The following is a 142064-nucleotide window of genomic DNA, read 5'->3' as shown; positions in this document are numbered from 1 at the left end:
ACGGTGGTCTCGCCGTGCCGGCTGTTGGTGAGACGCGTATAGAACTTCCTCCACGAGTGCAGCGTCTTGCCGGACCAGATCCAGAAGCCCGACGTGATGCCCACGATGAGCGTCATGAGGTATTTGATCATGTAGACGGTGAAGTCGGGCGACATGCGCGGCGTGTAGTGCGCTGGGCACGGGATGGCCAGGCTCTTGCAGTGCTGGCTCACCCAGGAGCGCTCCCAGTGCTCGCGGAAGGCCTGCTCGTAGAAGTAGCAGGCGATGACGATGGTGGCGGGCACCGTGTAGAGCACCGAGAAGACGCCGATGCGCACCATGAGCCGCTCCAGCTTCTCTGTCTTGGTGCCGTCGTGCTTCATGATGGTGCGGATGCGGAAGAGGGATACGAAACCGGCCAGGAGGAAGGACGTGCCTATGAACAGGTACACGAAGAGCGGCGCCAGCACGAAACCCCGCAGCGGGTCCAGGCTATTGAGGCCCACGAAGCACACGCCGCTCAGCAGGTCGCCGTCAATCTGGCCCATGGCCAGGATGGTGATGGTCTTGACGGCCGGCACGGCCCATGCGGCCAAGTGAAAATACTGCGAGTTGGCCTCGATGGCCTCGTGGCCCCACTTCATGCCCGCCGCCAGGAACCAGGTGAGCGACAGGATGACCCACCAGATGGAACTGGCCATGCTGAAGAAGTAGAGCATCATGAAGAGGATGGTGCAGCCCTCCTTCTTGGTGCCCTGCACCACCGTGCGGTAGCCGTCCTCGGAGAAGCGCTCGTTGCACACCACGCGCTCCTGGAGCACGAAACCTGCGATATAGGCCACCGACACCATAGTGTAGCAGCCGGACAGGAAGATGATGGGCCGCTCGGGGTAGCGGAAGCGCTGCATGTCCACCAGGTACGTAGTGACGGTGAAGAAGGTGGAGGCACAGCACAGCACCGACCAGGTGAGGATCCAGAGGCGCGCAAAACGCGTCTCCTCCTGCGAGAAGAACATGGAGCCGTCGGGTCGCGCCGGCTCACAGGGCGCGGCGCAGTCGCGCTCGCCCAGGAACTTGTAGCTGAGATAGGACGGCACCTTGAGGACACGCGGGCAGTGAAACGGGTGTTCCAGCGTGGCGTAGCGCGGGGGCGAGCCGCCACCGCCCGGGCCGCCAGGGGTGCCCCCAGCACCCGGCTGCAGGCCCGGCGGCGGCGCAGTGGTGAGCAGCGCGGGCGCGCCGTCTTCGGAGTGGTTCTGGCCCACGCAGATCTGCTCCGCACCGTGGCGCGGGAAGTGCTCGCAACGCAGACGCTCGGGCCACTGGAAACCAAACTTGTTCATGAGCGCCTCGCAGCCCTGACGTGCGCGCTCGCAAATGGAACGGCACGGCGGTATGGCCTGCTCCAGCACGGTACACACGGGTGCGTACATGGAGCACAAGAAGAAGCGCAGTTCGGGCGAACACTGCACTTTCACCAACGGGTAGAACTGGTGCACCTCCAGACCCGCGTCCTCCTGGTTCGTATGGCCCAGAAGGTTGGGCATGATGGTCTGGTTGTAGGCGATGTCCGTGCACAGCGGGATGGAGATGGGCTGGCAGAAGCCGTGGTCCGGGATGGAGATACCCTTCTCTCCGTGGAACTGGGCTGGCCCCGCGGCGGGCAGCAGCAGCAGCGGCAGCAGCAGGCGGGGCAGGGCGCTGCGGGGCCGCATGCTGGCCGCCGCCCCCCACCCGGCTCCGGGGCGGCCCCCCGCCCCCGCCCCTAGCCCGGAGACCGCGCGCCTTCCCCGCCGCCGCCTCGCCCCAGCCGCCGCCTCCCGCGCCTCTTTGCAAACTTTGCTCGGGGCCTCAGAGTTGGGGAGGCCGGGCGGGGGAGGGGGCGGCGCGCCTGCCCGCTAGCTCGCCGCAGTCTAACTGAGCAGCTGGAGACACCGCGCGCTGCTTTGCTCTCTCCTCTTCTTCCTCCTCCTCTCGCCTCTCCCCTCCCTTCTCCGCCCAGCGACTCCTTTGTGCCTTCCTCCGGCCCTCACCTCGGCCTCTCGGATCCTAATTAGTCGGTTTCAAGGGGTCCCCGGCCGGCGGCCCCGCCCTCTCCTCAGCCCCCCAAAAAAGGGAACCTTGAAACCGCCCCGTCGAGCTCTAAGCACCATCCCAAAATGTGCTCTTGGCCAATCAGATTTAAACCCGAGGACCAGCCCCGAGGGCTGGATTGGTCGACCACAACATAATGAGATCAGAAACCAGATGCCAACAAAACTTTCCCCCCCTCCTTTTGCTTTTTAAAGAGACATGCTATTATTATATTAAGGGCTGTTTGCCCAGCACGGGATTTATCCTGAGTCGCGGAGGCGAGATCCGTGGACACGCATTTCCCAGCACAGACGTGGACCCAAGCCACTCACGCTTGGATCACTTTTTCTTCCGGGGGGCCAAGGCACTCTCCGGGGTAGGGCCTCTTTAAATCCTTGCCTCCGCCCCTGCTTCTCAACCCCACCTATTCCAGTCCAATTTTACAGATCAAGTGAAAAAATTTCAAGTTAAAGATTTGTTTCAAAAGAGAGACTTTTAAAAAGCTAACAGTTAATAAAGACTTTACTCTCAGCCCCTTCTCATGGAGTCCAGACAAAAGTTTCACTTCACCCAATAAGTAGACCCCTAGGAGTTTTCCTCGCCCCTCCCCTACACACACCCTTAAATAACCCTCTGAAAATCGAGAGCCTGTCTCTTTAAGAGGCTCTTAAAGGGGCCTGGACTCCGGGGCGTAATTGCCCCGTAGCGAGCACAAAGAAGCCCATTATGGTTCTTTGTGTTCGGTGGCACCTCAAAGTGAGAAAACTCAGGAACTTAGAGGCCCAGAGCTGGAGGGTTCGGGCGGGGGTGGGAGGAGGTGAGGTGAAAGAGAATGGCCGGGAGCTGCGGCTTCTCCCTCCCCCTTCTTCCGAGGCAAATCTTAATTATGCAAAGTAAAGTTTAGTTGCCATAACGAGGAGGTCTTAATCGAAAGTTAATGGTGGGGGGTGGGGAGTGACGGGCAGTTTTAAGTGAAGAGATGACTTTCTTAGGCCGTTTGGGGGAATTTTACTCCTCTCTCCCCGCTCTGCCTCCGCCCCCTAAAAGCTTCCAGATATCGTCTCCTGGGAAGAGAGTTTTACCCATATCTTAAGTGATTCCACACCAGAAAGGGATGGTGTGAGTGGGGAGGGAGGAGGCTGGGGTTGTTGTGGATTATCACCCCCTCCTAACTCTCACCTGGTTTGGGGTGGGTGACTGTAGCCAGCAGGGTTCCTGCTAGTTTAAAAGGGTTTTCTTTTTTCCCTTCTACGATTTTAAATTTAAGGGGGGGGGGGGGGGTGTCTGAGGATGAGAGGGAGGATTTGCATGTAAATCTCCTGGGCCTGGTACTGGATGATGGATCAATTATTTCTATTGTCTCTCCTGAGGGAAGGGGGTCACTTAAAAAGAAGAAAGAAAATTGAGTTTAGAAAAACCCTTTGCTTCTTAGTATGGGCCAAATCCTCCCAGCCTGGTGAGCTATTTCTTGCTCCAGTCTAGAAAATGGTTGCTTTAAAAACAAAAGAACAAAATGAAACAACAACAAAAAGAAATGTAAGGAAAGAAGAAAAGAGTAAGGAGAAGGAAAGAAAATTTTAGTGGATACATAGAATGGACCCAGGTTTGACAGGATTTGATTTTTTTTCTTGATTGAATGATATACAGTACAGATTTTCCAGGTTCTTTACAACGTGACAATGATCCTTATTGTATCCTTGAGAAGTTGCCTTTTTGGTACTTTAAGAAAAATGTTTTCTTTCAAAACCAGGATAGTCCACTTTTGTCTCCAAGCCGTCTAGGAATGGGAAAATTGTGCTCTCCTGCCCTTCCTGGCCCAAACTAAGCCCGAGGAGCTGTTCCTTCAGCTCTCCCCTCCTACCTTACCTCCTCCAGGACATCTTTAGAGCTGGTGCCAAGCCTCAGAGCTGAGCAGTGAAAACAAGAATGAATAAGATAGGCTCCTATACTCCTCCCAGGAAACTGAGAACAAATCTCCCATGGAAATGCAGCATCTTCAATTTCCTTCCCTGACAAGCTTGTTTTCCTGCCCTAAGGCCAGGCTTGAGTGACAGTTATCCTTCCCCAGCCACCCCCAACTCGAAGGGGGAGCTGGAGCTGGAAAAAAGAAATAAAAGACATTCTTTCATTCACCCAGTCTACCTTTCATTCCTTCAGCACACTTTTATTGAGTTTCCTGGCTTCAAACCACGGTGGTAGATTATGGGGAATGTAGAGAAAAATGGCAGCATCCTTGCCCTTCAGGAGTTTATGGCATCCCAGAAGAAAGTGATCCTATGAAGATCTCCCATTTATCTAGCATTTTTACATGAAGTAAGAAGCCATGCTATTTCATGATTACTCTGGCCTTTCATGTGAGGGGTTTGACGTGAACAGGACCAGAACCTGCATCTTCAGACTTAAGGCTTACCCACAGCACTTCACATTTCACCAACTTGCCTTTTGATTAAAGCAGGTCTGTAACGAAAGGAAATTAACACTCTCTGTGTAAATATTTCATGATGTCATTTATATGTTTTTATTTATTTATTTATTTATTTATTTATTTATTTATTTTGAGAGAGAGAGAAACATCAATGTGAGAGAGAAACATTGATTGGTTGTCTCCTGCACGACCCCAACCAGGATTGAGCCCAAAAGCGAGGTTTGTGCCCTGACTAGGAATTGAAACCAACAGATTTTTAAAATATGAAACTACACAGCCAAAATAATTTCTGAATGACAAAGATAAATGTCATAATAATAAAAAAAATACCTTTCAAAACAAGAAGTTACATGAATTATTATTCAATCAGCAAATTTCCTTGGGTACGTAAGGTAATTGCTACCATTTATTGAATTTTTTATGGCAGCATAGTATTCCATTGTGTAGATATACCACAGTTTTCCGATCCAGTCATCTGCTGCTGGGCACCTAGGCTGTTTCCAAACTTAGCTATTGTAAATTGTGCTGCTATGAACATAGTGGTGCATAGATCCTTTCTGATTGGTGTTTCTAGTTTCTTCGGATATATTCCCAGGAGTGGGATTACTGGGTCAAATGGGAGTTCCATTTTCAGGTTTTTGAGGAAACTCCATACTGTTCTCCACAGTGGCTGCACCAGTCTGCATTCCCACCAGCAGTGCACGAGGGTTCCTTTTTCTCCGCATCCTCGCCAACACTTGTCGTTTGTTGATTTGTTGATGATAGCCATTCTGACAGGTGTGAGATGGTACCTCATTGTTGTTTTGATTTGCATCTCTCGGATAATAAGTGACTTTGAACATGTTTTCATGTGTCTCTTGGCCTTCCTTTTGTCTTCTTTTGAAAATATTCTGTTTAGGTCTGTTGCCCATTTTTTTATTGGATCATTTATCTTCCTTTTATTAAGTTGCATAAGCTGCCTGTAATGTTGGAGATTAAACCTTTATCAGTGATAGCATTTGCAAATATGTTCTGCCATGCAGTGGGCTTTCTTGTTGTTTTGTTGATTGTTTCTTTTTCTGTAAAAAAGCTTTTTATTTTGATGTAGTCCCATTTGTTAATTTTCTCTTTAGCTTCCATTGCCCTAGGGGCAGTGTCAGTGAAGAAGTTCTTTTAGCATATGTCTGAGATTTTGTTGCCTGTGGATTCCTCTAGATTTTTATGGTTTCCCGTCTTATGTTTAAGTCCTGTATCCATTTTGAGTTTATTTTTGTGTATGGTGTAAGTTGGTGATCTAGTTTCATTTTTTTGCATGTTCAATTTTCCCAACACCATTTATTGGAGAGACTTTCTTGACTCCATTGTATGTTCATGCCTTCTTTGTCAAATATTAATTGAGCATAGTGGTTTGGGATTTATTGAACTCCTACTGAGCACTGCACATGCATTATGTGTGTGCCTCCAAAGTAGGTGTTACATTTTGTTTATGGATGAAGAATTTGACCTTAAGTAAAATTTGGCCACTTTCTCAAGGTCATATAGTAAGTAATAGAACTAAGATTTAAACCCAGGCCTGTTTGGTCTTAAAGCTATGTTCTGCTGGGCCCAAGTGGTTCAGAGATTGAGCATCGACACATGAACCAGGAGATTGAGGTTCAATTCCCAGTCAGGGCACATTCCCGGGTTGTGGGCTTGATCCTCATTAGGGGGCAAGCAGGAGGCAGCAGATTAATTATTTTCTCTCATCATTGATGTTTCTATCCCTTCCTCTCTCTGAAATCAATTTAAAAAATTTTTAAAAAATAGCTGTGTTCTGTCTCCTACACCACATAGCCCCTAAGTCACTTAAATGGATGTAAAATTGCCTCAGGTTTCAGTGCTATGAAGGGAAAGTCCATGGTGCTGGAAAAGCATAATGGGAGAGGGACTCTGAGTGGGGGAGGGCAGTGGAGGCCTATGTGGTTGGAATGAGGAGTAAAGCAGGATGAGGGAAAGAAAGGCCAGCAGGTATCAGACCCATAGGGCCTTGCAGACCTTAAGGTGCTAGGTGTAGAAATATGAACCCACCATCTCAAGGCAGGGAAAGGCATTCCAAACAGAGGGAACAGCATGTGCAAGGGCATGGTGGGTGAAATAAATGGAATGAGAAGGGATCACAAGTATATAAGTATTTTGGCCCTGTTAGAGCCCTATGTACATCAGGAGAGTGATGGCAGAGGAGGTTTTAAATAAGCAGGGACCTTATATACCATGTTCACAATCTGGACTCCTAGAGATAGAGATACATACACTAGAATGTTTAAGGAAGGGAATTGGTTACACTTAAGTTTTAGACAGTGCATTTGCATTTGGGCAGCTATGAGGAGCATGACTTGGCTGAGCCAGAGACACCAGTTAGGAATAGATTGCAAGACTCCAGGTAAGAGATGGCAAGGGCATGAACTGAGCTGTGGCAGTGTACATGAAGAAGAGAGGGAGAAGAGAGGAAGCCCAACAAGGTTTCTGACCAGATGACCTGATATCATTAACCAGGCTAGGAAACACAGGGGCAGGGTGAATAGTGAACGTAGTCAAGCCAGTCCAAACCTATGGTATGTCCAAGGGCAGGTGTCCAGAACACAGACAGATCTTCTAATCTAGTACCCGGGAGGGAGCTCTGAGCTAGATTTAGATCTGGTACCTTTAGCCTATGATTGGAGCTGTCAGAATGGCTAAGATCACCTAGGGATTGGGTGGAAAGACCAAAGCTTTGGGGATGCCAACATTTAAGGACCATGAGACTATTGAGGAGGGAGACAGAAAAGGAGTGGTAGGGCCGGAAGAGAATGTCACAAGGCTTGTTATTCCTGGTCTGCAGCCTCAAATCAGAATTCTTATTTACCTTGTTTCAGTTGTGAATATTAAATGATATAGTGTATAGCACTCACTCGATCTGATCCGAAGCTAAAAGTTTGGTAAATAATAACTATTCTTTTTATCCAATAAATTATTGAGCACCTACTATATACAAAGCAGACAAAGTCTGCAGAGACCCAGGCTCCAGCTTCTGGAAGCTTACAGTCTAGGGGGAGCAACAGTTTGCTGGCAAATCTGGGCCACTATTCTTCCCCGAGAAACATTTCTGATGGGTCCGGGGCTCCTGCTGTGGGCTGGGCACCTAGGTGTCTCCAGTACACAGTGCCAATGCCACTTCTCCCCCAAATCCTGGGGCACTACTGTCAATCCTACTGTCAATCATATCTCGGCTTACAAATCTCATATCTGGCATAATTGTTGAGTGCCCATAGTAAAGATGCTACATACTCCATTCCATGGGAGAGTCTGCAGGAGCAGAAATATCAACCTAACAGGAGAGCAGACCAAATGGAAACCTGATCTGAGGCTCAGAATATCCAGGCTGCAGGCTTGGCTCCACCCCATACCTGCTGAGTGGCCTTAGGCAAGTCATTTTCCCTTCCTTAGCTTCCACTTCCGCATCTGTGTAAGAAGATCATAAAAACGTTGATTTTACCTTTGGGCCAGATGTAGGGGGCTATGGAAATAATATATATGGACCATTGAAACTGTCCTTGCTTAATGTCACCTGAACAAGGTGAAAGGCTAGTGTGTTACAGATGAATAAAATGACAGCCTGTCAGTAATACCCAGCACACCACAGGCACGCTCAGAGAGCACAGGGAACTTCTCCCAACTAAGGAAATCTGGGAGCTCTGCCCAAGGCTCACTCTTATGCAAAAATCCTCCTCTGTGGCCTTTCACTTTGCCAAGGGGATGAGATCTGTTTAGGATGGGGAGAGGTGAGGAAGAGAACATAATTTCAGATACTTTGAGATCCTCAAATGTTTTATTCTTTGAGTAGCAAAATACTCTACTTTGAATGGGGTAGGTCCTAGACACATTGTGGAACATAGGTTTGAGCCTTATGAGAATCTAGTTGGCGAACCCCTTCCTCAACCCACAAGGTATTCCTCTCCTCTGTGAGAATCTTCCCTTTCCTGCTCTCTCTTTGATCCTGGCCACCAAGAGCTGGAATCTACCTTCAGGTGAGACACCAAATTCCCTCTCCCTGAACGCCATCCTCCTTTTAGCTCTCAGGGAACAGGCCCTTAGAATGGGCCACAGAATAATCAGGTCTAGGAATCCTGGAACCCCTACTTCCTGCTCACTGTAGGCCCTTCAGTGCACCTCATCCCACCCACTGCCAAGTTCCAAGGCTGCTCCAGGTTCTGGGGACAGAGGGGGAGGGGGAGTCAGCAGAGTACAGTTGTTATCCCCTTTATTGCTTCAGCACCCTTCCCCAAGGTCTCTGGATGGCAAAATGAGCCATAAAAGGATTAAACTGATAGAACAGATGATCTCTTAATTAAGGACTTTAATTAGCCCAGGCCTAGGTCAAGCAAAAGCAAAACGTGAGCTGCTCAGAGCAGGCTGGAGAAAACAAAGCTGAAAAATGAGTACTGAGTTTGGTTCGTGAGGTTCTCAGGGGTGACTATGCCTTGTTGGCCCCAAAAATAAGCATCTCTGGGAATGTATGAGTCAAATATTTTGTCTCATGGAAACTTCTAGGAACCTAAGGCCAAGAGAAGAGGCATGGGAGAGCTTGAATGTTAGACTTGTAGATGTGGAGAGATCCTCAGGTGTGATGAGTGTGGGGGTGCTCACTGGGGAAGGAGGGCTGAGACAGGTTTGCTTTCCAGGTGGGGCCCCCTCCTGCTCCAGCACAGCACAGGATTTCATTCCTGGCTCTGCACCCCATCTCCTAACTTGACTTTCTTTCTTTCTTTCTTTCTTTCTTTCTTTTCTTTCTTTCTTTCTTTCTTTCTTTCTTTCTTTCTTTCTTTCTTTCTTTCTTTCTTTCTTTCTTTCTTCTTTCTTTCTTCTTCTTCTTCTTTCTTCTTTCTTTCTTTCTTTCTTTCTTTCTTTCTTTCTTCTTTCTTTCTTTCTTCCTTTTCTCTCTCTCTCTCTCCCTCTCTCTTCTTCCTAGTCCCCTTTGCTTCTCCCAGAATTTCTCCCCTTTTCCTCCAGGCTGGGCCACTCACCCCCTCCCCTTTCTCTTTCCTGTAACTTAAGCTGTTGTTGGGAGTTGGAGGAACTGGGCTGGTTTGAAAGGAGGCCCCACTGCTTTTCAGTGAGGAATTGAAACCATGGAGCTGGGGGTGAGGGGAGGCAGAGGGGGAGGGGGCGACTTGAGAAATCAAAGCGGCTGCAGCTCCATCTGGGAAACCAACTTTGATTTACTAGCAAGGACCTGGCTCTCTAACCACCATCCTTCCCACCCCCCATCCCATCCCGCCCCCAGCCCTGCCCACTCCCCCTTCTTCCCTGGACTTTGCTTTGTGGTGTTAACTGGGAGGGGGTTTGTGGGGAGGGGGGATGTTGACTCCCTCCCCCAGCCTGAAAGCCTGTTTTTGTCCTGAGAGAATCAGCCCCGAGAAGGAAGGCCTGGGGGACCCTGGCTAAGCTGGGCTGCAGATGCTTCTAAAGGGGGCCCTGGGTTTCAGGAGCTGGGTGTGGGAAGGGACCCCTGGGGAGGAGGAAAGCCCCTCCACCCAGGCAGCCTGGCCCCACAGCCTCAGCCCTGCTCTGGCTTGAGGGGACCCACTTCCCCAGATATGTGGGGCTGGGGTATCCAGAGGAGGCCAGGACTTCTTCATCTGTCTATGGCTTTCCCCTCAGAACTGGGGGGTTGGGACCAGGAGTAGAGAGAGAAAAAGCCAAGAACGGAAAATGACTGAGAAAAATAATGAAATTCTATTTTAATAAGATTATTTTTTTAATTTAAATTCTCACCCAAGGATATGTTCATTGATTTTTTTTTTAAGAGAGAGAAAGGAAGAGAGAGAGAGAGAGAGAGAGAGAGAGAGAGAGAGAGAGAGAGAGAGAAACATCGATGTGAGAGAGAAACACCACATTGGGCCCCAACCAGGAATTGAACCCCCAGCCACCCAGGCAGGGCTTCATAGATTCTTTTGTGTTGCAACGCAGTGTGGGCTATGGACAACACTGGGTTCCAGCGGGGACTAAGGCCATTTTGGATGTGCCACCTCTCTCCTCCGTTCCCCTACTGTCCCGTTTCCGTTTCACTTTGCTCTTTCTCTGTCAAATCCTTAAGCTCCCCAAGGTTTAAGGTGGTCTCTAATGGGAACTCTGCAATCAAAATAGGGTCCTGAATGTCAGTGCCAGGGCTGGAATAGAGAAGAAAGTGGGCCATGACTGAAGGCAATGCTTGTGCATGTTGTTGACTAACCACCTAGTCCTCCTCAGTGGAAGGGTGATGGTTTAAATCCCTGAACTCTTGGGTTCCAGGCAGAGCCCCCTCCCGCCCACCTCACTGGGTATTTTTCAGGGTTTAAGCATTCAACCTTCAGGACTAGCTTTGAGGAAGGAGAGGAAGGGATCAATTAGGCATGTGCTCTCCACAAATCAAACCTTTTTAGAGCTCACAGCTCTATGTGAGCTCCTACCCTAGGACAATGTTCTTGAGAGCTTAGGGTCCAGGCATTAGAATCATGGGAAAAGGGGTGCTGGGGCAGGGTTCGCCTATTAGGAATTCAGATTCCTGAGTCCTCCCAATGATCTGAATTTATAATCCCCAACTGATTCTTTTTTAAAAAAAAATATGTTTTATTGATTTTTTACAGAGAGGAAAGGAGAGGGATAGAGAGTTAGAAATATCAATGAGAGAGAAACATGGATTCAGCTGCCTCTTGCACACTCCCTACTGGGGGTGTGCCAGCAACCAATGTACATGCCCTTGACCAGAATCGAACCTGGGACCCTTCAGTCCGCAGGTCGACGCTCTATCCACTGAGCCAAATTGGTTAGGGCTGATTCTTTTTTTTTTTTTTTAATTAAATATATTTTATTGATTTTTTACAGCGAGGAGGGGAGAGGGATAGAGAATTAGAAACACCGATCACCTGCCTTCTGCACACTCGCTACTGGGGATGTGCCCGCAACCAAGGTATATGCCCCTGAGCGGAATCGAACCTGGGACCCTTCAGTCTGCAGGCCGAAGCTCTATCCACTGAGCCAAACCGGTTAGGGCCCAAGTGATTCTTATACACTATGACTATCTGCTTTCCAGACAACTCATTTAACTTTCAGAGCCCTGGTTAATCCTGGCAGCTGCCCAGTCCTGCTCTTCCCCCTACTCCAAACTCATTCAACCACCCTTCAAAATCCAACCCCAATGTATCTTCCCAGCATGAGCTTGTGCACTCGCCATACAGTAGTGGACAAGATGAACTGCATCCATCCCACTTCCTTCTAGGTAAATTCCTGTAAAGCAGAAGTTGGAAAGCCAAAAATCTCACCTCAGCCTCTCTAGCAGCTAGAGTTCTAGATGCAAAAGGCGTTCATTTGAGACTTGGGAGGTGGAGGGAAGATGAGGTCATGTTCTTGCTGTTCTGGCTATTTCTGCTGGGAGAGAAGGTCCTGGAACGGGGTTTTCCTGGCAGCAGCACCCAGTGTTCAGTCTCCGTGACAGCAGTAGCAGCATGGCACTGATTCCTATGGGGCTATGGGGTTACATCCTTGACCTTAGTTCCAGTGGCAGCCTTCTGATTCTCCCTGCCTGAGTGTGGCAGAGGTGGTAGCTCCTACTGGAGGATCATTTCTGTGGCTTCATTATAAAGTCTACTCCTCCAGTCCATCCAACATTTTTGCAAGCACCTAATTCCCTGTTGGCTTAGTCCAGTGGTCGGCAAACCGCGGCTCGCGAGCCACATGCGGCTCTTTGGCCCCTTGAGTGTGGCTCTTCCACAAAATACCACGTGCGGGCGCGCACGTACAGTGCGATTGAAACTTCGTGGCCCATGCGCAGAAGTCGGTTTTCAGCCTGGGCGAGTCTATTTTGAAGAAGTGGCGTTAGAACACTGAAGGGGACAAAGAGCCGCATGTGGCTCTCGAGCCGCAGTTTGCCAACCACTGGCTTAGTCTACTCAGGCTGCTGCAACAAAATACCATAGGCTGAGTGGCTTACACAACAGACATTTATCACCTCGGTTCTGGAGGCTGAAAGTTCAAGATCAAGGTGAAGGCCTTCTTCCTGGCTTAGAGAAAGCAGCCTTCTTGCTGTGTGCTCACATGGCCTTTCCTTGGTGTGTGAGGCCAAGGAAAGAGGAGTATCTTTCTCTTTTTCTTCTTATAAAGCCACCAAACTAGGATTAGGACTTCACCTTTATGGCCACACTTAACCTTAATTACCCCCTAGGAGCCATATGTCCAAATACATTCAAATTGAGGATTAGTGCTTCAACATATGAATTGAGGGGTGCACAGTTCAGTCCTTAGCACCTGCATTAAATATCCTTCTGCACAAAGCACCTAGCATGGTTTCTGTTTCTTGTACCAAAACCTGATTTTACCCATGAACTAGACAGAGCAGAACACTTGGTACTTTCATACTCCATGTCCTTGCCCCAATGGGCTGTTTTCAGAATGCCCTTCTACCATGGTAAATCCTTTAAGGCTCCTTCTTTGTGGTGCTTACCTGATCCCACTCCCCCCCTCCCCCCCCCCCGTTCCTTTCTCTGGGTTCATGCTTATGGCATTCAGCATTTGGTATTTGTTATTTATGTATGTCTAACAACCCCCATTCTCAACAAGATACTCTTGAGGGCAGAGGCTATGTCTAAGTTTTTGTGCACATCCTAGTGCAGTGGTTCTCAACCTTTCTAACGCCGCGACCCTTTAATACAGTCCCTCATGTTGTGGTGACCCCCAACCATAAAATTATTTTCGTTGCTACTTCTTAACTATAATTTTGCTACTGTTAATGAATCGTAATGTAAATATCTGTGTTTTCTGATGGTCTTAGGCGACCCACAGGTTGAGAACCGTTGCTGTAGAGCCTAAGACCATCGGAAAACACAGATATTTACATTACGATTCATTAATAGTAGCAAAATTACAGTTATGAAGTAGCAACGAAAATAATTTTATGGTTGGGGGTCACCACAACATGAGGAGCTGTATTAAAGGGTCGTGGCATTAGAAAGGTTGAGAACCACTGCCCTAGTGTCTATAATAGGTGCTCAGTAAACATTTGTTAAATGAATCAATGTCCTCTACAAGTAGGGCAAGGCCTGAAGAACTCCCTAAGTTGGGTAGTCTAGAGACTCAAACATCCTGCTTTGGGCACCCAGCCTGATTCCCTGACTGCTTTGTCCACCTTTGGAACCCACACTTAGGAAGGGGAGAAGCTAAGCTCTGAGGAGGAGAAATGAGCAATCCAGGTTTCTAGGGTTCAGGTTTCAAGACTCCAGTTTGACAAGATTATCCAGTTCCTTAAAGCCATATTAAATGACAATCTGAGAAGGTGTGAAGGAAAAATCAAATTTAACATCCTGGGGCCCTATCTGGTTTGGCTCAGTGGATAGAATGTCAGCCTGTGGACTGAAGGGTCCCAGGTTTAATTCTGGTCAAGGGCACATGCCCAGGTTGCAGGCTCAATCAATGATTCTCTCTCATCATTGATGTTTCTATCTCTCCCTCTTCCTTCCTCTCTGAAATCAATCCTATCTAATAAAAGAGTAATATGCAAATTGACCATCACACCAAGACACAAGATGGCCACCCCATGTGGTCAAAGATGGCTGCCCCCATGTGGAAACAAGATGGCCACCACAAGATGGCCTGCAGGGGAGGGCAGTTGTGGGAAGTTAGGGGTGACCAGGCCAGCAGAGGAGGGCAGTTGGGGGAGACCCGGTCAGCAGGGAAGGGCAGTTGGGGGGACCAGGCCTGCAGGGGAGGGCAGTTGGGGGCGATCAGGCCAGCAGGGAGGGCAGTTAGGGGTGACCAGGCCAGCAGAGGAGGGCAGTTGCGGGGGGAACAGGCCTGCAGGGGAGGGCAGTTGGGGGGGACCAGGCCTGCAGGGTAGGGCAGTTGGGAGCCAGCAGTCCTGGATTGTGAGAGGGATGTCCAACCGCCTGTTTAGGCCCAATCCCAAATGGGCGGTTGGACATCCCTCAAGGGGTCCCAGATTGGAGAGGGTACAGGCTGGGCTGAGGGACACGTGCCCGCCACCCCCCCCCCCCCGCACGAATTTCGTGCATTGGGCCTCTAGTAAAAATATATTTTTAAAAAATTTAACATCATGAGGAAATCCCATGAAGTGGACCAAGGAGATCTGAGCGCTTGGGCCCTGGCTTTGGTACTTACTAGCTCTCTGACCTTCAGTGAGTCATTTTGCTTCTCCTTCTCTGAGTATCGGCTCCCTACTCCCTTACTGTATTTCCCTGAACAGGTCACTCAAGCTCTTCGAAGGTCAGACCCTTCATCTCTAAATTGCAGATGTTAATCTTCCCTCTCAAAGGGTTCGGAGAATCAGATGAAGTGGTAAGTGAGCAGTGACTTCGATTAATGGACACTCAAGTCTTTTGTATTTGTTTTTCCTCCTCTCCCTAGAACAGGTAGAGGCAGCGGGAGAGGAGGTTTTCCAGGGAAATTGGGGCAGATGACAGACTTGTAAGACCGGAGAGCTTCAGGAAGCTTCCTGCCCGCCCCTCCAGGGCTTGGTCACTCTGGTTAACCCCTGAAGAATTCTGTGGCCTGAGAGCTGGCAGAAAAGAGGGATAAATATGCTAATATTTAGTTAAATTCAAAATCGACAGGTGAATTCAGTTTTGGGGACAGCAACACAAGGTCTCTTTGAAGCTGGGGCTGACCCAAGTCACTCTCCAGGCATCTCTCTTTTGACACCTTCCCCAACTCTTTCAAACTTCTCTAAGCATCCCTAAAGGAGAGAAGCTGACTCATTAGGAAGCAAAGAAAGAGATAAAAACCTTAGCTGAGCCGTAACCAATTTGACTCAGTGGATAGAGCATCGGCCTGCGGACTCAAGGGTCCCAGGTTCGATTCCTGGTTGCAGTCACATCCCCAGTAGGGGGTGTGCAGGAGGCAGCTGATTGATGTTTCTCTCTCATCGATGTTTCTAACTCTCTCTCCCTCTCCCTTCCTCTCTGTAAAAAAAGCAATTAAAAAAAAACAAACCTTAGCTGATCCCTCTGAATATCTGCTTTTGTTGGGAGGGAACTTAATGTTGAGGACAGAATTGGGAGAAGCAGGTCCTACCTTGTGGACAGGAGTCAATGAGAGGAGAAAACACACTTCTCCTCTCTCCAGGAAGCTTTCCTTCCCTGCAGCTGGTGCCCCAAGGATCCCCCCACCCCCTCCATCCCAAGCCCTTTCCTTAGAGAGAGCCTGCTGAGCCTGGAATGAGAAGAATCTGAACTACAAACAGACCTCCCAGAGGCACCCCCAACTCTCCTCTAACCACTCCAGGCCAGCAAAAGGCTGGCTTCCTGGAGCGGAGACTAAGGCAGGGCTGGGGTTTGGGCTGTGGAGAAGGGGCCTAGGTGGGGGTACTCCTTTCCTGGAGAGGGAGGGGAGGAAAGAAAGGACTGAGGCCCTAGCTGGTTTGGCTCAGTGGATAGAGCGTCGGCTTGCAGACTGAAGGGTCCCGGGTTTGATTCCAGTCAAGGGCTCATGCCCAGGTTGCGGGCTTGGTCCCCAGTGGGGGGCATGCAGGAAGCAGCTGATCAATGATTCTCTCTCATCATTGATGTTTCTATCTCTCCTTTTTCCTTGCTCTCTGAAATCAATAAAAAAGGGAAAGAAAAGAACTAGGCCATACGAGGACCATATCTTCTAAGCCAAAAATCAGAACCAGTAAAAGTGTACTTGCTGGGACCATGGGTTTTGGGGGGATGAAGTCAAGCCTGTCCTAGGATCATCTAAACTGTGTTTCCAACCCTAGGAGTGACAAGCAGTCACCCAACTATAACCCCGAGGAGAGAAAGAACCCAATCAGTTCCCTCCACCTCTCAGCCCCTCTTGGGCCGCTCTGCTTGGCTTCTCTCTGCCTCTCTGAAACAGTCAGCCAGGGAGGGGCTCCTAGTCCCTGCAGGAGCCAGGCTCCTCTGGTCCTCCGTCTGGGCTGCATAAGGGCGTCTGAGAAGGCTGTGAATGAGCTCTGAGGCGTTGGGGGCTGGGGCTGGAATCAGAGGAAAGATGGAGAGACCAGCCAAAAGGACTGAGGGCACAGAGCCAGAGGGGCCCCCTCCTGCCTGCCACACTTCCCCAGACCCTGGCCTCATGCCCGCTGTCCCCCTGGTATCCGCCCACCTGGACCCAGCCTGGGGCTTTGATCTGAGCAAGCCAGGGCTGTTCGTGCCCACGGATGGCCAGGCAGTGTAGCAGAGGGGGAAACCCTGGGGCGGTGACCAGGGAGGAGAGGCCGCTGGAGCTGGAAGCTGCCTCAGGCAGGATGACCTCTTTGCGGGGGCCGCTCCCTCCGGCTTGTATAACACAGCTCCTGCCAAGGGTGGTATAGAAAGGCACAGAGCCCTCAGCGGGCTGGGGAAGGCCGCTGAAAAGGCAGCTTACTGGCTTCCTGCTGGGTGAGATGGATTAGGGGCCAGTGGGGAGAGAGCCAAGCAGGGAGAAAGGCACTGGCCCAAAGCCAGAGCCCCTTGGCCGAAGGCCCTCTGGGATCAGGAGCCCCTGGGTGTCTGGCGGGGAGGCAGGTGGGGTGGGGGGTAGCACTCTCCACCTGGCCGAGGAGCCCAGCCAGGGCGACATACTGGAATGAGGAGATACTATGGAGTCCCCAAAACAGAAGGGAGTAGGAAGGGGAGGAGACACTCCTGGATAAACCAGCAAAGGGCTAGTAGGAAAAGGAGGAGGAAACAGGGAGTGAACTGACTGACCCAGCTGTGGCTCCTGGGTCTTCCTCCCTGCTGCCTCCCAGAGAGAAGGCTTCGTCTCAGAGGTTCCCGGGGTGGGCAGGGAGTGGACAACCCTTCCTACTTACTCTCCAGCCAGCCCTCTGCTTCTCAGGGACCCCGATGTGGAACAGAATGAGGGGGGAGCCAAGATAAACGGTGCAACTGACAGACGCTGGGTGGTGTCTGGACTGTGACAGCCAGGGCTGGTTTCACTCTGGCCTTGGGCTCCATTGTTTTATCTGAGAGATGGGATCGCTGAGGCTACATGGTGGAGTGGGATGAGCACTTGGGGGAGAAGCCATGGGACCTGACTTCCCCTTTAAATTTTGAGGCCGCCAAAAGAAAAAAATTTATTCCACGTAGCGTATTGTCAAGAGCTGACGTGCATTCTGGAAACTGTAAAGCGCTATAGGAATGTGAAGTACCAAGATGTCATTATCCCTGAAGAGAGAGAGAGAGAGAGAGAGAGAGAGAGAGAGAGAGAGAGAGAGAGAATGTTCCCAGAACGGGAGAGAACACACTGAGAACCAGGGACTGCTATGTGGGGTGCTTTCCATTTCTTTATTTCTTGACAAGGGCTTTGAGAGCATGGTATCATTGCCACCCCCCCCCCGCCCCTCCCACACACATTTTATAGATGAGAAAACTAAGATGCAATAGATTGTGTAATTTCTTGCCCAAGTTTATAGAAACTCATAAAATGGGGCATCCAAATTAGAAGGCAAGACTCTCTGCCCTAGCCGGTTTGGCTCAGTGGATAGAGCGTCAGCCTGTGGACTCAAGGGTTCTGGGTTCGATTCCAGTGAAGGGAACATTCCCCGGTTGTGGGCTCAATCCCCAATAGGGGGCGTGCAGGAGGCAACCAATTCATGATTCTCTTTCATCACTGATGTTTCTATCTCTCTCTCTCCCTCTCCCTTCTTCTCTGAAATCAATAATTAAAAAAAAAGAAGTAGGTAAAACCCTCTGGTCTTTAAAGGTTATGTAGCCACAGGACGCATTATTCCTACGTTTAGAGGATTTCTCCTGAAGTTTGATTTCTTCTCCTCTCTGGCTGGGCTCAGCAGGAAGCTGACTTGAGGTGGATCCTCAAGACCCCTCCCACTCCCCATAGTACAAAATGTTCTAAGGGCTGGCAGGGTGGATGAGGAAGACTGAAAGGGGGCCTAGCTGACCAGATAAGGTACACGTGGCCACTGCGGCCGTTCTCTGGGGGCAAGGGCTCTGCGATGGGTACTTGTAGCTCTGGGCATCACTGGATCAGAGCTGCCCTGTCTCCCAACTCAGCTGAGCCAGCCCCCTTCTTTGTGCTCAGCTTTTTCCCACAGCCTGGCAAGGGGGGTGCTGGGATCCCAGGCCCACCCCCTCCTGCTGGGAAGCACCCCATCAAGCCCCACCATAAAAAGCTTGAGAGTGGAGGAGAAGGGGGTTGTCCTCACTCCGAGGAGGCCTCGGCACCCTTCTCCCTTTCTGGGGAACAAGAAGCTTGCTAATGGGTTGGGCCCCTTCTCCAGCCCCTGGCCCCAGCCCTGGCTCCCCCAGACAAAAAGCTGCTTTACATGAGAAGAGCAGGCTGGCCTGGCCTTACCCGGGCACTCAAAGAGGCGGTAGCCCCTGACAGCCGAGAGACTGCCCCTTCCCCCACACCGAGGCCTCATTTAGTTGCAATTAGCAATTCTTTGCAACCCACGGGGCTGAGAGGACGTGCGCCCTCACCTCCCAAACCTGGCCTCTGGGCCTCAGCTCCCTATCCCCCTCCTCTCCCCTCCCTCCCTTCAGCCCCCTTTTCACTGCCCCACCCCCAGCTCTTGGACTAGTATGTTGGCTTCCTTGGAGTTGCCCAAAGATTGAAGCACCCAGAGGGGTCAAACCAACGGTGGGGGTGGGGTGAGGCTGAGCTGCCTAGGCTGCGGGACCCCCTCTTCAACCCACACCGCCCTTTCCCTCTGCTCTTCCCACTTGCCACCCCCTCTCAAAATCAGGCTCAGTGGAGGGGACAGATGGAAGGAAGAGAAGTTTTTAGAGATCTGAGGACAAGAGGGTGAGCTGGTGGTATAGGGCATGGGGGGTGAGGGAGGGGAGGAGACGCTGTCTCAGATAAAGTCAGGACTCACCTCTTTTTCTTCTTCCCTGGCTGGCCTGACCCTTGATACTGCAATTTGGGCTCCCCCTTTATTCAGGGGGCCTTAGAGTAGGGCTGGAGGTCTGGAGCCTTGATTCAACAGCAGCCAGGCAACTTGGAAAATGAGAAAGTAGAGATAGAATCCCAAGGCCCCTTTTAGGCTCCCACAAATCCACTCCTTAGTGTCTGGTCTCCACAGAGAAGGGGTGGGGGTACAAGTGAGGGAAGGAGAGGAGAGAGATCTCCAAACCCTTTATTCCCCATTTTTATTGTTTAAAGTATTATATATGTCTCCTTTCCCTCCCCCCCGATTTACAGCCCCCCCCCCCCCAACCAAGGCCCACCATCCCCATTAGTAGTTTCCAAAGTCTCTGGTGGGCTTTTTCTGTCACCACCAGGGGGAGTCGTAGGTACAGAGGGGGCTCTCAGGTGGAGTGGGGATATCCTGCTAGGTTTGCACACTTCCCTACACCCACTGGACTTCCTTTCCCCGTGGAGGAGAATGAGCATCCCTGGCTGAGAAGAGCCCATGCGCTAAGGGGATTCTGTCCCAGCTTTAAAGGGTATGTAGGGTGAGATGAGATGTCCAACATGTGGTTCAGCTGCTGATCAAGGAACAAGGCAAAGTTAAGGGACTAAGACTCCCCTGGAATCACCTTAGCACCCCCTTTCCTGTGGGGCTCTTTTGGGAAGAGTTGGGGACTCCTGGTTGGAATGGGGGGGGGGGCATCTCCTGGGGGTCTTCAGGATTTACGAAAGGAATAGGACAAGGGTGACTTAGAGGCAGAGCAGGAGGTTCCTGGTTGAGTTGAGGTGAGCTGGGTTGTTTCGGGTGGTCCTCTCCCCACTGTCAGTATTGACATTACACTACCCAGGTAACTGTGGAGCGGGGCATAGTTTAAGCTTGGGGAGTAAGAAAGAAATATCTGGCCCCTTTAGCAACCTTCAGTGGGCTCTCAAAACTCACATCCTTAGACCCTCACCTCTGAACCAGGGAGGAAACTGAGATTAGATGGAGGCCCCAGGTGGTTCTAGGGAAGGAATCACTTAGTTTTGTTTCCTGTGGAATTTGCACATAGCTCCCCTTTTCCTTCTGAAACCCCCCAATCTCTGGAAAGAACAAGTGCTCCCCAAATGAAGAAGGGATGTGAGTTCCCACCCAGAGCGTAAACAGGCCAAAAGGAAAGTGAGGTCCTTTGCCCCGGGGGAGAGAGGTGGAGTTGGACTCCTCTCCCCTCCAAAATCTGTCCAAGAGGAGTTTCACTGTTCTGCCTGCAGTCCAGGTCCTCAGAAGGGGTGGGGGAGGCTAGGTGTCTGGACACCTGGGATCCTGTCTTCTTCAGCTGCTGAAATGCTTGGGTCTCTAGACCTGCAAAGCTTGTGAGGCCCTCATGGCACCTACCTCCCCTGGGAGGAAAGAATTTAATGGGGGTCAAGTGCTGGAGCTCCGAGCAGGAAGCAGTTGTGAGCCAAAGGCAGGAAATGCTCCTCAAGAGCCATCCTCCCACAGCCAGCCGCCTTTGAGTAGCTTGTTCACTGCTCTCCCCTCCTGGAGCAGCGAGGAGGGAGGACCTGGGAAGGGGAAAGAAATTGAGGTGCAGGAAGAAGGAAGCAGGGCCTGCCACTCACTGCCCCACTCCCCTCCCATCCCTGCTAGAGCCTCTGGCTGGCAGTTTCCCCTGTCCCTCCAGGCCCTTCCCTATCTTGGGTGTCTGAAGTTCCATCCTGCCAAGAGCCTTTGGCCCCACAGTCAAAGTCCCCCCACATCAGAGGTCTACCCCCTTGGCTCCCTCTACTTATCCTGGGAGCACTAGATGCCCCATCCTCCCTAGTTGACTTGGGGGTTCCCTCTTCTTTGCAGCTTTGGCCTCTGGTGTCCCTGTAGCTTTTCTCTCCAGGGCCAAATCCTACAGACCTTTGAAAGCTGCCTCCATGGTGAAACTTCCCTGGTTTCCTAGGCCACTCTGTCCTCACTTCTCAGGACACAAACCACACTTTCCCTTGCTTTAGAATTATTTGAGATCCTGTCTGTCTTTCCACTGCGCTGAGGGCTCCTAGAACTCCACCCCACAGAAATAGAAGGTGAGCCACTTTATGCCATTTAAAACATTCTAGTAGCCACATTTTAAAAAGTAAAAAAAAAAAAAAGCAGGTAAAATTAATTCTAATAACATACGCTATTAAACCAATATAGCCAAAATCTTATATTCAAGTTAAGCCTTTGGAATTTAGTGTGTATTTTACACTTATAAGCACAACTCAATTTGGCTTAGTCCTGTGCTCAACGGTCATGTGACTAGTAGTTACCATATGGGACAACACTGTATTGAGATCAGGAATGGAGGCCCAGGTCTACACTAAAAGTCCAGGTAGCATCTGTTTAAAAAGCCCAGTTGTTGGAACAAGATAGTTTGAGCCTGAGTACTAGTTCAACCACTGTGTGACCTTAGATAGGTCCCTTAACCCCTGTGTGCCTTAACTGCCTCGTCTATAAAATAGGTCTAACAAGCCCCATAGAGTTGTTGTGAAGGGTATGTGCATAAAACAACAGCTGGCACATAATAGGTACTTAATAAAGGTTGCATTGTCTTCATCTCTGTTTGCTGCTAACATCGGCCCCAAACAATTAACTGAAAGACTAAATGAAACAATTAGTCCTTTGCTCTGCAACAGATTGAGGCAAAGTAAGCTGGGTGGAGTAAGATTTGTCTGGAGAAGTTGGAACAGGACTGAGAAGGAAAGGCTGTGGGTGGCAGAAAGCTCCTTAGAGGGCCAGGTTTACAGATGTGCTGCCATGGAATTTGGAAACAGTAACAGAGCAACATAAGGCTGGGATGATTCATTGCTGAAATGAAGCTTCTGGGGTTCAAAGTAGGGAGGTCTGGAGCCTGGAGCCCTGGAGCCTTCACAAAAGGCCTCACAGAACAGGGTGAAGTTTGGAAAACCAGCCGGCAGCGGGTGATAGGAGTTTGCAGAGTGCGTGGAGAAAGGGACTAGTTGAGACAAACGGTTTGGCTGGAGTCGGGCCCACCCCCTTGCCTCTCCTCCCTCCCTTAGAAGAGGGTTTCCTCGAGGGAAGGGTCTGAGGGCTGCATTTTGAGGCTACAGCGCCCTCTGCTGGATTTGGAGACCTGGGGCGGCAGCAAAAATGAGTGGTGCTGTAGTTTAGGGGAGGGGATGACAAAATTCTGGGCAGGGAAAATTCTGTGTCAGATACAGACCTTCCTCATCGCCAGACAGTCCTGAGAAGTTCACACAATCAAAATCCCTTAATAAAAATGTGGGAAATTTATGCAAAATGAGCAGTCCCTGAAGGTAATTGCCTATTGGATCATCATTATGTGCTCAGTTGTCGAAGATAAATGTGCACTATATTAATTTTACCTCATAATCCTTTGGAGTTATAGTGCTATGAGTTAGAGGCAAATAATAACAGTAATAATAATAACAACAATAATAGTAGCAAATGCTTATATAGCCCTACTATGTGCCAGGTACTATGCTTTTGTTATTTTATAGATGATGAACTAAGGCACAGAGAGGTTTACATCACCTGCCTAATGTGACACAGCTGACAGATGGCCAAGCCAGACTGCACACTCTGGCTCCGGAGTGTGTGCACTGAAACACCATGCTACCTACTGCTTCTCTGAGATCATCAAGACCATTTCCTCCCTTACGTGAGAGATGATGCATCTAGGTTAGTGGTCGGCAAACTCATTAGTCAACAGAGCGGCAAACCATGGCTCGCGAGCCGCATGGTCTGGGTCAGTGGTCGGCAAATTCATTAGTCAACAGAGCCAAATATCAACAGTACAACAATTGAAATTTCTTTTGAGAGCCAAATTTTTAAAAAATATATATTTTATTGATTTTTTACAGAGAGGAGGGAGAGGAATAGAGAGTTAGAAACATCGATGAGAGAGAAACATCAATCAGCTGCCTCCTGCACCCCCCCCCCCCCACTGGGGACATGCCCACAACCAAGGTACATGCCCTTGACAGGAATCGAACCTGGGACCCTTGAGTCTGCAGGCCGACGCTCCATCCACTGAGCCAAACCGGTTAGGGCGAGAGCCAAATTTTTTAAACTTAAACTTCTTCTAACGCCACTTCTTCAAAATAGACTCGCCCAGGCCGGTATTTTGTGGAAGAGCCACACTCAAGGGGCCAAAGAGCCGCATGTGGCTCGCGAGCCGCAGTTTGCCGACCACTGGCTAGGTGCTCCATGAATCTAGACCTTTCTAGTTCTGATTCTGATTCTCTGAACACTGCTCAATAGTGTTTTTTTTAAATCAGGGGTAACATTTGTTGATTTTTGTGTGCACTAAATACATGCCAGGCACTGTGCTAAGCACGCTGTTGGATGATCCCATTGAAGCTCCATAATGGCCCTATGAGATGATTATCTCTTACAGATGGGCAGGTGTATTTGTTTTCTATAGCTACATAACAAGTGACCACAGATTCAAAGGCTTAAAGCAACACACATTTATTATCTCATAGTTTGCTTGTTTTTTCCTAATAGATTTCAAAGAGGAAGGGAGAGGGAGAGAGAGAGATGGAAACATCAATGATGAGAATCATTGATCAGCCTCCTGCACGCCCCCTACTGGGGATAGAGCCCACAACCCGGGCATGTGCCCCTGACTAGAATCAAACCCAGGACCCTGAAGGGTCAGTCCGTAGGCTGACGCTCTATCCACTGAGCCAAACCAGCTGAGGCTATTATCTCATAGTTTCTATGGGTTAGAAGTCCAGACATTCTCATCACAAGGAGAATTTTTTTCCCATTTTTTTCTTTCATTTTTTATTTTGTATCTGTATGAGAAGATGGATGATAGCTGAAACTCTTGTAATCATTTCACAACATAAGTAAATCAAACCATCATGGTGTATGGCTTAAACTTATGCATTTATGTATGTCAATTGTTTCTCAATAAAACTGGGAAAGAAAAAGGAAGTCCAGGCATGGCTTAGCGGGTCCTCTGCTCAAGGTCTCACAGGGTGCAATCTTGGTGTTCTTATCTAAAGGTTTGACTGGAGAAGAAATGTTTCCACATTTAATCAGATTATTGGCAGACATCTTTCCTCCAGGGCATAGGACTGGGGATCCTGGCTTCTTGCTGGCTGTCGGCTGAAGGCAGTTCCTTTTTACCTGGAGAATAAGCACCAGTAGGGTGTGTGTGTGTGTGTGTGTGTGTGTGTGTGTGTGTGTGTAAAGATATTTATTCCAAGGAATTGGCTTTGGGGGCTGCAAGTATGAAGTCCACCCACATTACCAAGAATAATCTCCTTTACTTAAAGTTAGCTGATTGTAGATATTAACCACATCTATAAAATATCTCCACAGCAACACCTAAATAAGGGTGTGATTAAATAATTGGGTACTATAGACGTGCCAAGTTGACGCATAAACGCCTAACATAGTGCTTGCATCACCAAGCCAGCAACTCACTCTAGAGTTGCGAGTGATATCCCATCCCCTTTGCCACTGCTGCATTAAACCCCTACTAGCCCCAAAGGCCCTCCTTCCCAGAGCTGGAAGCTGTTGGGAGAGGGAGCTTCCAGTCTGGAAACCCCATTTCTGAGATATTATCCTGGGGGCAGGTGAGGAGTCCCCAAGGCCTTTGCATTGCCTCGGTACGACGGTAGGTGGCAGCACACACATTCCCATTGCAGCCCTTGGAGCTGTGCGCGCACTTCCGGGTTGGGCCAGGACCTAACAAGGCACAAAGGAATGTGGTTGCCTCAGATTGGACCTCCTTTTAGTCCCCAGTGCCCGAAATAGAGTACGGTAAACAACCTCCCCTCCAGCCCTCTCCCTGTCCCTCTTCCTCTGGGCATAGTGCTAGGCAATCCCCAACAAATTCCAGTTTCAGGTCCAGTACTGCTTTCTTGCCTGCTTAATCTTTGCCCTTTCTGTACCACCTGTTGAAATGCTCTCCCTTTCATTCCACTCTCCTAACCATTCTCAACTCAAAAAATTTTTTGTTGTTCTTGTTTTTTGAATTGGTTACCATGATCTTAAACTTTATATATGATAATGAGTGCCAAGAAAAGTATGACAAAGAAGAAAGTGAGCATTAACACAAGCATAGCCTTAGCCAGGTTGGCTCAATGGTTAGTGCATAGGCCTGCATACTGAAGAGTTGTGGGTTCGGTTCTGTTCGGGTGTGTATGGGAGGCAATCAGTGGATGTGTCTCTCTCACATTGATGTTTCTCTCTGTGTCTGTCTCCCTCCCTCCCATTCTATCTAAAATATCCATGGAAAAAATATTCTCTGGTGAGGATTAACAACAAAAAAAAAAAAAACAAGCGTAGAATTCTGAGTTCAGAACCCTGTTCGACAGGCCTGTGCCTCTGCCTAGAACTGTCTGCCCCAGTTTACAATACCCTGCTCTCAGCTCAAATGTCACCTCTTTTAGAGGTGTCACATGATTGTTGCTGAATTTAAAGTAGCCTCACCCAGTTCCTCTCTATTGCATCACTCTCTGTCACATCATCTTCCCAGTACCTGGCTGTATCTGAAATAATCTCATTCATTTGTGTATTGTCTGTCCTCCCCCAACCCTCTCGATGAAGGACCTTTCCTGTCGTGCTCACTTCAGTATTTCTAGCATTCAGAGCAGGGCTGTTTCAGGCTGGGCACATAATAAATATTTTATGAATAAAGGAATGAATATGCTGAAGAATGCACTCCAGGAAGCTGGTCTAGCATATTGGACACCTACCAGATGGCCAGCAAGGTTTCCCCTCTGAATTGTATTTTAATGCCATTGGGCATCCTGAATACCATAGGCTCCTTTATTCCCACTGCCTTAATTCGATCCCAATTCACACACTTAAGTTCCTGTCTTTCCTCCGGGTGAGCAGGGATGGACAGGCCACGTTAGAATCTGATTAGCTGTGTGACCGTAAACAATTCATTAGACCTCTCTGAGCCTTGCTGCTTCATCTGCTCCATGAGGATAATTATGCTACCAGCTATTTGGATTATTTTCAGATTAAATAAAACGACACCCACAAACTGCATGTAAATATGAAAATGTTTACGGAATGTCATTATTACTAGTTTAAGAGACGCAGTGATGAATAGGAAGGATACAAGGTTCTGGTTCCAGCTCTTCACATACTATCTGTGTGACCTTGGCCAAGTGACTCTACCAGCCTGACACTCCCTGTCCTTTTCCACAAAATGGTTGTGATAGCAGTGACAGCTATTTCACAGCATTGTTGGGATTATCCGAGAAAGTTCGAGATGAAAATATGAGGTGTTCTTACTTTTCCCTGAGGGAGCATGGGGAGGGGAACATAGTAGGAGCCCAGGGACAGCCCCACATGTGGCCTGTGGTCACTAAGGGCCTGTTCTCCTTTGCATTGTATCCCGGACTCCCCAGGAGACAGAGCTAGTTCCACAGGGCCCAACCAGAGACAGCTCTTGGTTTTACCATCTAAACTGCCTCTCTCCCTAATGAGAAAGGAACAAAAGTCTGATTTCACAGATAAGCAAGTTACCCCCGCCCCCGCACCATGTGTTTTTTGTTGTTGTTGTTGTTTTAAAGCTACCCCTTGTGCCTTCCAAGATGTGCAGCTGATGGGGTTCAGAACATGTTATCTCCAAATATGGCAGTGTGACATATTGCATATTTCAAGCTGAAGGAATTTAAGAAATGGCATGTGCAGCACTTTCTGACCTTCCCCTGATGCAGGTCATAAAACCTTCACGGAGAGGTGCCTTCCCTATACCAGGAAGAAAGGAGCATCCTTATTCTGAAAACTAAGGGACACAGAGAGCAATCTGAATGAACAGATCTTGCTTGCTAACTTTCTCCCAGTGTGCTACACTTACCTCATACTCTTTGTCCTGTCATATCTTTCCACAACTTTCCATTCTTAATCCAACCTAGCTTAAAACCACTCAGGTTTAACCATTTCTTTAGGTTCTCATTTCCTTATGAAGGCTCCCATATCCCTTAAAACTTATATTATGTAAATGTGTATGCTTTTCTCTTGTTCATCTGTCTGTTACAGGGGTCCCAGTCAAGAATTTGAAAGGGTAGAGGAAAAAGATAGTTTTCATCTCTGGCACCGCCCTCTATCCAACTTATTGATCCTACACTTTTGTAGGCTGGAGGTTCATAGAGTCAGTCCCACTCTTGCCATTTGGCTGCCAAGAGTCTGACTTTGGGTGAGGGTGAGGGGTGGGGATGTCTGGAAGAAAAACGGCAATTCTATATTCTTTCCTTTGTTCTTCTTACCACCGATTCTTGTTATTTGGAGCCAACCACTTTCAACTTTTTTAGCTCTTTCTTCCTTATTTTAATCATGCTTATTTCCAGATATTTCTTATCCTAATATAGAAAAACCCTGGGTCGTAATGACCAGTAACAACCAAGGCTTGACCAACCGGAAGTTAGTCCTGCAGTCAGGACTGGGATGGGGCCTAAACCGGCAGTCAGACATCCCCCAAGGTGTCCCCAATTGGAGAGGGTGCAGGCTGGGCTGAGGGAACCCCCCACCCTCCGTGCACAAATTTTGTGCACCGGGCCTCTAGTTTCTAAATAATAGGCTCATACCAATATTGCTTGATTTTTTAAAAATATAGACATTATCTATTGAATTCCTATTATGGAAGATTTAGATCTCTCGAATTATCGTTCCTTTGCCATACCCCCACAATATACTTTTTTAAAACATTTCTATTGTAAATATTATTCACAGTTAAATCATGTTGTATAGTAGGCTTACTATGATCACATTTTTTTGTATAATTCCCACTCATGAACTTAATGGCCTTCCCTGCCTGCCCCCATTTGCTTAGTTTTCTATATTCTTTTTTTTTTAATATTTTTAAATTTATTTCAGAGAAGAAGGGAAAGGGAGAGACCATTGGAAACATCAATGATGAGAGAGAATCACCGATCTGCTGCCTCCTGCATGCCCCATACTGGGGATTGAGCCCGAAACCCGGGCATGTACCCTGACCAGAAATAGAACTGTGACCTCCTGGTTCTTAGGTCCACACTCAACCACTGGAGCCACACCAGCTGAGCAAGTTTTCTATATTCTTATCACTGATTCCTCTCCCTCTCCCCCGACACACACATTTTAGAGAGGTATAAATCTCTCTTTCAAACTAGATATTCCATCGGATTTCTTTTTGTCTTGTTAACACCCTTCCTGGGGCCTCTGTCCTACCATGTCCTCCTGTTCTCATCCGGACTGGATTTTTTTTTAGGCCTACTGTACAGTTGTTATCCTGCAGGTCTCTACACTGTCACCCTGGGAATTCTCTTTGCCTTTCTGTCAGGTTCTATCTCTGCTTTCTGGATCTCAAGTCTCCCCTTTTCTTATCTTACTCCTTTGTTTTGCTGTAGAACATTCTCTAGTGGCTTCCAAAGAATGAATACGTGGGAAATGTTCTTTCTGAGTGCTTGCAGGTCAAAAATATCGTTTTTCTCTTTCAAGTTTATGAATAGTTGACTGGATATAGATTTCTAGGTTGGAAACCATCCCCTCTTAGAATTTTCAGGGCATTACTCCTTACTCTCCTTTCCTCTGGTGTTTTAGAGACGTCCAACATCATTTCAACTCCCAGTCCTTTATTTGTGACCTATTTTTTCTGTTTGGAAACCTTCAGGGGCTTCTCTTTGATCCACGTGTCCTGAAATTTCACAACACTGTACCTAGCAGCAAATTATTTTTAATTCATTGTGTTGGGCCTTCTCAATTTGGAAACTCTGGCCCTTAGTACTAGAAAATGTTTATATGTTATTTCTTTATATATATACTAGTAATCCGGTGCACAGATTCCTGCACATTGAAAGGAAATTAATTAGAAGGTGGCCAGTGGGATGGGACTGGGCGAGATGGACCGGACACACCCTGAAGCCAACCTCCCCCAGTCCCTCCCCTGCTGACCACACCTGGGGTGGCACAGTGGCTCAAAAGGCACCTGCGGAGTGAGCAGGGTACTTCCAGCAGGTGGGGTCCCTCGGCCTGGCTTGGATCGGGCCAAAATTGGCTCTCCTACATCCCCTAAGGGGTCCCGGAGTGTGAGAGTGCACTCTGCAAAGTTGCTGTTGTACAGAGTGTGGAACGCAAACGCAACTGTGCAGTAAACCAGATTCAGGGCCGACAATGCCCAGCAACAACATAACCCACGGCTGAAGGTGGAATCGCGGGGCCCTGCAAGGAATGGGGCTCCTTCATCCCTAGTTTTGGGATGCATCACCCGAGAACCACCGCTGCCAAGTCACTGCAGCTCGGCAGCTCCTGCGTTGAGCGTCTGCCCCCTGGTGGTCAGTGCGTGTCGTAGCAATGGGTTGGACGGTCAGACCCTTAGTATATTAGCCATTTATATATATAGATTTTATATATATAGATATATATTTTTAATTGTTTAAAGTATTACATATGTCTCCTTTTCCCCCGATTGACCCCCCTGCCACTTCCACCCCCTATATGTTATTTCTTTAATATTCTCTTCCTTCCATTTCCTCTGTTCATTCTGGAAATTCTATTATTCAGATATTGAATCAATCCTCACATTTTATTATCTGTTATTTCCCCTCTTATCCTTATTTATTTATTTATTTTTAAAATATTTTTATTGATTTCAGAGAGGAAGGGGAGAGAGAAACATCAATGATGTGAGAGAATCACTGATCACCTGCCTCCTGTACGCCCCCTACTGGGGACCGAGCCCGCAACCCAGGCATGTGCCCTTGACCAGAATCGAACCTGGGACCCTTCAGTCCGAAGGCTGACGCTCTATCCATTGAGCCAAACCAGCCAGGGCCCCTCTTATCCTTATTTAGTGACCACTATGTGCTGTTCATTATTCTAAGGGCTGGGGATATAAAAGGGAACAAAACTGAGAAAAACCCCTGCTCTCTTGGAGTCTAAATTACATTTTAGAAAGTGATAAGTATTATGGAGAAAAATAAAATTAGGGAGAGCCCAGCTGGTTATGGCTCAGTGGTTGAATGTCAACCCATGAACCAAGAGGTCACTGGTTTGATTCCAGGTCAGGGTGGCACATGCCTAGGTTGCGGGCTGGATGTCCACTAGGGAGTGTGCAGGAGGCAACTGATTGATGTTTCTATCTCTCTAGTCTCTTTCTCTCTCTATCCCTCTTCCTTCCTCTCCCTCTAAAATCAATAAGAACATATTAAAAAATAAAATTAGGGAATGATAGGCAGAAAGAACAGCATATACATAAACCATAAGTGGAGCAGGTTGATGCAGGAACAGGCCCATGGGATGAAGGTAAAGCCTGGAGGTCAGTGAGTCCAGAGAGGTGGGAAGCAGGATGCAGAGAGGAAAATGAGGTCTGAAAGGTGAGGTGGTGGCAGGTGGACGTTACACTGTGAATGACAGGGAAAGCCACTGGAGGTTTGGAGCAGGGGACTGGTGTGATCTGACTGACCTTCACAGGATCACTATAGCTCCTTTGTCGAGTGTAGAAGGTCAGGGTGGAAGCAGAGCACTTAGTAGCTACTGCAATAAAGAGAAAGTAAAGATGACTTGGTCCACCTTTTTACTGTTTTCTGGGAGATTTCCACAACTTTATTTCTTTTTTTAAAATAATATATTTTATTGATTTTTTACAGAGAGGAAGGGAGAGGGATAGAGAGTTAGAAACATCGATCAGCTGCCTCCTGCACACCTCCTACTGGGGATGTGCCCATAACCAAGGTACGTGCCCTTGACCAGAATCGAACCTGGGACCCTTCAGTCCACAGGCTGAGACTCTATCCACTGAGCCAAACCGGTTTCGGCTCCCCAACTTTATTTTTATTCTTCTATTGAATTTTTTATTTCTGCTTGAGAAATTTGAACTTCCAAAACTTACTTTTTTTCCTTCTTATTTAATTTATTGGGGTGACACTGATTAACAAAATTATGCAGGTTTCAGGTGCACAATTCTACAACTGTACACTGTATTGTGTGTTCACCACCCCAAGCCAAGTCTCCATCCATCCATCACCATTTACCCCCCTATAACCTCCTCCACTCCCCACCACCCATTTCTGGGCAATCAACACACTATTGTCTGTGTCCATGAAATTTTTTTCTCTTTTGCTCTATCCCTCCTTTAATCCTCACCCGAGGATGTGGAGAGAGGAAGTGAGAGGGAGATAAAGAGAAACATTGATCAGTTGCCTCCTGCATGCACCCTCACCAGGGATTGAATCCTCAACCTGGGTATGTGCCCTGACCAGGAATAAAACCCGCAATCTTTTGGTGTAGTTGATGATGTTCCAACCAACTGAGCCACACCAGCCAGGGCCCCAAAGTTATTTATTCTATTTTTGCATCCTTTGTTCCCCTGATGTGCTCTTATCGTTTTGAGAATACTGATTATGATTCTTTTAAAATGATCTTTTATTTATTTATTTTTTATTTATTTATTTATTTATTTAGAGAGAGAGAGAGGAAGGAGAGAGAAAAAAACATTCACGTGAGAGCAAAACATCTATCAGCTATCTCCTGCATGCCCACTCCTGGGGATCGAGCCCACAACCCAGGCATTGGCATGTGCCCTGGCTGGGAATGGGACTGAAGTGCACGGGAGGATATGCAACCGACTGAGCCACATTGGCCAGGGCTGATTATAATTTTTTTATGGTTTCTTTCTATGCTTCCATTATCTCTGACTCCTCCGAATTCCTTTTCCTGTTTGGTTTTGGGGTGGGGGTGTCTTTATCTTTCTTGTTCCAGGTTTCCTTCAAATGTCTGATAATCCTTGGCTATCCATTCTTTTTATTTTTTATTTGTTTAATATATATATATATTATAACATATATATATATATATATATATATATTTTATTGACTTTTTACGGAGAGGGAGAGGGATAGAGAGTTAGAAACATTAATGAGAGAGAAACACCAATCAGCTGCCTCCTGCACACCCCCCACTGGGGATATGCCCGCAACCAAGGTATATGCCCTTGACCGGAATCGAACCTGGGGCCCTTCAGTCCGCAGGCCGACGCCCTATCCACTGAGCCAAACCGGTTTCAGCTGTTTAATATATTTTTATTGATTTCAGAGAGAAAGGGAAAGGGAGAGAGAGATAGAAACATCAATGATGAAAATCATTGATCAACTGCCTCCTGCACGCCCCCTACTGGGGATCAAGCCAGCAACCCCAGGCATATGACCTTGACCAGAATTGAACCTGGGACCCTTCAGTCCACAGGCCGATGCTCTATCCACTGAGCAAAACCAGCCAGGGCTTGGCTATCCATTCTTACATAACAAACAACTGAGTGGAAGCTCTGTGTAAATGGGGCTTCTTGAATGATGGGCTCTTCTGTGGACTATTAGGGCAGGAACATGACCTTTATGTTGGGGAGACCCTACCTCTCACTCCATTTTTTTGGTACATGTGTTTTCTCCGTAAGCCAATTTCCTAGAGAGGGATCCTGTGGCCTCTTGTTGGGAGAAACACCACTCTCTGACCATAATGTTGGCTGTTACCGAATCTTCCCATTTTCAGCATGGTATTTCCTTCCTTAGCTGTGCCAGATATGTTAAAGTCTCTCTGGTTTAGCTTTTCCCAGCAAAGGAGAACCCTCCAGTTTGCTGGACAAGGGATTTAGATTCTAACTGCTCTCCAAACTGCCTTGTAACTAATCCTGTTTTCAGCCCCATCTACACCCTCAAGGTACCTGGTGATTCCAATTCCTGAGCATTTCTAGTACACCTCAGCATTAATCAACTTGTTTCCTGGTTTCCCCACTCCAGAACTTCGCTTTCTGTATTCTATTAAAGCCATTTCCATTTACCTATGCTTTTCAGCTTCCAAAATGTTGACATCTCTTGTCTGCTATTGTCCCTTCTTCAGGTCTCTATGTGAATTTATGCTCTTTTCATCCTTTTACTGTCATTTTAGTGGGGTTGGTAGAGGGAAATGGGTAAGTGTGTCATGCCGCATCAATCTGCCACATTTACCCTCAAGTCTCTTTACAATATATAAATTGTGTGTTCTGCCTCTCCTTGGTAGGGAGCTCTTTTCACTACTTAGAACTGTATTTTGTTTGGACCGGGGTAGGATGAGGCAGAGGGTAACAAAAGATACACACCCTTTCTCCAAAAAATTACATTTCATTTGACTCTCTCAGGGTAGGTAAGGGCCATTTTTCCATTGTGTGATTTCTCTCAACTACTTTTTTCAAAAGTAGGGAAGTCCTGCTACCCTGTGTTTTATGTATTTTGGCTAAGAGAGCAAGAGGGCTGGGTGGGGTCCTCAGGAAGATCATAAAATAGGAAAAATTGATTCATAACTCATACAAAGTGAGTGCTGGGCATGGGCAGTAGAGATTACCAAATCCCATTTCCTTACTTCATAAAAAGAAAACTGAAGCCCAGACAGCTTTAGTTCATTTGGATCAACTTTGGTCATTCGAGAAGTAACTCCTCCCAAATGATCGCTTGAAAAATGCCAAGTTCTTAGCAGTCATTGGGACTTTGGTTTCCTCTGCCCTAAGGCGTGAACCCCTTGCTGTTCCTCAGAGGAAAAGGTCGTTTCAGAGGTCGTCCCTCTCCTCACTGTACCTAGTTTTACTTCATGTAGCACTCGTTAATACCTGAAATTATGTAATTATTTTATTATTTATCTGATATTCCTCACTGGAATGTAAACCCTATCGTTCCTGATCCGTTCACAGTTTAATCCTCAGGGAGGACTGGGATTTGAAGCTAAGAAGTCTGGCTCCAAAATCCGCGCTTTCAGCCACTCTATTATGCTACTATTTGACGGAGAAAGCAAAGGCGGAGCTTCTGCAAACACAGGGAAGCAGGAGGTTAATGAAAGATACACACAGGAAAATCAGCAGGTGGAAAACATCCGGAGGCGTGCGTACCGCGCCCCCTGTGACCTTTCTCTCCGGAAGCACTTGCCCTCCCCGGCGCGAGTGCGCACGCGTTGCACCCGGGGTCGCCCTGGGAGGTGCGCCGAGCGGGCCACGAAAAGGGGAAGGTCCCGCCTCTCGGGCTGAAGAGCGCATGCGTCTCGGGGGCTCCGATTAGGACCCACCTTCTCGCTTCCTCCCTCCCTAGCCGGCGCGCGCTGGGTGGGCGTGGGAGGAGGCGGGGAACTGGGGAGGGGAGCGAGGGGGCGGGTGTCGCGGGAGAGAAGGAGCGAACCGGAGAGCGTCGTTCTGAGAGCAGTGAAGGCGGCAAAATGGCGGACCGCTTCTCCCGCTTCAACGAGGACCGAGACTTTCAGGTAAACACGGGTGTCGCCGAAGATCCGGGGAAGGCGCTGACCGAGCTGAAACCTTCTCCTCTGCTCCTGGCTCTCTTTCCGTCCAGGTTCTGCTCCGGCTTGCCAGCCGGCTCGCTCTTCTCCGCCTCCGATTCCTCCGGGGGGGCCTCCCAGCTTGAGTCGAGGCCGCATCTAACCCCGTATTCTGTTGCCTCTTAAACTCAGGTCGCCGTGTTTGCGGCTTTGGCCTATTTGGGCTTCGGAACCCCGGCCTGACCGCTGGTGGGGTCTGTGCTTCTCTGGGTCTCCCCTGCCTGTGCAGGCACTGGGCTGGCTCCCCGGGGAAAAGAGGGTTGGGTCGGAGGGTTTGGGAGAATATTACTAGACCAGAGCTTCCGAACCCCTGGGTTTTGCTTGCACGGCTTTTTTTTTTTTTTTTGGGGGGGGGGGGAGGGTCCTCCTCTCTTAAATAAATTACTTTCATTGTCTTTCCAATTCCTCACCCGCAAAAGGGTGCTTTAGTTATTAGACGCTTTCTTAGTCAAAAATTGAGATCTCCCGGGCCTAAATGTTTTGTTGTTGTTATTATTAGGCCGTTAATTGGGCCTGAAAAACAGTAAGTTATAGGACGTGAGTTTCGCCCCAAATTTTACCTCGAAAGAAGATTCATAAGGATCAGAATGATAATGGACTGTCCAAGCCTGTGATAACTAGTGCCAAAAGCTTGATTTTTCGTTTCAGTTGCAAATACCGTATAGAAAAATGCCCTTGTGCTGGCAAGCATTATGGAGGAAAAAAATAAAGGCAAATTAGAATAACTCATCTTTCGGCTGTTTAAAATACCTTGCTGGTGAGCATTGTTACCACAGAAATCTCGGCAGTTAAAAGGGATTTAGTAGAGATTGGCTATTTCTAGGATAAAATACATCCTCAGAGTCTCAAAGAAACCACTGCATTACTACCGCATATCCTGGCAACAGCAATTTGAGTCAGGGGATGAACCTCTGAACTCAAGTTTTTTTCCTGCTGCAAATCTTCCTCAAAGTAATAAGGGAATATTCCAGATATGCTTCAGAAGGCAGTTTGAAGGGTTTGGATTCCCTGAGGTGATTGGGTTGGTAAATAAACAGGTTAATCCAACACTGGACAGTTTAGTGCATAGAACGCTTAAGAAGTTTTGCAGCAGTAAGGGATCTGGGGGCAGTTGAAAAGCCTTGTGATCATGCGCCTGCTGTACAGCTAGCTGCAGCACAATACAGGATCTCAGGGTGTTTAAGGATATATATATATATATATATATATACACACATACATATATGTGCGTGTATGTATATATACATGTATATATGTATGTATGTATGTATGTATGTATATATATAAAATGCAGGTCCAGGGAAGTTTGAAGCAGTTCATATTAGCCGTTTGATCCTTGAGAAAGATTGTTCTTTAGCAAGCACCATGAAACATGAGTAGGCTGCAAGATGTGTGGGCTTTATTAGTAATTTTTAAAGGGACGTGTTGATAACGAAAACTCTGAAGTGCTTTTCAGAGGAGAGAATTTCAAGGTGACCTAATAAAATTTTAAATAGATAACCTGAACAATTAAGTTTTGAGGGAAAATGGCTGTCAACCACATAATTTCAGCAGACTTAAACAAAAACAGGATTTCCAGGGCCTTGAAAGATTTTGAAAACTGGATAGCAGAGTATGAATGCTGTCACCTGAAAAAAACTGAGAAAGCCTCTACCTTTTCAAATGAGATGACTTTCTTTCTTGATGCTGAAGATACTACATATATTTTAAGTATATTTCCTCTTAGGTTGTAATAACCAATTCCTGCTGTATTGAGTCATCCAGGGAAATGGTGTGTTTTTTTAATCCTCGCCCAAGGATAGTTGTTCCATTGCTTTTTAGAGAGTGGAAAGGAGGGATGAAGGGGGAAGGAGAGACACATCGAATGGCACCCCCCCACCCCCACCTGCGTGTCCCCTGACCCGGGCAGGTATCTAACTGAGGTATGTGCCCTTGACTGGGAATCAAACATGGGACTCTTCCTTCAGGGGCCGACTCTCTAACCACTGAGTAACACTGGGCTGGGGTTGGGCTTTTTTAAAGTCAGATATCCTAGTATTATGGATGGGTAAGTAGGGCATTGGGAATTAAACCTTTTAGACAATTGCAAGATGTTAAAAATTTTGTAAGTTATTGTGCTAACATTCCAAAACATTCATTTAAAAATAAAATAGTATTTTTTACTAAAGGGAAAAGAATAGATTGATTTTCATTAATCACGTCCTTTGATTTAAGTTATTGGAAAGAACATGTAATAGGGAAATGCATATAATATAGTATACCAAACATTTTTCAAGTTCAGGTTATTCAAAATTAAATGTGGCCTCCTTTTAAGATTTTAAGTGATAAGGTGAAGCCATTGAATACACTTGAAAACAAATCCAAAGTAGGTTTCCAAACACAGTACACAGATCCTGTTGCTTTAAACAGATCTTACAGTACTGGAAATTTTTCCGTGCATCTTCTCTGGTAAGTTCTAGATGGCTATCATTTTCTTTGCCAATTTACCATCAAGTGCAAATTTCGAAGACAGCATCAAGGTGTCTTTTGAACTTACTAGTAGTATGAAGTCTGAGGTGGGTTCACTATTAGATTTTGTGAACACCTAAAGTTTCAAAGGTGTGTAAAGTATAGTGAGGAGCCTAACTGTGGTATGCCACTTGAAGTACTTATGAATATAAAGAGTAATTATTATTAGGGATCTACATTTAAAGGTTTTTTAAATTAAATTTATTGGGGTGACATTCATAAGATTATAGTGGTTTTAAAAGGCTTTGATAACTTTATAATAATAAACAGGTACTACTCTACAGACTGTGTATTACCTCAAGCTCCACAATAACCCTATGAGATAGCTACTATTACAATGAGGCAGGTGAGGCACAGAGTTTTAAATACTTTGGCCAAGTACACAGCTGGTTTGGCAGCCTCTGGATTCAGATTCCGGCTTTTTAACTCTTGAACCTGTACTCAGGACCATTATCTCTACTGCTAATTATCTATCTATCTATCTATCTATCTATCTATCTATCAAAGCCTAAGTGCCTGTTTGACCGTCCGAGCAGTAGGTATGATGTGCACTGACCACCAGGGGGCAGACACTCAATGCAGGAGCTGCTGAGCTGCAGTGACTTGGCAGCTGTGGTTCTCGGGTGATGCACCCCGGAACCAGAGAGGAGGGAGCCTGATTCCGGGATGCATCACCTGAGAACCACCCTCTTGCAATCTGGGACCCCTCAGGGGATATCAGAGAGCCAGTTTTGGCCTGATCCCCGCAGGCGACACCAAGGGACCCCACCGGTGCATGAATCTGTGCACTGGGCCTCTAGTATGTTTTATATAACTAATTGAGTCATCAACTGTGGAGGATAAATTTATAGGTCACAAAGAATAAATGAGCTTTTAGAGGTGATTCAATTAGTTTTTACTCTGTTCTAGTTCAGATCTGTTGTTGATCTCCCAAGGACTTCTAGGGAGACTTTAGAGGATATATTAACTGTTTTAGTTTAGTCATTCTTCTGTGTAGCCTTTTTGAGTGGTATTTTATCTTTGGAAATCTTTTTGATCTATGCTGATGTTTTTTTGTGTTTTTTTTTAATGCTTTAAGAGTTTTAATTACTTTAAGAATCTGTCCTGTTTCTGAATGAGATAAGACTTCTGCCTACGTTATCAGATTAAGGCATATTTATTTACAGATTGAAATGTTATGCAAACATGGAGAATACATACTAAAATTTAGGCTATGGATGTATTCAACACTTTGACTAATAGGTTCACTAAAAGTTTTATTTGTACAGTGACTTACAACGGTAACGTGTTAAATACACAGCTTAGCATTTAGTGGTTGCACAGCTATTAATGGTAATGCATCTCAGTACTAGTGAGGAAATGTTCTTCAGTTTGTATACCTTCAGCAGACTGATGACTTAAAGGAGCTTCTCATTCCATCGTGTTCTGAATGTATTCTGCATTAGGTCCCTTCCTCCCTTCCTCCCTTCCTTCCTGGAGAGGGAGAAAGAGATAGAAACATCAATGATGAGAGAATCATTGATCTGCTGCCTCCTGCCCAGGAATCCAACTGTGACCTCCTGGTTCATGGGTCGGTGCTCAACCACTGCACAACACCGGCCAGGCTACACTAGATTTCTACTGAAAAGGAGCTGTGATAATAGTGAATGGTAAAGTAATGAGAAAAATACATATTATCTTAAAGGTCATAATAAAACTGTAACAATTACCCAAGAACTTTATATAATCTGTATAAGTAATCATGGTGATAAATAGCAATAAGTAAGTCATGTATTTTATGTAAAAGTTTGTAGGATTCCTCCTTGTGTTTCATATATGATATCAGGATGTGACCTTCAGATAATTCTTATTTGAGACCATTAAATAAGGGTGTTTACAGTTTAACAATACTTACGTCACAAAAGTGTATCAGAATATTTTTTTTGTGGTACTATAGATTTGGCACTGATTAATGTAGGCATGCTAGGGATGACACATGGGCAAGTTTTCTGGGTCTCCCATCATCTGAAAGAAATACCACTAGCAATGAAAATCAATGTTAGCTTTGCTTGAGATACTACAACTGATGCAAAATCATTACTATTCTCTTTCTCATGCATGGTAGGTGGAAAGAATTGGAACAAAGGCCATACAGATTTCAAAATACTGATGATGAATCAGCATGATTATAAACAAATTCAGAATTATTGGTTACTATATTCTCAGGGGATCAATAATGACCAAATAAGGTCAGCATAAGGAAAGGCTCCCTGGTGGTGATTTAAAGGGTAAAGGATACATACGTTTAAGATAGAAGGCCTTTAAAACATGGGACATATCAAGGAATAACATCAGAGAGAAAGATATAAGTTGTGCTGTTGGGAGAATGGGGTTGACAAGAACTGTGCTTATAGGGCTTCATGTGATGGTATGCTTGCTTGTTTTCAAGGTAGGCATGAGAGACCAGGAAGTAACAGATCTAGACAGATACACTTACTATTATTAGGCTGATTATTACAGGGGCTGTCCCAGTGCCATCAACATTATAGAAAAAATAGCTGTCATGTTGTATTCTTTACTTGTATTCTATATTTGTTACACAATTCTCAGAGTACTGCAGATACTTTTTTTAAATCACATTTTATGTCTTTAGAAGTTACATAACCAGAACTAAAATTTGTGACTTACATTTATAAAAACAACACATATATAATTAACTATCCTGATTCTGCTACTTCATGGCTGAGATACATTTCCATATAATTTCTCCATTTGGGTACATTATAAAATGAAATAAGAGTTTTCTGGAGGTGGTCAAAATTACAATTTTCTGAAAAGGAATAGCAGAAGTTCATGAGATTTTGATTATGGATTTGAAGTCCATGTAGAGGTTTCATCTTTGTTCTTGTGATTTAATAAGTTTCTAATATTTTATTAATGAAAATTGATTCCAGCTTGAGGTAGACATCCAGTTCTTGAATTCTATTAAAATTCCTTCCCTGAAACAACTTGGTACTTTTGATTGTTTGTATGTCTGGCATTAGTTCTCTTTTCATATTAACATTGCCATTTAGTATTAAGTGAAAGCTGACTCATGGTAATTACCAAAGGAATTACAAATGACCACCACAAATACTGAAAGAAGTCATTGATTTGCTATTGCAGTGAATACCAGATGTTGTTGTAATGATTTCCCAGTTATAAAAAGTGAATTGTCTATTTAACTAAGGAAGCCTAATCAGATGTGCTGCAAAAATTTAAATATGCTCAGGCTGAAAGACAAAATACTGTATTATCTTGCTTATATAAAGTAATTTCCTTGGGATTTAACAAATACATTTAGTATTTTATACCTAATTTAGGAATGTATTGAAGAAAAGGTAGATAAAATTTCTTTGGCATTGTACATAGGTTAATAGCACATAATGTTTTAGTAAGTGCTATAGATAGGAAGAAATTACAGTTAGGGCCAAAACACGAGTTTCCTGTTAATTTGCTTTAATTCTTTTTTTTTTTTTTTTTTTACTGACAATGTTGAGGTCAAATAAATCTTGCACTGTGTGTCACTCAAGCAACCAGAAACTATCTTTGTAATAGTACATTTGGTCTCATCTCACAAGGTATCAATTATTTATTGTCATCCTTGCTTTTGGCATTTGCATTGATTTCATAGAAGGATTTCAATTTATCTCTGTGCTTTATAGAAGTGAAATACAAAAGTTTTTAAAGTTGAAATAGAAAAAAGTCATTGATCATGTTTTGTGGCTGATATTTTAAATAATGATTGTTAGAAAAGCCAGTACTCATATCTCATGTAACATTTTTCCAGAATTGATGAGGGAACAGAAGCCTCATTTTTCACCCTTTTTTGTAGGCAGTACTGATCAAAAACCAAGAAATGAATTTCATACTCTAGGTCTTGACTAGAGAGGAAATTGAGGCTGATGCTTGTGGATTATATCCTGTACTATCAGTAATTTCCCTTGTTGCTATGAGTAATATGAGATATCTTAACAGAAAGAATGAAAGTGGTTGAAAATTTAGTTGGTTTAATACTACTTTAGGGTATCATCTGCCCAAGAAATACCAAGGGATATATTTACCTCGGGATTATTTTCTAGAATATAAAATAATTTTTGAGAAGATTGTTAAAACTATTTTAATAGTAGTTGTACAGAGAAGTATGTGTGAGTATGTCTGGGGGAAGTTCATTAAATGGTGTTTTTCAAGGAGCTTTTGTTATAAATGGAGAGAGAACAAAAATAACAATATTTAGTTTATTAAGACCAACATGGTTATCAGATGAATAGTGTAATGCAAAACTCCAAGGAATGGAGAGAACCCTTAAAGTCAGATGATTGGGCATGCCTTTATGAAGAAATTAACATTTAAGCTGGTTTGAAATGTGATGGGAGTGTATCCTTGCAAAGGAAAAGAATGGGAGGCATTCAGTTGGAGAAAATAGCCAGGGCAAAAGTACAGAAGTGGAACAAGCAGAATTGGGTTTCTTTAGGACAGTGAATAAACTATTGGACATAGGGCAAAAGTGAAAGTTAGGGCTACAAAAGTAAGTTTTGTTTTAATGCTTTAAGCAGGAATGTACTAGCTATTAAGGTATTTAAATGGGCATAGACTTCAAAGCAATTTTTCTTCAGGAATATTAATTCAGGTATAATTGTGTTAGATGTGCTATACATACAGTTATAGCTGTGATAACCAGTTTCCATTAGAGTAAGGGCAAGGGAAGAGGGGGTGTATACAAGTTAGTGATTATAATAACTGTCTGATTTTAAGCTTGGCAGGGAGATAGGTGAGGACTTTAGTGTTGAGGGGTAGGGGCGGAGTGAAAAGTTGGATGAAAGGATTGTAGGTTCTGATTGGGTTTAAGAATTGGAGTGGAGGTATTAGAGGAAACGATCTGGAAAGATGGAAGGTTGTGGTTGGAGAGCACAATGTTTGAAATGGAGATTATGGAAAGGTTGAGAATATTGGTAATGACAATGAGAGTGAAATGGCTACATTAGAATGGACAACAGGATTTTTCATTATAGGAAAGGAAATTAAGGAACTGAAGCATCAGGATATTGTAAAATCATCTAACCTGGATATTAGAATGGTAATGCAGTAGAACCTCGTTTCTCAAACCTAATTCGTTCTGGAAGGCTGTTCAAAAACTGAATCATTTTTTCTCATTAGAAATCATGTAAATTAAATTATTCCAGACCCCCAAATGATTCCCTATTTTAACTTTTCTTATATACAGTACATGTCTATTATACTGTTTAATCTATAAATGAATACTTTAAAAACAAAAAGGACAAATATAAATGAAAATTTAAGAAAAATGAAAATGTTACAATAATTACAAACAGCAACAAAAGCAAAACAAAACATGAAAATATTCACGGCACAATACCCTGAGATTTTAACAGTGGTAAACTGACTCATATTTGCGCATTCTCTCTCGTCACCTGAGAGATGCATGGCTCATCATACAGGTAACAGCATGAAGGGTTGTCAGGTTGAGAAGTAAATTTTTCGAGATGTGAGATGTTCGAGAAACGAGGTTCCACTGTATTGTATAGTTGTATACTGTTATGGTTTACTAAGTGCCCTTCTTATCTAATTCTTCCAGTAACTCAGTGAGGTAAATGGGATAGAAGTAACTCTTATTTTATAGATGAAGTTGAGGTCCAGATAAGTTATTTTGCCTACTATAGAGCTGGGTTTTCTACTTTTTCTGATTTCTTTTGTAGTATTCTTTCTGATTTGGTATATACATTGGCCTCTTTTCAAGGAGATGAGTGCTGGTATTGTCTACAGAATATATAGCATTGTTTCTCTTTAATACATAGCAGTATTTTCTACCAGTTAACTAACTGGTAGGACATAGTTGGTATGCTTATTAAATATTATATAGTTTTTCCAGAAACATCTGTGTTATAAGTTTAATTGATTGTTTAAATCAGTCAATTTTGTTCATTTGTTCCAGTACACAATAGCCAGGAGAGGAGAATGGTACTTCCTGGAGACTGTCAAATTAGGGTACTATAAATTTATCCTTGACCAATATCAGAATCAAAAGTTAACTGCTGTGATATCTAGTGACGTAACATCAGCTACTATTTGTTGAGTATATATTACATGCTAGGCTCTGTGCCATGGCATTTTGGATATATTTAACCCAAGTAACCATCCAAACCAGGTGGTGTTATTTTAGAGATGAGAAAATAAGCTTAGAGAAATTGAGGCCACACAGTTAGTAAACTCAGATTTGAACTTTGATCTCTCATAAGTGTGCCGCACCAGCACAGCCAAGGGTTTGGGAGCCTGAGCGGGGGCGACGAAGGATGGAGAAATGATAGACAAAGAGAAAAACCTGGGTCTAGGTGGATCTTCTGTGCCTTGCTGAGGCCACAGAACAGATCCAGACTGCAAAGCTGGTGCTTTATTTATAATCAGGGACAAACAAGGCAATTGACAATGTTCTTATAAGTTTCACTTGTTTTGGCAGCACTTGCTGCCCCTCCCACAGCCCACTAGCTACCCAGGAGAGCAGTCACAAGATCAAGCTGGGACTTGTTTGTGACTTTGCCAGCAGGTCAGTCCGAGGCTTAACCCTATAACCGCTCCCAACACATAAGCTGTGACTTTTCCTGTGATTCCTGATTGTTTTAAGAATAAGATCCAGCCCTAACGGGTTTGGCTCAGTGGATAGAATGTCAGCCTGAGGACTGAAGGGTCCCAGGTTCGATTCCGGTCAAGGGCATGTACCTTGGTTGCGGGCACATCCCCAGTAGGGGGTGTGCAGGAGGCAGCTGATCGATGTCTCTCTCTCATCCTTTCATCCAATGTTTCTAACTCTCTATCCCTCTCCCTTCCTCTCTGTAAAAAAAAAATCAATAAAAATATATATTTTTAAAAAAGAATAAGATCCAAACTCACTAACTTGGTTTCTAAGACTTTTAAGCATCCTGAATCCCTTGTAATATGTATATCTCTTTTCCCCTCATCCTGCCATCCAACAGTTTCTATTATCTGGATCAGCTAGGCTCTTTCATTCTTGTTTTTGCGTATGTTCTTACCTGTCTGGAATTCCTACTATTCATTCTTCAAGATTCAATTTGATGTTATCGCTGACATCTTTCCTAGGCAGAGTTAGTTGTTTCATTTTCTGTGCTTGCACAGCACTTGGCCATATTTCAGTAACAACACTTTTATTAGTAAACAATACAGAGAGTGCTTACTCTATTAGGAACTATGTTATGTACCATCCTATATAATAAAAAGGTAATATGCAAATCGAATGAACAGCAGAATGACTGGTCGCTATGATGCGAACTGACCACGAGGGGGCAGATGCTCAATGCAGGAGCTGCCCCCTGGTGGTCATTGTGCTCCCACAGGGGGAGCGCAGCGGCGGTAGCTTGAACCTCTCCTGCCTCAGAGGCAGTGCTAAGGAGCAGCGAGCAGGTGGGCGGTAAGGACCCGAGGGCTCCTGGACTGTGAGAGGGCACAGGCAGGCTGAGAGACCCCTCCTCTTCCCTCCCCCCTCCCGAGTGCACGAATTTTCGTGCACCGGGCCTCTAGTTTTCTCATATAATTCCCCAGTAAGTTAACTTCTATTGTTCCCATTTTACAAATAAAAAACATATCTCCATTCACATAGCTAGTTGAAGAGATAGGTTTCAGGTAGTTTGGACTGGTCTCAGCCTTTAACCACTGTGATGTTTTAACTTTTCTACTGTATACTTTCTTACAATTTATCTCATCTCACTGAACTTAAAACTTGAATGAGAAGCTTTCTTGTTGTTTTTTTTTGTGTGTGTGTGTGTTTTGTTTGTTTGTTTTTTTCATTTTTTTCCAGCATTGGGTTGGGGTCTGGCACCTGGAAGTTGCTCAGACATTTGAATTAATGGTTAAGTAAAGGCAAGTATATATGTAGGCTTAGTAGAGGCTGAGAAGAATGTCCAGTTTGGAGACTCAGCTTCCTGCTGTGTTGTGGATTATTTCTGTGATGTTATTTCTGTGTGTTACATTGTACATACATTTGCTTTTCTGTGAAAAGTTTGTTAAACCTCTGCATTAGAGATCTATCATGTCAGCCAGTGGTAAAAGAAATAATATGCATTACTATGGGTCCCAGAGGAATTCCTGACTTGTCTCTCTACCTTTTTTAATGCCTCAGGAATTGTTTGCTCTATCTTGCATGCATTAAATTACTAATTTTTAAATTTAGTGCTCTTTTGGAAACCAGTCATTTCTTCTAGTCAAATTATCCATGTCAAATAGATGTCCATATATTTTAATATAAGTGTGATATGCTCATACCCATGATCCAATGTAATATGTTTTCTTTTTCTTTTTTTAAAGAATAGTTTATTGATTTTTAGAGAGAGAGAAACATTGATGAAACCTCCTGCACGCCCTCTACCAGGGATGGAGTCTGCAACCTGAAAGTTGCTGATTCATCAGTTATGCCCTGATGAATCAGCAACTTTTCGATATATGGGGTGATGCCCAACCAACTGAGCCACATTGGCCAGGGCTGGCTGGCTGGCTTGTTTGTTTGTTTTAGAGAGGATTGGGGGGGGAGGAGAGAAACATCACTTTGTTATTCTACTTATTTATGCATTCATTGGTTGCTTCTTGTATATACCCTGGTGGGGCAACCTTGGCGTATCAGGACAATGCTCTAACCAACTGAGCTACCAGGCCAGGGTTCCAATGTAATATGTTTTCAAGTTCTTAAGTTATTCGCTGAGATTGCTAGCCAATTATTTTTCCTACCAATTTACATATAATTAAATTTCATGACTGAATTTATTCCGGGATATTGACTGGTCTCAATAGTGTTTTAAAATAAATAATTCAAAAGTAAAATGAAATAATAATTCATTACTTTGTACCTCTTTAAACCTCACAGCCTATGCAGTAAAACTGTAGTGTAATCATCTGGATTTTACAGCAGGGGAAACAGCTTCCTGCTGTGCTGTGGATTTTTCTGTGATATCCTATAAAACCAATTGAGGGATATTTCAGGTTTGGAGGTTGTGTTATCAGTAGTTACAATCTCACTGTATTACGTTTTATATATAACTAGAGGCCTGGTGCATGGGATTCGTGCACTGGTGGGGGGCGTGGCCTGTGGGGATTGGCCCTGCTGTGGGAGCATCGCTCATCCCTGTCAGCTGAGTGGCTGTGGACCCACCTAGACCTAGAGAGAGGTTTGGTAATTTGCCCAAGGTTATACAGATGACAGATAGTAATTATGATTTCTTGTGGCTTTAGCTTCAGAGATCTTCAGTTTTTATAATAATATACTGGAAATTGTTGTAAATCAGACTATATGGTTATGAAAACTGTAGTGAAGAATTGGGGTTTTTGAGGAATTGACCATAGTGGTGTTCTGTCCACTTTCTAAATTGAAATAAATTTTAACTATACAAATAAAATGACACCAATAATCCACTAGAATGACCATTTCTTTTTGGATAGGTTTTTCCTCCAGAGACATTTTTCTGAATTGTTTAGGATAATAGAATAATTAGTTTATTTGGAATGAGTAAGGGAGAGGAGGACAGAGATGGAGTCTCTCATTTATTTGATGTCAGGGGAGGATTGGTTTTGTTCTTAGATGGAAGCTATCCAGTTTAGGTCTATCTGCAAAATACACCTTTTTTTGTGTGTCCATGCCAGATGAGATCAACATCATATATTTGGAATTTAGAAAGTCCAGATTATAAGCAAGTATGTTACTTGAATTGTGAGGTAGGTTAATAGATCCACTTTGTGCCCATCCAGGATGGTTCAGTGGTTGAGCATCGACCCAACAACCAAGAGGTCACCGATTCAATTCCTGGTCAGGGCATATGCTCATGGTGTATGCTCTATCCCTAGTAGGGGGTGTGCAGGAGGCAGCCAATGGATGTTTCTATCTTTCAATCCCTCTCCCTTCCCCTCTCTCTAAATTCAGTAAATACTTATTTTAAAGAAATTTTTTTCATATATTTTATTGATTTTTTACAGAGAGGAAGGGAGAGGGATAGAGAGTTAGAAACATCGATGAGAGAGAAACATTGATCAGCTGCCTCTTGCACACCTCCTACTGGGGATGTGCCCGCAACCAAGGTACATGCCCTTGACCAGAATCGAACCTGGGACCTTTCAGTCCGCAGGCTGATGGTCTATCCACTGAGCCAAACCGGTCAGGGCAGTAAAAACATATTTTAAAAAATAGATCCACTTAGTGACATTAGACCATGTCTAAAGGAATAATGGTAAATACAGTACAACTGGTAAATGTTGGTGGAGAGATTTGGAGCAGAGAGAGACAGGAACATCTATAAGATGCAGTTTAATAGAGCCAGGTGCGAAAAAAATAGGGTTAGAATGAGTAGTAAAATATACTGCCAAAGAACCTAGTTGGTTAGAGCATTGTTCCAATACACCAAAGTTTGAGGTTCGATCCCTGTTCAGGGCACATACAAGAAGCAACAAGTGCATAAACAAGTGGAACAACAAATCATTGTTTCTTTCTAAAATCAATTAAAGTGTGTGTGTGTGTACTGCCAAAAACACAACTACTTTAAACATCGCCGATACCTAGTCTAATGGGAAAAATCAGACAGGAATTAAAACCTTAGTCTGTATAAGCCTTGTGTTAATAATTGATTTATTCATCAGAAACTTTGGATCCACTGACTTTGACTATGAGTAATATTTTTCATTAAAATTTTAAAAGAAATTGTATTCAATTTTAATGGCCAAAGGAAGATGGAAGAGATTATCACCTCTTTTATGGTCTTAAATAATTGTGTTTTGCTATTTGAGGTAGTGGGCTGTTGATTGTGATTTTTAAAGAATTGTGCCGATAATTTCCTCTTCTCTAGCTTTAATTTTCCCTGTTAGTTACCATGTAGTTAATCGATAGAAAAGGTCCGGCTTATATGGATTCCCAAATCAGCACATACATGGATAAATTTAGGGCAGTCTGACTCTTTTGTCTCTTTATATTTAAATGATCACTACAGCTAAATTTGTAGTACAGAAGTCTCCACATTTGTCCTGTACTTGGAAGCAGAATCCTTGACCTGTAAGAAACTAGAGCTACAGTGTATTTTAATGATGTGCATGTCAGCTAGGTTCTATTCATGTGTAATTTGACCTGCTAGGATTTGAAGCTTTTTTTTTTTCCTTTTTAAGAGAAGAGGCAGTTGAAGGGAATTCAACTGGCTGTATGTATAAGTGTGTGCATTTTAAATCTTTAATGCATTTTTTTAGAAAAGTGAATTTACTTCTTGTTTGATCCCTTTGAATTTAAATTTCTGATCAGCATAAATGAAAAGCTATTTCAATTCTGAAAGCAGGTAGTGTTTAGAAAGGAAGAGTTCATTTAGAAATGAAAAAAGTGTTCCAAGGAATCATCATTAAAACTAAATTTTAGGAGTGCTCTAACATAGAATCTGAATTTTTCACTAGAATGTTCCAATTTATGCCTTTTGTCCTGGTATAGTTACTACTAACACTCTCTTTTACTCTCAGAGTGCCCTGGTTTGTCCGATACATTATCTATATGATCATCCTAGCTCTAAATGGAAGTTGAGAGATCTAAATGAGGTTTTGAAAGCAGGGTAAAGAAAAAAAATAAATAAATTCAAATCCCTGTTGAGGCCTTTAGATCAGATGCAGTACTGACTATTTTTGGAAGGAATGATCTTATTAAGCCTTAGTTGATTAGAATGACTTGAAAAAAAATTTGTGAGGAAGGGAGAAAGGCAAAAAATGAAGTATTTATCACTACCACTACTACGTCTATACTTTTTTTTATTATTAAAAATATATTTTATTGATTTTTTACAGAGGGGAAGGGAGAGAGATAGAGTTAGAAACATCTATGAGAGAGAATCATCGATCAGCTGCCTCCTGCACGCCCCCTACTGGGGATGTGCCCGAAACCAAAGTACGTGCCCTTGGCCGGAATCAAACCTGGGACCTTTCAGTCCTCAGGCTAACGCTCTATCCACTGAGCCAAACCGGCTTCGGCTACTACTTCTATACTTTGTGCGCTTGGGGTTGAAATCACATTTTATATTTATTTTTTATCCTCTCTTTTAAATTTTATGTTTTGCTTTTCCAGTACAGCATTTAAAAGGGACAGATGAATACAAGGATTCAGAGCAAAAAGTAAACTACTTAACCTTCTCAAAAACAACCACTGTTTCTAATTACATGTTTGTTCTTTCAGAGATATATGCAAACGTATTTTTCAGTACTTTGATTTTTCTCTGAATAATATGAGTGGAGATTATCCCATAACAAAAAGTCTTTTGTTTTTATTTTAAACTCATTTTAGATTTATAGCATAGTTGCAAAAATAGTATATAGTTTTGGTTTACCACTCACACAACTTCCCCTACAGCCGTATCTATACAATAACCATAATTATCAAAACAAAGAAATTGAGTTTAGTACAATAATATTAACTGAACCATAGATCTTATTTTTAATTTTACCACTTTTTCCTTTAATGCCCCTTTGTGTTCTAAGATCCCATCTAAGAAAATCGCTGCCATAGGCTAATTGATATGAACAAGAGTTAAGTTCTTATGGCATTGATTGCATTTAGTTATTTTTTTGTTTCTAATCTGTAATAGTTCCTCAGTCTGTCCATGTCTTTTTTTAAAATATATTTTTATTGATTTCAGAGATGAAGGAAGAGACAGAGAGAGATAGGAACATCAATGATGAGAAAAAAATCATTGATCAGCTGCCTCCTGTACGTCCCCCACTGGGGATAGAGCCCGCTACCCGAGCATGACCAGCAATCAAACGGTGACCTCCAGGTTCACAGGTCAACCTCAAACACTGAATGAGCCATGCTGGCCAGGCTGTCCATGTCTTTTGTGATAACTAGGTTTTTACTATCTCTGCTTTCTATAGAGAATATTGTTTCAGAATCATGGAAGCAAGGTTACTATTTTTTTTAATCTTTGGGTTTTGTATAGTGTAATACAGTGGGAATATGGTACTAAGAATCAGAAGCTTTTGTGAATTAGTGACAATCTCTGTGTTGCTTATTTGTAAAATAGCAGTGATAAAAAGAGTCCCTAAACTCTATACAGTGAGTCCTCGCTGAACGCTATCTACAGGTTCTGGGATGTTCAGCAAAATAACCTATGAAGAAACCACAGTGATATTCAACCAGTGTGCCGAGGCATGCTGGTGTGTCACGAGGCACATTGATGTGCCACAAAAAAAATTTAAAACATGCAGTACCTGACTATTTAGTTAGGGGCACTGATCTCTTTTCCCTTAGATAGTCAAATTAAAAAATGACAACAGCCAGCACAACAGTGGTCATCTGGTATGAATGAATCAAAATTACACTTTTTAATTTATTTACTAGAGGCCTGATGCATGAAATTCATGCAAGAGTAGGCCTTCCTTGCCCCAGCTGTCGGCACGGGCTTTCCTCTGCTAACCGGGACCCAGGCTTGCCTCCAGCCGCTGTGAGGCACCCGGGACCTGGGCTTCCCTGCAGCCCTGGCTTCGCCTGGAAGGATGGCGAGTCTAATTAGCATATTACACTTTTTTTTATTATAGATTTTGTTAGATCAGCAAAAAAACATAAATAGTATATTTTTTGGTGTGCCATGGCATTTTAGTAATTTGTGTGTGCCTTGAGAGGAAAAGGGTTGAAAATTGCTGCCATAGGCTAATTGATATGAACAAGAGTTAAGTTCTTATGGCATCTCATCAATGTTATAATGAAATGACTTTGAACAAAATGATGTTTTTTGAGGACCTGATGTATTGAGTTATCTCGCAAGCTTGTTGGGATAAGGTTTCTGAAAGTATTTTATAAAGCTAAAAGAAGCTGTACATGTATATGGAGTGGTATTTACCCTTCCTGGAACTTTTTATTTTTTTAATAAACTTTTTATTTTAGGACAGTTTTAGATTTACAGAAAGATTGCTAAGATAGTACAGAGTTTCTATATACATATACCTCATATACTCTGTATCCAGTTTTCCCTATTATTAACATCTTGAATTAGTATGGCACATTTATTACCATACTAATATACCAGTATTGATACATTATTATTATTCTACTAGAGGCCCAATGCATGAAATTCATGTGGGGGAGAGAGTCCCTCAGCCCAGCCTGCGCCCTCTCGCAATCTGGAACTGCTCGCTGCCGCAGAGGCAGAAAAGGCTCCCGCCACCACCCTGTGCTCGCCAGCCGTGAGCCAGGCTTCTGGCTGAGCTGCATTCCAGCTGTGGGAGCGCACTGACCACCAAGGGGCATCTCCTGCGATGAACATCTGCCCCCTAGTGGTCTGTGTGCGTCATAGTGACCAGTCTTTCTGGTCGGTCCACCATAACGGTTTCTGGGCTTTTATTATATAGATGCCTTTATTCAGATAGTCTTAGTGTTCCCTGAATGTCCTTTTTCTATTCCAGGATTTCATACAGGATACTACATTAAATTTAGTTGTTAGGTCTCTTTAGACTCTTCTTAGCTCTGACAGTTTCTAAAAACTTCTAAAGTTTATTTACCATAAGTGCCTGTATATATAGCACAGTAGAACTCTGTTTCTAGTTTTTATGTATATTTAATCTTTTAAAGCAAACACTTTGATTTGTTTATTTTGTGTTTGTTAGGTACACTTTTAATTTTTTTAATATAAAAGCCTTCATTTGGAGCATGAATAGTTTCACTGCCCTAAAAATCTCCTTCCTTCCCTCCTGGCAACCACTGATTCTCCGCCCCCACCCCACTCCAGTTTTATATTTTTCCAAATGTTATATTCAGGGGTGGGCAGAGTAGATTTACAGTTGTGAGTACTCAAAACAGAGTTATTCTTGTATCATTATTTATTTGTATTACAACTCTAAACCTACTTTGCCCATCCCTGTATTTGGAATCATACAGTATATAACCATTTCAGATTGGTTTCTTTCTTACACCTTAGTAAGTAATCAGGTTTCCTCCATGTCTTTTAGTGGCTTAATAGCTCATTTCTTTCTAGCACTGAATAATATTCCATTGTTTGGATGTACCACAGTTAATTCATCTCTTTACTGAAACATATCTTGGTTGCTTACAAATTTTAGCAATTATGAATAAAGCTGCTGTGAATATTTGTGTAGACATAAGTTTTTAACTCATTTGGGTAAATACAAGAAATGCAGTTGCTGGATCATGTAAGAGTATGTTTAGTTTTATAAGAAACTCTCAAACTGTCTTCCAAAGTGGCTGTACTATTTTGCCTTCTTACAAGCAAGGAATGAGAATTAATATTGCTCCCACATCCTTGTCAGCATTTGATGTTGTTAGTGTTATGGATGTTAGCCATCCTAATATGTAGTGGTATTTCATTTTAATTTGCAGTTTTTTAATGATATATGATGTGATCATCTTTGCATATACTGATTTGCCATCTGCATATCTTCTTTGGTGAGGTGTCAGTTTAGATCTTTTCTCCAATTTTATTTTTAATGGTGTTGCAGTTTTTTGTTTTTTACATGGAACAAACAATATTTCAAGAAAAATGATTTTAAATATAATGTTACATGCAGTAAACATATTTCAATAAAAGATTTTAAGTATAATAATACTAGAGACCCAGTGCATGAATTCGTGCACCTTGAAAAGGAACTGTGGGCCTCACGGCTCTGGTGGGCACAGGGGCAGGTCTTGGCCCATCCTCCGCACCCCCACCCAGCCCCTCCCACCATGGCCCTGGTCCTGCCGCCGCCGCTCCTACGTGTTGTCGCCGCTCCCATGTATTGACAGTGCCGGTCCCACTTCTGCCCGCTGATGGCGCGGAGTGATTGGGGCTGGCACCACCAGTGGGAGCAAGTGGTGGCTGCTGCCCCGGTCACCCCTCAGGAGCAGGGAGAGGTGGAGAAGCCCTCGGGCCATTTGGGCCGGGTGCCAGCAGCGAGTACGAGCGGCAGCTCTGGCGCCGGCTGTGGGTGCAAGCAGGGCTGGCGCCGGCAGCGGGTGCAAGCAGCAGCTCTGGTGCTGGCATCGGGTGTGAGCGGTGGCTCCAATGCTGGCAGCGGGTGTGAGCAGGGCTGGCACCTGCAGCAGGTGTGAGCACCAGATGGGACTGCAACGTGCGGGAGCAAAGAATTTTCAGTAATCACCAGAGGCTCCCCCCAATGACAGCGACCAGCGTCTCACCTTGGTCTGGTGCCCCCACTTACCTGCTCCACCATCCTGCCATGGCTGACGCCCATCACGTTCCACACATGCCCCCTGGTGGTCAGCACACGTCATAGTGATCCGTTGTTCGATTGTTCTGCCGTTGGGTCTATTTGCATATTAGCCTTTTATTATATAGGTTTAGCAAAACTGTACTAACATAGTATAATATCACAAAAGTTGTAGGAAATATTAAAAATCTGCAAATAATAGGATTACTTCTGTTATATTTTTTATTTTTTCCCCTTTGTATTTAACTTAAAATTAACATATTTTTATATAGCTTAAAAACTTTTATGGCTCCCTAATTGTGGCACAAATAGAATAGTATTAAACTCTCCCCCTATTGGACATTTGTTTCTATTTCTTTTATATATTAGAGAAATGCTGTGGTGAATCTCATCTGCATTCTAAATTTGTAATCACTGTGTAAAATGTGACATTCGTCTCCCAGTGTTCCTTCCCTGGCCATTTTTCCCCCTGGAAAAAAAGGAAGTCACAAAGTAGCATAAGAGAAAGAAAGAGCATGAAGTATGAAGTTATAACAATTTGAATTTGGAATTTGGGCTTCTTTATTAACTATTTAAGTAACTGAGCAAATTTCTTACACCCTCTGAATTCTACATCTGAAAATGGAAATAATGAATGATATACCTTCCTTGTTTGGTCATTGTGGGCATTAATTGAGATGAAGCCTGTGAAGGACACCGTGCCTGTTACCTGTTAACAGGTATTCAAAAGATAGCTCTACAAATGTCCTGTTCAGCAGGATCATAGGAATAAATTGTTAAAGTTGAGTTTCTCTCTTAACTTCTTCTCTAAACAAATCTCTGTTGTAGACTGAATTAGTGAAAATACCAGGAAGGTATTTTTACTTTTTAATTTGTAAAAGGTGTTGGTTTGATTGAAACGATCATTTGATTAAAATTTTTGAATCCAGATGGCTCATTGTCGTTCATTATTATTTTTCCCATCAGAATTGATCAGTTTTTTAAGTTAAAATTTATTATAGTTGAAGTTACATTGTGAATGATTGGTAGCTGCCTTTTAAATGTATATATAGCTAACTTTTCAGTGGCAAAAGAGTGACTCTAGTGTCATTTATTTATTTATTTATTTTTTAAATGCATGGTTTATTTTATTTTATTTTATTTTATTTTATTGATTTTTTACAGAGAGGAAGAGAGAGGGATAGAGAGTTAGAAACATCGATGAGAGAGAAACATCGATCAGCTGCCTCTTGCACACCCCCTACTGGGGATGTGCCCGCAACCAAGGTACATGCCCTTGACCGGAATCGAACCTGGGACCCTTGAGTCCGCAGGCTGACGCTCTATCCACTGAGCCAAACCGGTTTTGGCTAGTGTCATTTATTGAGAAGACTGGCAAAAAGTGAGCTTAGTTTGTGGCCTGTTATGTTTGATATATAAGATAATGGGGGAATAAGGACACATATGTAACACCTTAATCAATAAAGAAATTTTTAAAAAAAGATTTTGAAAAAATTTTTTAGTTCCAGAACTTTTTCTTCACTACCATACATTTTAGCACCTAATTATTCTCTAATGTTTAGCCATTATATTGAATTTTGGGGGTTGGAAGAGGTAAACAAGACTCAGTTCTTGTCCTAAAAGACTTCACAGTCTGATGAGAGAAACAAGTAAGCATATATTTATGATACAGTGTGGCCAAGTATTTTACAGCTCTCTATGGTTAAAGTATTTATTCAACTAAAAGTTTGCCTTGAAAAAGCAAAGTATCTTTTTGTTAGGTTAACATTCAAATTGTCATACCATTCCACTCTGAATTAATTTAGGCTAGACCAGTGGTCGGCAAACTCATTAGTCAACAGAGCCAAATATCAACAGTACAACGATTGAAATTTCTTTTGAGAGCCAAGTTTTTTAAACTTAAACTATATAGGTAGGTACATTGTTATTAACTAAATTAGAGTACGTGGTATTTTGTGGAAGAGCCACACTCAAGGGGTCAAAGAGCCGCATGTGGCTTGCGAGCCGCGGTTTGCCGACCACTGGGCTAAACTGAAGTCTAGTCTTTTGACTTTGGTCAATTCAGGACTCACAGATCCTCATGCCCTTTACTTTGTAAAAAGAAGGGAACCAGAAAATTGATATTCTGATTTAAAGCCAAATTACTAGTTCTTCCTTTCTGATGAGAGAGAACCTCAAGCTGCCTGAACCTATCTTCATCTTCAGTTCAGCTGTTGTGGTTTATTTCAGTTGCAGTGATGACTTGCCTGATTATGGTCAAATATGGCATTATACAGGCTTGTTTATCTCTTGGCAAATCATTTGAGGAATAGCTGCATTTGAGATACTTTGTCAAGAGATTGTGTTTTTTAATTCCTTGAATCTTGGGAGTTTAGTTTGGTGATTGAAAATGGAATGTTTTAACAGTTTCAGTAAAAAGCAATGTTATCAACTTTGAACAGTATAATATTGGTTTCTATTTGCATTCTATTACTATGATATATTTTCTTTAGTACAAGATTGTTTATGAAAAGTAAAATATAATATGGCCCTTTGTTTTTAAGATTCTGTAGTCTTCCTAATATGGTCAGTCTAAGAAAGCCAATATCCCAATGGTTGGTTGGTAGTGTTTTAGTTAACAATTTCAATGCTTGCCATTGGAAGAAGAGTTCATATTACTATACTCCTAACAAATTGTTTAGATGTTTTAAAAGTCTGAATTTGTGCCACAGCTTTGTCTACTACAAAAGAATGAAAAGTTATAAATAACCCCTCATTTGATTGCTTTTGAAAAAATAGTCTTTTTTCTTTTCTTCTCAGGGTAATCACTTTGATCAGTATGAAGAAGGACATTTGGAAATTGAACAAGCATCACTTGACAAGCCTATTGAATCGGTAAGATGATCAGTGCTTAATTTTGGGTCAAAGCTAGTTAGTTAGGTAGTGTTCGTGTGACACTTGATGTGAATGAAGCTAAACTTATTAATAACTTATAGTACAGTCTAGAGTTGTTTTCTTGCATGTCTGACAGTAATCAAAAAGAATTTGGGATATAATTTAATATGTTGGATTATCAGTCTTGAAATCTATAAGTAATTTATAATTTTGATGAAAAAAATATCATTTGGCCCATACTGATATTCTGTTAAAGATAGCAAGTTAAAAGTTTAGTGTTTTGATAAATTGAATAAAGGAGTAAAATGTATTTTGATCCTTTAAAAGCTTCACCTTTCCTGGGCAATGCAATCATATAATGTTCTATCAGGAATAGTTAAAGACTAACACATTTTATTTACCAGACAGACTTTGTAAAACATTGTAAATTTGGTTTCTGTAGCTTAAGAGATGTCTGGTTTTTGTCAAAAATTAATTATCCTATCTCTTTACACAGTTTAGTTTTGGAGATTGATAGCAAAGCAATACAACAAGGAGATTTCTCTTTTTGACTCTTAAATTTTTTAAAACCTTAATTTTTGAACATTGTTTCCATTTTGAGAAGCCCTTTATTTTCAAAATACACAGTCCGTTATTAAAATGTCTAAACTTGTCATTATTTAATATTTCTGCTAGGGTATATATATTTAATAAGGGTTCGGTGAGTTCAGCTTGAATGAAAAATAATCAAAGAGGGAATCTTAATCTTGATAACAACCGTCAAGACATCCCCTCTCTCTCTCTAAAAAAACAATAGCTTTTTCACCTCCCTCAGGAAAAGGAGGCAATTTAGAGAGCCACAGATATTGTAACTTTAGCTTTTATTTTCACAACTGTAACATAGTAAAGGATCAACATATATTTATGTTCCTAAATTAGGTTGGTGTTGTGTGTTTGTGTGTGTGTTTAGATGTTTACAGAAATTTACACAACTTGGGGTGTTCGACATTTTTCTTCCACAGCAGTTGGCCCATATTAGCTAAGCAGCCATGATCTGGTTTGTATTGCACGGTCTGCCTTTTTTTAATTTCTTCTCTAGGGTTTCTTTCTCCCCCACTTCCCTTTATTTCTGTTCTTCTGGTCCAGTGAACACTGCATATAGTACCTTCTGTCTTAACGTGCTGGCATGATGCTAGACTTAGGCATGGCAGTAAATGATGACGCATGTGATAATGCTGCAGAGGGAGAATTCACATCTGATGTTGTACTAAAAGCCCAGTCTTGTGTTTAGACTTAGGATAAAATGCCAAGCCCATTTTGCTCAGTTTAAATAATCCCTGAAGTTTTTGCCTTGTTCTGTATCAGTTTTCTATTTTAATTTAAATGTTTCTTTGGGTCAAAGTTTAAGAACAGAGAACTGTCAGAAGCAGGCCCAAGTACCATATTCTACATGGTTGATTAATATAATTCTGTGGGTACTCTTTCTTAATAGTAGCAGGACATTTAATTAGACTAAATTTGCAGCCTAGTATTTATTATCACTTTACTCAACAAAGATTTTTTAAAAGCAATAAATGAAATAATATATGACATTTTTGAAGCCTTCTTTTAGGGCTAATTTTAAGGGTTTTGGGACATTCATTCCTTTGGCATGTGAGACTAATGATCTTTTTCCTCTCACACTGTCCAGGATTTTTTCTAGCACATGTCATAGGGATAACACTATCAGAAGATAGTCTGACTGAATAATCATTGTTGAGTAATGTCAGTGAGTAACAGTGGAATTAATATATGCCTTATTTATTAAATAATAGTGTCTTCTCCACTTAAAATAGTAAATGATATAGCACTTAGACTGGATATTTAATTTTTTAATAAATAGGTGTATGATCAGAGATATATATATATTAATAAATTATACTTCTAATATAAATTTACTCCCAAAATACATATGTAAATATATGCATTTTTGTGCTGTGGTATTTAGATAGGAGGAAGAGGAGCTTCATAGCCTACATTATGCTAGATAAAGGCGGGACACATAAGATAGGGGAATTTTATTTCTGTTATCAAATCATTTGGAGATAAATTTTAAGTTCTTAAAGACACTCAAAATGATTGGCATTAAGTGTGGTATGTCTCCCCTCACCCCCCAACAAAGAAGTGCTCTCTAACCTAAGGAATCCCCACCAAGTACGTATATATTAGTTTTATGACTGGCTGAGTATATTGAGTTGTCTTATTCTTAGGGGGGAAATGGTTGCTTTTAACACACAGAAAGAGTATCTATCTGCTGAATTAAAATCTTTCTCTGCAGCAATATCTATTGAGAGGTGCTGACTGTTTTGCTACAGCATGCAACTCAAAAGTGGCTGGAAATATGCAGCTTTGGGAGTCTACAGATCATTGCAGGAGCTAAAGGTCTAGTCATTTTTTTTTATTTAACAAAGGTAATCTGCAGCAGCTGGTAACCGTGGAAGTCTGCACAGGTTTGTGCCAAGAATATGCCTGTTTGAAGGGTTATTGTGAGTATAGGATTAAAGCTTTTTTTGTTTTGTAATAGGGTAAATTTGTTGCAAACCAGCAAGATGGGAAATGAAACACAAAGATGCAATAATGCATTATGCTTTCAGTAAACTTGTGAAGCTTAGATTTGTTAATGAAATGATACAGGAGTTTTCATTTCAATCAGGAAATGTTGAAAACACTTAAAAAAATCTAACATTGGTAAAGTATTTCATAATCTTTATTATAAAGTTATATTTCAACCAACTAAATATTTTTGAATAAAATTTCTAGTCAAGAATAAAATAACGTTCTAAAAAATTATGGAAGAACCACTAGATAACTTGATAATACTAGTATGAATTAGAGAGAAGGTAGAAATTATTAACATTTTACCCTTATTACAAAAACTTTTTAAAGCTTGAATTTTAAGTTATTGCTTAATGAAAGTTTTAGGTCCCAGCCATAATAATGATGACCATCACATACTTAAAGATAAAATATTTAGAAAACAAATAAAACTTAATCTAAAACCATAGATAGCCCAGTCTAGGATTTTATCATAGTTCTAAGAATTGATCGGTGTGATTTAGGATGTATGGTCCTTTATGACCTTTACCATAGAAAGAAGATGACAGATCAGAAGGGAGACTGATTATAAGCTATTCATAAGGCAAAATGCCTGCATCATAGACTTAAGATATGTTGTCATTGTTGCAGTTGGAAGTAAAACTACCCATCAACCATTAGTTGGTCTTTTTCTACCTGACTGATTAAAATCCTATCTTTATAGTTGTCAGGTTGACCAAGCAAGATTTAAAAATTAATTTAAGTTTTTAAAGTTCAGTTGCTGATGTTCGTTTTGCTCACTAGGGTTTTAGAAGTCTATGTATAATTGGTTTTTGTCCTGTTAAATATCTGTTTAGATCTGTGGACTCCACTAGTTCCAAACTGTAACTCTGTTAAGACTGCTGATTTGACATTTAGCAGTGACCATATGTGGACTGCACTATAAATAATGTGCTTCTTGGAGCTGAATGGTGTAGCATTACTATATGGCTTTTCTCTCCAGTCTTCATTGTGTCATCTGTAGTGAGCTATAGATTTTTTGTTTTTGGGAATTTTTACAACTTGTTTGCATGGGTTCACCTAGTAGCATTTGGTTTTTGCTTATAGAGTCTTTAATACACAATCAGCAAAGCTTACAATCCACTCAAGAAACTTAACCATTTTTGTCACTGTTTAATATAGACTAAATGTTATAAATTGAATGTGGCTGTCAACTAAAAGAAAATTCAATGTGAAATTAATATTCATCCAGTCATTGGCATAATTATATAATTTCTCTTGAGACATGATTTAATATTCTATTTCTTGCTATAAAAATTTTGAAAGAGCCCCATACAAAAAAGTAAATTTTTGTGTGTTTTGGCAAACTCCTGTTATACAGATTGGTGGTCACTGTTGCCAAAATAATTATTGTTACTTTGAATGGTATATAGCTTTATGAAGCAGAGCAGTTTCCTGGGAAAATTTTCTACCTGATAGTTAATAAACAGAAATGCTGAGGAATGACTGAAACAATTAATAATGGGTGTTTTGTTGGTTTATTTGTTGTATTTTCAGCATATTGGTAGTTGTTTATAATACATTTTTCTTTCAAAGATCTTATTTAAAAATTATATCCTCACACATATATTGGAGGGGAACAAAGGATAAAAATGTAGCGTTTTAATGATACACTTACGTTTGTGTGTCTCTCCTCCCCCCCCTTTTTTTATATGGTTTCAGAGCGGGGGAGAGAGAGGTAGAAACATCAGTGATGAGAGAGAATTGTTGATTGGCTGCCTCCTGCACACACCCCCCACTGGGGATCAAGCCCGCAACCTGGGCATGTGCCCTGACTGGGAATCGAACTGTGACCTACTAGTTCATAGGTCGACATTCAACCACTGAGCCACACAGATTGGGCAATTATATACATTTAAGTTTTGAACTAGAAAAAAAAGTTTTAAAAGCTAACTAAGGTAAAAATAGTTTGGGTTTTCAGCTCAGCTTCAGACCTTTTAACTAGAATTAAGAAGAACTGTTCATGCCTAATCAAAGAAAATGCCACCCTGCCACCATTTGGGAGTCTTGTGCATACAGAGTAACTAATAGGTTATGGAAAACTAGCTTTTTATCTACCACCCTTGAACAAAATTCAGTTGCTTTATTAATTATTTTAAAATTAGTATTTCCCTGTAGTTCTTCCATGTGCATTGAAATTAGGCTGTCATGCCCCCTTGTTAGTCATAAGCCAGCTGTATTAAAAAAAGAAAAAATTTCCCTTTATTTTTTGTTCTATGAGATTATAATTAAATTCCCAATTATATATTCTTTAAAAAAATAATACATATATTTTTAAGATTTTTAAAATTTATTTTTAGAGCGAGAGAAAGGGTGAGATAGAGAGAGAGGGAAACATGGATGTGAGAGCAAAGTATCGACTGACTACCTCTGCATTCCCCCTACTGGGGATTGAGCCTGCAATCCTGACATGTGCCCTGACTGGGAATCGAACCAGCAAACTTTTGGTGCATAAGGTGACGACCAACCAAACAGGCACGTCAGCCAGGGCCACATTATATATTTTATTAAAAAATAAAAAACTGAAAGATACTTAGTCACTGTTAGTGACTGAAATAGTAATTGTTACTATTTTAGAAGTTAAATTTAGTGCTCATTGCTTTTGTTATGTCTAGATTACCTGTTTGGGCTATAAATAACATCCATGAGAATAATTGACAAAATCACAGCCCTAAACAGAGAAAGTAGATTAATTATTTTCACAGGCTGGTGATTGAATCCCTTGTTCTTTTTTTTTTTTTTTTTTTTTTTTAATATATTTTATTGATTTTTTACAGAGAGGAAGAGAGAGGGATAGAGATAGAGAGTTAGAAACATCGATGAGAGAGAAACATCTATCAGCTGCCTCTTGCACACCCCCTACTGGGGATGTGCCCGCAACCAAGGTACATGCCCTTGACCGGAATCGAACCTGGGACCCTTGAGTCCGCAGGCCGACACTCTATCCACTGAGCCAAACCGGTTTTGGTGAATCCCTTGTTCTTTTACAGTGAAAGTTCCATGAACATTTTTATCATTTCAGATGTAGATAAGTCTGCTTTGTTCTACTTTGTATAAGGCTTCTTGGTGTGCCTTCCTGTGCTACCCATCACCCTTAAACCTATTGGTTTTTTGACAAGTGTTTATAAAACCTTCTTTCTTTTCTTTTCTTTTTTTTTTTTTGGTAGAAAAAGAGACCGTACTGAATACTGGTCCTTTCTGCAGAGTCATAGAGCTTCCTATTTTCCTCCAAACGCAGGTAGTCTGGAATGATAGGAAGGGTCCAGATTTTCACTATTAGTCAGTCACTAAATTTAGGAGGTTGGTGGACCTAAGAGGTTCTTGGATATATGTCTGTTGTTTCTGTTGCCTTTGTTATAAACACAAGGACATAAAGTTAGCATATTAATAATTTTAATATAAAAAATAATTTTAATATAGTTCCAGGCATTTCATTCCCTAGTCATACTTGGGAAAGTAGATTTAATTAAAGAAAAGTTTTCACCTAAAGTTTTAGAAGATAATGGCCACTACTATTTTGTATCAGTAGCTTTTTTGAGAAGGTGACAGCCATCTTGAGTGGTTTTGTAAAAGTGGTGCTAATGTGTATAACCCTAAATTTTTCTTTTTTCTCCCTTTAACATTTGCTTTTCCTTTCACTGTTGTCAGTCACAACACGCTGCTCTTGAACCTCTCAGCTGGTCTTGACTCGTGAATTTACTTATGCTTTCACTCTTTAGTATATACATTAATTGCAAGCAGTGAATTGAAAACAAGACAAAAAAAAAAAAAAACGACCATTAGTGAATGGACAGTTTCTTACTTTGTGTTACATTTAACTGTTCTTTTGACAGCCCAGTTTTTAAAGCCAGGTTCGTATGGAAATGCTTTCACTCCACTTGCACTGCTTTTGGAAATAGCATACTGCTTCATCTGTCTGTTTATTTTAGTGCATTCATAATATAACACAGTCAGCATAATGTCTCATCTCCACTTAGCCAAAGATTGAGATTTTTTAAATTAAAAAAAGGGGGCAGCAATTTTTGTCAGCATGGTTTAATACCCTGAATCTCTGTGCCAAGTACAATTCTAACTTTAGCCTGTTAAAAGACTAAATAATAATTTAATCAACTACTTAATCTTAGAGTCATTCTGCTTTCTTTGTCCTTTCTGTAGTTATTTAGTTGTAGGAGTTATGATATAAAATAAAGATTTTATGTACAGGTAAGTTTATTTTCATAATCGTATAATAAAGGTCTCTTTACCTTTTCATATATTGCTAACGCTGCTTGTACTAAGACCTTTAATTGTTACTTGTTTTCTTTACAATGAGATTATTTATAAATACTTAGGCACTCAGTGCTGGTTAAGGGGATGCTTTCCCTGACATTTCATTTGTGAGGAGAGAAGGGAAGAAGAGGCAGCAGTGTTAGAGTAAATGTTTGTGATGTTTAATAACATGGAAGTTATCACCTTGGATAACACATAGCAATAGCATTTTCTAATTCGTTCAGTTCCTAGCAAAAAAATTTCTAGGGACCTTTTGTGTAACATAATTGAGTGTGAGAGAGAGAGAGAGAGAGAGAGAGAGAGAGAGAGAGAGTGTGAGTGTGTGTGTGTGTGTGTGTGTGTGTGTGTGTGTGTGTGTGTTTTAAAGCAGTAGTATCTTGTTTTAGAAACAAGTTTTTCATTGCTTTTTAAAATATATATATTTTTATTGATTTCAGAGAGGAAGTGAGGGAGAGAAAGAAACATCAACAATGAGAGAGAATCATTGATCGGCTGCCTCCTGCATGCCCCACTCTGGGGATTGAGCCCACAGCTTGGGCATGTGCCCCAGCTGGGAATAGAACCATGACCTCCTTGTTCATTAGGTCGATGCTAAACCACTGAGCCATGCCAGCCAGGCTCATTATCTTTTGCTTCATTTTTGTTTTTATAAAAGTCTCCTGATCTCTCTCTCTCTCTCTCTCTCTCTCTCTCTCTCTCTCTCTCTCTCTCACTCTCACTCTCTCTCTTTTTTTTTAGATTTTTTAATTGATTTTTTAGAGAGAGAGAAACATCGATATGATAGCAACACATCAATCAGCTGCCTCCTGCATGCCTCTTACTGGGGATTGAGCCCGGTATGTGCCCTGACTTGGGAATGGAACCAGCAACTTTCAGTGCATGGGATGATGTCCAACCAACTGAGCTGCACAGGCCAGGGCTCTCCTGATCTCTTTTTTCCCCCATCAATGAAGTAATCAGCTGCTCAGCCCAGTTTTCCAGTTGGTATGCTGTCATAAACTTGTAGAAGGAAATTGTCCTTTAAAAACAAACAAACAAACATTGGGGAGCCTTAATCTTCCTCTTCTAACTTTCTGTCAGAGAAGGTAACCATACAATAATTTTTTCTTTCCTCTATAACTCCAAAGAGCATTTTATCATTGATATGGAGCTAAAGATAAAAAGCAGTTCCATATGTATGTTTGATTTTTATATAGAGATATATGGTTTTGTTAGCTTTATAAATTGATTTCAGGAAATAATGAGATTATTTTTAAATGGTGATATCAGATTAGTACTATAAATTAACTTTAGTAGATATAGAACACTTTTAAAATAATTTTTAAGTGTCTTCCTCTGGATAAGCAGCATCATTTTATCTGACACAGTTAATGGTTATTTTAGCTTTGTCTCTATACTGGACAGTATTTGTAAAAAGCAAAGAATTGGACAAAGGTATGCAGAGGTTTCTAAGATCTTGACTCCTTACACAAAAGCTGACATTTAATTGTTGTTTCTGGTGTCTTTTCATACAATTTATATTGAAATACCTTTTCTGGTGTGCTTTTAGGAAGATGAGACATTATGTATATTGGTTTTTTCCCCCCTACATGCACTAATGGTTCTTTACTGTTAACTTACTGCTAGGCCTGTTTCATTCTAACATTTTAGCATTTTTGTTAGATTACATGTTGAAATGCATCACTCAGTCTGTGCTTGAGCTCATTTTATTTTTCTGTTTAATCAATTTAATTTCTTGTTTTACTAACCTCACTGTTTTTTTCGGTTTAATATTGGCTGCATGCTAGTTAAATATTTACATTTTATATATATATAAAAACCAATCAAGTCTAGCCTGGATTTTGCTCTGATTGTGTTTTCATTTCTAGTGGTGGGGCAGTCTTACACTTACAACTTACTTTGTACCATGAAAGCCTGACACACAAACAAAATAACTAAACACAACATAGATTTTCTTTAAAAAAAAATCTTAAAGTGGTGCTGTCTAGGTGGTGGATATGATTGTATAAGTACCTTGATTTTATGCTTTTTTAATGTTAGTTTTAAACTTCATAAATGTATTCTTCCCTCTTTACCCCTTCCCATTTTTCTCCTTTTTAAAACGTTATGTACCAAAGTTGCCCAGCACACCATCAGAAAGGACCTTACCCCCTATATTATTTTCATATGAAATACTAGCCAGCATTTCTTTTTACATTAATGTCCCTTTATTGGGCACATTTACCCCCTATTATTAGCACCTTTTTGCATGCATATATGTAGACTTATCTCTTGCTCATCACCTGTTTAAATGTCACTAGGAAGGGAAGAATATATTATTGGAATATTTTTGGTTTGTCTTTCTGTTCTGTCTGTCAGGATAATATTGGACATCGCTTACTCCAGAAACATGGGTGGAAGCTGGGCCAGGGATTGGGAAAATCTCTTCAGGGTAAGTTTTTTAAATATACAAAAAGAAAGAAAACAGTGTTTCTGATGCAGATCTTGTACCTGAATATATTTGTTGTCCTTTTTAAAAAACTTTGTTTCTTCCCCCTCTCCATACCTCTCCCCCCCGCCTCCCCCCCCAGAATAGTCTGTTTTTCCTATAACTGTATTTTAAGTCACTATTAAGCTAATAATTTGTAAGAGTAAGCTGCTATGTCGTGAATACTTTCTGGTAAAAAATATTGTGTATGACTCCACCTGTTTTTAATTTTTTTTTGGTGGAAGTAGTCAGTGAATGGAATAAAAGAAATACATAGCAGCAGGATATTTGTGTCGTTTAGTGATGTTGTATTGTGGCTTCAGTATTTTAAAGAGAACCATTCAATAGCAGGTTTTAATTTTTCCGCTACCCTGCCCCTCCCCCATTCTCCCCATAGCTGGTTATTGCCTTGGCTCTTTTTTCTTGGCAGTCATACTCTATGTAGTAGTAGAGAGAAAATTAACCCATTTTATATGAAACATAAATGGAAATAGAGGTTTTTTTTATGGTTCTCTGAGCAGAGAGGCCATTTCTCAGGTTCTGATCAGACTGTAGAAAATGTATGGCTTAAAGTTTCCATTGCATTTATTTTTTTAATTTAACTATACTAATCATTTGGATAAAAACAAATTACTTAATATTTCTACTTCCGAGTTTTTGCTAGTTGGAAACCAGCCAATTTCATTCATCTTTTTTTGCTCTCTGACATTCAAGAGCTATTGCTTATTCTTTGTTTTTGTTTTATTGTTTATTCTTTGTACATGTGAACACTACTTCAGAAATGATGGGGAATCGTACTTTTACATCTTGTCATGAAGGATTTCATTGTAGAAAGGGATCTTTGGGGAGAGGTGTGCTACTGTTGACAAATTATTTGCATTTTGGAAATGGATTTCCGTAATGGGAAGTCTTAATCAACGTGTGTGTGTGTGTGTGTAAAGGACTCAGAGGAATGATGACTAGGGAAGACTTCATAGTGAAGTCTTAGAGAGGATAATAGCTATTACCAAATATAAGCTGATTATATTTGGCAAAGAGTAGATATGGCTGGCGGGATCAGAGAATTCCCATGGGACAGTGGATTTTATACTTTATTTTTTTAGCATAAGAATCTCTCCAAAATTTTTTAAAATGTTGAACCTTAATATATAAAGGGGAGGAGGAGGAGAAACTATAGTTGTTTTGGTTGAAGTAAAGTTCTAGGTTGCCAGGACTAGTTTTGAAACCATAACTAGAGGGCAGCAATGGGAAATTTGTTCGACTAGGCACAAATCTAGTACTTGTTGAGTGTTTACTATGTGCTAAGCACTTAACAGATATCTCATTTAAATCTTACAACAAGTCTGTGAGATAATTACTGTTGTTCCCATTTTGCAAAACAAGAAACAGGTTTAGCCCTAACCGGTTTGGCTCAGTGGATAGAGCGTCGGCCTGCAGACTCAAGGGTCCCGGGTTCGATTCCGGTCAAGGGCATGTACCTTGGTTGTGGGCACATCCCCAGTAGGAGGTGTGCAGAAGGCAGCTGATCGATGTTTCTTTCTCATTGATATTTCTAACTCTCTATTCCTCTCCCTTCCTCTCTGTAAAAAATCAATAAAATATATTTTTAAAAAAGAAAAAAAAAAAGAAACAGGTTTAGAGAAGTTTAGTAAGTTGCCAAAGAATAAGCAATCATTTGACCCAGTGATCCTACTTCTAGGACTATATCCTAAGAAACTAGAAACACCAATTAGAAAGGATATATGCACCCTTATGTTCATAGCAGCACAATTCACCATAACTAAAATTTGGAAACAGCCTAAGTGCCCATCAGCAGATGAGTGGATTAAAAAACTGTGATACATCTACACAATGGAATACTAAGCTGCGATAAAAAAAAGGAGTTCTTACCATTTGCAGCAGCATGGATGAAACTGGAGAGCATTATGCTAAGTGAAATAAGCCAGCCAGAGAAAGATAAATATCACATGATCTCACTCATTTATGGAATATAATGAACAACATAAACTAATGAACAAAAACAGATCCAGAGACAGACAAGTATTGATCAGACCGTCAAACCTTAGAGCAGTGGTTCTCAACCTTTCTAATGCCGCGACCCTTTAATACAGTTCCTCGTGTTGTGGTGACCCCCAACCATAAAATTATTTTCATTGCTACTTCATAACTGTAATTTTGCTACTGTTAATGAATCGTAATGTAAATATCTGTGTTTTCCGATGGTCTTAGGCGACCCTGCTAGCAATTCTCAACCTGTGGGTCGCGACAGATTGTTGTCCTCTCCAAGACCAATAGTAGAGGAAACAAGATTCTTTTACATCAATCTGTCTTAAGAAGAGGTTCTGAAATTAGAGGTTATCACTGCTGCATTGCATCCTTGTGCAATCAAAATGAGGCTTCTGCTCTGCACTAAAAAGCCAGAGGGCAGTGTTGCTGCCCTTCCATCAAGCAGCGGGGTTTCTGGGACTGCTGCATGATGTCATAATAGAAAAAATATTAAAAACACGAAGAAAACTATTTCAAATTAGACATGTAAATTTTAGGCCAAAGGAAAAACTGATTATACATTGTCTCCCATGGGCCATTACCAGAATAGGGCCAGAGGCCAGCTCAGTCCAGCTTTGAGGGCCTTGAGTCAGTCTTGACCAGCATAATTTCCTTTGACTCATTGATTTGTATATGCTTCTTATGCATCATAAGGTGCATTTCTCTCTTGAAGTTCCATCACCTCCACTATTTATCTGCAAAAGGATCTTCGTAGTGGGAGGCTTTTTCCCTTTCCCTGCAGTTTTTAAACCTTCAACAAGTTTGACAATCTCATTCTCTTGAACCCTTTCCCTGGAAACCCACAGGTTGAGAACCGCTGCTGTAGAGCCTAAGACCATCAGAAAACACAGATATTTACATTACGATTCATTAACAGTAGCAAAATTACAGTTATGAAGTAGCAATAAAAATAATTTTATGGTTGGGGGTCACCACAACATGAACTGTATTAAAGGGTCGTGGCATTAGAAAGGTTGAGAACCACTGCCTTAGAGGGAAGGTAGGGGAATGGGGGGTGGGTAAGGGAGAAAGATCAACCATAGGACTTGTATGTATGCATATAAGCCTAACCAATGGACACAGACAACATGGGGGTGATGGCATGAGTTGGGGTGGGGTGGGGGAATAATGAGGGGATAAGGACACATATGTAACACCTTAATCAATAAAGAAATTTAAAAAATTAAATTTTAAAAAAAGGAATAAGCAATCAGTAAATGACAGTATCAGAATTCAAATTTTGGTCTTTCTGACTCCATAACCCACACTGTTAACTAGTAGACTGAATGTGGAAGCCTTTAAGGCCTCTCCAATTTGGAACTTTATTTTGTAAGCCAAGGGCAGTTTTTTTTTAAATATATATCTTTATTGATTTCAGAGAGGAAGGCAGAGAGATAGAAACATCAGTGATGAGAATCATTGATCGTCTGCCACCTGCATGCCCCCTACTGAGGATTGAGTCCTCAACCCAGGCATGTGCCCTGACCGGGAATTAAACCATGACCTCCTGGTTCATAGACTGTCGCTCAACCACTGAGCCACCGCATCCGGGCAAGAGCATTTTTTGATCAGAGAAAAGGTATAGACTTTATAGCAAGAAATATTAAAGATAATGTAATCAAGATTTATTTTACAGATGAAGTAATTTAGGTTTAAGGTTCCAAAATATGTTAGAGATAGTGCTGAAACCAATTCCAAATATTCTGATTTGTGAGCTGTTCTTTCAGTTATACCAACCAGAACATTTGTGTTACAAGTTAAATACTAATCTGGTCAAAGTATGTCTGAAGATGAAGATGGAAAACCATTTAGAAAAAGTTGTTTGGGTTTGAGTTAAGGGTCTAAGATATAGTGATAGCAATGGTAATGGAAAGGGAGGTATAAATATAAAGGATAACACAAATCAACAATGAAGCACAGCCCTGACCGGTTTGGCTCAGTGGATAGAGTGTCGGCCTGCGGACTGAAGGGTCCCGGGTTCGATTCCCGTCAAGGGCATGTACCTTGGTTGCGGGCACATCCCCAGTAGGAGGTGTGCAAGAGGCAGCTGATCCATGTTTCTCTCCCATCAATGTTTCTAATTCTCTATTCCTCTCCCTTCCTCTCTGTGGAAAATCAATATAATATATTAAAAAACAAAACAAAACAATGAAGCACAATGTACAGTCAATTTATATATGTCTAGCAAAACCTTGTTCCCTGGGTTTAGTGTAAATCCTTTTTTTTTTTTTAAATCCTCACCCAAGGACATTTTTTCCATTGATTTTTGGAGAGAGAGGAAGGAAAGGAGGGAGAGAGAGAAAGAGAAGCATATACAGTAGTTAATTCTGGCCCAAAACATTGGAGATAGCTTTGAATATGATATTTTTACCTTAGGGCACTTGAAGCAGTCATTTATATTCTTCACAATTAATATAAATTTGTATATATTCATTAGAAACTTGAGGCTAGATTGAGCAGTAAGAACCTTGGCCTCATTTTTAGGGTTGGCTGGTAATTCGTCTCTAGGGAAAAAGAAAATACTGTCATTTCATCGCTTACTTTTTTCTTATACTTTACTAGAGGCCCGGTGCACGAAATTCGTGGACGGGTAAGGTCCCTAGGCCTGGCCAGCCATCAGGGCCCATCTGTAGGGCAACTGGCAGGGCAATCGGGGCACCCCCACTTGCACCTGCCTTGGCTGGCCTGGGGTCTGCGGGCTGGGGACAGTTTCTGCGTTAAACATCTGTCCCCTGGTGGTCAGTGCACATCATAGTGACCGGTTGTTCCGTCGGTTGGTCGATTTGCATATTAGGCTTTTATTATATAGGATATTTCTTTCTTGTGGCATTTTTATGCTCTGCCTTGTATAATTTATGTTTTATGTATCTCTTAACTTCATTAGACTATAAACTCCTAAGTGCTAATAATTGTTATGCATTTACATGTATCTATTGTTGCTTTTCATATGTTTTTTATTCTGCATACATTTATCGAATCCTTAGGATGTTCCAGATCCGTACTAATTCTTAGGAGTTCAAGGATTAATATATAGCCTCTGCCCTCCAGAGGCTCATGTCTAATAGGGAGACAAATGTAACAAATAAATGGAATGCAGTATAATTGTGAAGTTAAAGGTATAGTGGGGGCTGCAGAGCAGATTAAACATGTGACATTTCAATTTATTTCTTGAATGATTTTACAAGTGAAAAAATCTCAGAATGTGAGAACAAGGAAGCAAGCAACTACATCACAACTTTGTTAGTAGATACATGGAATCTCCTCATTCTTCCATATAGAAGCACTGATGTTTTAAAGTAGGATCAAATGTAAACATCAAAAGAATTCAAAGTAAAAAGTGTGTTTTATAAGAAATTTATTTTATTAAAGAAAAAGGCTATACGTATTTTCATTAGAATGCTACCAAAATATGAAAAACAAGTTATATATTTAGAAAAGAAGACAGGGTGTGAAGCAGGACATTTCATTCTACAAAACCTTTGCTTTTTGAATTATACTTATACAAATTCTATTCAGTGGTGACACAAATGAGATGTTTAATATGTATATTTCAAATTAATATTTATTAGTAAGCATTAACCTGTTTTGGGGGGCATAGAAATAGAAATAGAAATAACTTCTTGATAGAATTTGTTCCTTTGGTTTGCATAGTTTTAAGGGTTGGGTTGAATTCAATGGAGATGATTGCTCATAAGAAAGTCTGAAGACTGGATTTGATCTTTCTCTGCTATTTGAAACATCTTTTTCCCATACAGAGATGCCTGGGAGCATTGTAATGTTACTCTCTTAGTTCAGGCACACAGGAATTAAAATTTGGAGGCATTTCTTAGGGGCTAGCTAATCTGTTTGAATCCCAGAATTTTCCATTGTAAGCACCAGAGATTTTTAAGTACAGCTAGAACCTGGAGAAAGACAGGAGTGATAGAAAATTATTATTAATATTTTAAGAATACTTTAGAATTTGGGTACTCTTTAAACGTTGAGCTCTTTGAAAAGAGGACTTAGGTTTTATCCATCATTTACCTCCATCTCCATGGTAACAGGTATAGAATAAGCACACAATAACTCATAAATCCATTATTCATTTAAATACAAGAGAGCCCTGGCCGGTGTGGCTCAGTTGGTTGGAGCATGGTCCTGTACACAGAAAGGTCATGGGTTCAATTCCCAGTCAGGGCGAGTACAGGAAGTAACCAATAGATGTTTCTCACATCACTGTCTTTCTCTCTTTCCTTCCCCACCCCTCCCTCCACTGCCGCCACCCCTCCCTCCTCTAAAATCAATAAAAAATAATAATTATAAAATACATACAAGAGAATTTTTCTTTTTAGTTGTGGTAAAAAAAGTAAAATTACCATCTTAACCATATGTTTTTATTTTTTTAAAGACTAGTTTATTGATTTTTAGAGAGGGAGGAAGGGAGAGGGAGAGAGAGAATGTCAATTGGCTGCCTCCTACACATCCCCCACCAGGGGAAATCAGGGATCGAGCCCACAACCCAGTCATGTGCCCTTGACTTAGGAATGGAATCGGCAACCTCCTGGTACATGGATGATGCCCAACTAACTGAGCCACATGGGCCAGGGCCATCTTAACCATTTTTTTAAAATATATTTTTATTGATTTTAGAGAGGAAGGGAGAGGGAGAGAGAGATAGAAACATCAATGATGAAAGAGACTCACTGATGGGCTGCCTCCTGCACACCCCCTCCTGGGGATCGAGCTGGCAACCCTGGGCATGTGCCCTTGACCAGAATCGAACCTGGGATCCTTCAGTCCACAGGCTGATGCTCTATCCACTGAGCCAAACGAGCTAGGGCCATCTTAACCATTTTTAAATTCACATTGTTGCGCAAAGCCCATCTGTTTTGAATGGCTAGTACAGTGTCTTCACCCTTCAAGATGAATGGAACCCTTATTCTGTTGCAACAATAAGGACTGATTTTAATTGTCTTATAAATGGCTCTTTATTTCTTTTAGTGTCATATTCTACAGTGTACAGGCATTGTGCTGGTTTCTCTTACATAATTCTTTCTGTAATAACCACATGATTTGACCTAGAATATAGCCACATTTATGGCATATTGAGATAACTCATTACAGATTTTTTTTTCATTGAACCAATCCTTTGCTATAAATAACCACTGAAGAAAATCTTGTTGTCCTAGTGAAAATGATAATGCCACCTTAGTTTTGCACAGACTAGTCAATGCATAGAATTTCTAGACTCGTGACTTTTTAAGTTCTTTGTGTTTACTAGTTTACTGTTAACTTTCAGTTCTTTTTATTTGATCTTAGGGCTCTAAAATGTTTAACATTTAAACCTGATACCTCCAGGATATTTTGTTAACTTTTAAAATTATTTTGACCCAGGCAGGGTTTTGGCAAAGAGTGTCAGTTCTTGGGACTACGTTGCAGATATCTTGTCACTAGATAGATTGGGGAATAGGGCTTGCTGACTCAGGAATGAAATTACCTGTGGCAAGATAGAAAGTTGTATTTTATAAAGTGGGTTTATTTTTGTACTTGAATTTCCCTTATTATTCAGCTTTTGTTCTTCCTTTTTGTTTATTAAAATATTTCAAAAGTTAAAAAAGTAAGAATGGGGTCTGGTATTTTTTTTTAATATATTTTATTGATTTTTTACAGAGAGGAAGAGAGAGGGACAGAGAGTTAGAAACATCGATGAGAGAGAAACATCGATGAGCTGCCTCTTGCACACCCCCTACAGGGGATGTGCCCGCAACCAAGGTACATGCCCCTAACCGGAATCGAACCTGGGACCCTTGAGTCCGCAGGCCGACGCTCTATCCACTGAGCCAAACCGGTTTCGGCTGGTATTTTATATCTCATCCTGTTTACAAGGTTCAATCAATAAGACAACCAACAACTATTTATTGAGCTAATAATATATTTTAGCTATATCAGCTATTACTATCATAAGCCATGGATAGAGTAGATCAGACATTCTTGCCCTCAGGGTTACTTTGCTTTTTATTTTTATTCCTTTAATTAATTTTAGAGAAAGGGGGAGAGACACAGACAGAAAGACAGACAAGACAGACATCTGTTTGTTGTTCCACCTATTAATGCATTCATTGGTTGATTCTTATATATGCCCTGTCTGGAGGAAAAGTATATTTCCTTTAGATGATTTTTATTAAACCCACAACCTTGGCATATAGGGACAACACGCTAACCAACTGAGCTACCTGGCCAGGGCAAGTCTTGTGATTTTTCTTGTTGTTAATCCTCACCCGAGGATATTTTTTTCCATTGATATTTAGTGAGAGTGGGAGGAAGAGGTAGAGAGAGAGAGAGAAAGAGAAACATCAATGTGAGAGAGAGACATCCATTGGTTGCCTCCTGCACTCACCTGCCCTGGGCCGGTATTGAACCTGCAACCCACCAGGTATGTGCCCTTGACCAGGAATCAAACCCAAGACCCTGCAGTGCTCGGGCCCATACTATAACCGTGGAGCCACACAGGCCAGGGCCAAGTCTTGTTTTTAATTACTGTACACCTTTGAAGATTTCTTGAGGCTAGAGACCATGTATAGATCACTAAACAGTTGTGAAAGTTTATTCTTGTATTATTATTTATTAATTATTGTATTATTTTCCATACTGACAACTGTAAAGCTACTTTTGCCCCACCATTGAGTTTGAGACCATTATGAACATGTTCATTCTCTTGAGTCAACAAATATTTTTTAATTAAATGCTCTTCTGTCCTAGATACTGTGTCATTTAGGATACAAACATAAGTAAAACTGAGGGCACAAAAGTGTTTCCCAACTTTTTTTTTTTTTTTAAACCAAGGACCTAACATTGTTTTTCCCTCTCCCCTAAGTCTCATGTTTTGGATTATTTACTCTGAAAGTCTATTTATTAAATTGATTTTTCCATTTAAAAAAGAAATTGATCTTAGCATAATGGTTAGCATGAGACAGCCTTCAGTGAGTTGATATAATTTTTCGCCAAAACTGTCTTATCTGGAGTAAAAGTATATTTCCTTTAGGTGATTTTTATTTTTTTAATTGAAAGTGCTCCTGAATTCCCTTTATTACCTCTCCCAAGATTTGACTATCTTTTTGCCACCACTGGATGAGATATCTTTTCCTGGCTTAATTAACATTCTGATTCCATAATACTTAACTAAAGTCTTTTTGCCCCTTCTCTGTCCCTGTTTATGGACATATTAGATTATATGATTAAAATTGAGCTACCTTATCCTAGAAAGCAGCTCTGATACTTTGGAAAGATGAAAGGATGGAGATTCCTTTAGGTCATAGTTAAACTGTGCCCTTAGAAAACATCTGTATTTGCCCAGCAAGCGTGGCTCAGTGGTTGAGCATCAACCCATGAACCAGGAACTCAGGGTTTGATTCTCGGACAGGGCACATGCCTGGGTTTTGGGCTCAATCCCCAGTAGGGAGCGTGCAAGAGGCAGCCAATCGATGATTCTCATCATTGATATTTCTATTTATCTCCCTTTCTCTTCCTCTCTCTGAAATCAATAATAATAAAAAAAAAACATCTATATTTGAAAATGAAATTAATCTGGTTGTTGTATAGATCACCAAACAGGCTATGGCAAGAATATAATTAGTTTTTTAGTACTGGAAAATTTGAATTCTGTTTTGAGTAGGAAGTCTTTTTACTTTTTCTCTCTTTTTCTTCCCTTTTTTTTTTTTTTTTAAAGTAGGGAATAATTAATGTGCCTGGTGTTTTCAGTTAATGTTTATTGAGAGGTAGCATATATTATGTTACAGTTACTAAGAAAAATATCTCAGTGATGCTAAAAGTAGTAATTGTTTTTATGCTATGAAAACTAGCAGTTTCAGGAGAAGTTTGCAAAAGTGAATGAAGCTTTGTTTTGGAAATAGATGTACCATTTTTTACTCAGTGTTTCTCAAAATTGTATGTAATTACTATTTTAAGTGAAATTATATTTAAATGCACTAACATATAGCTTACTATAGAGACCTATTTTGGATAGTTTTGCAAGTATTGCAGAGAATAGTCATCATCCTAGTTTTGTATTACTCTTGATTTTCACATATGTATTTAAGTCGCTTAAAGCAAGAAAAAAATAGATTTAAAGATGTTAGCTCAGGTTGTATCAATTTAATGCTTTATTAGGATTAGTCTTTAAAAACAACTTTAAACATCTTTAAAGGACAATTTCAGACATTTTTAAGCCTTCGAATCATATATGCATTGGCTCCACAAATGTTCTGTGTCTTGCCCCGACCCCTCATGCCAGAAGTTTAAAGTGGTAAGATTAAATAAATATCTGTAATAAATATTTGTTATTGAATGAAACTTATTAAGTGGAAAGGCAGTAGAGATAAATTACATTCTTACATCTGTTGACTATCCAACCAGTTTTTAATCACTTTGGAAGCTTCTTTATTTCTAATTTCTATAGGAAGCCATGTGCCTTCATTGTAGACGATTACCAGATTTTGGTTGTCCTTTAATATGTTTTTCCCAGTTGTTCTATTCCTGGATTTATTTAAGAGTCATGTTTCTCAAAAGAAAAAAAAATAGTATTTCTCTACATCCTAGGTCTTTGGGGCTAATTTTGAAGATCGGTATATCTTTAACTTTTAAAATCAAAACTAATTCATGAGGGATTGTTCTCCGAAACAGAGGGGCAATCAGTGGATTTTTATTTTTGGCTTTACTCTCTAGTTATAAATCATAATGCCTTGATATTTTAGCAAGAGATGTGTATATGAACATTAAGCATTTTTGTCATTGTAGAAGTAAAACTGCCTTTTAAAATATAGAAAGTACAATTCTAGTTGGTCAATAAAAGATCATTTACAGTTTTTTCTCTTAAAAAATTTTTATTGAGATACATTATATTAGTTCTAGGTGTACAATATAATTTGATATGTGTATATATATTTAAAGTTTTTAAATATATGAGTATCAATTTTTCCCTCATCACATGAATTCAGTATTGGCACATTCTAGATTTGATATGCTTTCTTTTTTTCTTTCCCTTCTCTAGTTGGCCAGATCAAAGTCATAGCATCTATAGATCTTTGGCTGAGGAAGACAATTTCTTTGTAGGAAAGTATTTAGTATTTTGATTGAAGTTCCCTTCTTTGGAGTGAAATAAGCAAAATGTTCTTCAAGATTTTAAGAAATATTTGCCCCCTTCAAAAGAAACCAAGAAATAGGGAACCTGGATAGAGAGTTCAATTTATTTTAAAAAGAAGTTGAATTTTCTAGAGAATATCGTATTAAGCAAACATTCTGTTGCTACCTACTTTTTGAAATTCATCACTAAGTTGTTATTCATGTGTTCAACTATGGAGTTCTTTAAGATAGGATTTATCATTGATCACAAATGAATAAATTGAGGGGATTTTTTTTTTTTTTTAATGCTATAACTTCTTCCTGTATGTCTGGAACCTCTTAATGGAAAGACATTACTCCTTGGCCTGGGCAGTAATGTCACTTTCAGATTGTTTTTAAAACCTTTTTCTTTTCTATGAGTCACCTCTGAGTGGACTAACTGAAATTTGAGAGCCCTTTTGATGCCACTTTCTCTGGAGTTCCTTATCTCATTCAAAGCTTGACTTTGTTTTATACAGAAAGATGTTGGCAGGCCTGGGAAGAAGACTTCATTAAAAGACAAAAAATTCTAAGAATTTTACTCATTCATAGCAGAACTCAAATGCACGTAGTTTTCCAGGCACTGAAAATCTAAGGTTATTTTCCAGACCTTTTATTCATATCTATATCTAGATATCTAGATATAGATATAGATATTTTTAGGAAGGTCTTGATGACTCCCCTCCTACCCCTCAAATCCTCTTAGCGTTCTTTTAGTGAAGCAGATGACTTCATCACTGTCCAGCTGATCTCTTTGATATTATTTCTTTTAAAGAAAAGACCCGCCTTGGGCCCTGAATACCGATTTAGCAAAATGAGTAGTTAAATGAGAAATTGGAAGCTAGAGCTAGTTCTCTCACTTTGAACGAACACCTTCTTGCACCCCCTGCATAATTAAAGAGGAGGTTGTTTATGTTCTCACGGAGCAGCACAAATCCCTCACACCCTGGTCCAGTATGAAAATAACTGCTGTAGCACAAAGTGCCCTTCCTCTGTCCCCAGCTGAAATTGGGGGAGGGACAAAGCCCAATTGTTACTTGACCCCATCCCATCTGCCTGCTAGAAGGCCTGTTTCCTACCCTAATTGGTTTCTGCCTAACAAATGGTGTTTCTTTTTTACAGCATTATGATCCTGGACTTGTTGTGGTGATGGTAAACTTAGCAGTGGTAATTTTTTATTTTCAGACTGAATACTCCTTTTGTCATCAGTGCACCAATATGTTAGGCTTACTTTCTCTGTTGTAGCCTTCATCCTTCTGCTTGGTCTTTTTTCATTTTCCTTTCCTTTCCTTATGCAACTTGTCTGATCCTCGTTCATTAAAGGGTAATGTTAAGAAGGGATGTATCTGTTTGTGTTAGAAGTGAAAAAAAAATCAGTTAAAACATTAAATTTTAATACTGTCAAAAACTTGATTTCCCCACAATGTAATGGGCACTAGCACTTGCTACTGCAATTTATAAATAAATTAAAACAAACTTTGACTGCCTTAGAAGGCAAAAGTACTAATGCAGAGTTTATAAACAGGGGTTTACAGAGTAATGAATTTATTCCAAAACTTTCTTGATTCTTGAATAACAAATTCTGACAGACCAAAAAAGATACCAAAACAACAAAAAAGTAAATTCCTTTGCTGCTGTTGTTTTTTTTCAATTCTTTCATTGGACCATTTGTTTTTACCAGTAAATCCCTGATTGAGACGTTATGAAAGTGATATTGCACCTAGGAAGTCATTTTTATAACCTGTCTTAATTTGGTCCTTTTGCTAAAGATTGCAGTCACTGCTTATTTATTATACCATTGGGCATAAGGTAATAATGCATTTTCATTTTGTTTAACTGGCAGCCTTTGAAAGTATCTGAAAGAAGGCTGTATTTTAGAACTATTTTTCTGGCATTAGAGGCTCTTTATTTACTTAAACTTTTTTCACTATAATAATTATTCCTAATTATCTCCTTATTATTTAAAACGTAATGGGATATTTGTGATAAGTAAACTTCTAAATTTGTTTTTATTGTTATTTTTAATAAAGACTAATTCCACAGTTGTAGAGCAACTAGGTGCAAGCGGTTGCTTGGTCCCTTTGAAAACAGTTGCTTCTTTTTTGTCCAGGACCAAACCTAGTCATGATCATGGCATCTGTTATTATTTTTTAATTTGATTTTGGTAATAGATCAAATTTAGCCTGACAAAACTTAACTTTTAGCCCAAAGGTATAATATACATGTGTGTATAACAAAAACAAAAAATTTAAAAAAAAAGACAATTGTTTACACCAGGCTGAGTGAAATGATGAGGGAAGTAAACATTGTGTTTTTTCACTAAAGGTGTACAACGGATAAGGTAAGTCCTCTTTTCAGTGGGCTTACATCACAATAAACAGCGCAAGTTGTGATGTAAAACAGCTGTGGTAGTAAAGTGCTTGTCTGCCCCATTTTGCTTTGTTTGGCTGGTTATGAGTGGATTAAATATACATTTTTAAAAATCTTCAGCATAGATCGACTAGATTAAAGTCAATTTTCTTCGCAACTAGTCCTTTTCACAGCTTACCGATTACCACAGGCAGTGTTAAGTCCATTTTGGAAAATGGGACCTCAGCGCACCAGTTCAAAAGAAACACTGTTCTTGTTTCTAAGGGCAACTAACTGTGGTTGCTTATTTAAATTTTTCATAGCCCCACTGAACTGTAAAGCATCTTTGAAAACAAAACAAAAAATACTAAACATACTGAGTTGTAATTACAGAGTTGTAATTACAGAGTTTTCCTGTATCATGTTTGAAACTGTGCTTTTTTTGATTTAAGCATGTCAGTTGAAATATTTATTCCAGTTTTAAAAGTGTGTATGGGAGGATGTCAGTGAATAGTAAGAGTGAAGTGATTCTTGATGAAAACTTATTTTAAACCTCCTGGGGCCATTGCTTAGAAGTGCTTTGCATTACTTAATTTTGTCATGGTAATCTGGAATTATTCTCACTGGAAGGACAATCAAGGTGGTTAATTGGGCTTAAACTGGGAGAGGTAGGTTTGGTTGTAAGCTGTGAGAATGGCTTGTGTTTGGTTCACTGTAGCTTTCTGGTCTCTGCACTCCAAGGCAAGATCTCTAACCACCCAAACCCAATGTGTAAAGTGAGCTTTTGGCTTGGCTTAGCTTTGCATCTTACCTTGATTATGTGTTCCTGTTACAGGGAGAACAGATCCCATTCCGATTGTTTTCAAGTATGATGTCATGGGCATGGGTCGAATGGAAATGGAGGTAAACTGATCTCATTAGCTCACTTATTTTATGGAATATTTAAAATTTATATTAATTCCAAATTGAGATGCCAGTGCAAGAATACATTTATTAGATAGAATGTGGTTTTAATATTTTTCTTCGGAAATTTAAAATTATATTTTACATTTTTGCTTAGTGCTGCCATTGAGGTAGGTAGGTGGCAAATAATAACTGTTTTAATTGAGGCATAAAGAAATTCAGTGGTTTGCCCAGGATTATGCCACAGACCCTGGTACTCATTTCAATAGGCAGTGTAACTTAACTCTTAAAATATTTGCTATGGTAGAAGATTTGTCCCTTAGAGATGTGTACAACTGTCATCTATGGTATCTTCATTGGCTAAAATATTTTCTCCATTTACTCCTAATTCTTTGACATAGACCACTGAATTAAAGTCTGTTATCGTTTAAAAAATGTGCCTGTTGGGAACCAACAGCATGAAAGGATTAATGAAATTTTCTGCAAGCTATTTTCTCTGTGGGTGACAATAAAGCAAGAGGTTACTGAGCAAAATACAGAGTTTTTTATTTTCATTCAGTACTGTAGTTTGTGCAGATGACTTTTTAAATTGCTAATTGGGGATACTTTAGGAATTAAGACTAATTATATCTTATTTTCTTAAGCTCGATTATGCCGAAGATGCTACCGAACGGCGCCGTGTCCTAGAAGTGGAAAAAGAAGACACAGAAGAATTAAGACAGAAGTACAAGGTACTTAAATGAAGCTTTTCTTGCCTGTGGGGTGTTCACACTGAAAGATATTTTCAGTGAAAAGGATCTCTGTTGACAGCATTTGTTTGACATTTGGTGGTGATTAGTAGTAGATCTCAAGTTTCTAAACTTTCCTATTTATTGCCTTTGTAAAAACTACAGCGTTAATAATACCCACTTCATATGTTTGTTGGGAAGATTGATTTCATTTGTGTTTGAAAACACAGTGCTCCGTAATAGCAGTAAAAATTATTAAAAGTCTTTGGAGAGAGGGGAGTCCTTTGAGAGCTTGGTACCTGTTTTCCTTTTCTTGAGCCTTTTTTAATGGATGAGGTGTTTCCAGAGTAGCAAACAGTTTGAAACTTCATTCAGTATTTTTCTTTTTAAGGGACTAAATTATAAGAAAACTGCATCTTAGAACATGTTATAATTTAGCTTTCAAAAAGACTGACCTGGAAACATGTTTTTCAAGATGTTCTAGTATGCCCAGTCTCTACCACAAAATAGGTAAATTTGTAAATAAGCAGGTTTAGCTAAGGTTATCATATAAAAACTGGTTTGGAACCCGGCTAGGTTGAGGATTGACCTATGAACCAGGAGACCATGGTTTAATTCCCAGTCAGGGCACTTGCCTGGGTTGTGGGCTAGGTCCCCAATAGGGGGCATGCAGAAGGCAGCCAATCAATGATTCTCTCTCATCAATGTTTGTCTCTCTGTCTCTCCCCCTCCCTCCCACTCTTTCTTTAAAACACACACATACAAAAATGGAGCCCTAGCTGGTTTGGTGCAGTGGATAGAACATCGGCCTGCAGACTGAAGGGTCCCAGGTTCAATTAAGGTCAGGGGTACATGCCTGGGTTGCAGGCTGCATCCCCAGTAGGGGGCATGCAGAAGGCAGACAATCAATGGTTCTTTCTCATCACTGATGTTTCTATCTCTCCCTTCCTCTCTGAAATCAATAAAGGTATATTTAAAAAAAAAAAGGAAAAATATCCTCGTGTGAGGATTATATAGATATACTAGTGGTCCAGTGCACGAAGTTCATGCATATTAAAAGGGAATTAATTAGAGGAAATATTTTAATATTGCTATTTGCCCTTTTTCTATAATACAAGTGTCAGAGATGAAAGAAAATTAGTAAAATGTATATGAAGCTCTCCCTCCTGTCAGAGTCTGGGGCGCGCCGCAGGATCCAGAGTCAAGTCCCTGCCTACCAGCTTGCGCCTTGAAATCACATGAGACCCAGGCGCGGCCTCGGGTACCCTGGTGAGGGCGTGACAACCATTTGCATATTAGCTCTTTATTATATAGGAGGTGTGTGTGTGTGTGTGTGTGTGTGTGTGTGTGTGTGTGTGTGTGGTAAATCCTCATCCAAGGATATGTTTTTATTGATTTGAGGGAGAGAGGGAGGGAGGGAGAAAGAGACAGTTACCTCCTATACACACCCTAACCTTGGAACGAACCTGAAACCTGGGTATGTGCCCCAACCAGGAATTGAACCCATGACCTTTTGGTGTACAAACTGACACTGCAACCAACTGAGCTACACTGGCCAAGGGTCTGAGAATATTTTTATTCTCTCTGCCAAGATTCAGATCCTGGGACCTCTCTAGCCCTCTTGTAGGTTCTTTTGCTTATTACATGAGGCTTCTCAGGTTTAGCTCCCCCACGTTACTCAGACCCCAAGCGCCACTGTCACCCATATGTCCTATGGAGAGCCCTTGGCTATCACAGCTCTGATTTCAGCTTTAGGTCATAGTTGATTTTTTTGTTTTGTTTTGTGGTTGTTTTTGTTTTGTTGTTTTTCTTTTTCCATTGCCCTTCTCCTGGATTTACTTTTCTATGTTCCCCTCAATGCAATAAAATTGTTTGTTATATCTGATTGGTTGTTTTTTGTAGTTTTTGTTTTTTAAATATATTTTTATTTCAGAGAGGAAGGGAAAGGGGGTGGGAGAGAGAGAGAGAGAGAGAGAAACGGAGAAACAGAGAAACATCAATGATGCAAAAGAGTTGTTGATTGGCTGCCCTCTACTGGGGCTCGAGCCCACAACCCGGACATGTGCCCTTGACCGGAATCAAACCTGGGACCCTTTTGTCCTCAGGCCGACGCTCTATCCACTGAGCCAAACTGGCTAGAGCGATTGGTTGTTGTTTTTTTTAAGCCAGGGGTAAGAATAGGGGATGCCACAGTAAACTCATTTGAACATTTGTTTATTTGAAGACAACTGTTAGTACAACCACTCACAAATTGCCCCACCAGCTTACCCCTTATGTTTCATTCAGCTTTTACTTGTACCACTAACTTTATGAAAAGCCCTTTTTTTCTCTTCAGGTAAGACTACTTCTTTACAACATTCACTTTAAAATTCTACCAAGTTCATTTTTTGTTTGTATTTTGTGGTTCTTACAGGATTATGTTGACAAAGAGAAGGCAATTGCTAAAGCGTTGGAAGACCTCAGAGCCAACTTTTACTGTGAACTCTGTGATAAGCAATATCAGAAACATCAGGAGTTTGACAACCATATCAATTCCTATGATCATGCACACAAACAGGTGAGGAATAGTTATTTGCTAACAAAGAAAAATATACTTTATTTTTTGTTATAACTATTGAATTTTGAGTGGACCCAAAAACTTGGAAACTATGGTTTCTTGTATCTGCCAGTCTTAATATGAAGTCATCTGACTTTTTTTTCCATGACAGAAGTCCTGACATAGACCTCCCCCTTCCAACTTATGTAGCGTGAAGAATTGTGAACTTCATAAATCTTGCATAAAATTTTTTGTTTGGTTCCTAAATTTGTATTTGATTTGGTAATTCAAGTAAGGATCACCGGGAGCTTTGTTTTTCTTTCTTCCTCTTTATGAACTTGTGAAACTTTGAACAGTTATCCCAGGCTGGTTGTTTCATCTTCTGTATAGAAAAGTTCTTGCTTTATTAGCTACTCTTTCCTATCAGTAAGTCATTTTGTTATACTCTTGGAAGGTAGGTAAATCTTGAGAAGGAAAATAAAATTAGATGCTATCTTAACTTCAACAAGAAACTGATGCTGCTCCTAGGCTGTTTGGCTCAGTGGATAGAGCGTCGGCCCTCGGACTGAAAGATCATGGGTTTGATTCCGGTCAAGGGCCACATGTACCTCGGTTGTGGGCTCAGTCCCCAGTCCCGGTCCAGGCCTCTGCAGGAGGCAACCAATAGATGTGTCTCTCTCAGTCGATGTTTCTCTCTCTCTCTCTCTCTGTCTCTCCCACTTCTTTCCAAACTCTCTAAAAATCAATGGAAAAATATCCTCGGGTGAGAATTAAGCAAAAAACAAAACAAAAAAACTGATACTACATGTTGAAAAGCTTGCTGAAAAATAAATTACACTTTATTTGCATTCTTTTTTTAAAAAATTATTTAGGCCAAAACCTGTTTGGCTCAGTGGATAGAGTGTCAGCCTGCGGACTGAAAGGTCCCAGGTTCGATTCCAGTCAAGGGCATGTACCTTGGTTGCGGGCACGTCCCCAGTGGTGGGTGTGCAGGAGGCAGCTGATTGATGTTTCTCTCTCATCGATGTTTCTAGCTCTGTATCCCTCTCCCTTCCTCTCTGTAAAAAATCAATAAAACATATATATTTTTTTAAATTATTTAGGGGGAAAAAACAAACCAGTACCTAATGAATTACTGGCATCAAGAAGGCAGCAATACTCCCGAGGGATTTTAGAAGGAGGAAATGAATCTTTATATCTACAGCACAGTTCTGGCTTATTAAAGAATTTTGAGCTATTTGATCTTGGGTGACTTTAGCATAACTTGTTCAGTTTTGGGGGGGGTACATAGTTGTATTTGTTAAGTTTGTAAGATTTATGGGCTTTGCTGGAATGCTCTCTTAAGCTGAACCTATTAAACCAAAATTATTTTAAACCTTTGCTTTATTTTTCACCCAACCAAAGATTTCAGAGCACAGGTAAAAGGCAGGCTTTGACTAAGCTTTATTTTTACTACCGCAGGGGTACTTTTCAAGCTGGTTGAAGTATTATACTTTATGCAACAATCTCTTCCACATTTAATCACACCTAACCAATTTAAGATTATTTTACTGATAGAGTTTTATTTAAGACAGATTTTCAACATTTTATACACGTTTGGACATTATTTTAATATATTGTTAGCTCTGCCTGATTTGAAGAAGAGAAATTGAGAGAGCTTAGACAGGATGTGGCAAAAGTGGGTTTATAGTTGTGTTGTGTACGAAACACAGAATTTATTCTTTTTTAAAAATATATTTTATTGATTTCAGAGAGGAAGGGAGAGGGAGAGAGAGAGAGAGGAACATCAACGATGAGAATCATTGATTGGCTGCCTCCTGCACGCCTCGCATTGGTGATTGAGCCCATAACACAGGCATGTGCCCTTGGCCGGAATCAAACCTGGGACCCTTCAGTCTGCAGGCTGATGCTCCATCCATTGAACCAAACCAGCTAGGGCCAGAATTTATTCTTATGTTATTTATTAATTATTATTTCTTATATGAATAACTGTAAACCTACTTTTGCCCCATCCTGTATATGGACAATATATATTGGCAGTTACTTTACTCCTTTAAAGAATGATCTGCCAAGAAAGAAGAATGCAACAGTGAATAATACTTATTCAGTAACTTTTGCAGCTTTTCAGTATATATATAATTCAAACTTGGGGGTTATTTTTTATGGATTTAAGAAAGACATTTTATACCTAAGTACATATTTACCTTTTTGGGCTCTTGAGAATTTCTTCAATTAAGTAGTTTCTGTGATTAGTTAAAAACATTCTAGAAGAAACTTTAGGGACCAAATGGACATTTAGAAAAGTTACATTTTAATTGGTGAGAAATCTCTTGAGTAAAGTTTTAATTATAAGAGAATAAACCAGGAAAAATGTAATTCAAATTTGAATAATGTGTACACTTGCCTTTTAAGGGAGAAATCCATCAAAGCAAAAGGAAAACAAATGGATTTACAATTAAATGTAGAACTAATAAAATTCACATTGACAACATTAATATGATGGATGATAATGTTTTAGTGATACTTCTTTAAACTTGAGAGAAGTACAGATTGCTACAGCTCTGGTTCATTTGAATTTGACCTGTTTATTCTCCTGTGCACTTTGGTTTGACTCAATTCTCTCACCACTTTTCCCATTGCAGTGGTTCTCCAAAGGGGGAGATTTTATCCCCCAGGGTATACTTGGCAATGTCTGGAGACATTCTTTATTATCACAACTAGGGGTATGGGGTTACTGGCATCTGGTGGTGGAGGCCAAGGGTGCTGTTAAACATCCTACAATGCACAAAAAAGTTCCTTGCAACCAAGAATTACCTGGCCCAAAATGGTTGAGAAACCCGTTCTATTAGGACAACTGAAAACTTTCGAATATATATGGTTTTGTGATATCGTTTGACCTTTGCTTGGAACAAACAAATCACTATCATTTTAACTTCCCAGTTGTCAACATTTATAAAGTGTTCATTTAGATTATCTCAAATATTCATTTATTACTCCTTTTTTTTTTTACACCATCAAAATGAAAATACAAAATTAAGGATTTCTTATAGAGAATTTATGGACTACCTTATCCATTAATATAGGGTACTAGAGGCCCAGTACATGAAATTTGTGCATGGGTAGGGTACCTAGAGCCCTGGCTGGTTTGGCTCAGTGGATAGAGTGTCGGCCTGCGAACTGAGGGGTCCCGGGTTCGATTCCGGTGGAGGGCACATGCCTGGGTCGCAGGCTTGATCCCCACTCAGGGACGTGCAGAAGGCAGCTGATCCATGATTGTCTCTCATCGATGATGTTTCTCTCTCTCGCCTTCTCCCTTCCTCTCTGAAATCAATAAAAATATATTTAAAAAGAAAAGTTTAAAAAAAAAGATGTATGATTTTGTTAATTTTGTTTATTTTTGATGGCATATTCTTAATTTGGTTGAAATATAGGCTTTTCCATCTTTCTTTATACTGCTGTCTTATTGGAAGTGGTAGAATCTTGAAGCAGAATACTATCTATAATAACAAAAGGCCAGGCATCATGACCAGAACAACCAATCGACCAGTTGTTATGAGGTGCATTGACCACCTCTCAGTCCCTCCCCCCAACCCACAGGCTCCCATTGCTGGATGGCCAATGGGGAACCACAGGAACCGGGCTGGGTGGCAGCGGAGTGGGACTGGGGACTGGACTCGTGGGGCACCGGCAGCGTAGGGGAGGATCGTGGGGTGGCGGCAAGCAGTGTCACGGGACGGCGGTGAGCAGCTTCATGGAATGTGGCGGCAAGCAGCGTTGCGAGGCGTCGCGGGGCAGTGGCAAGTAGTGTCGCAGAGGGTTGTGGGGCGGAGGCATCATCATGGGGTGTCCTGGGGCAGCGGCGAGCAGTGTCACAGAGCAGCAGACGTGGCTCTGATCACAGGCTAGGCCTAGGGACCCTACATGTGCACGATTCCTACATGCACTGGGCCTCTAGTAAATATATAAACAGAAAAACACATGGCACTAAATTTTTATATAGTTATACTCTTCCCTGCACTTAAAATTTCTAAGGAGCCCTAGCTGGTTTGGCTCCGTGCATAGAGCGTGGGACTGTGGACTGAAGGGTCCTGGATTCAGTTCAGTTCAAGGACACTGAACTGGGTTGTGGGCTCGATCCCCAGTAGAGGGTGTGCAGGAAGCAGCCAATCAGTGATTCTCTCTTTAAACATTGATGTTTCTATCCTATTTCTCCCTCTCTGAAATCAATAAAATCCTATCTAATAAAAGAGTAATATGCAAATTGACCGTACCTCCGCTACACCCACAAGCCACGCCCACCAGCCAGTCAGGAGCGAGTATGCAAATTAACCCAACCAAGATGGCTGCGGCCATGGAGCGAACAGGAGGCTTGGGCTTCCCTGGCAATGGAGGAAGCCAAGCTTCCTGCACACCCTGGCCTGCCCAGGCCTCCGCTCAAGGCTACAAAGTTTCAATTATAGAAGATAAATAAATCCTAGATACCAGAGCCTCCGCTTGGGTCACCGGGGGGCGTTGCCGGCCTGCAAACCACCACAGGCCAAGGAAACCCCCACCCTGATCAAGGACACCCTTCAGGGCAAACCAGCTGGCCCCCACCCATGCAGCAGGCCTCTATCCTATCTAATAAAAGAGTAATATGCAAATTGACTGTCACTCCAACACACAAGATGGCTGCCCCCATGTGGACACAAGATGGCCAGCAGAGGAGGGCAGTTGGGAGGGATCAGGCCAACAGGGGAGGGCAGTTGGGAGGGACCCAGGCCTGCAGGGGAGAGCAGTTGGGGGGACCAGGCCTGCAGGGGAGGGCAGTTAGAGGTGACCAGGCTTGCAGCGGAGGGCAGTTAGGGACAATCAGGCTGGCAGGGGAGCTGTTAGGCATCAATCAGGCTGGCAGGGGAGTGGTTCGGGGGTGAACAGGCTAGCAGGCAGAAGCGGTTAGGGGCAATCAGGAAGGCAGGCAGGCGAGCAGTTGGGAGCCAGCAGTCCTGAATTGTGAGAGGCATGTCGGACTGCCCGTTTAGACCAGGATTGGGCCTAAATGGGCAGTCGGACATCCTTCGAGGGATCCCAGATTGGAGAGGGTACAGGCTGGGCTGAGGGACACCACCACCACCACCACCCCTGCCCCGTGCACGAATTTTGTGCATTGGGCCTCTAGTATATAATATAAAATTTCTGAGGAGCCTTTAATTGACTGTGTTACAACACAGTTAAATAACCCCTATGGGAGGTAGGTCCTATTTATTATTCCTCTTTGATGGACATGACCCTACCATACAAATGGACCTACCATTTTCCAAATTTATGCTTTAAAATCATAAAGACACCCTGTCTTGTCTTCCAGGAAGGCACACAGGATTATTATGAATCTGAGATAACAGGTAAGTACATTCAACCCTATGCTAGTAATCCCTAGTTTGCATCTTCCATCAAATTTTCACCATTAAATATTTTTAGGATGGGCAGGATTCTGATTGTGCCCATATCTTCATTAAGCACAAATAATCTCTCAAAAGGGGGCTACGGAGTCACCCTCATTTGTGGGGTTTTTGTTTTGTTTTGCCTCTCACTATTCACTAGTTTTTCATCGAATTTTCTAAGGCATTTTGTGAAGGAAGTCATTAATACACAAATATCAAGAACCAGCTTGATCTTCAAAGATGAAAAAGCTAATTGGATATTTTGGCTCTTTTCAGCAATTTAACCCTTATTTTAAAGTAATCATTTCAATACATTTTAAGGTCTTAAAGGATATGCCTTTCCATTCTTCAAGAGATAACCCAGTGATTTCTTTTTATATTGTAAGTTCATTCTGATACGCCTGAGTGCTCAGTAAGCATTAGAAGATATCTTCTACCTTTGTTGACTGAGTTATGTTAAAGTTGACTTTGAAACTAAACATTTTTCCATCTCTACCTCTCTGCCTCTTTAATTATTTTGCATATCTTTGTTAAAAAAAAAACACATCTGGCCCTAGCCCCGTGGTCGGCAAACTGCGGCTCGCAAACCACATGCGGCTCTTTGGCCCCTTGAGTGTGGCTCTTCCACAAAATACCACGGCCTGGGTGAGGCTATTTTGAAGAAGTGGCGTTAGAAGTTGTTTAAGTTTAAAAAATATGGCTCTCCAAAGAAATTTCAATCGTTGTACTGTTGATATTTGGCTCTGTTGACTAATGAGTTTGCCGGCCACTGTTTTAACTAATTGCTTGTGGAAAGAGAATATGATTTGAACTCTGATAATTGTTTAGACTTGTTTTGATTTTTGCCTTGCAAGATATTTTACTGCATTCTGTCCTCTGTGTGCTTGGCACATATGGCATCAGGAACAAAAGCACTTCAAAACCAGTTGTACCTCTGGCAAGCCACTGCAACTCTATAAATAAATACGATTGGGTTCCTTTTTCAGTGGTACTTGGATATTCAATTGGGGGTGGAGGGAAACAACACAAAAAACCAAGGCAAGAGAAAATTTTAAAGCTAAAATAGAAAGTAGCACAACCACTAAGATCATATGCCAATGAAGATACTCCATAGATACTCTATATTTTGGGTCTTTATAGGAAGTTTATCCTTAGAAAACCATAAATTATTATAAAGATGTGAAATAGGTTAAGAAAATGGTATAGTATTTATGAATCACAAAGCTTCATAAATGTTTACCTCTCTAGATTATACTTTGAAAAGCAAAGCAATTGTGAAGAGAAGTATACATCTTAAAACTTCAGCATGTTGTAAGTTGTGTTGTGTGTGTTTTTTATATATTTTTATTTATTTCAGAGGGGAAGGGAGAGGGAGAGAAATAGAAACATTAATGATGAGAGAGAATCATTGATCGGCTGCCTCCTGCACACCCCACACTGGGGATCGAGCCTGCAACCCAGGCATGTGCCCTGACCGAGAATCAAACCGTTACCTCCTGGTTAATAGGTTGGTGCTCAACTGCTGAGCCACGCTGGGTGGGTAAGCATGTTGTAGTTTTAATAACCAATAGCGGAGAGATTAAAGTTTTATGTTCGGTGATACTTTGTACCACTCTGGATGACATTTCTTTGGGAATGTTTTGCTTAATAAAAGAATTTACGTCCTTTGGCCTGTCTTCTAAAAATTGAGCATATTTAGGCTTTTCACCTGTTCAATCTTACTCACCACCGCTGCTTTTGTTGGGATACATGTCTTACACCCAGCTATCACAGCCTTGGAAAACTCTGCATCTGTTTAGGGAAGCTCTCTGCTTTTGTGAGCAGAAATAACCCTAACACAGACCTTCTTAAGAGCTAAGGTTGCTGGTAAAATCCTGTATTCTCTCCCTGTGTATGTCTCACTCTGTTCTTCATCATGGCACACAATCCAAACTTGAGTAAAAATGATTTTACCTTATTTAGGTTCTTGGAAATCGAGACCTTAAGCAAAACAACATAAAACCAATTTTACCAGAGGCTATAATATAAACAAGCTAAGTTCCTATAGCATATTTCTTGTCACAAAAATATCACCAAACTTAAACATGGAAATAAATGTAAGAGCTATACATACATTTAAGAAAGATTAATGAAAACAAATGAGATCATTGTTTTTCACCCTGGTTTGAAGGTAATCAGAGCCTCTCCCAACAGCTCAGGGAGCAAGGCCAGGCTATCCTTCCTTTGTAGCATGCATCCATACACACCCTCACACTCACTCAGATAGGGAGTGTATAGACACACCAATTCATCTTCTAGTGTGGGAGGAAACGAGTATCCAGAAAGAAAAAACAAAACAAAACATGTAGACATGGGGAGAATGAGCAAACTACAGACAGTAGCCCATGCTGGGAATTAATTTTTCTTTTATTTTTTTCCCCCCCTCTCATTAACTTTATAATGAAACTACATTATTCAAGGACCTGCTTATATTTATCAGTGTTGCACAGTGGTGGAGATTCTAGGCTAAGGCTGTATGTTGTATTATAGTCAGAAAAGTTAAATTAACTTAAGGAATAATGAGAAGTTTGTGAATGACAATGCTGAAAAGAGCTTTGAACTGAGATGCTGCTGCTCCATTTGCTTTGAGCTCAAGCAGCTCTTATGAATTATAATCCTTCAAATTTTACATAGAGGGCAAATATTTGCCTCCAGATAAGACCTAGAGGGCTATGTTATCCACAGCCCTGGCTTGTTTGGCTCAGTGGATAGAGAGTCGGCCTTGAGTGAAGGGTCCCAAGTTTGATTCCTGCAAGGGCACATGCCCAGCTTGTGGCTTGATCCCCAGTAGGGGGCATGCAGGAGGTGGCTGATAATGATTCTCTCTCATCATTGATATTTCTATCTCTCCCTCTCCCTTCCTCTCTGAAATCAATAAAAATATATTTTAAATAAAAACCTTGTTATCCACAAAAACACAATGGCATACCATTTCACACGTACTAGGATGTCTAAGTGTTGGAGAGGTTATGGGGAAATTGGAACTCTCCTACATTGTTAATGGGATTGGAAAACAGTTTGGCAATTTCTCAAAATGTTAAATATAAAGTTACCATATGGCCAGTATATACCCAATAGAAATGAAAATATATGTCCACACAAAAACTTGTAACAAGATTGTCCATAGCTGCTTTATTCATAATAGCCAAAAAGTAGAAACAATCTATCCATCAACTGATGAATGGATAAACAAAGTGATATTCCCTTGCAATGAAATATTATTCAGCATTTAAAAGGAATGACTTACTGATAAATCCGTGATGCACAAACCTTGAAAATATTAATGCTAAGTAAAAGAAGCCAGTCATAAAGATGCTCATATTGTATGATTTAATCTGTATGGAATGTCTAGAATAAGCAAATCTATATGGAATGTAGGTTAGGTTTCCAGGGCCTGGATGGAAAGAGACAACGGGGAATGACTGCTAATGAGTATGGGGTTTCTTTTGAGGTAATGGAAATGTTCTAAAATTAGTTATGCACAACTCTGAATGTACTATTCCCACCAAATTTTATATTTTAAATGGGTGAATTTTATGGTATGTGGATTATATTCCAATAAAATTATCTTTATAACCTCATTTTTCCAGCTTAAATGTGTGTGTGTAAAATAAAGCAGGCACACCTGGTATTAAAGAATATGCCATACATTTAAGGCCTTTTGCTGAATTTCTGAGCATAACAAAGCAAGCATTACACAGTAATTTTTGTGACAATTTGATATTCACCAAATAATATTAAGAGTCATAGTGTTACAAAATAACTGGGCATAAAAGGTAAGTATTGCCCTAAATGACTAATTAGTACTACTCTTAAAAGAATGTATACTTTTTCCCTCTGATTTTTTTCAGTATCTATAATCATAGTGTTTAGTTTTTTTCTGTTACCAAACATTCCGTTTTCTGTGTTACTGAATAAAATTCATTTTCACCACTTACTGATATGCATGGGCTAACAGAAAGAATTTACATCTATGTAGTAATTTGGACTTCCTTAATAATTTAACTATAATCTTCCTTCTCTGAATACTTGAATGCTGAAACTTTGTGTTCTCTCCTGGTGTGTTCCCTCTCTCACCACATAGTGATGTTCTGGATGGTCTCATCCAGAGACATCAAACACAGACTTGAATCAGAATAACCTGGCCAACTAACAACTACAGTATGATTACTCCAATTTGGGAGAGGAAATCCACATTAATATTATGTTATGAGAGTGAAGCAGGAAAGAGTGGGGAGATGAGGAATGGATTTGGGGTATGCAGGATTGTTAACTTAGAGGAAAGGAAGTGGTTGAGGTTCAGAAAAGGCCAGATTATGGTTAGCCAGAAAAAGATTGAGGTGCTGCATACAACCACCCCTTCTTTACTCACTGTTTCCCATCTCTGTTTATAACCAAAAAAAATAATACATAAAAGTATATGTATGTTTCCTCTCCCAACTCATTTTAAAACTGAACATTTGATAAATGTTTATTGAGCATTTCTTGTGCCATAGACAATGGTGTGTGTATTGCAGAGTTAGTAAAAAAGGAAGTCCCTGTTCTGGGACAGTGGGGTTGCTGTCTAGTAAGAGAAAGATAATCCTTTGACCCTAAAGAGACAAAATCAGGTTTTCCCTTTAAAGTTGAGTAAATATTAGAACATAGGAATTTAAGTGGCAATAGGAAATACTCTCTGCCTATTTTTTGATGCCTGCAATTTTTTTTCACATGGAAGCAATTGTTTTTATTTTTTAAATTGAGATAACAGGTGTAAAATACTTGTGAAAGATTTATTCCTAGTAAAAGTACACTCAATAAACTTGTAGCATCAAATTTTGTTTTGATAGAGGAAAGAAGAGTAGCATCAAAAGATAACAAAAAATATTTTATTAGACTCAGACCTTTATATTTTGTTAGGGAAAGCTGTATAGAAGTATCTTTATCTCATTAATTCCCCACTAAACACAGTGCCATTCCTTGCTGTTGACACTCCACATTATTGATGATGTGGGCAAATTTATCACCCACATTAAAAACCTGGTACAATTTACCAGATTCGAATTTCCTGGTTTAATTTGTTTATAGTTGGGTAGTGGAGCAGGAGTTTGTTTCTGAAGTAGACTTTTTTTTTTTTTTCCTGCCAACACAGTGCTATTTAGCTGTGTTTAAAGAACAGGAATGTTATTTACATTTGAAGTGGTCTTTAGCCCAAATAACCATAGTTATTATGTAGATGGGTATTCCAAGCACTGGTTGGTTGTTAAGGTCTTCCCTCTACTGGTCTTTTGAGAAATTTACTGGAAACCCCTGCTACCATGTGATTCAGAATCCATGAGAAATGTTTCTTCCCTTTGTGCTCTATGCCACAAATGTATACTTAGAAACATGCTACTGGGGTTTTTTTGTTTGTTTGTTTGTTTTCAGGAAAACAGGATCTTCAAAACTTTTCATTTGAATGGGGTCCAGTCTCCCTTTCTTGAATCAAATATTTTCCAGCTAAAAATGTGTTATTTGGCTTAACTTTTTATTAATAATCATTAATAGTTCAAGAAATAAGCAAATTTATCAGCAACTCTTCAGAAAGTATACTTTATAATTTTAGAGATAAGGGCATATATTGCCTTTGTAATAAGTTTAAATGATTAATTATACCATTCAGATTATACTGTGTCCCAGTTTGGAGTCTAACTTGAACTTTTGTTTAAGATATAGAATTTGTTCAGTCTTTGAAAAGAGTTTTGGATTGATGGTACATCTGTAGTTTTGATCTCTTTACATGAGCTCTTTCTCTTTAATAGATGAGTTGCTTTTCTAGTCTTGAAGAAGTTATATGAAGTTGTAATTCTCTTTAAAACTTAAGAGGAAAGTAAAAGTACAATCACAGAGAGAATTTCATATGGATATTCAGTGGCAAGTAAGCCAGGCTTGGTAGCCTTTTGGAATAAAACAGGCATCTTTGAAAAACCTGACTCTAAATTAGGGTCTCTCTCTTTTTTTTTTTTTTGTAAGTAGTGGAACAATCCACCCTTTTTACTTGCAAAGGGAGAACAGAAAGTGACTATATTTCTTTAGGGCATTTACAAAGAGTTTTCTTCACCTTAAAAAGAAACTGAATAAAATAGGTTTTGTATCTTTTTATAAAAATTGCTTTTTATTTAGGAAATTGAGAAGTTTCTGGTTAGGATCTTTTTTGGCATTTGGCCCAGTTCTGTCCAGAAGAAAAAGGACTTAAAGTTTATACTTGTTGATTTTCTGAAGAATGAAACTCCTTATGATATGAGAGTAATAACTAGAAAAACCTTATTATATAACCTGAATCATGTCCCTACATATGGTAAAAAATTATATGGGGAAAAGACAAGGATCCAATGTTTAAGCCAAATTATTCGCCAACTACTTATACCTTTTGTAGACTTAGTATTGCTCTGTGTACTTCAAGGTTGATTATAAAGATAAGCCTAGTCCTTGCCCAAATAAAGATGAGGGGGAGCGTCAGTATTGTGCTTTACACTTACTTTGACAATCTCATAAATCTGCTAGATAGCCCTCTTTTTCTAATGAGGGAACTGGAGTTCAAAAAAGGTGAAACCACTTGGCTAGTAATTAATGGATTTGAACCTAACTTTTCGACACTGAAACTTTATACATACCACCTTTCTGAAAGGTAGGCATAAGTATAGTCAGAGCAAAGTATGTTGGTTGCTAGATGAGTGTTAGCACAAAGTGCTAAGACAGTTCAGAAAGAAGAAAAATCCGGTCTTATGAGCAATCAGTAGAGACTTTGGGAGGGATCATTTAGTTTGACCTTGAATAGAAAGGAAAAACTGGGTTAGGAATTCATTTTTATTATCAGAATGCCCTTATCTGAAAGAGACCTCAAATATATTTTGGGTTTGAGGCAGTTGCTAAGCCCTGTCTCTAAGGTTTGGGTTAGAATCCTAGGGTTCCCAATTCTACTTTTGAGACCCCAGACTTGACTATAAAGTTAGTAAAGGTGATATGAGTATTTGTTGCACCCTATATAGTACCAGGCTAGCTTTGCATAAAAGGTTATGCAATTTGGATTTGTTTTATTGACAGCATCTCATTTTCTTCCCTTCCTACCTCCAATTATGTTGTGGTAGGAATTTGAGATAGAATATCTTCAGGATGATGTGAACATAGTCCTATCCCCATCAACTTCAAAGTCACATGAAGTGGCTTGCTGAATAATTGGCTCTATGTACTGTCTGACTTATCCTGGAGACTCCAGACTTTGATAAAAATGCTCATTCTTTTATTTATTTATTTATTTATTTATTTATTTATTATTTTTACTTTAGAGAGAAACATCGATTTGTTTTTCCACTTATTTATGCATTTATTGGTTGATTCTTGTATGTGCCCTGACCAGGGATCGAATCCGCAATCTTGGCGTATTGGGACAACGCTCTAACCAACTGAGCTACCTGGTCAGGGCAAAATGCTCATTCTTTTAGGTAGTGTCCTATAGTTTGAAATAACTCCTAAAAGTGATGAAATATTTGTAAGAGGAAAGGAAATGAATAGAACCTGTAGATTTTCCAGGCTTATTGGGTGGCTGAGAGAAAATAGCAGATGTGAAAAAAGCATACATTCTATTTAAATCTTGAGAGCCTGTTAAGTGTTTGGGGAGGGAAAAAAACAACAACTAGATCTGACAGGCTCTAGTAATCATATAATAGTTCAGACAGGCTCTTCCTCTCTGCTTCATTTTCTTCAGAAAGAGGAAATTGGAATTCATGCTTATTTAAAATAGTTGATCATCCATCTTAAAGTGGTTTTTATAAAAATCATAATTCTGGGCAACTAGCCTCAGTAAAACAATTTTGCCAGCTGTTGGTTACTTGAGCGTCCTCAAAATAAAGGTAAATGAAAATAAGACTAACTGCTTTTAGACATCAGCGGTCTTTCTTTGAGTTCTATAACTGTTTTTTCCTGATAAAAATACAGAGCTTCCATTTATGTAGGAGGGATTGTTACTATGTCAAGTCTGTGTAAATGTACACATATATGTGTTGTACAGGTGCTTCCTTTCTTCCCACCCCTTTTAGAGTTGATGGCTTTGTCCCTGATTGTTCAGTATAATAGTTTGCAGATTCACTAAGAGAGCTTGTGTAGTAATGCTTGCTTTATTTTTTTTTCTCTTCCACTCTTGTTTTATTTTACTTTTTTTTCTTTGTGATGTGACATTTTCAGCTGATGTATTGAAAGCAAATCCTTCTAATTTGGGAGCCCAGATCACAAGAGTGAGTTTTTCTACTAGTATCTTTAGCTGTATATCTTTCTTTGTGTGTGTCTTTCCACCCTTTTCCCTTCCCAATTCAAAAATATTCAAAACACATTTCATAAATACTAGCTAAGAAAATTCCTCTGTCTGTTGAACATCATGACTTTCCACAAAGCAATGTCCACTTTATATTGGGTCAAATTCTTTTTCCCAGTGCTGTTGTAAAAACATAGGCTATTGTATGTGTTTTGGTTTCTTTTGGTTTTAATATTATCTGGTGTGTTAAAAATAATTTTAATTCTGTCTTCATTGCAGATAGATATGTGTGGACTCTGTTACCAGTGTGTCATAGCACTGTTCTTTTTTGGTTCTTGTTCTTTTGTTTTAAGGAAAACTATATAATAGCTTCTGAGAATAAAAGATCATTCTTTTATTAGGATTTTAAGTAATAAATTATTTGATTTATCTCTATTCTCCCTTCTCATCCCCTGGATGTTCCTCTCAGGGCCATGAAGCAATGAAAAGCTACACATATTACTGTCTAATTTCACCAGACTGATGAAACATGGTCGAACTGGTGAGCTCCAAACATGCTAGTAGCATTGGAAAATGGTTTGTTTGATAGTCACAGGGAAACTGTTCATGCTAAAAAGAAATAATAGCACCTTTTTATGGTGAAATAAATGTATGCTTTCTCTTCGTTAGTTCTGATTCAGATAACCTCCCCATGTAAGCTGTACATTGCTTTTTAAGATCTTACACCTGGGTAACTTTCTGTACTAGTTTAACCCCTTTCTGTTTTCTTTGGCTTGTGTTATTACAATTTATCTCATGTTCTATTTGTCTGGTTTTGCATCCTGGAAGAGCAGGTGATTAAATAGTCCCTTTTCTTTCTTCCTAGTGTTCTAAAATTTACTCATTGTTTCTGACATCATTTAAGTTTTTCCAATAAAGCAAATGGTATGCTGTCGTAATTAGAAATGCAGATACTACAAGTGTGTTACCCAAAATAATCAGCCATTGTGTTTTCTATTACCAGAAGAGAGTATAACAGTGTATTCTACACTAGCACTATAACCGTTGATTGAAGGTAAATTTTAAAGGCCTTGCTTTCAGGATCCCCAAGTTACTCTAAATCACCCTCCCTCTGTTCCCTTCTTTTGTTAACCCAGAGATTGAAAGATCTCAAGCAGAGAGAGTTTGCTCGAAATGTTTCTTCGAGATCCCGCAAGGATGAGAAGAAACAGGAAAAAGCCCTTCGGCGTCTCCATGAGTTGGCAGAGCAAAGAAAACAAGCTGAATGGTGAGGACATTTTCTCTCAGAGGGTCTATGGATAATTATAATCCTTAAGATTTAAGAATTATAATGCTTAAGTTTTTAATAGATCCCTCTTTCAACCTAAAAGCATATCTATACTTAGAGTATGATATACTGACTAAGAAGATGCTCCTCTGAGGCCATAGTCTACAATATGTGTGACCTTAAATTATCTAACCTCTATGCCTCAGTTTCCTTATCTATAAGATGGAGATGGTAATAACAGTCTAATCTCTATAGTTGTGAAGAGTGATTAAGTTACTACATTAAAAGTGCTTATAAGAGTGTTTAGTACATATAAATTATGCTCAGTAAATTATGCAACTATTGTTCCTATCTCCAACATTCATTCTTATGTAAAAAAGCACATTTTTTACATTATTATTTTATAACTAAAAAGTACTGCAGCCCAGATTCAAGTGTAATAACTGCCTTTTTTTTTAAGAGAACAAGGAATAACTTTTTTTATTACCTTTTAGTTCAGTTTACATAATAATTTGTATCTGTGAAAGAATTCAAACTTATTGAATAAAAGGCTTTGCTTATGATTTATAAAGCAAACCGAAGAATAAGTTGTTGAATGGGTAGCATTTAGTGAATTAAATAATACAGTTCTGGGGATCTATAATTGCTGTACATTTGATTGGAAAAAAAAAACTATTAAGTTACCATGAATATTTATACAACAACAAATGTAGAAAAACAGAAAAAAGTTCAATGTGATCCCAACAGAATACCTTTTTCCTTGATCATGAGAGAACCAAATATTTTTAGAATCTAAAGCTGTTAAGTTTACAGAAGTGCAAAACACCAAACAAAAACTCTTTATTTCTCATTTTCTATTCTTGGCCTAAATTTTAATTTTTTCCAGTAGAACCAAAACCTCCTGAGCCCCTTTCAGTGTCATCCAAAACTTGAATTTCCTCTATTTCTGGATAAAAAATCCGTTCACAAATGAGCTGTGCAATTTGGTCACCCTTTTTTACTTCAAATTTTTTTTTGCCAAAATTAAACAGTACAACACCAAGATTTCCTCTATAATCTTCATCTATAACACCAGCTCCTACATCTATAAAGTGTTTTGCAGCCAAGCCGGAAGGAACACGGAGCTACACTTGCATAGCACCCAGAAGGAGGAGCTATCTGAATGTGGGTTTTCACAAGGGTTTTCCCCATGGGTGCTACTGTGGAACCATAGGCACTGTACAGGTCGGAGCCCACGGTGCGCACGCGGACCCCTTGGTGGGGGCGGGGGCGTGCTCCAAGAGCCGCATGAAGCGGAACCGCAGGCCGCCCTCCTCCACGGGCCAGGGCGCTTGCTGTCCTGGGGGGGAGACGGCCAGTGTGTCTTCGGAGCACGGCATGGCAGGGCAGACCGCGGGCGGAGGCGGCGTAACTGCCTTTTAAGTACTGTAAGTTAGTACTAAACACTATGAAACCTAGGGAATGCTCTAAGGTTCCTACTTAACAGTTTGGGGCTGGTATTTTGCCTTGGGTGAAATTTTTTCCACTTAAGGCTGAATTTCTAAGCAATTAGACTTTGGGTACCCAGTCTTGAAGCATCTGAGGATTCATGAGGCATAGGCTCCATTAGAAGGTCTAGGCCCCCGTGTTTGTTTGGTTGGTTGGTTTGGGTTAAGTTGATGTTTTCTCCCTTTATTTTGTTACTTTTTTTTCATCACCATTTGTCCCCCGTATAACCTCTTCTACCCCCCTCTCATCCGTGCTTGTTTTGTTTTTTTTTATTTATTTAATTGATTCCAGAGAGAGGAAGGGAGAGAGAGAGAGAGAGAAAAAAATAAAACTGTGCCCTCCTGGTTCATGGATCAACACTCAACCTCTGAGCCACACTGGCTAGGCCCCATGTTTGTTTTTTTATATTTTTAATATATTTAATATATTTTTATTGATTTCAGAGAGGAAGGAAGAGAAAGATAACATCAGTGATGGGAGAGAATCATTGAATCATTGATTGGCTGCCTCCTGCCACTAGGGATTGAGCCCCCAACCCGGGCATGTGCCCTTGACTGGAATTGAGCCCAGGACCCTTCAGTCTGCAGACTGACATTCTGTCCCCTGAGCCAAACCAACTAGGGCCCATGTTTATTTTTAATGGCTGACCAGGACCAAAGGAAGGAACTGGTTACAGTTAAAAGATAAACTGATTGTTCCTATTAAAAGTTTACAGCCTAGTTCCTTGACTTACTAGGTTTATTTTTGTCTCTGGATCCTTTTTTACTTATTTACTTCTTTTATGTTCTGGAGGCAGAAGGAAGGGAGAAAATGCACGTTAGTGTAAGTTTTGAAACAGAATTAACCTGAGCCCTAATGTTGAGTTAAACTGTCTATAGATTGCTTCTTTGGCAGCTCTTTATGTAGTAAAACACATTCCTCTTGGACATGTTGCAAGGGTACCTCCTTAAAAAGCATATAACAGACCACTTTCTAGTTCAGGACATTTTTTAATACATGTTTTTCCTCAGAGGTGGCTTTTAGTTCTCAGTTTTACAAACAAACAGCTAAAAGATGTCCGAGTAATCTTGTGGGAGAATAAAAGAAAGGTTTGAACCCTTATCAGGTATTTAATTATCCTAGGAGTAATGCATGACCCCATAGTAAGTATTACTGAAGTAACATGGCAAAGACTAAGCAAATATCAAAATAAGTCCCCTTTTTATTCAGTTTGAGGTTTTCTTTGCTGTGTAGTAGGTTTTGTGACACAGTGTAAGTATCTATTGCTATCCAAATCTGTTGGGTTCCTATCTTCCGATAGCAAGGGATACCACATTATCCAAATATATTTGATTCTGAGTTTAAGACAGCTAGTCGGTAGAGTTCAGATAACGCGAACTTCAAATAGATATCTAATGCTCTTCATTCTTCAATTTAGCTTGAGAGATGCCTTTATAGTTCACATACTATAAAAATTTCAGGCATACAGAAGTTTAAAATGCTGGCTTTGAGGTTCCTCAGTGTTCCTGTTTTCAAACCTAAGAAAGTCTTTAGTATCGTGATCATTGTATGTAATGCCCAGAAAGAATCAAAACCAAAGCAGTTGGCCGGTGTGGCTCAGTGGTTGATCATATACCTATGAACCAGGAGGTTATGGTTCAGTTCCCAGTCAAGGCACATGCCCAGATTGTGGGGTCAGTCCCCAATGGGGGGTGTGCAGTAGGCAGCTGATCAATGATTCTTATCATTGATGTTTCTAGCTGTCTCTCCCTCTCCCTTCCTCTCTGAAATCAATTTTTTAAAAAAAATATATTTTTTATAAGTAAATGCTTAGATGTGTGGGGCCCAGGAAATAGGCACAGACCCTTAGTTTCTAAAACAGACATACTAACCACAGTCTGCCATAGAGTAGTAGCACTTTGGAGGTTTCTGATTGTTTGACTCAGAGAACATGCACATTTTAAAAAATGAAATTTGAAAGCAGAGAAAATTAGGGTGTTTTTTTTTTAGCTGAATAGAACCTTATGGATAAATGTTCAGCCATACATTTGGTAACATACTGATGAGTAAGATGATACAGTAAGAAATGAACATGGATACAGGATGGGTAGATTTTATCAGATGGTAATGATAAAATATTTTAATTTTAGATACCTTAGGAAGAAATAGTAGTAACTGTCTAGTTTTAGAAATGTAGATTGATAGATTAACAGTATGAGACTTTGCCTAACCTCACTGAGAGAGTTCTCTTCATTAGCACAAGGCTAGGGAATGACCACCACTCAGTGTCTTTTAGACCCACCTGTGAAGAATGATAGAACATGAGGTAAGTATTTTAGAAGACATATGAAATGTACTCCTCAACCTGTGTTTTTTTTTTTTTATTGTTTGTTTTTTATTTTTTTAAACCAATGTGTAGTGCACCTGGAAGTGGTCCTATGTTCAGACCAACCACAGTGGCTATAGATGAAGAAGGTGGAGATGATGATAAAGATGAATCAGCTACAAATAGTGGCATAAGTGTCCCTGCCACTTGTGGACTAGGATCTGAATGCTCCACAGACAAAGGAGGCCCTTTCACTGCAGTACAAATCACTACTACCACTGGACTGGCACCGGCTCCTGGCTTAGTCTCCCAAGGTGTCAGCTTTGGCATTAAGAATAACCTGGGTACCCCGTTGCAAAAATTGGGAGTGTCATTTTCCTTTGCCAAGAAAGCTCCTGTCAAACTCGAATCAATAGCATCAGTTTTCAAGGACCACGCAGAGGAAGGGAACTCTGAAGATGGAACAAAAGCTGATGAGAAGGGTTCTGACCAAGGACTGCAGAAGGTGGGAGATTCTGATGCTAGTAGTAATCTCGATGGCAAAAAAGAGGACGAAGACCCTCAGGATGGAGGGTCCCTTGCCTCAACATTATCTAAGTTAAAAAGAATGAAGCGAGAAGAAGGAGCTGGGGCAACAGAGCCAGAGTATTACCACTACATCCCCCCAGCACACTGCAAAGTAAAACCTAATTTTCCCTTCCTCCTCTTTATGAGAGCTAGTGAACAAATGGAAGGTGATAATAATACACACCCAAAGAATGCCCTAGAGAGCAAAAAAAGCAATTCTCCCAAGCCTAAACGCTTCAGCAAGGTGGCAGCAAGCCAAGGAGAAAAGACTGTTAGTGAAGTCTCGGAGCAGCAGGCGGAAACCAGTGTGGCTGAGCCCTCAGAACCTGGAAGCAAAGCTGAAACAAAGAAGGCTTCAGGAGGAGACATAAGTGAGCAGAGTATAGAGAGTCAGAGTCAGAAGTCTTCAGGTATCCAGATTTGTGAGTCTAACCCTTCTAAAGAAACCTCTCAGACCACCCCACCAGGGAAAGAAAGCCGTGAGGGACCCAAACATCCTACTGGTCCCTTCTTTCCAGTCTTGAGCAAAGATGAAAGCACTGCCCTCCAGTGGCCATCAGAACTATTAATTTTCACCAAGGCAGAACCCTCCATTTCATACAGTTGTAACCCTTTATACTTTGACTTTAAACTTTCAAGGAACAAAGATGCCAGAGCTAAAGGGACAGAAAAACCAAAGGACATAGGAGGCTCCTCAAAGGCCCATCTCCACGGCCTTGATCCTGGTGAGTCAAATAAAAGTAAGGAAGGAGGAGAGAAAGCAGAACATTCCTCAGGAGATAGAATGGATGCACCTGCTTCAGGATCTTCCTGTCGCGGCCTGAATAAGCAGGAGCCTGGTGGCAACCATGGATCAGAAACAGAAGACACAGGGAGAAGCCTTCCTGGCAAGAAAGAACGATCTGGGAAGTCCCACCGACACAAAAAGAAAAAGAAACACAAAAAATCCAGCAAACACAAACGGAAACACAAGGCTGACCCAGAAGACAAAAGCTCTAAGGTGGAATCTGGGGAGAAGTCTAAGAAGCGCAAGAAACGAAAACGAAAGAAGAATAAGTCAGCCCCGGCAGATTCTGAACGGGGACCCAAACCAGAACCCCCTGGGAGTGGTAGCCCTGCACCACCAAGAAGACGGCGGCGAGCCCAAGATGATTCCCAGCGGAGATCCCTCCCAGGTGAAGAAGGGAGCAGTGGCAAGAAGGATGAAGGTGGAGGTGGTGGCAGCTCTCAAGATCATGGTGGGAGGAAACATAAAGGTGAACCTCCGACTTCATCCTGCCAGCGAAGAGCTAGCACCAAACGGAGCAGCCGGTCCAGCCATCGGAGTCGACCCAGCAGTGGAGATGAGGATAGTGATGATGTTTCATCACGCCGGCTGCACCAGAAGTCTCCATCCCAGTACAGTGAGGAGGAGGAGGAGGAGGAAGAGGAAGACTCGGGCAGTGAGCATTCCCATAGCCGCTCACGGTCTGGCCGGCGCCATTCCTCACACCGTTCCTCCCAGCGTTCTTACTCAAGTAGCTCAGAGGCTTCTTCAGACCAGAGCTGCTATAGTAGGCAGCACAGTTATTCTGATGACAGCTATAGTGACTACAGTGACCGATCACGAAGGCACTCAAAGCGCTCCCATGACTCTGATGACTCAGACTACACCAGCTCCAAGCACCGGTCCAAACGGCACAAATACTCCTCTTCCGATGACTATAGCCTCAGTTGCAGCCAGTCCCGAAGCCGGTCTCGGAGTCATACCAGAGACCGCTCAAGATCCCGGGGCCGCAGCCGCAGCAGTAGTTGCAGCCGCAGCCGGAGCAAACGGAGAAGCCGTAGTACCACAGCCCATAGCTGGCAGCGAAGCCGGAGCTATAGCCGGGACCGCAGCCGCAGCACCAGAAGCCCTTCCCAGAGATCAGGCTCTAGGAAAGGATCATGGGGTCACGAGAGCCCTGAGGAGAGGCGTTCTGGTCGTCGAGACTTCATTCGCTCTAAAATCTACCGCTCCCAGTCTCCTCATTATTTCCGATCAGGTCGGGGAGAAGGCCATGAGAAAAAGGAAGATGGCAGAGGAGATGATAGTAAAGGGACAGGCCTACCCGCTCAGAACAGCAATGTTGGCACAGGAAGGGGATCAGAGAGTGACTGCAGCCCTGAAGATAAGAACTCTCTCACTGCCAAACTTCTACTGGAGAAGATCCAGTCAAGGAAAGTGGAGAGGAAACCCAGTGTAAGTGAGGAGGTGCTGGCCACCCCAAATAAAGCTGGGCTCAAGCTCAAGGACCCGCCACAAGGTTACTTTGGGCCCAAGCTCCCCCCCTCTCTTGGCAATAAGCCTGTCCTTCCACTGATAGGGAAACTCCCAGCTACCCGAAAGCCCAACACCAAGAAATGTGAAGAGTCTGGCTTAGAAAGAGGGGAGGAGCAAGAACAGTCAGAGACAGAAGAAGGGCCTCCAGGGAATAGTGATGCCGCCTTTGGACATCAGTACCCCTCAGCGGAAACAGCTGGCTCCTTATCAGACCCACCTCCAGAAGAGCCAAAATCTGAAGAAGCTACTACTGCTAATCACCCTGTGGCTCCACTAGGCACCCCAGTGCACTCTGATTGCTATCCTGGGGACCCAGCCATCTCCCATAACTACCTCCCTGACCCCAGCGATGGGGACACCCTAGAATCCTTGGATAGTGGCAGTCAACCAGGCCCTGTGGAATCTAGCTTGCTGCCAATAGTGCCGGAACTTGAGCACTTCTCCAGTTATGCACCTCCCAGTGGGGAGCCTAGTATTGAGTCAGCTGATGGGGCAGAGGATGCTTCCCTGGCCCCCCTGGAAAGCCAGCCCATCACCTTCACTCCCGAGGAGATGGAGAAGTACAGCAAACTCCAGCAGGCTGCACAGCAGCACATCCAGCAGCAGCTTCTAGCCAAGCAAGTAAAAGCCTTTCCAGCCTCTGCTGCCCTGGCCCCAGCCACTCCAGCCCTGCAGCCCATCCACATTCAGCAGCCGGCCACAGCCTCTGCCACCTCCATCACAACTGTTCAGCATGCCATCCTACAGCATCACGCCGCAGCAGCTGCTGCTGCCATTGGCATTCACCCCCACCCTCATCCCCAGCCACTTGCCCAAGTACATCATATTCCCCAGCCCCACCTGACACCCATTTCCTTGTCCCACCTCACTCACTCAATCATCCCTGGCCACCCTGCCACCTTTCTCGCTAGCCATCCCATTCACATCATTCCTGCCTCAGCCATCCATCCTGGACCCTTCACCTTCCACCCTGTCCCACATGCTGCCCTCTATCCTACCCTACTTGCCCCACGGCCTGCTGCAGCAGCTGCCACTGCCCTCCACCTTCACCCACTTCTTCACCCCATCTTCTCAGGTCAGGACCTGCAGCACCCCCCTGGCCATGGCACATGAGTTGGGGGAGGAGAGCCCAGGTAGGACCAGGGAAGGTGACCCATAAGTCTTCCCTTGGGGGTGTTGAGCCATTAATACCAGCAAGTAGAAGCTGGGATGGGCAGTGTCTGATAGCCAAAGAATTAAGTTTTGGCTTGCAGGGGTGGTTTTAGATTTGAGGTTTGCTTTGGGTTCACTATCAGGGATTTCCCCCCCTTTCCTTGTATCCCTCCCCCTCCTGTGTTTCTAGGCGAGGAAACACCAGTAAGTGCTACCCACCCCTCTGCAGCAACATTTCCCGATGGTCACGTTTATATACTCCCCTCCTCCCTCTGCCGTTTAACCTCTGCTCTTCCCTTCTATAAATTTTAAAACATTTCCTCCTCTCTGGCCGGCGGGTTGTCCATCGGATCCTGCCTTCCCAGTGTCTGACCATCCCTCGGTGACCTTGTGTTATCCTGGGTGAGGTGGAAAGGGAGTCAGACCTGGAATCAGTTGCTACTCTGTTTTTGGATCCACTTCCCACATAAAGAGCCACACGTTGGGCACTGATGTCCTCGTGTCCCTCGTCCCAGAAGAGACATCGGACTACCCCAGAAAAGAAGATCCTATCATGATGACAAGCTATGCGGAACACAGTTTCTCATGTGCTTCCCCAGAGAGGAGCTTGTATGTCTGAAGGGTGTGTTTTCTTCTGTCATGTTGATGTTTCCTTCTTAATTTATAGGATTTTTTTAACGTAAAAAAAATTGCACTGAACTCTATAAACGCAAATGCTGCTTTTTGTAGCTCATAAAAAAGGTTCCATATTTGTAGTATACTGCAATAATATTTTTTACATCTAGCTCTTTAAGTGATCCTTGTTCTGGTGGCTTTGTGTAAATATGTTTGCCTAGTTGAATTAAGAAACTAAAGGTTATAAGATGAAAGCAAAAAATAAAGTATTTGTTTTCTGCTAGATGCAAAAATGACTAAGCATGTATATTTTATCAAACTCATGTATTTTTTGAAGTTATGAACTATAAAAATGTTAGAGCAAAAAAGGAACATTGTTTAACATTTTTGCTGGAACAAAATGTTCAGTAATTTGCATTAAGTGGTGCCCCCAGCACTGGGATGTTTGAAGTAATGGGCATCACTCAGCTGGGGGTTCAGGAATACTCATTTATGGCAGTCTCCTTCATATGCTTTGTTTTTTTGTTGTTTTTTACAGAGAAACAGGTGGGCCCACAGAGGGGGAAAACGTTCAAGAGCTTTATTTGAAAGCAGTGAGATTCAGAGTGATTGGGGGTTTCTGATGCCTTGTTCTAGGCAGTCCATTTGCCTTCCTAGTACTTAGCCTCCTCTGATATATATTTTTTTTTTTTAATGTGCCTTTTTGGTTAGCTAGAAACAAGTAGAAGTAGACTGGGGGATGGTAGGGTTCCGTTTTCTTCCTCCTCTTGTTGGGACATGAGCACATTTATAGATACTGCAAATTCTTTTGCTTCATAGTTTCCATGCCTTCAGCCCAGTTTAGCTTAAGCAGTAAAGATTCCTTTTCTCTTCTGTGACACCATAGTACCTACCAGAGGAAATACCACCTCAGTTCCTCTTCGACTTCTTGCTTTTCACCTAGGCTTTCAGCCCTATTTAACACACTGACCCAAAAGTGTTTATGTTGCAGTTCTCGCCTTCTTTGGTGTAATGAGCAGATCCCTGTTTGTCGTTCCCCTGCCTATTCCTGTGGCTAGAATTGGTTGGGTGGTCATCTGACAGGAAAAACAAACCCTGCTTACCTGGGCCAAGGCTCTGTGTTCTGCCTTTCTTCTCGAATTCCCAAATGGAAAAGGTTTTGAGTTTATGAGAAGCAAGTGCTGGGCAAACAAGGCTCTTGACGCAGCCTCCTACCTGTTCAGTGCTCCTCCCATGGCTCAGAAGCATCACTTTTTTGGTAACTAGCACTGGAAAAATGAAACGTCTTTGATGTGAAGGGACTCATTTTTCTTTGCTTTCAGCCCATGTAAATAATTTAAATAATACAGTATTAACATTTTTTGTGCTATTTCCCTTCCCATTAGCTTGTAGATTGAGCCATACTCTGGCTGCCTCTGCCTTCCTGGGGGCAGTTTTCTTTAACTTTCAGAATAGTGATTTTAAAACTTTAAAAAAAGTAAAGAAAAACAAAATAGCCTATCCTTCCTTACAAGCATAACAGATTGTATTTAACTTTATCGCATATGATAGAGATATATATGCTGTAAAATTAGGGAAAGGAACTTTCTAATAAACCAATGATTTGTGGAAACTTAGCAGAGTCTGTTGTGATTGTTGCCCCATCCATTCAAGTTGGGAAGGGATGGAGTTAAGGGTTACAAATAACATCTTGTTTGAAGTGATCAAGGGACAGACTCTTGAGAACCAGTTTTTTATGATGATTGGAATTGTGCTTCTCAGAGCTCAGGCTGCCCGAGTAGAGAGAAGGTGGCGATGTGGGAGGGCGTATAGTCAAGTTTCTCAGTCTTAGGTAGGTGCTTTGGAATGTGCACCTCTTTTCCACTCTTCCCCACAAGAATTTTCTATTTCTACCTTACCTCTGCTTAGGTATGTAATCTGTGTGTAATACAATGTATGGCATGTAGGTGCTCACTAAGGAAGTGGGTTTGGAATTCCTGAGTTTGATTTTTAGGATTTTGGATAAACTTCAGGGCAATGGAATTACAAGAGTCATCTGCCTGGCCTTTGCCCTCCAGATGTAGTTCTGTATACCAGAACCAGTCTTGAATTATTCTCCTCAACCCTTTAATACCAGTACAGTACTTGAGAGCTACCTGGTGAAAGGAAATAGGCCTTGTTACTGAGCTGATAAAAGCCTTTGCTGTATCTAAAAATCACAAAAGGGAAAGTTTAGCGTCAAAGCTAACCATAGATTTGCAGGGATAAATTAGTTTCCTCTCTCTTTGTCTTTCAAGGAGGAGGAGTACAATGTCTATTTCTTTCCTACTCTCATAACAGCTGTGTTCTCCCCTTGACTGAAGGGAAAGCTATTCAACACGAACCTTGGGTTGGATGCTCAGATCTATTTTCCTAAAATAGCAAAATTCCTGCCCAGAAAGAAAGGATGTTAAAAAATGAAAAGTAATGTTCTGAGCAGGCAAGGTGCCAGTGAAAGAAGCAGACTGGCCTGTAGACAGTTCTGTGTGCAGCTGCCTGCCTCAGCTCCCTGGGCTTGCAACATGGACATGCCTCTTCTCTACCCTCAGTGACGAATCCAGGCCTGTCAGCCATTTCCATTCTTATTTACCAGAGACACCTTCACTTCCCCTTTATCGGTTCATATCTGAATGTTTGCCGCATTTCCTGGCTGACCTCCCTGACTCTGAGGATATAATTCCCTGTCCCACATAAGCTTACTGGCTTTTTGGAATCCGAGTGCAGTTCATTTTGTGTTCACTGCTTCGCAATACAATTAAGGTTCTGGGAGGACGGGGCTTGATTCTTATACTTCCTTTTTTTTTTTTTTTTTCCTTAATTCTTTAGAGTGTTTTACAGAGTTGAACACATAGTAAACATTTTGATTATATGTGCAAGGAAGATTAGAGGAAAGTAAAATACTACTAACTGAGGATTATGCATCAGGGTTTAGAAAGGAAACCAAAGATGATAAAATGTTTTTCTTTATGTCCACATCACCTAGCTCAGTGCCAGGCACGTAGTAGAAGTTCAATAATTGTGGACTAAATGAAGTCTTAAAGGAACTTTGAGTTCATTGAGGGATTCTAGCACTCTGGTGGCTGATGGGATGGAAAAGTGGGAGCAGTGTGTCAGCAGCACTCCTGCCTACTATCAGAAAGGAGATTAACCCAGCTCTGACCCCAGAGGAACACCCGGAAGAACAGAATTCTTATTGAATACCACACTCCTCTCCCTTCTCAACTCTGATGCTCCACCTGTTTCCAATTTTAGTTACTGGTACCATTGTCCTACCAGCCAACAAGGCACCAAAGCTTCGAGTTACTTGACACTTCCCCACCACATCCAGTTACTGATTGTGTAACCTCTGCTGTCTTGTTCCTGCCATCTGTGCCTGGGTTTAAGCCTCATCCATCACCTTTAACCAAGAGGATTGCAGTTGCTCTCCATCTGATCTTCCCAGTAAGTTCTGCCTTTTCCAGTTCCTTCTATCCACAGTCAGTGTAATCGTCCAAATCGGAGCACAATTAGTATATCTCTTATTGTCAGACTTGAAAAGTCTTTATGATGCTCCATCTTCTCCAGATTAAAGTTCAAATTCCTTTATAAGGTATTCAAGGACTTCGAGTTATTTGACCCCAGCCTTCCATTCCACCCTAATGCCCACTCTGTCCTCATGCCCCAGTCCACCCTATCCTAAGTCAACTACTTGCCCTTCCCTATAATTGACCTTTATGTCCTGCCACTCTTAAAGAGAGTGCCTAAAACTCCATTCTCTGACAAGCGTGTAATGAATAAGAACATGATTTTAGCCCCAGCCGGTTTGGCTCTGGATAAAGCGTTGGCCTGAGGACTGAGGATCTCCAGTTCAATTCCGGTCAAGGGCACATGCCTGGGTTGCGGGCTAGATCCCCAGTAGGGGGCGTGCAGTAGGCAGCTGGTCAGTGATTCTCATCTTAGATGTTTCTCCCTCTCCCTCTTTGGAATCAATAAAAATACTTTTTAGCCGAAACCGGTTTTGCTCAGTGGATAGAGCGTCGGCCTGCGGACTCAAAGGTCCCAGGTTCGATTCCGGTCAAGGGGCATGTACCTTGGTTGCGGGCACATCCCCAGTAGGGGGTGTGCAAGAGGCAGCTGATCGATGTTTCTAACTCTCCCTCTCTCTTCCTCTCTGTAAAAAAATCAATAAAATTTATTTTAAAAAAATACTTTTTAAAAAACATGATTTTAGCCCTGGCTTGTTTGGTTCAGTGGATAGAACGTCAGCCTGCAGACTGAAGGGTCCTGGGTTCAATTCCAGTCAAGGGCACATACCTCCGTTGCAGGCTCAATCCCTGGGGCACTTTTGGGAGGCAACCAATCGATGTGTCTCACATTAATATTTCTCTGTCTCGTTCCCTCCCTTCCAACTCTCTGAAAATCAATGGGAAAAATATCCTCGAGTGAGGATTAACCAAGAAATAAAATCCTTTAGAAACAAACATGAATTTAAGCACAAACATGTTTGAATCCACACTGGCCGTGTAAACTTGGGCAATTTGCCTAAAACTGTGCCACAGTTTTGGCATTTATGAAATGGGCATAATAGTACCTATTTCATAGGAGTTGTTATGAGGAGCATATGATATAAATGATTTCAGCTGGACATAATCTCCACCCTTTTCAAGGCATGCTTTACTCTTCCTCTGCTGTTGTGTGTTCGTGTCTTAAATCCCTCTTTAAAGATCCTTGGTAAGGGACCTTTGTATCCCTTACTACTCAGTGCCTTGAACAGAATAAATACTTATTAAAATCTTTAGTGAAATGTGACTTAATTTGGGGCTACACAGTATACACCAGTAATTACAGTACCGCTCAGTTGAGGATAGCGGGAAGGTGGTGGGTAAGTATAAAACTGAGTTAAGTATTCATTCTAATAGATGCATTACATGCCTACTGTGGTCCTGGGACTGAGAAATCTGCAGTGAAGAAGGCCTGGACTAAAGTTTAAAGAGCTTCTAGCCTAGTAAGGGGCAGGATTTTGAGCTGTGTGCTGAGGTGGTGAATTAGGAGATTCCAAGATAAGATTGTTGCAATTGATCAGAAAATACAGAACAAAAGGAGAATGGCCATGTTCCTGTGCCCTGGCAGATCTTGAATTTCCTTCCTGGGAACCTGTTTTTGGGAGGAGACATGTAAGTGTCAATAAGACTTGGCACTCCTCTTGCTCACATCCACAGAAAATGACCTTGCCTTTCTACTCAAAACTATTCCTTCTCTTTCCACGTTTCCATCTTCCATGCTCAGTGCACGCTTCCATTCAGTCTGTCTGTCAGCAATACCTATTACAAGTTGGGCTCTCGGCTAGGCCCCAGGCTGCAGTAAAGAACCTTGTTCTCCAGGGATTCATGGACACGACTCGGTGAACAGGCCATGATAAGCTGTGTTAATTCCAGGGTGCCAGCCTGAAGAGTTGGAGGAGGCTTCCCACTGGCAGTGACCCCACTAGAATCAGTTCTTGATGATGGGACAAGAGCTCTGTCACCAGAACGAGTGAAGGGGCCTGCTTTCAACTGGATAGCTGGTGAATAATCACAAAGCCTATGAGCCAGAATACCCTGATCTGACTCCACTTTATCCCTGTCTCCCTTACCCCTTCGACCAAGATCCATTCACCATCCCTTCCCCAGCCCTGGCTGCACTGCTCGACCACATTAAGACTTGGCCTGAGATGGAGGAAGAGTGAGGAAGCTGCTGCACCAATATGACTGACTGAAGCTGCCCGAGGCCCTAAAAGGAAGTGGATAGGTGCCTTATCCAAGAGGATACAGCAGCCCAGGTCTTATCAGGAGCCAGCAGCTTCCTTACTCCTACCCCCACCGCTAACCAAGTCATTATGTGCCACAGTAGTGCAGGCAGCTGGGAGGGAGGAAGAGGGGCCATAGAACTGGACTAGAGTGGAGGTGTACAGACCAGCTAGTTCATGGTTTTACTATCCCAAGCAGAAAGCCATGATGGCTTAGACTTGCATGGTGGTGGTAGAAATTGCGTGAAGATTCCAGAGACATAGTTGAGAGGCAGAACCAACAAGACTTCGTGATAAACTACGCTCAGGAAAAGGGAGGAGTCATGGCTTTCAGCCATCAGCATCCACCCCCAGGGTGGCCTCACCCCCTTCCCTTCCTGGCAATCCTAGAAACCAAATGGGTCCAGGGCCAGCAGCCCTGTTCAGTAAGTTTGATAAGAAAAGACTTCCTGTGGTGGAAACTGAAAGGAAGAGGAAGGAGTTAGTCCATTCCTTCCAAGAAGGTTGTGGGAGAAGGAAGATGGCCAGAGCTTTGTGTCCACTTCGTGCCCTCTGGCTTCTGGAGTGGGTGCAGATGCTCTTGGGACCCGGTGCTGCCCCTCCAGCCTGGGCCTTGAACCTGGACCCAGTGCGGCTCACCTTCTACACAGGCCCCAATGGCAGCCACTTTGGGTTTTCACTGGACTTCTACAAGGACAACCATGGGAGGTAAGCCCTGGGGGGAGTTTGGGTGTTGGGAGAGAGAAAGATTCTCCCACCATTACTGCTTCTGTGGACCTCAAGTTCCCCATTTGTGATAGAGGTTGGGCAAAGTGACTTCTAGGGTCTGTTTGGGCTGAGTCCTTGTTAGGAATACTGGGGAGGAACCTGCTCAGGTGAGGGTGTCAGAAGAGGGCACCAAAGAGGAGTTAGACACTGAAACTACAGCAAAAGCAAAGGCGAAACAAAAGTTGATACCTTGTTTTATCCTCCAAGGGTCAGTTGTAGGACCCACTCCACTGTCATCCCCTCAAAATACAGAGAGGAGTGCGCATGTCTTAAAATGACTTGCAGAACTGTAAAATGACCTACTCACCTTGTTTTTCTACTCCATTTCCCTCATCCCCATAAACATTATAGACCTTTGAAAAGAAGCAATAGAATAATGTGCTTGGGATTAATCAGGCTGTGAGATGAGATTGCCAAGATCAGAGTCCTGGTTCCTCCTCTTTATAATAACTACCCTGAGCTAGTGCCTTACTGTGGTGGACACTGCGACCCAGCTGTGGGGAGTGGCAATGGCAGACAGCATTCAAGTATCAGCCCCTTGGTGAATTTCCTCTGCTGAAGAGAGCTACCTCCCCCAAAGTCAAGTCCCCTTCCCAATGTGACCTGCAACTAATGACTGATCAATGAGGAATATGGAGGGAGGTGAGAGGTGAAAGAGAGGTGTAAGGGTCCAACCCTTTCACCTCAACTGGGAAGAGTTCTGAAGGGTCCTAGTACCAGAACTCCCAGGGTATTTGTGTGGCCCAGGCTGCCATGGGGCTTGAATCTCAACCTAACTCCTTCCTCTAGCCACTTTTGCTTTTCCCCTTCTATCCAGATAGTGGTCTCATGGGCACTACTTAACAAACATCCCTCATTATTCAGCATATTTTTTGAGCAGTCGTTATGAGTTATTTGGCTGGTACCATGCTGAAGCCCTCGTACATTTACTTCATTTACTTCTCCTAGCAGCATTGATTGGTTGGTATTGTCCCCAATTTTCATATGGCAGAGCTGTGGTTTGAACCTAGATCTACTAGGGTCCTCAGCAATATCAGCATCGTACCGCCGGTTCGATATTCCGGTCAAGGGCATGTACCTTGGTTGCGGGCACATCCCCAGTAGGAGGTGTGCAGGAGGCGGCTGATCGATGTTTCTCATCGATGTTTCTGACTCTATCTCTTTCCCTTCCTCTCTGTAAAAAAATTAATAAAATATATTTTAAGAGATGCCCACTAGCTTCCCTTGACCTTCAATTCAGGTCAAGGGCAGGTACCTTGGGTTGCAGGCTCCATCCCAGGCCCTGGTGGAAGGTAATCAATCAGTTGAAGTGTATCTCTCACATCAATGTTTCTCTGTGTGTGTCTCTCCCCCTCCCTTGCACGCTCTCTAAAAATCAATGGAAATATATCCTCAGGTGAGGATTAACAAACAAACAAACCCTAGCTCTCAAAAAGGCATCTGGTAACAGTTTAAGGTTCTAAGACTCATATAAACCCCTCTGGCTTTTTTCTGGGGGGGGAGGGGGGATTTGGAGGATACAGAGCTTAGGATATCTTTTTCAGCAAGGGTATCAAACCCCTTGTATTCATACCAAATCAAACGGTTATAGTTCCAGCTTTCCCCTTAACTCTGGGTTTGGGGTGTGTGTGTGTGGGGGGGGCGCATGTCATTTACCCTCTGGGAGTTGATTTCATGGACCATAAAATGAAAAGATTGCCTCTATGGCCTGTGAAATTTCTTTAAGGAAATGTGATCCAGTGTCCCCCTTCAGGGTAGTGCTTCCTGCGCGGGCACTGGGACAAGGGGTACCCCGGAATGCGCTCCGTGCTCACGCAGCTTTCCCATACAGCGTGGCCATCGTGGTGGGCGCCCCGCGGATCCAGGGCCGCAGTCAAGAGGAGACTGGCGGCGTGTTCCTGTGCCCCTGGAGGGCCGAGGGCGGCCAGTGCTCTCCTCTGCCCTTCGACCTTAGTGAGTCCCAGGCAGGGAGGGGGAGGGAGGAGCTAGAGGGAGCGCGGGCAGCCGGGCTTCAACGCCCCATCCCTTCTTGTGCCCTCCAGACGATGAGACCCGAAAAGTAGGCTCCCAGACTTTCCAAACCTTCAAGGCCCGGCAAGGACTAGGGGCATCGGTGGTCAGCTGGAGCGACAACATTGTGGTGGGCCACGCGGGACGGGACCCCGGAGAAGTCGGGGGCAGGGACGTGTTGGGGGAGGGGCGTGGAAGCCTGCGTCCCGCCTCTGTCCCACTCTCCCGTGGCCCTGCCCCAGGCCTGCGCCCCCTGGCAGCACTGGAACGTCCTAGAAAAGACGGAGGAGGCTGAGAAGACGCCCGTGGGGGGCTGCTTCGTGGCTCAGCTCCAGAACGCCGGCCGCGCCGAGTTCTCGCCGTGTCGGGACAACACCATGAGCCGGGTTCACACGCAACAAAATTTTTGTGAGCTCCGCTCTCCATGGGGGCTCCGCCCAAGTCCCGGCCACTTAGCCCAGCCCTGATTCCCGAACCTTCTCCCCGCACCCGCGGGCCTGGCCCGCCGCACTGCCCAGCTCCGAGCAACGCCTTCCACCCCCACCCCGCTACCTGCAGATCCAAGGCCACGCCCCTTATTGCCCCGTGGCCCCGCCCTGCCCCAGGTTCAGTGCACGCTTTTACTTTTTGTTTTTTTATTGATTTTAAAGACAGGGAGACCATCATGGTGTGCTGTTCCACTTAGTTATGCATTCATTGGTTGATTCTTGTGTGTGCCCTGACGGGGCTCCAACCGGAAATCTTGGCGAATGGGGAGGATGCTCTAACCCACTGAGCTACCCGCTAGGGCCAGTGCAGCTTCACCACCCGCCCCTGGCCGGCCCTCCCTCCCCCCCCGCCCCTGGCCGGCCCTCCCCCACACACACCGCCCCTGGCCGGCCCTCCCCGGCCCCGGGCTGACCCCCCTCCTTGCCCCTCCAGGGGAAGACAAGCGCTACTGCGAAGCGGGCTTCAGCGCCGCTGTCACTCAGGCGAGGAGCGAGCCCGTGGTGAGGGTGGTGAGGGGCGGCGCCCAAACGGGGCCCCTCTCACCTCCACACTCACCTCCACCGCTTCCTTTCCAGGCTGGAGAGCTGGTGCTTGGGGCCCCCGGCGGCTTTTATTTCTTAGGTATGTGCCCCCCCCCCCTCTCTCTCTCTCGGCCTGGGGAGACCCCGGAAGTTCACACCCCCTGCCTCTCGCTCCCCAGGCCTCCTGGCGCGGGTTCCAATAGCAGATATCTTCAGGAGTTACCGCCCGGGCACCCTCTTGTGGCACGTGAGCACCCAAAGGCTCACCTTCGACTCCAGCAATCCAGAGTACTTCGACGGCTACCGGGGTAACCCTGCCCCCCGCCTCGAGGCTTCCCACCGCCCATCCCCGCCCCCGCGGGAGCGCGCCCCCATGCCGGCCCCCGCGCCCAAGGCGGCTCCACCCTCTGCTCCCGCAGCTCCCCGCCCCCCGCAGACCGCCCGGCTCCCACACGCTCCCCGGCCTCCCCAGGTCTTGGCCTCATGGCCTCCGGGTCGCCGTGTACACAAAGCGGGCTTTACCCCGTGCGGCCCGAGCCGCCTCCGCCTTCCTCCTCCGCCCTCCCCGCTCCGCCCTCGCAGAAACGCTAATTCGCTTTGTGTCTTCAGGGTATTCGGTGGCCGTCGGCGAGTTCGACGGGGACCTCAACACGACAGGCAAGAAACCCCTACATGGGGCAGGGGGTGGGGAGCCCAGCCCGCACCGAGACCCCCCCGGGGGGAAGTGGTGGGCGGGAGGCAGGGCGGGTCCAACTCCTCACTGGCCCGGCCGGCTCTCCCCAGAGTATGTCTTCGGCGCCCCCACCTGGAGCTCGACCCTGGGAGCCGTGAGTGCCCCCTGCCCCGCCACTCGGCCTCCCGAAGCCCCTGACCCTGCTCCTAAACCTGACCCTCCCCCCCCAACCTCTGCCCTTTCACCCGGAGCGGGAGGCTGCCCTGGGGAGAACGGCGCCCTCACGGGCGTGGTCTGCGCAGGTGGAAATTCTGCGCGGGAACTACCGGACGCTGCACCGAGTGCATGGAGAGCAGGTGCGGGCCGCTTCCGGATGGGGTGCCCGAAGCAGGGGCGTGGGACCCTAGGATATTCCGCGGGGTGAGGGGGCGATGACTAAGGGAGGGGGTGGGGGGCCTGGGGGCGGGAATTAAGGTGCGCCTTGTTTTCCTGCAGGTGGCTTCGTATTTCGGGCACTCGGTGGCCGTCACTGACGTCAACGGGGACGGGTGAGGAGGGGCACCCCAACCCTACCCAGCTGAGTCCCCAGTTACCAGAGTCGTGAACCGCCCTAGGTCTCCTCCTCTACTAGCCCTCACTCCTGGCGACCGCCCAGGGGAGCGGGAGGGCGCGGGAGGAGGACATGTGGCTCTGGCCCTGAGCATCCCCTAGCCACCCCCACCCCCACCCCACCCCCACGTAACCGCGCGCCTGTCCCGCAGGAGGCACGACCTGCTGGTGGGCGCGCCACTGTACATGGACAGCCGCGCTGACCGCAAGCTGGCCGAGGTGGGGCGTGTGTACTTGTTCCTGCAGCCTCGGGGCTCCCACGCGCTGGGCACCCCCAGCCTCCTTCTGACAGGCACCCAGCTCTATGGGCGATTTGGCTCAGCCATCGCGCCTCTGGGCGACCTCAACCGGGATGGCTACAATGGTAAGAGAGGAGAGGGACCCCACTGCTGCCCAGGGCTTAACAGCCACAGTCAAGTCCATGGGTTGGTCCTGAAGGCCGCAGGAGCCAGGGAGAGCTTAAAGCAAACCAATTCGGGTTTGTTCGCATTAGTCCAGGCAAAGGAGTTGGGGGCGGGGCGGGGGGGGGTCCTTCACTGCCTGGAACTCAGGCTAGGCAGCAGATCTGGGGAGGTGATATGGGAGGGTGTCAGCAGCTCATCTCTGGACCTGTTTGACCCTGAAGGACTTGCCCACATTAGGCAGACATATCCGAGAACAGGTGAGTGTAGCTTCCCCACTTCCACCAGAGAGGTCTGAGTGGGAAATTGGGGCGCTGGGCGGGGGGGCGGGCCGGTTCTGGGAGCCTGTGAAGTGAGGAGAGGCCCAGGACAGAGCCCTGGGAAGCAAGAGCATGTAGGGGACTCCCAGAGGAAGTGAGTCTGGAAAGGAGACAGAGGACTGTCCAGAGGGAAGGAGAGAAAATGAGATCTGATGGCCCAAAACGCAAAGGAAGAGCGTCCTCTAAGCAGAAGGAAGGAGGTCAAAGGCTCCAGATGTTTCTGAAAGGTGCAGTTAGATGGGGCTGGAGAAGTATCCATGGTCTTTAACAAGAAGGTCATTGACGACAGCGACGAGAACTGATTCAGGGCTGGGTAGGGACAGAAACCAAACGCCATGGGGCAACATATGGATGGAAATGAAGAACTGGAGGCAGCCAGTGCAAACAGCTCTTTCAACCAGTTTGTGAAAGAGAAAAAAAACGATTACTGAAAGGAGAGGAGGGTCAAGGGACGACTATTTTAATTTCAAAGAATATGGATGGAGTACGTTGAATGTAAAGGAAAATGATCTGTGGGGAAACGGAGGGATGGAAGAGTGAGCTGGAGAGGGTCCCTTTAACGCCTGGGGGCTGCGGGTGGGATGCTAAGCCCAGCAGCAGGGTAAAGGAGGGACAGCTATTCCAAGGTCAGATTGGAGGGGTTGGAAAGTGCGTGTGGAATTATAGCACCACAGTTGGGCTGCTTCTCTTTACGAAGGAAGTAGGGGGCTGGGAGCTTGACAGAATAGAGCATGTTTGAAGTAGGTGCTGAGCAAACTGGGAGAAAAAGCTGAGCAGACCTCCCTCCACCCCACCTTGCCTGACTGCTGGGCAGTCCCTAGTGAAGACTGGAGATCAGGAATTCAATTCCTTGTGCCCTGCTCTGGTGGGGGTCTGGCCAGGCTTGCCCGAAACTGGCAATGGGGCAAGATGGCTGAGGATATGGTCAGGAAATAAGTGAAGAGATGAGGAAGCCAAAGATCCGGAGAGCGTGGAGGCCCAGGGCCTGGGGACTCAACTGTGGTCAGAGTGGTTGATTTAGGTAAAGTCTGGGTAACTTGATCGGAAAAATCAATAAAGATTTTTTAAAAATATTATTTTATTTATTTTTAACAGTGAGGAAGGGAGAGGGAGAGAGAGTTAAAAACATCGATGAGAGAGTAACATCGATCAGCTGCCTCCTGCACACCCCCTACTGGGGATGTGCCCGCAACCAAGGTACATGCTCTTGACCGGAATCGAACCTGGGACTCTTGAGTCCACAGGCCGACGCTCTACCCACTGAGCCAAACCGGTTAGGGCAACACCTGCCTTCTTGACCCAGATCTTTGTATCTCTCTCCTGGTCCCCTGGGGTCTGCCCAGAGTAAGAGCTCCTGAAAGTTTACGGGGCCACCTGGAGAGATTGGAAAGCAAACAGCCACTCTCTGTTGTTCCTTCCAGATGTTGCCGTGGCCGCCCCCTACGGGGGTCCCAGTGGTCGGGGCCAAGTGCAGGTGTTCCTGGGTCAGAGTGAGGGGCTTAGCTCACGCCCCTCCCAGGTCCTGGACAGCCCCTTCTCCACGGGCTCTGGCTTCGGCTTCTCCCTGCGAGGTGCCACAGACATCGATGACAATGGATACCCAGGTGCCCGGGACTGCCTCCAGCTAAACAAACAGGGCCCTTGAGCATTAGCTGGAGATGCTAGGAGACACAGCCAGGGGCCTGGGCCTGACCCGGTGCCCCACTGAGAGCTCAGTCCCGTCTGTGGGGCTGAGATGCCAGGGAGGGCCAGGTCAAACCTCCAATGGGGGAAGTGGTTTGGGAACCCCTGGGAAGATGGGGACTTCACGCCCTCTCCGATTACCAATTCTGACCTCTTTCCAACATCTACAGACCTATTGGTGGGAGCATACGGGGCTGACAAGGTGGCTGTGTACAGGTGAGCACTGACTCCAGGGGTGGGGTGGGGAGGAAGTCAGGAAGGGCCACAATCGCAAGCCTACCCCATCCCACCAGAGCTCAGCCGGTGGTGATGGCCACTGTCCAGCTGCTGGTACAAGGTTCGCTGAATCCTGCTGTGAAGGACTGTGTCCTGCCCAAGACCACGACACCCGTGAGCTGGTGAGGAGACGGAGGGCATGGGCCAGGCAGGATCTGGGACCTCAGGGGCCCTAACCCCTGAGCCCCACTCACGTCTTTGCAGCTTTAACATCCAGGTGTGTGTAGGAGCCACTGGACACAACGTTCCTCCGAAGCTGCGTGAGTGGCAGGGTGGGCACAGGAGGGAGGCGGCCTGGGCTCCCCTGGAGGCTGGCCAGGGCGACCTTGACCCTCCCTGCTGGCCCCGTCAGGCCTAACTGCCGAGCTGCAGCTGGACCGGCAGAAGCCCCGCCAGGGCCGGAGGGTGCTACTGCTGGACTCTCAACAGGCGGGCACCACCCTGCACCTCGACCTGGGGGGGAGGCACAGCCCCATCTGCCACACCACCACGGCCTTCCTCCGGGTACGCCGGGCTGGGGATGGGCCGGGCTGGGTGTGCAAGCTTGTTCATCCAGCCCTGGGGTATGGGCTGGGCGCTGTGGGTCCGGGGGTGGTCAGTGGTAGGGAACACGGTAGCAAGATGGCCTGATTCTTGTCCCCTCCCTAGGACGAGGCCGACTTCCGGGACAAGCTGAGCCCCATTGTGCTCAGCGTCAATGTATCCCTGCAGCCTGAGAAGGATGGACTAGCGCCTGCTCTTGTGCTGCATGGAGACACCCATGTCCAGGAGCAGGTGATGGGGGGGCAGGGACAGGCCAGGGAGGTGAAGGGCCCCTGCCAGACAGTCAGGGTTAGGGTTAGTGTCCAAGTTGTAATATGAACCCCAAAACCTTGATGTCACCTCTAATCTCTAATGTCATTCTAAACCCTAATGAAAACCCCAAAACTTCAATGTCCCCTAAACCCCAAGGGTTGATGTCACCTCAAAACTCTTGATATAAACCCTGGTGTCACCAGCTAAACCATGACATTGTCCCAAAGCCCTGATGTCATCTCCACACTCCTTCATTCTCAGATCTTCTAGTTCCCTAACTTCACCTGCCCCCAACTTACCCACATACCCGGATGTGCCCCCTGTAGACCCGCATCATCCTGGACTGTGGGGAAGATGACCTGTGTGTGCCCCAGCTTCAGCTCGCCGCCAGCGTGTGAGGAGACCTCCCCCTGTACCCTCCCCTGGCCCGCTCGCCGATAACACCTCCTCCCCACCTGGGGTGTCATACACCAATACGCTGTCCTCGCCCCCCTCCTCCTCCCAGACCCTAGGCCTGGACACAGCCTCTTACTCCTTTCCCCGCCCCCCCAGGAAGGGCGCCCCGCTCCTAATTGGAGCCGATAATGTGTTGGAGCTAAAGATGGATGCAGCCAACGAGGGGGAAGGGGCCTATGAGGCTGAGCTGGCCGTGCACCTGCCCCAAGGCGCCCACTACATGCGGGCCGTCAGCAACGTCCAGGTGAGGGCCCGCCCCCCCCCCCCCCGGGAGATTACTGGGACCTGGGAGGTATAGGCCTTCCCCACCCTGAGAGCCCCCACTTCTCATGCTTTGCTGTAAGAGCTGTGATCTTTTAATTTTGTTTTTTTTTACTTAGAAGAGGAATACTTGCCAATGGTCCAAAATTCAAGAACTTTATTATAAAACCCAAGTCAAAATGGCTCAGGAAGCCCTGGCCAGTGTGGCTCCGTTGGTTGGAGCGTCGCCCTGTACACCAAAGGTTGTGGGTTCGATTCCCCGTCAGGGCACGTACCTAGGTTGCAGGTTTGATCCCCAGTCGGGGCATGTACGGAAGGCAACCAATCAATGTTTCTCTCTCTGTCTCTGTCTCTGTCTCTCTCTCTCTCTCTCTCTCTCTCTCTCTATGTATATGTATATATATATATATCTCTCTCTCTCTCTCTCTCTCTCTCTCTTCCCCTGTCTCTAAAATCAATTATGTATGTCCTCCAGTGAGGAGTAAGAAACAAAAACAGGCTCAGGAACCTCTGTTAACATTTGGTCGATTTTCTTCTAGTCTTTTTTCTCAACATTGACAGACATACATTTATTTGTTTGTTTGTTTTAGAGAGGGAGAGAGACACATCAATTTGTTGTTCCACTTTTTTATACATTCATTGGTAGATTCTTTAAAAAAAAACAAACAAGAAATATCTTTATTATTATTATTTTTAATAATAATAATAAGAGGAAGAGAGAGATAGAAACATCAATGATGAGAATCATTGATCGGCTGCCTCCTGCACGCCCCCTACTGGGAATTGAGCCTACAACCCGGGCATGTGCCTTTGACCTGAAGTAAACCCGGGACCCTTTAGTCTGCAGGCTGACGCTCCGTCCACTGAGCAAAACCGGCTAGGGCCATTGGTTGATCCTTGTATGTGCCCTGACCAGGGATCAAACCCGAAACCTTGGTGTTTCATGAGGACGCTCTAACCAACTGAGCTACCTGGCCAGAGCCACTTATTTCTTTTATTTTGTTGAGGTCGTTTATAACAATGGCATCACAGTCTATGTAACGTTTTGTGCTTTTTACTACCAAAAAAATCATAAAAAATGATAACGTGCTAGAGTGATACATAAAGTGGAATGTAACAGTCCCTCGTGTCCCCACCCCTAGAAGCCCTCCTCCCACCCTCCCACAGAAGTCTTTCCCAGACTTTCCAAGGCGTTTCAGGATGTATGGGCTGCGCTGTAACCATCTTCTTTCTTCAAACTACCTACTGACAGGGCTTTGAGAGGCTGGTCTGTAACCAGAAGAAGGAGAACGAGACCAAGGTGGTGCTGTGTGAGCTGGGCAACCCCATGAAGGGGAATGTCCGGGTGAGGCCGCTGAGTCTTGGGCGCTGGGTCTCCTCCTCCAGGGCCTCCAAGACAGCTGGGTCTTAGTGGCTGGGTTTGGGGTCAGCCCTGGGCCGGGATCCTGGTCCTCACACTCCCTGGCTGTGCGATCCTGGATGAGTGGGCTTCTGAGTAAAACGGAGATAATAACGGGGACCTTGGAGGATGAGGACTGGAGGCCACACTCCATGTTCAGAGTGGGCATTTGTGCAGTGACTTTGGCCCTCCCGGTCTCTCAGATAGGAATCACCATGTTGGTGAGTGTGGAGAACCTGGAAGAGGCTGGGGAGCATGTGTCCTTCTGGCTGCAGATCAGGAGGTACTGGACTGGGGAGCGCCTGATGCGGAGACACTCAGGTGACCTCCATGCAGAAGGGTCTTCTGGGTTGCCGGCTCTGCAGACTTTCCTATTCCCTTTGTTCCTCAGAGACTTGTTTCTGAGTCTTGGAGCCCAGAAAGAAGTCCTTTCCCAGGTCAAACCTTTGTGTGGCAAAAAAAAAAAAAAAAAGAGTTAGGTCTTCCTGAGCCCTCTGAAATTTGGGCCCCGCCCCCAGAGAGTTCTGACCCCCAGAGAGTTCTGATGTTCCCTGGGCTGGTGTCCCTGACCTGCTTCTCCTCGTCCCCTCCCCTCCAGCAAGAACAGCCAGAATCCAAACAGTGAGATTGTGCCGCTGGATGTGCCAGTCCGTGCGGAGGCCCATGTGGAGCTTCGAGGGTGAGAGGCCTGGGAAGGATAAGGGAGATGGCAGGCAGAGTCCCAAGGTTCGAGGGGTCCTGGGGGGACTCCCACAGCAAGTCAGGGGATCAAGCTTACGTTGGGAGCTTGGGCCCCTGCAGGAGCTCCTTTCCAGCCTTCCTGGTGGTGGCGGCAGAAGAAGGCAACAGGGAGAACATCTCAGACAGCTTGGGCCCCAAAGTGGAGCACACCTACGAGGTAGGGAGGAGCCCTGGGCCCCAGGCTGGGGTGGGAGGGTCCCCGGAACTACAGTCTAGGCGCTGAGCCACCTAATATTCTACCGCCCTCACCAGCTCCACAACAATGGCCCTAGTACTGTCAGCGGCCTCCACCTCAGCATCCACCTCCCTGGCCAGTCCCAGCCCTCTGACCTGCTCTACATCCTGGATATACAGCTTCAGGGGGGGCTTCAGTGCTCCCCACAGCCCTCTCCCAACCCCCTCAAGGTGAGCGCCTGGGTGGAAGAGGAGCGGTCGGGGAGTCCCAGCCCATCAACCAGGGTTCCTCTGGGAGCCCGGGGAGACGGGCGGAGTGTGGGACCTGACAGCTTCTTTGCCTCCCCAGCTGGACTCGGGGATGCCCACCCCAGTTCCTTCCCCCATTTACCGGGGCCACCACAAGCGGGAGCGTAGGCAGGCCTTCCTGTCAGGATCCAAGCAGCCATCCAGGCTTCAGGATCCAGTTCTTGTGGTGAGCAGGCTCTGCGGTCTCCAAATGGGGTCTCTTCCCCCTGGAGCCCAGGGGGCGGGGAGGGGGGGGGATGGGAGGCAGAGGGGCCTGAGAGGGATGTGGGCCTCTGGTTGGCCGCTACTGTCCGTTTGTGCTGGTCTCTGTCTGGGGCGGGGCGGGGTGGGGGGCACTAGCATTTTTTCAAGATTCCCAGTACATTCAAACGAATGAGTACCTGCCAAAGCAGGGGTCAAAAGTCCTGGGTATTGGACACTGTCTGATGGCCCACCTCTTCCCGCCCTCTCCCTGGATCTCGGGGGCTGTGGGAACAACTCCATCTAGAGATAACGTCTGACGTTTGGATCTGAGGCCCTTCCTGAGGGGAGGCCCCAGCCCCCTGACCGCCCCTCCCACACACGCACACACACTGCGCTTCCCCCACCCGCTCTGTGTTGGGTCCTTGGGATGAGGGGTGCCAGGTCAGGAGGGGCTGGGGGCTAATGAATCACCCATCCCCGCAGAGCTGCGACTCGGCGCCCTGCACTGTGGTGCAGTGTGAGCTGCAGGAGATGGAGCGCGGGCAGCGGGCCATGGTCACGGTGCACGCCTTCCTGTGGCTGCCCAGCCTCCGCCAGGTGGGCATGGCGCTGGGGGCGGGGCCTTCTGGGGCGGGGCCTCCTGGGGCGGGGCCTTCTGGGGCGGGGCCTTCTGGGGCGGGGCCTTCTGGGGCGGGGCCTTCTGGGGCGGGGACTGAGTGAGCTTTGGGGAGAGGCGGGGCTTTGGGGAGAGGGAAGAAAGTCAAGACCAGGTTTACTTTGTTTTCTTTCTTTTTTTTTTTAAATTATTTGTTACCCTAACCGGTTTGGCCCAGTGGATAGAGCGTCGGCCTGCGGACAGAGAGGTCCCAGGTTCGATTCCGGTCAAGGGCATGTACCTGGGTTGTGGGCACATCCCCAGTGGGAAGTGTGCAGGAGGCAGTTGATCGATGTTTCTCTCTCATCCATGTTTCTAACTCTCTCTCCCTCTCCCTTCCTCTCTGTAAAAAAGCAATAAAAATACATTTTAAAAAATTATTTGTTCATTTGCGGGGGAGCGGTTTACTTTGAAGGGGATGAGATTAGGGCAGGGGCAGGCTCCCCGGGGTTGGGGGGGGTTAGGAGCTGGGACTCCTGCAACCAATAGGCCTGTGTGAATGGCTTCCCCACCCCATCCAGAGGCCACTGGATCAATTTGTGCTGCAGTCGCAGGCTTGGTTCAATGTCTCCTCCCTTCCCTACACCGTGCCCGCCCTCGGCCTGCCCAGCGGAGAAGCTCTGGTGAGTATGGAAGAATGTTGTCGAGGAGGGGAGTCCTGCAGGACCCACGGGTCATCCCCTGTGTCCTGTCCGGCAGGATGAGGGCGGGGCCTCCCTGGGTCTGAAGGGTGAGACTGGCAGATGGCTGGGCTAGGTGTCCGCACCCCACGGGTCTGAGGTTTGGGGAGAGCCAGGTGTCCAGGTGAGAGGACACGCGCCGGTTTGTCCTCAGGTCCAGACGCAGCTGCTTCGGGCCTTGGAGGAGCGGGACATCCCCCTCTGGTGGGTGCTGGTAGGCGTGCTGAGTGGCCTGCTGTTGCTCACACTCCTGGTCCTGGCCATGTGGAAGGTGAGCATGAAGGGAGGGGAGGGTCCCCAGTGGGCACAGACTTGGCCCTGCCCACCCTCACAGGGAGGCAGAGAGAGGCAGTGGCCCAAGTGGGTGACCCCAGAGCCCAACTGATGCACATCTCCATTATTATTTTTAAATATATTTTTATTGATTTCAGAGAGGAAGGGAGAGGGGAGAGATAGAAACATCAATGATGAGAGAGAATCATTGATCAGCTGCCTCCTGCACGCCCCCTACTGGGGATAGAGCCCACAACCCGGGCATGTGTCCTTGACGGGAATCAAATCCAGGACCCTTCAGTCCACAGGCCGACGCTCTATCCACTGAGCCAAACTGGCTGGGGCTGCATCTCCGTTATTAGGCTGTCCTTCTCCAGAGGACCTCTTCCCGGGAGGGACAGACTCCTGGAGGAGGTGGCACCTGGGGTTCTAAGTCCTTTGGACCCATCACCCCTGCGAGGAAGTCATGGGGAATGAGTCCTGCCTCCAGGAACTCCCTGGCTGCTGTGCGGGACAGGGCTCGCCTCCTCCCTGCCCTTTGTCAGGTCTGATCCAGACCCTGCTCCCTGCTCCCTGCTCCCTGCTCCTTATGAGGCCCTGGCGGGTCCCTCTCTCCTCTGTGCCTGGAGAACAAGTGGGCTGGTCTCAAGCTCACTCAGGTGCCAAGCCCTGGGACACATGGTGCTTTTAGGGAAAACCACACTTTAGACTTATAATAAATTAAATATATATCTTCATGCACCTGAGTCATATAGAGACACAATCATCACTATTTAAGAAAAATTCAGGGGAGAAAAAGCAAAACCCATTTTTAAATTGTTACATCTATTATCCCTAAATGGGGAAAGGCCTTCCTTTGTGCCAACAGTGGGGTCCATATTTTGTGCTGGTCCAGGAGAGGACCTCAGGGCTGGCTGGTTGCTAGTGCTTCTTCCAGTGCTGCTCGGGGCCTAAGGATCATCTCTATAACCTGGCCCTGGCCCTGTGCCCCCAGGTCGGCTTCTTCAAGCGGAATCGGCCCCCCCTGGAGGAAGACGATGAAGAGGAGGAGTGAGGTGGCAGCCCGGGCTCTGCCCTGCAGGAAGGCGGATGTGATACCTGCTCTGCCCCTTCTTCTCCGAGTGCCCCCAGCTCTGCTCACCCACTACTTGGAGCTGTGCCATGGAGGCTCCTGATGTCTTCCCCCTCCCATCAGAGCTGGGCCACCTCCTTTCTTGCTGCCAGATAAAGAGGCTGAGCCCCCGCCCCAGTGTGCTGCTGCTTCTCGGGGTTAGGGGAGGAGAGGGAGGTGATATTTGGAGTGGGGATCTGGGGCTGCTAGAAATGTGAGCAGACGGCATCTATCAGGACAAAGGTTGCAAATTACTGTCTTTGAGGAGTGTCAGGGGGTGGAAAGTGGGGGTGAGACTGAAGGGGTTGGAGGTGTTTGAGGAGTGTCAGGGCGTGGAAAGTGGGGGTGAGACTGAAGGGGTTGGAGGTGTTTGAGGAGTGTCAGGGGGTGGAAAGTGGGGGTGAGACTGAAGGGGTTGGAGGTGTTTGAGGAGTGTCAGGGGGTGGAAAGTGGGGGTGAGACTGAAGGGGTTGGAGGTGTTTGAGGAGTGTCAGGGGGTGGAAAATGGGGGTGAGACTGAAGGGGTTGGAGGTGTTTGAGGAGTGTCAGGGGGTGGAAAGTAGGGGGGAACAAGGGAGAAAGGGTGGCCGCGCCTCCAGGTGAGACTGGAGGGGATGGAGGTGTGGGAGGATGGCATAGTCGGCAGGCAGGGTCCCTGGTGGGCAGTTTTAAACATTTTTTTTATGATTTTGAAGAGATAAACATCAAGAAAAGAACATGTTCTCCCCCACTCCCATTTTTTAAAAAGCCTTTAAAGCTGTGTTCAGAGTGAGAAGGGGCAGAGAGGGAGGCCAAGCCCTCACCCTGAGGAAGGCAGTGTCGGGGGTGTGACTATTCCTTCTTCCCCACCAAGGAGAAGGGTCTTAAGTTAGGAACTAGGGCACCAGGCAGGAAGACCCCAGGAGGGCTAGGAGTGGAAGACACTGAGGTTGGAGTCAGGAAATAGTGGGGGGGGGGAGGTCCACCTGGAGTCCTGAGAGACTTGTGGATTCATGTGTTCAATAAATATTTACTGAGCACCTACTCTGTGCCTGGCACCATTCCAGTGCTGGGATGGAACAGGGAACAATTAAAAAAAAAAAGTCCCTGCCCTCATGGAACTTACATCCAATCAGGGGCAAAGAGAAAGAAATCCTATATAATAAAAGCCTAATATGCAAATTGTCCCCGTGACCAGGAGTTCCACCAGGGGGCAGGGCTGGCTGGCCAACCGCCTGTGGCCCCTCCCCCTGGGCCCACAGCCAGCAGCTGCTAGAGACCCTACCTGTGCACACATTTCATGCACTGGGCCTCTAGTAAGTAAGTAAATAAATAAGTATATGTATGGTCAGTGGTGGTTAGTGATAGGAATAAAAATAAAGATAGGGAGCTAGTGACAGGATTATGGGGGTGCTGGGAGCAGGCTGACTATAGGCAGAGTGTCAGGAAGGGCCCCTCTCGTGAGGTGAGCAGAGACATGAATGAAGGGGCCAAGCGGCTGCAGGGAAATAAAGTGCTCTGGACAGAAAGAGCAGCCAGTGAGAAGGCCCTGACGTGGGGGCAGGCTTGATGTGTTCAAGTAAAAGCAAGGAGGCCCCTGGGCTGGAGGCAGGTGAGGAGCCCCGGAGATGGGGTCAGTGGCAGGGGCAGGCAGGAAGCACCTGTGACCCCGGAGGGAACTTTGGACTTGATGCTAAGTGTTGGGGGAAGCCATTAACGGACAGGCTTACCTCACAGGAGCTGCTCCCAAGGGGGAAAAGGTAGATTCTGAACAGAACAATTTGACATCCATGCATGGCAAGTTCCAGAACAGGTTTCTAGCTGGGTGACTGAACATTTAGGAAAAGATTAAGCCGAGGTCCTTGAACACCAGCCAAGTTCCAGTCCCTCTGCCATTGCAATTGGATGGCCCCAGACAATCTATCTTGATCCAGCAAAGCATTTGGCATTTGTCTTTATATACACAAGGCAGAAATGTGAGCTGGACGACAGAGACTCGGATTGAAAACTGAACAATGTTGATAAAGCTGGAGGATGTCTCTATGGGGGTGTCCCAAAGCTCCATCCTCGCCCTGGGGTGCTTGGTCCTGTCACGAGTCCCTTCACCCTGCAGATGGCTGCTGGCTGAGAGGGAGCGCCAATACAATGGGTGACTGAAGCGGATGCAGGCGGCCCTGACAGATTGCAAAGTTGGGTCGTAACCAACAAGATGAAATTCACTAGGGAGGAGTGCTAAATCCTGTGCTGAGGTTCCAACAGTTTGGTTACATAAGAATGGGAACTGGGAAATCTGGTTAGATGGAAATTTATGAGAGGGGAGAAGGGAGGGAAAGGAAGAAAGATGAAGGAAGGAAGGAAGGAAGGAAGGAAGGAAGGGGAGGGAAGGGAGGAAGGGAGGAAGGGAGGGAGGGAGAAGGAGGGAAGGAAGGAGGAAGGGAGGAAGGAAGGAAGGGAAGAAAAGAAAATTTGGTTGTTTTGTCCACAGCCTCAAAACAAGGCCCCTTATTTCAGAAGGCCCACCCGGGAGAGAAGCACCAGCAGAGAAGCCCCCATTCCTGCGGTCCTTGCTCTAGGTCTCCAGTCCCCTGCAGGGCACCACACTCTGAGAAAGAAAAGGCAACAAGCCAGAGAGAGCCGGGAGCGGGATGCCCGGTTAGATGAGGATTTGGCCACCCAGACACTGAGTGATGATGACCATCAGAAACCGGAAGGAAAGAGAGCTTGGCTGGGGCAAGAGGGCAGGCCAATAGCTCCCCTCAAAGGTGGGGTTCCATGGCTGAGGAAGAAGGAAAAGACTCAGATTGTCATTCATGAAGCACAACCAGAGACCCACTGGCGATTCCCAGTGGCACAGGAGGCTGTCTCCACCTCTAGAACTTCCTAACCCTCTGACAGCCCATCCAGAGATCTTATTACCTGGGCCAACAGTAGCACCTGGTCGATCAGACACGTGCTAGACCCCTTACATCATCTCATTGAATCTTTACAGCAACCCCACGAGGTAGAGATTACAGTTCTCGCTTTAAAGGAAGGCTAAGTAACTTGCTAACGGCTTAAGAAGAGGCAAGAGCCAGACAAGAACCGGGCGGGTGCCCAGGGGGCTGCGCCCTATCTCCGCTGCCCTGAGGGAATGTTTGTGCGGAGAGGGGGAGCAGTAAAACAGGGCAGTTCTTACACTTTTTGGAGACGCTCATGGCCATGGTACCCACCTATCTGAGTGTGTTGCAAGCAATAGCCATTCCCCCCCCCCCCTCCCAAAATATGCACCAAATTTCGGGAACTCTGGAACTTCAAGCACCCTGGCGATGGGACCCCATTCGATACCCTCCCTTGCAGCCCTGGGTCTGGAGCACAGGACGGTAGCTGCGGGGTGGGCTGAGCTCAGGCAGGAGGCGGGCGGAGCGGGGCGCGAGGGGGCGGTGCCGGGAGGACCATCGGGTGGGGCGCCGCCGGCAGGGGGCGCTGGCGGAGGCTCCGGGCGGAGACAATCGCGCTGAGCGGCCGCCGCAGCCAGAGCGGGAGCCCGAGCCGCGCCGAGCTGGGGCTGAGCGGGGCCGGCCGAGCGGGGCCGGGCGGGAGCCATGGGCCGCTAGGGCCGGGCCGAGCCCCGCGATGCCGCCGCCCAGTGGCCCCGGCGTCCTCACGCGGCTACTACCGCTGCTGGGGCTGCTGCTCGGCGGCGCCTCCCGGGCTCCCGGCAAGTCGCCGCCGGAGCCCCCCAGCCCGCAGGGTGAGTCTCGGCCAGGAGGGGCAGCGATCGCCAGCCTGCGCCCCCCACCCCCTGGGGCCCCGCCCGCCAGCCCCCTCTGGGCGGCGCTCGTGAATTGGGGGCTACTCTGTTCCCCGGGTTTGGGTGGGGTAGATAGGCGACCTGGGTTCGGAGCTTACGGGGGAGAGGGGGACCTCCAGGGCGGGGGTCTCGGGGAGACACAATGGGGAGGGCGGGGGTCCCCAGGCTCTGCGCCGCCGCCCACCTCCCGCCTTGTTTTTCTCCCTCCTGGTCCGCGAGGCGCTGCTGCCTGAGCCATTGTCTGCCGAAGACACCCGCCCAGGGGCGGGCTGGGGCGGGCGCCGGCTCCGCAGCCCCCTGCGGCTTCCTCGCTCCAGACCCCGGCTGGGTGGGGGCTCAGGCTTCGGCTGCCACCCTGGGCCTAGACGGGGGCTGGGCGCCCAGAGCCAGGTTTGACGGGGGTGAGGGGAGGGGAAAAGGGGTGAGGCTGCTGGTGGATTGACTGTTCGAATGGGGTTCTTCGCCTTGGAGCCTGACAGCCCCCAGCCGGCCCCCCAGGTTTAGATTTTTGGGGTGCACCCAAGAAACGCTGCTTAGCCCATGAAAGAGAAGGGGCTGAAGTTGGGGGGGCCCTGAAAAAAGGGGGTACATTGTGATTCCTAGCTCAAAGCGCATGGCAGGGCTGTGGTGGCGGAGCCTGCTGAGCTGGCGAGCTGACTGTGGGCAGTGCCGGCTGGGAGGGCAGGTGCCTGGGTCCCGTCCAGCAGGCCTCCGGCCACTCCTGTCCCCAGTCCGCTCCCAGATCACCCCCTCCTCATCTCCCCTCCCCATCGCAGTGGAGGAGACCCCCCCAGCGCCTCTCCCGGCCCAGGTGGGTGTGTGAGGTGGGGGTGGGGTCGGCTTCTGCAGCGGGAAAGGGTGGGAGAGCTAGCCGATGACTTCCTCCCTAGCTCTCAGGGTACCCCACCCACTCCAGCCCTGCACCCCCATCTAGCCTCCTGCCCCCCCACCCCCACCCACCCAGCTACTGCTCTCCCCTCTCCTGCCTCTGGGCCCCATCCCTGTCTGAACCTGAACTGGTGCTCTCCACTCCTCACTTCCCCACCAAGGAGCTGGCAGGAAAAGCAGGGTGGGGGAGTCTCCATGAGGGAAGTGGGGTCCGGATGAAGGGAGGGGGTCGGATTTCCTCCTGGAATGAGGCAGGGCTGAAGCCAGGAGAAACGGATGCTGCATGGAATGTCAGGCATTGAGGAATGGGGAAGGTTCGCCTCTGGCCTCAGTCTTCCTGGGAGACAGAAGAGCTTTGATGGCTAGGAATGGGCCCTAGTTTCTCAGCCCTGCACCCCAGGGAGGGGCCCAGGGGATTGTCTGGAATAGAGCCAGGATCAGGGCTCTCCCAGAATGCTGTCTGGAAGCCCAGGTGAGGGGTAGGGGGAAGGAAATCTACTAGGCATCTACCCCCTTACCCCCCAGTTCGGCGCTGGTGCCTTCTTCAGGCCTTACCTACCCACCCCCGTTTTGTTCCCTGGGCTCACTCCCCTTTTCTTGAACCCAAGGCATTCCGTCAGATGACCAGAGTCCCTAATCCTGGGTTCCCTTTTCCCAGCTGCTCTATCCAGCTGCTCCTCGCCTGGGGCGGGGGGGGGGGGGGAGGGAATAGCCAGGCCCTCTAGCTTCTCAGAATTCCTGCTCGGAGCTGGAGGGGAGGCTGCCAGTTCCCAGGGGAACCAGAAAGGAAAGGGTTGAGCGTGTGCACCCACCCCTGCAGAATTGGGCTTTGGCCCGGGAGAAGACAGGGTGGTGGGTTCAGAACAGCTGGATGGGATGCCAGGGGCAGGCGCGGCCCTGGCCCTGGGTGGGAAGCCTGAGATAGGACACCTGTCACTGTTGAGTATTAAGCTCCACCCATGAGGCCCCCTGACCTTCCGTGCCCTGTGGCCCTCAGCCTCCACGTCTCCTAGCTCTTCCCTTTGGGCCTGGACTCCCCTAGTTTTGTGTCCAGCACCCAGCCCACTCCCACCTGCCTCCTGGGGCTCAGACTTGGGTCTCTGTACCTTTCCCAGCATGACCCCTCCTTTCATTATTAGCAGCAAGGTAGGGGTGAGGCAAGCTCTTGAGGAAGGGGCCGCACTGAGTGAGAAGGGGTCGATGGTGCTCTGGATCAGAGAGGCTGCCTGGAAAATCCGGGACAGAAAATCCAGGCCTGGTTCCTCCCTCCCCCCCCCCTCCCCCCCCCCCCCCCCCATCACCCCATCTGAGATCAGGACACCTGCAGGGCCATGCCAGCCAGACCATCCGTGGGCTACGGGCAGAGTTGGCTGGAAAGCGGAGGACTTGGGCTTCTCTTCCCGGCCCCCTCCATACCAGTTTCCCTTGGGCCTGGGTCTCTTCTCCCCTCCCCCCAGTCTCTTTCCCTTGCCAGGGCCCCAGCTCCCTGCCCATCTTCTGGGAGGAACGAAGGAGTTACCCTGGTGACTGACTGTAGCTGACCAGCTGGGAGGGGGCCAGCAGTGCACTGAGGAGGAGGGGTCAGGAGGTACTTGTCTGGGTTTCGGTTGGAGTGAGTCCCTAAGTCTGAAGAGAAACAGGTTTGTGCAGAGGGTTCTAGGAGGTGGGTGAATGATGGGAATGACCAGTTCCCTAGAGTCCCCTTCTCAGTTTCTTCCTAAGAACCCCAACTCTGACCCAGCACCCCATCCTCTCTTCCAAATGGCTGAGTCCTGACCTCCCTCCTCTCCGCTTGTAGCCTCTGGTTCCCCACTTACTCATTCTTTCTCAGCCCTCCCTTCCCTCTCCTCTCCCTGACACCAGCCCCATAGGGTCCGGGCGGTTAAGAATTTAGGTCTAGAAGCCAATACCCAGGTTTGGACCTCCCACGTAACTGTAGTACAAATATATAAATTCTTTGAGCCTCAGTTTCTTTATCTGCAAAATGGGCTAAGAGCATGTCTTATCAAGTCTAATGCATCATTGACTGGGAGATGCACCATTATTTCATGTGCCAGTAAGAAAGGAAGCCGAAACCAGTTTGGCTCAGTGGATAGAGTGTCGGCCTGCGGACTCAGGGGTCCCAGGTTCGATTCCGGTCAAGGGCATGTACCTTGGTTGCGGGCACATCCCCAGTAGGGGGTGTGCAAGAGGCAGCTGATTGATGTTTCTGACTCTCTATCCCTCTCTCTTCCTCTCTGTAAAAAATCAATAAAATATATATTAAAAAAATTTGGTCTATATGGAGCAACAAAAATTAAAAAAAAAAGAAAGGGAAAAAATGCTGCCAATTATAATTATGACAAAATCAACCATAGGCACAGTCTGAATTCAGAAGTTTTAAAATGTGGATAAGTGCGTGTGTTAGACTAGACTTGATGAAATAGTGCCAACTACCTCACAGGCTGGTGTGAAGTGTGAGGGCTCTGTAAATGCTAGCTTTTATAATGTCTCATCTAGCCTTGGCCCCAAAGCTGCTCCCAACCCAAAGCCCCCTCCTCTGATCTTGAGGCTCCCCCAGTTCTCTCTTCCTGCCTTCCTCCTCCTTACTCTCCTCACCTCATCTCGTCCGCAGAGATCCTGATCAAGGTTCAGGTGTATGTGAGCGGGGAGCTGGTGCCTTTGGCCCAGGCCTCAGTGGATGTGTTCGGGAACCGTATGCTGCTGGCTGCTGGCACCACGGACTCCGAGGGTGTGGCCACACTGCCCCTCAGTTACCGCTTGGGCACCTGGGTGCTGGTCACTGCTGCCCGCCCTGGCTTCCTCACCAACTCCGTGCCCTGGCGCGTTGACAAGCTGCCCTGTGAGTGCAGGGGCAGGTGGAGGGGGGACAGCAGCTGACCCCATCAGCCCCTTCCCAAAATAGTCCTTGGGGGCGGAGGGGGTAGGCTTTCCAGCAGCTGCTGCCTGGCCTGGGGGATGCAGAGGGGGCTGAGGGAGGATGAAGTCACTGGGGTTCGGATGGAGGGAGTTCCCTGCCTGGGTGTGGGCAGGGGCTCTCTCTGGAGCTAACAGGCCACCCTCCTGCAGTGTATGCGTCCGTCAGCCTCTACCTGCTCCCCGAGCGGCCGGCCACCCTCATCCTCTATGAGGACCTGGTGCACATCCTGTTGGGTTCTCCTGGTAAGGCTCCCTCCTCCCACCCCCGGCGCCTCTTCCTGCCCGCTGCCCTGCGTGCAGAGAGCTCTGCTATTCCATTCTAGCTGGGTGCCCCTGGGCAAGTCACTTAACCTCTGACCCTCAGTTTGTTCATCTCTAAGATGCGGCTATTGATAGTATCTGCATCTTCAAACTGAGGTAAGGACTGAATATTATCAAGCATGCAGAAAACAGCACAGAAGGTGGCCAATAAATGTTTCTTGTTGTTGGGGCTTCTCGTGGTTTCTATTCTCCCTCTACTCCTACCAATAGAATGCCCACTCCCTGCCACCTTTCTCTTCAGCGGGTCACCGAGTCCTTGTTGGGCACCTACTGGGTGCATGGCCCTGTTAGAAGACCATGAGAGGGTCATTCCAGGGCACTGAACACCGACGGAGTGCCAGGCCTGGAGCAGCCCTGCAGCGGCCCTGGTGCACCTACGAGCTTTCAGTCTCATTCGGCTAAGACTGACTGCAGCACCGAGGCTGTGCCGGGCCCTGTGTCTGGTGCTGGGGATCAGTGGTCAGGAAGAACAAACCCATTCCCTGCCTCGTGGAGTTCACAGACAAGTAGGAAAACACACAAACAGGTTACCCCTGAAATAGTGACAGAGCAGGCAGGACAGTGGAGTAGAGGGTAGCTGCATTCAATGTTGAGAACACCCTAGCCTGTGAGTGTTGCAGGATGAGAGCATTTAGTGAAGGGAGCTGTGGGACTGAATGGACTTGGGAGTTGAAGACGGAGCAAAGGCACCTTCACTGGAGAGGAAGGCGAAGGCCTGGGGGAATCTTCCAGATGCAGGGGCAGAAGGGAATGCTCTGGCCCAGCAGAAGGGAGAGGGATAGTGGTTGAGCATTGACCTAGGAACCAGGAGGTCATGGTTGGATTCCCGGTCAGGGCATATGCCCGGGTTGCGGGCTGGATCCCTGGTGTGGAGCGTGCAGGAGGCAGCCGTCAATGGTTCTCTCTCATCATTGATGTTTCTCTCTCTTCCTCTTTAAAAAAGGAAGGGGATGCTCTGGTCTGGCTCTGCAGAAGGGGCACCTAGTGCAGGCGGGTTGATGAAGCCTGGCAGAGGGGAGACTCCGTCTAGCTAGTACTAGGGAGCCACACTGGGTTTTGGAGTGAGAGAAGCCCCTCCCCAATTTATATCCTTATCCCCCAAATTACTCATTTGTTCATCATCATTTCTCTGATCCTGAATCAGAGGATTCTAAAATTTCTTTGGAGGTTTCTTTTTAAAAATGTATTTCTTTTATTGACTTCAGAGAGGAAGGAAGAGGGGAAAGAGAGATAGAAACATCAATGATGAGGAAGAATCTTTGATCGGCTACCTCCTACACGCCCCACACTGGGGATCAAGCCTGCAACCAGGGCATATGCCCTGACTGGGAATCAAACCATGACCTCCTGGTTCATAGGGTCAACATTCAACCACGGAGCCACGCTGGCCGGGCTGGAAGTTTCTAAAATGCCAAAGGAGCCCAGCCGGTGTGGCTCAGTGGTTGAGTGTCTACCCAGGAACCAAGAGGTCACGGTTCGATTCCTGGTCAGGGCACATGCCCTAGTTTTGGGGCTCAATCTCCAGCAGGGGGCATGCAGGAGACAGCTGATCAATGTTGATATTTCTCATGGAAGTTTCTCTCTCATCGATGTTTCTATCCCTCTCCCTCTCTCTAAAAATCAATAAAAACGTTTAAAAAATCAAAATAAAATGCCAAAGGAACCCTTTATTGCTTCCTAGCTTAAAGCCTCCCACAGCTCCCTCTGCTTCAGTATAAAGCCTAGACTTTCACATCCTGACCACGCCCACTGGAACCTCACCTGCCCCTGCCTCCCCTCTCCTTCCCCCCCCTCCAGTCACCTGGAGGCCCCTGACCAACCTGCTGCTTAGAGCCAGGGGCCTTTCTCCTGGCAGTCCTGGAAGTTCCTTTCCACTTTCATTCCTGGCTGTCTTATCCTGCAGGGTGCCACGGGGCCTTCGGAGCTGGGCGGGCCGAACTCCGCTTGCACCCTGCACCCCGTTATTGTAACAGTGAGGCAGGATAGAACAGTGGTGACAGGATGTGTCCTGGCACCAGGCTCCCTGGGCTTCAGTCAGGCTCCAGGATTGTGACCTGAGCACGTTACTGACCTTCTCCTGCCTCCATTTCTGCCCTATAAAATAGGGTCGATGATAAAGGTACCTACGTCAGGGGCTGTTGTGCTAATGACAGGGGTCTTAATATAGATATTAACCTGCTTAGAACAGTACCCAGCATATCAAAGCTTAATAAAAGTTACTATTACCTTATTGTATCAGAATTCTGTTTCACGTCCTCTCCACCCCAGAGAGGCGGACAACACACAGAGCCTCAGCTGTCTAATGCAGTAGCTACTAGCCACACGTAGCTATTTAAATTTAAATGAATTAAAAATTCATTAAACTTTTTAAAATGAAAAGTAAATCCAGTTCCTGAGTCACACTACACTGGCCTCATTTCAAGTGCTTAGTAGCCATGTGTGTCTGTGGGCGCTGTAATGGGCACCACAGATGTAGCACATTCCCATCTACCACAGCAGAAATGGGCACCCTAACACCCGCACCACACTGGACTGTGAACTTGACGGCCGGGAACTGTGACTTGTATCTCATTCATTCTTGTATCCCCAGCACTTAACACAGTGCCTGCCACACTGTAGACAGTAATTGTTTGAGGACCTGAACCTCATCACTTTATAGGCTAACTAGAGGCCTGATGCACGAAATTTGTGCAAGGAGCTTGGCCCTCGCAGCCCCAGCTTCGTTCGGAAGGACATCCAGAAGGACGTCCAGAAGGTTGTTTGGCTGTCCAGTCTAATTAGCATATTGTGCTTTTATTATTATAGACTAGAGGCCCGGTGCATGAAAAATCCATGCACTGGAGAGGGGGTCCTTCAGCCCAGCCTGCCCCCTCTCACAGTCCAGGAGCCCTCAGGGGTGGGAGGTGACCCAGCAATCAGGGGAAGGCTGGCAGCACAAGCCTCGGCCGGCCCTGGTTACCTGAGCCTCGGGCAGCCGCCATCCGAGGCTTGCCTGTGCCTTGGACCGGCCCTGGGCAGCTGAGGGGACTGGGGGACTCTGGAGGCAGGCGTGTGGAGTGGTCGGACCCGCCTGGGGGTGGGCCCGGCCGTACTGTGCGCCTGCTGCCCCAGTTGGGCTGAGGGGACTGGGTGCCGCCATCTTTGAGGGTGTGGCAGTCAATTAGCATATTCCCTCCTTATTGGCTGTGGGCGGCGCCATCTTTGTGAGGGTGTGACGGTCAATCAGCGTATTCCCTCTTTATTATATAGAATAAGGAAACTGCTTCAGAGAGCAAGTAACTTGCTCCGGGTCATACAGCCAGGACTAGGGCTCTGGTCCACATTCCTTCCAAATTAACATTCTACCACCACCCAGTTTTCTCCCAAGTCACCACCCTCCCTGGCCTCCCGAGTGGCCTGACCCGCTGGCTCCCCGTCTCCTTAGATACTTGCTTTCTGCTCTGGTCTCTGGGCAGCCTTGTCCCTGGCCAGGCCACTGCAGCCCCCCCTCTCTCCATCAGGTGCCCGCTCCCAGCCCTGGGTGCAGTTCCAAAGGCGGGCTGCCCGCCTGCCTGTCAGCTCCACCTACAGCCAGCTCTGGGCCTCGCTCACACCTGCCAGCACCCAGCAGGAAATGCGGGCCTTCCCTGCCTTCCTGGGCACCGAGGCCTCCAGCTCAGGTATGCTGGGTGCCAGGCATGGAAGGGATGTCCCCCACCTTGAGGGTTTATCCCTCAGCTCCGTGTCCCCTTCCCCTAGGCAATGGCTCCTGGCTGGAGCTGATGCCCCTGGCTGCCGTGAGCGTGCACCTGCTGACGGGCAATGGAACAGAAGTACCACTCTCGGGCCCCATTCACCTGTCTCTGCCTGTGCCCTCAGAGCCTCGTGCCCTGGCTGTGGGCACCAGCATTCCAGCCTGGAGGTTTGACCCCAAGAGTGGTGAGTGCCTCAGGGAGTTGCCGGGGCTGGAGTTTGGGGATAGAGACTTAGATGGGAGGACACTGACTCTGATGCAACCCCTGCCTCTCCCAGGGCTGTGGGTACGTAATGGCACTGGCGTGATCCGGAAGGAAGGCCGGCAGCTCTACTGGACCTTCGTCTCCCCCCAGCTGGGGTACTGGGCGGCTGCCGTGGCCTCCCCCACGACTGGTGAGAGTGTGGTAGCGGGGACAGGGGGCAGCGGGGGGAGGGGAGGCTGGGAGAGTGGATTCCTTCTGAAAGGCAGGAACGCTAAGCCCTTGCCTGGCACAGGGCTGGTCACCATCACAACAGGCATCCAGGACATCGGCACCTACCACACCATCTTCCTGCTCACCATCCTGGCAGCCCTGGCCCTGCTGGTGCTCATTCTGCTGTGTCTGCTCATCTACTATTGCCGGTGAGTGATACCCAGACCCCCACCTTCTCTCCTCCCATGCGGACGGAGGCCTACCCTGTGCCTGGCCTCGTGTGGGGTGCTCAGGCCTCCAAAATGCCTAAGAGCACAGCCTGATCTCCAAGGCGCTGACTGGAAAGCAGGGCATATGCTCATGCAAGGACTGAGAGGCTGGTGGCTTGAGAGAAGTGGGAGAGGAGGCAGGACCTGCAGGGCAGGCCCCACCGGAGACACCCAGCCCGGCTCTCACCTCCATGGGACCCCGGGCTCGGACATCCTCCCCGGTTCTCATGCATCTCCTACTGCGCAGGCATGCAGTTTACCCGAAAGGGACCCAAATGGGCCCGGCTGCTAGCTGGACCTCCCACAGACATACCAGCTCTTTCCACAAACCACCCCCAGGAGTTTTTGTTTGTTTGGATGTTTTAGCCCCAGGCATTGTCCCGATCCTTCCAGCTATTCCAATCCCTCATCTTGCAGCTGTGGGTTAGGGAGCTGCTCTGGCATGGCCTTTCCTGAGGACCCTGTCTGCCTTCTCCTCTCCAGGAGGCGCTGCCTAAAGCCCAGGCAACAGCACCGCAAGCTGCAGCTGTCTGGGCCCTCTGAGGGCAACAAACGAGACCAGGCCACCTCGATGTCCCAGCTCCATCTCATCTGTGGGGGGCCCCTGGAGCCCACCCCGTCGGGGGACCCCGAGGCGCCTCCTCCAGGCCCCCTCCACTCCGCCTTCTCCAGCTCCCGCGACTTGGCCAGCTCCCGGGATGACTTCTTCCGCGCCAAGCCACGCTCGGTCTGTCGTCCGGCCGCCGAGCCTGCAGGTGCCCGCGGGGGCGAGGGCGCTGGGCAGAAGGGCGCCCGCTCCGTCGAGGGTCCTGGCGGGCTGGAGCCGGGCCTGGAGGAGTACCGGCGGGGGCCCTCCGGGGCCGCGGCCTTCCTGCCAGAGCCGCCCTCTCCGCCGCCGCCCTTCGAGCACTACCTGGGCCACAAGGGGGCGGCCGAGAGCAAGGCCCCCGACTTCCTGCTGTCGCAGTCCGTGGACCAGCTGGCGCGGCCGCCGTCGCTCAGCCAGGCGGGGCAGCTCATCTTCTGCGGCTCCATCGACCACCTCAAGGACAGTGTCTACCGCAACGTCATGCCCACCCTGGTGATCCCCGCGCATTACGTGCGCCTGGGCGGCGAGGCGGGAGCCGCGGGGGCGGGCGACGAGCCCATCCCACCCGAGGGCACGGCCCCCGGCCCAGCACGCCCTTTCCCCCAGCCCGACTCCCAGCGGCCGCTGATGCAGGGTCACTCGGGCGCGGGAGGCGAGGGCAGCGGGGGTGGCGGCGGCGAGGGCTGGGGGGGCGGGCGCTCGGCGCCGGTCAGCGGCTCGGTCACCATCCCGGTGCTGTTCAACGAGTCCACCATGGCGCAGCTCAACGGGGAGCTGCAGGCGCTGACCGAGAAGAAGCTGCTCGAACTGGGCGTGAAGCCGCACCCACGCGCCTGGTTTGTGTCCCTCGACGGGCGCTCCAATTCGCAGGTGCGTCACTCCTACATCGACCTGCAGGCGGGCGGCGGCCGGAGCACGGATGCCAGCCTGGACTCGGGCGTCGACGTGCACGAGGCGCGGCCTGCGCGCCGGCGGCCCCTGCGCGAGGAGCGGGAGCGCGCCCCGACCGCCGCCCCGCCGCCGCCGCCCCCGCCCGCGCCCCCGCGCCTGGCGCTCAGCGAGGACACGGAGCCCAGCAGCAGCGAGAGCCGCACGGGCCTCTGCTCTCCGGAGGACAACTCGCTGACCCCGCTGCTGGACGAGGTGGCGGCTCCCGAGGGCCGGGCGGCCACGGTACCCCGGGGTCGGGGCCGCAGCCGCGGGGACAGTTCCCGCAGCAGCGCCAGCGAGCTGCGGCGCGACTCGCTCACCAGCCCGGAGGACGAGCTGGGGGCGGAGGCGGGCGACGAGGCGGGCGACAAGAAGAGCCCTTGGCAGCGGCGGGAGGAGCGGCCGCTGATGGTGTTCAACGTCAAGTAGCGCCTCCTCCGGATCTGGCACCGCCTGCGGGCTTGGCTCCGCCCCGCCCGCCAGGGCCTGTCCCCAGGGTGCGCGCCCCAGAGAGTTGCGGGGGCACTCGCTCTTAGCGCTGGGCTGGGAAAGGTGCCCAGAGGCCTGCAGAGCTGTTCTGTGGTATGTGCTGGGTAATGGCTTGGGAGGGACCCCATGTCTGTCTCCACGAAGGCGGTGGGAGGGGTCCAGACCCCCATTGGGAGGTGCCGGGGAGGAGGGAGGGGTGGGGGGCAAGCAGTGCCTGTATAAACGTGGCTGTACATAGAAAGTTCTATTGTGAGAAAGCAGGAGGGGCAGCCAGGCCTTAGCTGCTAGTACGAGGGCTGGGAAGGGAGGGGGAGTTCTCTGTGGACCCCTGGGAAGGGAGGGTTGCTGCTTGCTGACGAGCCCGCCTCTGGGCTACCAAGTCACAGGGCTAGAGGCTGGGGGGCTCTGGGGACCGGGATAATGGGATAGGACCGCTGTGGGCAGCAGCAAATATAAAACTGGTGAGATTAACTGTGTGTGTGTCTGTGGG

At 44.9% G+C, this 142064-nt stretch overlaps 4 protein-coding genes, 1 non-coding gene and 1 pseudogene across 8 annotated transcripts in view; 3 read left to right on the top strand and 3 right to left on the bottom strand.

Moving 5' to 3' along the window:
• FZD2 (frizzled class receptor 2) overlaps positions 1–1849 on the bottom strand; it is a 1888-nt gene extending 39 nt beyond the window's left edge. The window contains exon 1 of the mRNA XM_008149256.3: positions 1–1849. This exon is cut by the window's left edge and continues 39 nt beyond it. Within this exon, the coding sequence (XP_008147478.1) occupies positions 1–1694 (1694 nt within the window). The 5' untranslated portion in view covers positions 1695–1849.
• Positions 1850–34446: 32597 nt separating this feature from the next.
• Positions 34447–108293, top strand: GPATCH8 (G-patch domain containing 8). Of its 4 annotated transcripts, none has more exons than XM_028157091.2 (8): positions 34447–34553; positions 56142–56216; positions 65457–65529; positions 79931–79998; positions 80643–80729; positions 83140–83283; positions 98124–98254; positions 102141–108293. In XM_028157091.2, the coding sequence occupies exons 1-8, from the start codon at positions 34509–34511 to the stop codon at positions 106027–106029; spliced, it is 4512 nt and encodes a 1503-aa protein (XP_028012892.2). In that variant the 5' UTR covers positions 34447–34508; the 3' UTR covers positions 106030–108293. The 4 variants fall into 4 exon arrangements, with proteins under 4 accessions (XP_028012892.2, XP_054564898.1, XP_054564897.1 ...); XM_054708923.1 differs by lacking the exon at positions 34447–34553 and adding an exon at positions 36489–36547; XM_054708921.1 differs by lacking the exon at positions 34447–34553 and adding an exon at positions 62663–62680 and having other exon boundaries at positions 56176–56216.
• On the bottom strand, positions 94704–94824 carry LOC114234439 (small Cajal body-specific RNA 24). The gene has a single exon (XR_003620640.1). It is a non-coding gene; the product is annotated as a small Cajal body-specific RNA 24 (non-coding RNA).
• Positions 98995–99633, bottom strand: LOC103293028 (deoxyuridine 5'-triphosphate nucleotidohydrolase-like; annotated as a pseudogene).
• Positions 108294–112979: 4686 nt separating the features above from the next.
• Positions 112980–127374, top strand: ITGA2B (integrin subunit alpha 2b). Its single transcript, XM_054709119.1, has 30 exons — positions 112980–113173; positions 115065–115186; positions 115276–115373; positions 115486–115651; positions 116165–116214; positions 116308–116353; positions 116433–116561; positions 116863–116910; positions 117037–117080; positions 117229–117282; positions 117422–117474; positions 117688–117899; positions 119678–119860; positions 120110–120155; positions 120233–120337; positions 120420–120475; positions 120568–120719; positions 120864–120989; positions 121337–121404; positions 121563–121710; positions 122980–123072; positions 123330–123409; positions 123725–123805; positions 123928–124024; positions 124120–124272; positions 124391–124516; positions 125017–125130; positions 125710–125811; positions 126023–126139; positions 127136–127374. The coding sequence occupies exons 1-30, from the start codon at positions 112986–112988 to the stop codon at positions 127193–127195; spliced, it is 3117 nt and encodes a 1038-aa protein (XP_054565094.1). The 5' UTR covers positions 112980–112985; the 3' UTR covers positions 127196–127374.
• A 3364-nt stretch (positions 127375–130738) lies between these two features.
• Positions 130739–141750, top strand: FAM171A2 (family with sequence similarity 171 member A2). The gene is made up of 8 exons (XM_054709779.1): positions 130739–130961; positions 134524–134751; positions 134979–135071; positions 138650–138808; positions 138888–139067; positions 139161–139277; positions 139380–139506; positions 140050–141750. The coding sequence occupies exons 1-8, from the start codon at positions 130844–130846 to the stop codon at positions 141512–141514; spliced, it is 2487 nt and encodes an 828-aa protein (XP_054565754.1). The 5' UTR covers positions 130739–130843; the 3' UTR covers positions 141515–141750.
• The last annotated feature ends 314 nt before the right edge of the window (positions 141751–142064 follow it).

The sequence above is a fragment of the Eptesicus fuscus genome, chromosome 20 (genome assembly GCF_027574615.1).
Source record: "Eptesicus fuscus isolate TK198812 chromosome 20, DD_ASM_mEF_20220401, whole genome shotgun sequence".
NCBI lineage: Eukaryota > Metazoa > Chordata > Mammalia > Chiroptera > Vespertilionidae > Eptesicus > Eptesicus fuscus.
The sequence above is the reverse complement of the archived record's forward strand: the minus strand, read 5'-3'. Positions and strand labels throughout refer to the sequence as shown.

Excerpts from the sequence above, each read along its gene's own strand:
- ITGA2B (XM_054709119.1), top strand. The coding sequence starts at position 112,986 with ATGGCCAGAGCTTTGTGTCCACTTCGTGCCCTCTGGCTTCTGGAGTGG. Across the intron at positions 116,562-116,862 it reads GTACTTCGACGGCTACCGGG|GGTATTCGGTGGCCGTCGGC; the intron begins GTAACCCTGCCC and ends TTGTGTCTTCAG. Across the intron at positions 120,338-120,419 it reads ACCACGACACCCGTGAGCTG|CTTTAACATCCAGGTGTGTG; the intron begins GTGAGGAGACGG and ends ACGTCTTTGCAG.
- FAM171A2 (XM_054709779.1), top strand. The coding sequence starts at position 130,844 with ATGCCGCCGCCCAGTGGCCCCGGCGTCCTCACGCGGCTACTACCGCTG. Across the intron at positions 134,752-134,978 it reads GCGCGTTGACAAGCTGCCCT|TGTATGCGTCCGTCAGCCTC; the intron begins GTGAGTGCAGGG and ends ACCCTCCTGCAG. Across the intron at positions 138,809-138,887 it reads CACCGAGGCCTCCAGCTCAG|GCAATGGCTCCTGGCTGGAG; the intron begins GTATGCTGGGTG and ends CCCTTCCCCTAG.
- GPATCH8 (XM_028157091.2), top strand. The coding sequence starts at position 34,509 with ATGGCGGACCGCTTCTCCCGCTTCAACGAGGACCGAGACTTTCAG. Across the intron at positions 56,217-65,456 it reads TTGACAAGCCTATTGAATCG|GATAATATTGGACATCGCTT; the intron begins GTAAGATGATCA and ends TCTGTCTGTCAG. Across the intron at positions 80,730-83,139 it reads AATTAAGACAGAAGTACAAG|GATTATGTTGACAAAGAGAA; the intron begins GTACTTAAATGA and ends TGGTTCTTACAG.